The sequence below is a fragment of the Amblyomma maculatum genome, chromosome 2 (genome assembly GCF_055883805.1).
Source record: "Amblyomma maculatum isolate TAMU_Amacu chromosome 2, ASM5588380v1, whole genome shotgun sequence".
Classification (NCBI taxonomy): Eukaryota; Metazoa; Arthropoda; class Arachnida; order Ixodida; family Ixodidae; genus Amblyomma; species Amblyomma maculatum.
In genome coordinates this window covers 65,011,046-65,155,224 of record NC_139345.1, presented here as the reverse complement: position 1 = coordinate 65,155,224, position 144,179 = coordinate 65,011,046, and the positions used below count along the sequence as shown (strand labels likewise).

Below are 144,179 nucleotides of genomic sequence, written 5' to 3'. Positions count from 1 at the left end.
GTGGGTGCGGGCTATCTTTTCAACCTCCTCAGTGCTCGCTTTGGCGAGGTGCTGCCTGGGAGTCAGGATGTTGGAGCAGCTGTGCCGAGCTGCGGCGTTGTTGTACGAGACTGTGGTGCATCAATGCGAGGCGAAGGGGCTGTATTGTCGGAATTGGCGTCGTCGAAGATATACGGTGGTTCCCTCTAAAAAGGGCTCGCTGGCCGGTAGCAGGTCCCGACGTTTTCGTCACGGCATTCTGCCATCCTCGGTAAGGCCGTCGTCTGACCTGATAAACATGGACTGCCGCAACACTTGCGACGTTTGGGGCCCATGCGCTCTAAAAAGGTAGTGAGCGTCAAAGTTCGTTGGGCTGTTTTCTATTCATGCGCAATAAAGTCCTTGCCTTTGCTTATTTGCAGCATTAAATAAAAAAAAAAAACGGGACTTGCTTAGTGTCATCTATACAAAGTATATACCTTCTTTGTCAATGTCAATGTGTTTTTTTTATTATCTCTAAACCGCGCGCTGCACGTCCACCACCAGAAATGATTAATTTCTTCCCTGTCGTTTCTTTCTGCACACCATCAATGAATGAATGTCCGGCTCACACGATCTTGCTGATATCGGCATAAGAGTACTACTTTATTGTAAACTCTTAAATACAGTATCATTTTACCTGCGCATCTTAGACTCTCTCTTTCGAAAATTGAAAATAATCACGTGCGTGACCAGCCATTTTTACAATTTATGTCTCTTGTATAAACCAAAAGGAACTGCACCGGAGGAGTGCTGGTATAGTCTAACTATTACATGTATCTAGGTAATGACAATTATCCTAAACCTACCTAATAGATTTGCGTGTATGCGAACTGGCACGCACGTGGGTAGGCTAAGAGTCATCACGGTGTGGCCTGTTTTTACTTTTCGTGTTAGGTATGAAATACGATACGTGCTGTGGTTCTGCTTTCATTGCGCTGAGGAGTCATTGCGATGTGCAGCTCGTTTCCCTAAGTAGACCTCTGCTGCTTCACCACACTGGTGACGGTGGTAATGAATGGTAACGGTGCTGATAACATTGAGGCATGACTGTAGTTTACAGAGTGGAATTTTCAACTACAGTAAATTACTTGCTTCCATAGTAACTCGAAAAACTGATTTCTTAACCTGTATGCTCGTGCCATGTAATGATCATGTTTGGCAGTATTTTTGAAACAAGCAGTGTAAACATGCATAAACATTTCTAAATGTAAATTTTTAAAGAGTTATCTTTCTAAAATGAATGAACAAGATCTGAAAAATTGGTTGCGTTGTTTATTCCTCAGTGAGTGAAAAGTGTCCTCTATTAAGCGTGTCTCGAGTTCAGCGCCTTCTATAAGAAGGATGACAGTCTTTCCTACCGGTTGACTCTGATTATTTCAAATGACCAAATTAAGATTTTGGAATGACTGTCGTTTAATAGGGTGGCAGATGTAAACTTGACAAATTGGTACTCTCCAATCCATATTCAGAGCGATGCTAGTAATGTGAAGCTATGCTGTTTACAGTGCACGCCCAAATACCATTTTGTTTAATATACGAAACACCGCTGTAATAATACCTTTATATGAATAAAAACAGCTTGTGACAAGAAAAAAACACTTCTATTCACCTTATTGTCAGCGTTATTATTGCTTGCACGTTTTCAACATCAGGAATGTGTTGCGAAAAGATTAATGGTACATTGCTGTTGAATAGCTCGTTTCCTTTTGCTTTAGAAAACTTGCCGGCTCAGTAGTTCATTTTTATTTCTCGGTAACGCACACTGGACACATCTAGCAGAATATTCAAGGCGGAACCCTCCGGAAATAACTCTTTTTAAAGCTGTAATGACAAACACAAAGCTGAAGCTATTCATGAAAGTTTTTTATGTGATGTTCAGAAACTAGCGACACCTGTATCTTTTCCTGTATCGATCGCTCTTTTTTCAAAGAGTACAAAACTGTTGCGATAAAGGACAACGGGTTCTGCACAGTCTATAACTTGTTTCCAGGAACAAGGCCAGCCGGCGGCGTATCCCAGAAGATGGATAACCGATGACGAGAACAGTAAAAAAAAAAAAAAAAGGAATGCGAAACACCAGAACAAAGTGCGACGCCATAAGGGAACACCAGAAAGGAGAACAAGACTGAAAGAGATGCGACGTTATAGGGAGGCGTCATCTCGCAAGCTGCCGCCGCTTGTCGGATCCATCCCTCCGGGCGCTTGCTCCGGTGACCAGGACTACGATGTCCGAGCTTCACATCCCCTCACCCCAAGATCCGGTCCGGCTCAGGCGCTTTTGCGCGACCGCACAAAAATCGCCATCATAATAGGCTTCGCCGAAGACGTAGACTCGCCGAACATATGGAGCGCACGCACATGTATACACGGCCGATAGACTCAGCGGAAAAGACTTCCTCGCTACTTCTTTCTTCCTCGTCTTAGCGAAAAAGAGCCACGTCGGCCAACCATCCATAGTGTGCTCCTCTTCGGGCATTCGCTTGCAGATGGCGTACGCCGCGATGCCAATCGTTCGTCCCCCAGCTCAATGCTGCGAAATCTGGGAGATGTGTGCGAATAAGGCAGTAGAAAGGAAGGTGTCACGCTGAAAGGTTGCTTCAAGTTTGTTTTGAAGTTATTTATTCTAGCTGTTGATAAAAAATTGCAGCTTTCGGGAAAAGAACGTACCTTCATTTCAGTTTCCTTTTTAGTCTACGACGGAGTTATTTCGTTAAGAAAAAAAGCAACAGTCCACCCGATCAGTTTTGAAATGTGTAGAGGGCTGGTGGCTGAATCTTATGGAGCAAGTTCATGCTGTCAGGATCGAGTCATGTTTTTTTTATTGTTTTTCTACTGATATTTAAAAAAGAGAGTGTTTTGTCTTGCACGTCATTTTAGAACATAAACCATTTAGTGTACATTTATGTCGCGGGAGCAGGCCAGATATAATAAATAATTGAACCAAAATGAAGATTTCGGAAAAGCATCATTTTTGTAGAAGCGACGTGACGCTCTATTTTGCTTTTAAGCGGTAAGTTTATCATTTGCATTTCGCTTAACTCACGGTGAAGCAAAGGGAAGTGCACATTCGAAATGCTTAAATGCAAAATAGGCGCTGCACAGAGAGAAATTTCGAGCGAGGCATGTGTTTTGTTGAGCACAAGTTTCGTCATGACTCCGCTCCTCGGTCTTACTTGCCTTCCTGAACTTCCACACGTTTCTCAATTGCTCAGCAGGGTGGCGCTCATATCCTCACGTCCGCACAGACAAGGCGTCGTCATAAAGCTCCTGAGTATACCCCATACCTGCTGCCTGGTCCCTTTTTCTCTTCTGATATTTATTTTCCTACCTCAAAAAGGCCTACAGTGCGAGGTGCCCCTTCTACTTATATATCCCAACGGCGAAGATAATGAAAACGGAGACGACGAGAGGAGGGGGGGGGGGGGGGGTGAAGGAGGCAGGATGGCAGGAGGGGGTGGTTGGGTGTTTGTCGCGGACTAGACATGCAAAGACGTTCGGCTAGTATTGATCACGAATATGGTGGTGGGCGGCTGCCGGGGTTCATGATGTCGCGACTTGTTTCTTTCGACACCGCCACCGAGGCTTTTATCGGATGTGTCCGAGCCTCGCGGCGTGAACGATGAGGAAGAGGCGCCGACGAGCTGACAATGAGACAGCGCGATGGATTGTCCTCGCGATTACCGGCCCCGACGTGCGGCGAATCCGGCCGGAGCAGGTTTTACGCCCCGGAATCGCGGTGGGGGACGACACGTCCTTGCATGATCTCGTTTGCAGCTTTCGCCTACTACTTTCGTAGCATTTTAGCGCACCACCTACGCTTTACCGAAGTTTGTTGGCTTTTTGATTTTTTTTTTCTCCACACATCCGCTTTTGCCTCGGGAGTTTGTAACGCAGAGGCTGCTTGTAACGGAGAGGCTGCAAAGTTGGCGCTTTGATCAATGTTCGAGAACAGGTGCAGGGAACCTGTGTTCACTAAGAAAAATAACAAAGACAAAAACAAATAACAAAAAGTACAGTGTTCTTTACTATCCTGGATCAGAAAGTCTTCTTGTAATGAACTGCGCCTTTCTGACGAGGAAACTACTAGCCTTTTTGTAAGCGGCTGCTAGCAGTAAATAATCGCGATGAAGAGTAAAAATTGGAAACAAACAAACAAACAAACAAACGAAGCAAAGACAGCGAGGAAGCAAGAAATCATGCGGTGTAGGCAGAAAAGAAGAGAGCATGAAGAAAAGAAAGGAATAAAAACAAGCTACAGCATGGCTCTCATTTGTCACCTGGCTCTCGGTTTTAAAGTGAGTATATAGGTGCGGTCTTACGGTAAGTAGACTACCACATCCTAACTGCAGAGACCGGGTGGAAGTCGGATCTGCTGACAACTTCATTGAAGCTTTGCAACTTTTGTATTTAGTGTACACTGACATAGCCTGCAAGTTCAAGCGTTTGGCTTGGTTGACTCAACCTATTATACAAACAGGCAGTGATCACGCTGATCAAGTATGTAATGGTTTCCTAGCATCTTTAAGTACTGTCTATAGGCTGCTTTCTTTTTGGAAGGAAGCCTCTGACCTGTGAACAATATAAACAGTATACTCTGACTCCAAGCATCCCTGCACGACATTCAAGGGTTAAACAGCACCGTAGGTGGTATTTCAGAACTGTTCTCTAAAATGCGACAAGTTATGGGAACGTGTTCAGCAGTACGACAACAGAGATTATTTTTGAGATGACGATAAGGATTTTTTACCGCGCAAAGGCAGCATTGCTTAAAGTGTGATAAAAAAGTGACGGGTGATCACGGGTCATCCTCAATTATTTTCATGTCTAGCAGGATTCCGTACCATCACTAGAAGCGATCATGCTCGTAAATTCGCATGATCTGCACGCCAAAACACTCGGCGTTTTCTTTCATATCTCAGGAACGGACGGTTGTGGTAGTTTGAATTGAATTGAAGTTTATTTGTCCACACACATTACAGTGGGAAGACAGGACACTGGGCAAAAAGCTAAATAATGCAGCTTGAGGTAGCACCGAGTGCCCCAAGAATACAATACAAGTTGACTTCGCTTCCACGTAGTATGATGTTGATCTAGCAAAATTAGGGCTACCGCGCCCTGGCCTTTTTTGCCTAGCTTATGGCTGCGTGAGGGAAACATTCGCTGTCGGCTATGAGCATTGCTACAAATAGAGCGCTATATTGCCTAACGATCGAACATTCATTGGAAGTTTGGCCTGCTTGTGAAACATGCGAAAGCGATGACGAGATATGAAACATGTTTTGCGGGGGCAGTTGCCTCTCCATAAAAGAATAAAGTTAGTGCTCTGCACTGAGCATTTTTTTGCAGCATGCATCATTTTAGTGCACAGGATTTATTTGCGATGACGCCAGCAGTTGTCAGCTGTGAAGGAATTTTCACGAAGCCTTCGGCTTTCATCTTATAATCATTAGTAAAGTCTCTTCAATTCTTTTCGCTTTGATAGATGTAACAATGATGTTCCTTTTTTTTCTTGTCATTAAGTTATCTCCTTTCCTTTCAAATCTCTAGTAGTTCCCCCTGTAGCTGGTCACAGTTTTGAGACGTTGTCTGGTTCGTTCAGAGCATCATACACAAATACACAAAGATATTTCATGTCTCTAATATTTGTCTGTTTACTGCATCACCTTTGTTCTGACGACGGGTCGTTGGCACTCCTCTTTCGATAGTTTGGCAAAAGGTAATATGGATGGACGAAAAAAAAATATACTACGAGTGCCACCAGGCCTCCGCATATCGGTGCGGCTGACGTTTTCTTCCCCAAACAAGTTATCAGCCTAAAGTGTGGCGCAACACTTGGGATCTGCCGGCCTTAAGTTGACGTAATTGTCTCTCGTCACTCACAATGCTTTAAGGCCTTAAAGAGAAGGGAAAGCGTACGCACAGATAAGCGTAACGACACTGTCGTCGGAAAAAGCCATTCAAAGACGCCGAGACGGAATAAAAATCCCATTTGTTATCGACAGAGCCATCAATCTTACCTCGTCTTCACGCTCTTCGCACCTCGAATGCTTCGCATTATTCACGGCGCACACATCCTCACCCGCTCCCCTCAACCTGAGCTCAGACAAACGCATGCATGATAGAAGCCGCAAATATGACAAAGACGCCGCGAACAAAAACCTTTCTCAAACATCGTGCGTTGAGACAACGGGCTATCTCGCACGCTCAGTCAGGCGTCACTGCACGCGCCGTACTCTCAACATGGCGCGAAGACAAAAACGCGGCACCGTAGAAATTCGCCCATCTCGCCGCTGCGGCCGCCATTATAGAGTCTCTAAGAAAACCTCGTGAGCAATGGACGGTGGCATCTTCGGCTCCCTTCGTTGGCTGCGCGTAACGCACACAGGCGAGGCAAGAAATCGGGAGGCAGGAGAGAACCCGCCGAAGACCGGGAGACGAAAAACAAGCAGCCGGCCTCTTTTCTGTAAACGCCATTCATTATTCCCCCTCGAGTTGAGCGCTGAGCGAGCTCGTGCGATAAGGGGTGATATAGTGTAGACACCACCCCCCTCACTCAAGCCAGCCTCCTCCTATATACTCTTCGAGCGAACGGGGAAGAATGGAGCAACCACCACCTCATCCGCACCCGCCCGTCTTCGCTACGGCCACGCTTGCTGCGGCGTTTCGCGCGCGCGCGTGAGTTCAGCCCGAGCCCACACGCACGCACACACCACGCCGCCGTGTCAATCTGGGGAGGGCAGTGTAAGAAAGGGGCTGACTCAATTATTGGCCGGTATTTTTTGTTTCTACGCAGCCGCCTGCAACACCCAGGCCTTTTTCGCCTTAGACATCGCCCCAATGGCTGAATGATTTGTTTCTTCGTCCTGCTGTATTATGCCCCTTTCGGAACCCAGACTCCTGAGCAGCCGACCATCAGCTCATGAAGCCGTGGGGGTAGAGAGGAGGAGATGTTGGGGTGCGGTAGTGGTTGCAGGGGAGGATGGGAGGTTGAGGGGCGCCTTGGGTCGCTATGAGGGCGGCTTCGACGCGAGCCGATAAATGAGTCTATGCGGAAAAGGCAGCGAGCCGGCCTCCATCGGCACCTAAATATCCCAGGAGCGAGGAAGCAAGCAAAAGTCCTACTAAAATCGAAATAAGGCGAAGATTCGGGGCCACTTTGGTCTCCGCCGCTCCACATAAAGGGGTACCGCTGGGTCGCGTGCGAGGTTCCCCTTCCCCGTTCTCCCGCTCATCTCATCTCCTCTCATTCTTTCACTACCCTTCCCGCCATCGCTTCAACAAGGTTTATTCAATCTACCCAGCTGTCTGCGCCAGGAGACGAGAGCTTCGCGAGGTGGAAAGGAGGAAAATGCGCGTTTACGAAAACGAGGAGGTAGCGAAAAAAATAAATGTTTGATTTCTATTCTTTTCTTATTTCCGCCGCAGCACGAGCAAGAGAGCGTCATCATCATTCTTTCGACTGGCCTCCCTTTTCAGCGGAGGAGCCTGACGTCGTTTATCGCTTCTCTCCCTGTCTTCCCATTTCTTTCTCTCCGCGGTGTTTTGTTTCACCCCGAGGAAGACGACGGAGGTGCGCCTTGGTGTGTTGCGTCCTCGTCATTGCATTTTAGCGATCTCAGTCACCGGCGTCTAAAAGAAGTGCGCGCGTAGATATTTTACACCTGGTCTGGTAAAGTTACTCGGGGATCTCGGGGTGGTGTAATGCTGCACGTCGTTGCCAGACGCGTAGATCTACTGGACAAGGTCACTGCAGATAGAACTCACTTTCGCGTCCACTCTTCCTCTTATCTAAGCTACCAAACCGAGTTTGTGCTCACAGATAACCGATGTCGTAGTAAGCAGCATAATGAATTTAGTGCTGCCTTAACTGAAGGTGGAATTAAATGTCTCGGTTTAACGTGGGATTTACACAGACGATTTAAAAGCTACTCGGAGCTCATGCTAACGGGGCTCATAAACGGGGTCCCTTGAGCTGAACGACTGGCTCCAATTTTACTGAGGTCAATATAATGCCTGCATGAACAGAAATCAGAAAACAATGCTTGAAAACACTAAACATGGAGTAAACAGGCTTTTTAGAAGGAAGAATGATTGCGTGCAATTCTACGGAGGTCACTACGATGCCTGCTTGCTAAAAATGAAGGAAACAGGCTTTTTAGACGGCAATAATGCTTTGAATTCGACTGAATAAATATAATGCCTACATGAACAGAAAGTGGGAAAAAAATTCGGTAGAAAGACTAAGGATGTAGGAAACATGCTTTTTAAACGTACTGAAACTTGCTATGTGAGTATATATTTTTAGCAGTAATATAAAGAACCAATTCTCATGACATTTAGAAAATGGTGCAAATGCCCTTAAAGGGCAGTCCACCCACAGAAAGGGAAGCTTAAAGCTGGTGAGTAGTGGGCATGAATTATGTGCTATGTAGTTCACTTGACCTGTTCGGTTTGCTTCACGCCGTATCACGCACCGTTATTTCCGCTTAGAGCGCACCGGACGGTGCACGTTGCCGTGGAACCCCTCTCTCTCTTCAGGGATAGTAAAATTGTTATTCTTGACGGAAACAAAGAGCGCTGGAAAGGGATGAACATCGGGGCGGAGTAAACTAGTGGCCAGTGCAGGATCGTACTCTGACACGCAGAGTGGAGTTCAGCCTGCCTGTGGTTCTTCATTCACAAAATTCTACTAGCAGCAAAAATGAAAAGAAAAAAAAAAGACAATACATTGAGCGTTGTTCGCCATGCAAATGCTGGAAGCAAGCCGGAATGGTATACATTCATTGATAGCGGCGAGTAAATTACTCATTAGCCTCTACCCAAACGCTTCCGTACGGTTACAAACTAGAAACGACTCTTCCCGGTGAAGCGGGTGTCCCGGGTTCGAACCGATAATTACACCGCGTTTTTTCTCTTAAACTACGAGCATCAATTGAACGGCTCCTCAGTTTTGCTTTGTAGCCTTATGTGTTCCTTTTAATGGATGCCAACGAGTAATTTCTCTCTTGCTACAAATCCTAACACACTTTTATGGATTCCCCTAAATTTCGGCCCAACGTTCACATAAGCGAGTAAATTTCTTATATAATTATGTGGATCGCACGTCCTAATGTAACTCGTACGGACGTGAACGGCACACTATTAAAGGGCTCCGAATGACTGATACCGTCTATGGCAAACGAAACCAGACTGACTTGACCGAACAAAATGCTGGCTGCATAGTGACGCGACGCTGCGCTCGCCAGCTCTCAGCACTGCGCAGCAGGTTGCAGGACGTGAGCCTGCGACATCAATCTTGTTTTGAAGGACAGCAACTTACCTGATAATAGAGAAGAGGTAATAGCGATGTGCACGGTTATTTTCGGTAAAATCTTAAAACACGGTGACTGAGAGGTGTCCTGTTTATTTGTATGCGCTTACTTCGGCTTGATATGGAACTCGCAACCTGCTGTTCAAGAGCAGAACGCCGTTGCAGTCTACCGACAGCGGGGTGTATGAGGAAATTTTCAATCACTCTTCATAGCGGACTGCTCAGTACACGCTCATATCATTATTTTTTAGATTGAACTACGTTTGTTCGGCTTGTGATTTCGACTTGAAGCTGGAAGTGAAGCGCACTCGCAAAACAGTTCTCCCCTAGTCTTCATATAGAAGCAACGTAAATTCGCGGACATGGGATCTGAATCGCTGAAGGTAACCAAGAAATAGGACCCAGAGTGAAGGGTGCTGCAAAATAGTGATATGGTGGTTACCACGCTGTAAGGCAAGATTCGGCGACAACCGAATATTATCCGTGACGTCTTTGTATTCGCACCATCTGGAGAGTTATGTTGCAATTACAGGATGCAGTGACGTCACGCGTAATGTCAATGCATGCTGGACCATCATAGTGACGCATTCCTACGATGATAACGACACCGCGGAGCTGTGTCGTTACAACAACTTTCGCTGTCCTGATACAACAACTTCTCGACAACTTTCGCTGTCCTGATAATCCCTGTTGGCTCTTATTTGGGCCATTGTATATTGAGCTACTGCATGCCGGGGAAGATTAATACGACGCTGAGATAACCTGTGGCACATGCTAGCTTCAATAAGCCTGAGTTTGCCTTCAGGTGGCTGGTTATAGGGTCCTAAAACGGGGTTGAACAATGTAAAAAATAATCAATTACTATGACGTTATCTTTCTTGCCTCTTTTACTATAATAAGAGACATATGCACGCACTAGAATGAACTACCGCCGTGACGTTACCTGTTGCTTAATGATATCTATACGCTTTTAATTTTCAACATCAACTTTTCTGTTTCCTTCGATATCCTCCTACCTGCGCTCCTGAAGACACAACCAGATACAGTCAAGACTGCTCCTTCCGCTATCACGCTAAAAGTAGAAGGGTGCGAAGACCTTGCGCTCCAGCTAATAATAATTACGCGTGGTGGGTTTGGGTAGGTTATTCGCGTTCGGGATTTTTCACGCTCTGTAGAAGAAAGCTCAAGATCCCTAAACTTGATATTTTGCTGCGCCGTTGTGAAGGCACTTGAATTGCTGAACACTGCATGAACTCTCAAATACAGGCATCTCAGACTTGCTCGTCCCAACACGCCGTAAGTAGCTATCATTTCTATGGTGATTATTTTATGTGTTCAATTTTATCCAAAGCAACTGGAGGGTAAACGATCGATGTGTCCATCGATTACTGGGAGCTCATCACTGAAAGAATTTAATATCGCACTACAAAGTAATAATAGCATTTGCTAACCTTTCCCGAATGCTCTTTTTCACTGTCTTTATAACATTACTTGTGTTCTGCTGTTCATGCTTAAATATTTTGTTCTATCTTCGCTCTGTTTGATAAGCAAAGTCCCAATGCTGTGTTCAAGATCTTAAATTGCAGTTTAACGATACCTCTCGCATACGGCATGGGCTTATAATATGTGCAGCGGAGTTGTTTTCCTCTTGTTCTTTTAATTTGTGTGTAATGCCACCCACAGTAGCCTTATTCAATGGGCTGCCCTTAATATATGGCAAAACTTTATTTTATTGCATTATGTTGTCTTCTCTCATCTTTCTAAACATGGTGATCAGTTGAAAATTCTTGCTAATTTTAGGTCGTTATCTTGTTAAGCCCTTCTGCAACGACTCGAAATGAGTTTAGCCGTACTGTTCTTATAAATAAATAAATAAATAAATAAATAAATAAATAAATAAATAAATAAATAAATAAATAAATAAATAAATAAATAAATAAATAAATAAATAAATAAATAAATAAATAAATAAATAAATAAATAAATAAATAAATAAATAAATAAATAAATAAATAAATAAATAAATAAAACATATTCTTCTACCCAGTTTGTTGGCAGTCCGGCCATTCACACTCTGTCACCAAGGAATATCCCGCGCTAGAGCAGCTTTTTATCCCTGTCCTCAGGCTGTCAGTCGATATAGCCACGTTTACTTGGTTTTCAGATGGAATGCAATTTATTAATTGAAATAGAGTGTTGAAAAATAATTTGATTACCGAGATCGTTACTCTTTTCAAAACGCATAATCAGTACATTAGGATATCACAAAAACATTTCATTTATAATAGAAGCAATCAGGTACTTGTAACGCCATACGTACAACTCATAGTAAGCTTGAAATTAACGCCGGTCAATGCAAAACTTCTTTTTTCGTACTGGTTCTGACACAAAGTAACTCATGTTGTTATAGTAATGGTGGCTACGTGCCACACTTTAGCTATGTGTCGGCGCGGGCCGAGTCCAAGAAACGTAGCCCGCAACTGAACTGTGCGCCGAACTTAGCACGCGCGTACGAATGAGGACTGGTCGAAGAATCAGTCGACTTCGCCTGTCGACCGATGTAAAATTGCCAACTACTCACTAAAGGAGAAAGATCGCTTTCTGGGCCTTCTACTGAATGAACAGATGAATACTAAAACACATTTTATGACTTCCGCTGCACCGCAGAGAGCGCGATGCTTGCGAAACCGGATAGTGCCGCCTCACAGCATTAGTTCGCATGCACTGGATACCCAATAATATAACTTGTTTCATCTCATGCGTTTTCTTCCTCTATGGTCAAAAGCGGGATCACCCAAGCGTCACGGCCCTCTAAAACAAGCGCGGCAGGCACGCGAGAGGCGAAAGTGAAAGCGAGGGCCTTTCAGCGGAAGTTGAGGTGAATGTGTGTATAGCCTATCGTGCAAGGAACGAAAACACAAGAAAGAAGCCGAGAAGCGTATAAAAATAAATACAACAAAAAACAAGAATATTAACAAAAAATCAACAAAGTTGACGTTGCGACATTGGTTAAAGCAAAGCGACGGCACCGTATGTGCGTGTGTGTGCACCATCATCCACTCAGAATTCAACGAGGACTCATCGCATCCGACTTGAAATGCGGGCATCGCCAGGGCAGCCCAACTCCCCAAACAGGCTGTGTGTATAGGGGAAACAGGGATAGACATCCGCCTGCCCGCGCATCGCATCCGGGTGGAGTTTGTTTTCTACCGGGTGGGACAGTGGCAGTCCTACTAGGAATGAGGAAAGGGGATTTAGAGAATAAGGAATGGTGCTAGATGCGCGAATAGAGTTGCTTCCGGATTCGCAATTTAAAATGCGCTTCTTTTCGCCCATCGGTGAGGCGCTGGAGTTGTTTCTTTCTCCAGCCAGAAAGAAGATGGGGAGCACGTACGTACGTCGCTTCGGTGGCATCGGAGTCAGCAGCGCTGATGCGGAACCCGGCAGGAGCCGTCGCTCGCCGAGCTCTCACTTCGTAGCTTCCTGTTCAGCAGCTCTACGCCATGCGTCTTCGATTGCGGCTTCCGCTGGTCCGAAAGGCTTGTCGGCATCGCTGCTTTCTGTGGTGAATAGGTCCAGCGAAAGTGGAGGCCGTGATTTCAGCACACTATTTCGCATTTCTGAGATGAGGGGAACATTAGCTGGTTGCTTCTAAGAGGCGTGGAGAGAGGAATTTGTAGCAGTGATGTACAAAAATTTATTCTATTAGCATGCAGTTGGGCGTAGACGCGATACGCATTTTATTATGGTCAAGAGTAGTACAATTCAAATGCAGAAGCAAACCGATAAATACAAACATGACACATGCTGATGGCATAATTTAATAATGACCGAAGGTCCAATGCAAATGCCTCGCCCATGCCACCGGTCAGCCTCTTTACCTTCGTAGTCGTTTGTAGTTACTGCGACGTAGAAACCAAATCAGTTTACACAGCACTCGTTGCAACTTTACACTTGTCTGGATTGCGCTTTCGAGCTGAACAGGAAGTTCTCCAACAAAAACGATAAGTTCTGAATGCAAAATTTGCAGTCCCAGTGCGTAATATTAAGTGTGCCCATTTTATCATTTTTCTTTATATGATAAACTACAAAGATGTCCTGCTTGAAGGTACACGTCTGCGCTTAAAGGAGACGGTGGGTACTCAACATTTAGTTGTAGAACGCTTTATAAGCGATGTATTTAGTACTGCCTGTCAAACGATTGAAGGGCAAGGAAACATTATTTTCGCAATAAAATTACATTTATTTTCAATTGCCACTGGCATGACGGTAATTTACCACACACATGGAAACATGCCAAAGTCAGTTTCATACCCAAACTAGGCAAGAAGCTGGAGTTGGGCAATCTCCAGCCCATATCACTCACATCCTGCTTGGGCTATAGTTATGGGACACGTCATCCTTAATCGCCTCCACGCACACACTGATAAACACAACCTCTTTCCTCCCACTATGATCGGCTTCTGTGCTGGCCTTTCCATCCAAAATATAATGTGACAACTCCAACATGACATACTCGACCCAGGTCTCATCCGGTCTACACGCACCATCTTAGGTCTCGCCGTCAGCAAAGCGTTCGACAACGTGTCGCATGCATCCATTTTTACCAACCTCTCACACATGAATGTCGGCACCCGCACCTATAATTACATTGCCAGTTTTCCCCACAATCGCACTGCTCAACTTCACATTGGAGACTTCCGTAGGGATATAATCACGCTAGGCACTCGTGACGCATCGCAAGGAGCAGTATTATCCCCGTTCTTCTTCAATACAATAACGCGAGGCCTCCCGCCGCGCCTCGACGTCATACCACATGTAAAACACTCGCTGTATGCAGACGACATTACGATCTGGATAAACTCCGGCTCGAACGGGGAAATCTAGACCTCCTTTCAAATGGCAATTGATACTGTTCAGGCCTTTGTACAAACCAACGGTCTTTCTTGCTCATCCACGAAATCAGAATTACTGATCATCAGAGACAGGAGGGTATGCTGGCCCATCCAAACTTACCTGAACTGATCGCCCTCCACCTGGATAAGATTCCCACACATTCCGTCCCGGCCATCCGTGTCCTCGGTATGATGGTGCAGAATAACACCCAAAACACGGCGGCTATTAAACGTCTCCGGGCTACAGCCCATCAGATTAATGGCCTCATTCGGCGCATTGTCCCTCGCCGCCGAGGCATGAAAGAGAAGGACCTTTGAAGGATAAACCAGACCTTTCTAATTAGCCGCATTGTCTATGCCTACTCTTACTACCACCCACGCCAGAAGGATGTGAAGCACTGGACAGCCTAATCCGCTCCGCGTATAAGGCGGCGCTAGGATGGCCCCACTATGCTAGCACAAAGCGACTGCTCCACCTGGGCATCTACAACCTTCTTGTAGAACTCACCGAAGCACATAAAATTGCCCAAATTCACCTCCTCTCACGCACCAGTTTTGGTCGCCTTATACTTGACCGCCTACACGTAACTCCTATCGGGGATACATATCACGCAGCTTCCCTTTCTAGAGGGGTCTAGAGCCGCCTCACGGTTAAACCCATCCCAAGAATGTGCTGGCTAAGCGAAACGACGCACGGCGTCGAATCAAGGCCGAGACACTTGACGCCACTTACCTTACAAACGACCACGCATGCTACGTGGATGTAGTGAGATAAAATGACAATGTCTATCCCGCATGCGTAGCCATGCCCCACTACACACTTGTTACTGCTGCCACAGTTAGCGCTCGCTCTCCCACCGCGGCGGAGGAAACTGCGATCGCGTTGGTCATCGCCGACCCGCGTACACACATAGTCCTTAGTGACTTTAAACGCGCGATTCAAAATTATTCGAAAGGCCTTATCTGCCCAACCGCCGCGTGCATACTCCGCGGCCGTACTCCCGATCACAAAATCAACACAGTCTGGGTACCCGCCCACGCGGGGAACTCTGGGAAGGAGGGGGTCGACCGACTAGCCCGCGGTCTAACAAACCGGGCGGGCGGCTCCGCGGATCCAGAGGACTTCGCCGAGGCCCCCTTGACCTTTGATGAAATCACTAACCAACACATGCGTGCGTAAACTTCAAACACATTCTATTCTCAGCTATTCGAGATTGGCACTGATTACGGACGAGAACTACGACCTATTTGCCCCAATTGCGACTATGCGTAGCGGCCACATTGGCACACAACATTTGGGGATGTAGGGGAAGACTACCCCCTCGTGCCTTACTGCCAGCTCCCTCCGAGGAGAGCTGGGACCAGCTTCTTACCTGCTCTGACAAGAAGACACAGTTGGTGTTTGTCTCGTGGGCCCAGAGCGTCGCCCCCGCCTGGGGGCCACGCCAGGCCGGCATGCCGTAATGATTACACTCTTTTGGCAATAAAAGTTGTTTCTCTCTCTTTCCCTCTCTCTCTCGCTAGCTGAGTCAACGTTTTTGAAGAAGTGACCGGTTTTAAAGATAGGACGGTCAGTTAAAGAAGATCCAGAAATACTGAATGATTTGTTTTGTTCAGCACTTACAGGTAGGCAAACGCAGCTAAGTTAAGAAGTGATTGTTTTGTTTAGAGCATGCTTTATTAATAGCTTTCAGCTGAAAGCGATATGGATTATTTCTTGAACATTGTGTTGTTTCAGATTAGATGACATCAAAAAATGCGCAGAATGTGTAGTTAAAATGAGTTCAGGAAGGTTAGAAATGTCCTTAGGGACAGTGCTGCGGAGGTGAGAAGGTGGGACGAAGCTTCACGGCGAAGCTCCACGTGAACTGTACTGGATGCCATAGTCGATAACTCTGGATTGAATCGGACTCCATAGATTCGTAATCTGCAACGACCTAACCCATTTTCATTTCGTTTGCTTCGGACGTCTGTCAAGTGCAAGCAGCAGCATGTGGGAAAGTCAACCACCTGCCAGTGCGATAACACGCTACGTGTTTATCTACATGCTGGCGCAAAGATGTTAACGAGGAATTTTATTAAGCAGCACAATGCCGAGTAAGTGCTCTGCATAATTCCTGAATTTATTGGATTCATAAAGACAGCTTTCCCAGCGTGATGATCTGAACTTTGATTCGTATCGTGCTGGTCGGATGTCGAATATGGATTAATATATCATCTCTCACAATGTGCCAGAGAGCGCTAAATTTTACAGTTGTTTAAACAACTGCATACCAATGCTATGAAGCTGCAAAATGCGCCGTATTAACGATCTCAATTTGCGGCCTTGTCCTCGCTAAGAAAGAAAAGAGTAATAGAGAGAAGAAAGGGGAAGAAGGAGTGATCCACAACTACTTAATTTCACTCCGGGAAAGTTTATTCAGCGAGAAGCGAAATTAACGACTTTGAAGCCTAGGTGACGGCCCACCAATGGGGCGGAAGAAGTCTTCCATGCTCGAACGTTCGCTGCCACGCAGCCGCTGCCAATTAAGCTAATGATGGCTTTCACGGCTTCATGTTCTCGCTCAGGGAGTGGAAGAAAGCTTCCGGCGTCGCGTCATCTGCCACGTCGCGGCGCTTGCCCGTCTTTAAACACCTTTTTTTCTTTCAGTTGTTTTCTTGTACTGCGCTGTTGTCTGGAAGACAGTTCCGCAGAAGCAGTCGGCAGCGCGACACCTCCGAGTGAAGGAGCGCATAGGTCTTGGTGAATTATACATGCGGTAGCCCTAATTCCCCATACTTCTCTGGTGAGGAAATCTCACCCTTGAAAGTGCGGTCATGTAGTGACATTGCAGCGCGAAATATAAGTATAAACACTGGCAACGGAATCAATTCAGTTTGCTCCATAGAACTACAAATGACCCCTACAGCGGCCTGGTGTAGTACCTGTTCTTCATCTCTTGTATGAACACATCAATTGTTCTTGCCATCAGTCTCAAGTGGCTACAGAAAAACTGATCATAGCAGTGATAAGACCTCTGACGCACTGAGATTCCGGAGATAGAGATATGGAAACTTTAGATACGTAAAAGCCGCATCTGTAAACTGCACCTGATAACATTAAACAAATCTAGTGATGCTAGCCTATTAGTGCTATTTGAAGAACTATTCTCTAACCTCTCTATCCTCAACTCTCTGCAAAAGTGAGGTGCATATAGAGCACTTTGTAAATGGCGCGCACCTGCTATGCTTTCGAATTATCGGACCACCTAGAGTTAGCGCTGGGACTCCCGGTCGGTAAAGATATATCTGGCACCTTCAATTACGTATAAAGATTAAAGAAACCTAAGCCGTAGGGAAGAGGATGTCAGTTACAGACTGATCAGGAACCTGTGTCCTTTTAGAAGATATTTCCTATACTAATCAGTAATAAAATCGAAAAAATCTCCTACTTTAATGACGCCAATGACAAGGCTGGTTTTCGTAAAGGCTACCCAAATAGAGATTCTGTTTACTTCATCACCCAAGACCTACAGAAATTCACAGTTGATAACTTGCCACAATCTCGTCATATAGACTACATATATTACGAGAAAAAAAAAAAAGTTGATGTCGGTACCTCGGAGCTCATAGAAGCATTGCGAAACGCGTATACAAAAAGTTCGCGTAAATGATCCGCAAGCTCTCTACAGCAGCGGGATAGTTGTCAAGGTGGTCCATAAGGGGAGAGATTAAGTTGCAATTATAAATGGTGTCAACCAAGTACGGTCGCTCTAGTACTATTGACGATGTGCTTACAAGGTCTATTCTGAGAACTAGATCAGGAAGCTTTTATAAAATACCCTAGACATGTGATTTTTGCTTGTGATAGGGCTTTGCTCAGTAACTGAGTCGCCGAAGTAAAAAGTACCATCTACGACCTTGACAAGCAGAACAGGATGGTGGGCGTAAAAGAAAGGTGAAGATATCGTAAGTAAGATATCGCAATATCTTGTAAATGAATACAAAAGTTTACGCAACGATGAATCGGAAGTGGGAATGCATTGTATTTACATAGGACAGACAGGGGTCGATCCGAACCGCTACGGTGAAAAACAGAACTGGACGTGGGCATGGCGTGTAACTCTAAGGGCATATAACTGAAGTTTCCTAAGGATAACGGTATGGATTCTAAATAAAAATAAGCGCATACATAACAAGGAAGGTTGTAATGAAAGGAAGCAGTCACTGACTATAGTCGAAAAAATAAAAGGAAATACGCTTCGAAACCCGTTCTAGTTTCTTGTTCGCAGTGAGCAGGACAAGAACGATGGCGAATTTATGTCTCAAGAATGTGATGTAAAGATCGGGCGTAGACGCTTGGCATAATGCCGGCGTTCGTGTTTAATGTTGCATGCCTTGTTTGAATGAATAGCGATTCTAGAAGAAATCGCGACGTCAGGCTTTGTTCTTTTGATGAGATGGAAGCACTGTCCCAGTCAATCTGATCGCCAGTGTCGTGTGCATGACCCGAGAGTGTATTTGTGGCATTCTTGTTATTTTTCACATCGCATTGATGATAATTTTTGTTGCGCCCTGAGAACGTTCCTGTCTCACCGATGTAGGCATGATTACAGTTCAGGCATGGTATTGTAATGTAACGTTACACAGATGGCACTCTGGCACCGAGGAACACCAACAATCAGTCAGGACAGCACGTCGGATGTTGTCGCTACCTGACGCCAGCGAAATCTCGTCGAATCGGCTCACGATGACGGAGGATCCTCACATTTTCCGTCATCAGCGACCCTGCCTCAGAAGACCGCTGGTATTAGTTTTCCCGGTGAGGGCTGGGAGAGCGGCGTCTGGAATAGTTGGGACATGGCGAACGGTAGCTCGTCGTGGACGTAGATCGACGCTCTTGGTAACAGGACGTGATGGGATACTGTCGCGCAGCAAGGTGGATTGCGATCTCAGTAGGCCGTTCGCCATTCCGAGGGCAGGGGTCGTCCGGTGCAAAACCACGCATGCCGACGCGGCGGTACGGGCACGCCTGGTAGAGGTGACCAGCTTCACCGCAATAATAGCAGAGGTGCCGACGGTGCGGACACGCCATACTGGATTTCTGCGGGGTCACTGGTAGGTTGGCGGAGGGGAGAAGCGAGGCTCCATGCGAGGTCCTTCATGCGAGGACCCTGCGGCTCCATTGCCGGAGCTGCGACGTTTATACCATGGTCCGGCGTGGGAGCATAGAGCAACACCAACAACCAGTCAGGTAAGCACAAGACGGGGTACAATCTCACTGCGTCGTCTTTTCCGCATCGCCCGTGCAATTATCTGGCGTTTTCTATAAATGGCATGAGTCAGTTTCTTGTAGATTAACTCATGGAAACTGCTCATTTGGCAATCGATCTTTCAAATTCATTAGCTTATTCCGCAGCTTGCTGACAGGCATGTGGGCTACGCGCAAGTGATATCTTGAAAACACGCGTGACAGTGCTTCGCTCATGCCAGACACGTACGGAATGGTAGCTCGTGTTCGATAAGTCCTACGATCAGCGGCCGACGGATTTGCAGCTCGTTCTTGTAGGTTTGATGTGAAGCGGATCGATAACCATTGGCTGACAGTTCTTCGCGCATTCTTTTTAACCACATATTTTGATCTTCTTGGTCCGTGCAGATGCATGTCGCACGTTTAGTCACTGAGGTGACGATAGAGGCTTTGTGCGCAACCGGATGATTTGAACTAAAATCTAGGTACCGGGCTGTATGCATGGGCTTTCGTTACAATGAGAACGAAAGGCTATTTATTTTTCGCTCGACCGGGACATCTACGAAGGAAAGGCGGTTTTCTCGTTCAAATTCAGCCTTGAAATTCAAGCTAGGTTCGACACTATTTAGTTCATGTAGAAACCGCGGCGCGTATTCTTTTCGTAGAATGCAAAAACAATTGTCGACATACCGGTAAAAGACCTTGGGCGCCAGAGTGAACGCATTCAGTAGTTTGTCCTCTAGCGCTTCCATGACGAGGTTTGCTGTGGTAACTGATATAAAGGCGCCCATCGCTGTGTCTTAATTGGGTCTGTGTAAAACTTCGAATCATACGAGTATGTATGTATGTATGTATGTATGTATGTATGTATGTATGTATGTATGTATGTATGTATGTATGTATGTATGTATGTATGTATGTATGTATGTATGTATGTATGTATGTATGTATGTATGTATGTATGTATGTATGTATGTATGTATGTATGTATGTATGTATGTATGTATGTATGTATGTATGTATGTATGTGTGTGTGTATGTATGTATGTATGTATGTATGTATGTATGTATGTATGTATGTATGTATGTATGTATGTATGTATGTATGTGTGTGTGTGTGTGTGTGTATGTATGTATGTATGTGTGTGTGTGTGTGTGTGTGTGTGTGTATGTATGTATGTATGTATGTATGTATGTATGTATGTATGTATGTATGTATGTATGTATGTATGTATGTATGTATGTATGTATGTATGTATGTACGTACGTACGTACGTATGTATGTATGTATGTATGTATGTATGTATGTATGTATGTATGTATGTATGTATGTATATATGTATGTATGTATGTATGTATGTATGTATGTATGTATGTATGTATGTATGTATGTACGTATGTATGTATGTATGTATGTATGTATGTGTATTACTTAGCCAGAACCGTAGCAGTGAGCTCAACTCGGAAACGCCGAAGGGCTACGGCTTGCCAGATTGCGGTCTTTTTCCAACGCTTCCTCGCATGTGGTAACGGCTAGGTCAACCTGTACACTGGTGAAGAGTGCCGTGACGTCGAAGAAGACCATTACGTCTCCTGCGTCCAATTCTAAATCACGCAGTTTCTCAACAAAAGTTGAGGAGTTCCCAATGTAGGTCATGGTCTTCCCGGACAAAATGCTCGTCATGTCGTGGAGGTACTCCAAAAGTTGATACAGTAGTGACCTTGTGAAGTGCACTATCGGGCGTAGGGACATTCCAGGCTTGTAGATATTCGGTAGGCAGTATATAGTTTAGAAGAAGAACTTCTTGTTGGGCGAGTTGGAGCATTGCTTTAAAGGAACCAAGATGCGCTATAAAAAGACAGCCACACGAAAAAGCCAAGGAGACAGACAGAGCGCAATCTTTTCTGGCAGCACGCAGCTTAATTTCTGCTAGCCAGGTCGGGTCCATCGCAAAGCAAATCGAGCGCAAAAGGTCTTGGAGCCTGCGTACTTGGCTCCAAATTTCTGATCTCAAGTATCTGCAAATGCGTTTCAGAATAGCCGTTCGCGGTTTTATGATACCGAACAAGGAACTTACTTCTTCGGGAATGAATCCCTCCGGAGGCAGAAGAAGTACCTGGCTGGACATGTCGCACTGGCGATGAAGTTGTCGCAGGCGTTGACTTGTAAAGGAGAAGGAGGAACATTGATGAAAGGGCCCACGGTGCTCATCAGGTAGTTTAGAAGAACTTTTTGTTGGGCGAGTTGGTGCCTTGCTTTAAAGGAACCAAGATGCGCTATAAAAAGACAGCCACATGAAAAAGCCAAGGAGACAGACAGAGCGCAGAGATCATCTTGCGCTCTGTCTGTCTCCTTGGCTTTTTCATGTGGCTGTCTTTTTATAGCGCATCTTGGTTACTTTAAAGCAGTATATAGCAGGAGCCGAACCGTTTGTGCACAGGAGGCGGAAGTAAAGCTTCTTTTTGTTCGGCGGCACGAGCTCAAACAGGCCCGCCAGTAGTTCTTGCAGTTTTGTCTGCAATCTGGCCGTGGGATCGCGTGGTATAGACGAGTAGGTGCCGTCGTTCAGCAAACCGATCATCTTGTCATTATATTCACTGCAGTTTAGCAGGATGATAGCATTTCCTTTGTCTGCCGGTAAGATGACCATATCCGGGTTTCTTCTGAAGTTGCGTATTACTCGTTTCTTAGCCACAGAGAACTGGGGCTAGTGCCGCTACTTCGAGAGAACGCTAATGACTCGAGTGCGGACTTATATCGTACATTCGTAGGTAGGAGGCTTACCACACGCTCAACAGCACAGATTGCCTTTTTCTTGTCTGGTGGGCGATCTGTATTTAAGTTCAAGCCGCGGCAGAGGACAGATGTTTCAGCTGCACTTGGCTTGTAGGAGGAGAGGTTCACCGAAGCCTGTCTTTCTTCCTCTTTCCTTGGAAGCCCAACAGCATCAATCTTCTTCTCTTGTGATGCCTCGCAGTGCCGTTCTCTTACACCTGCCGCGTAGTTGGCGTGAAGTTGTACGTCTGGCAAGCGCTCTTAGACAATGTATTCGAGCTGTCTGCGTAAAAAAGGAGTCGGTCTCGAGGCACTTAATATTCTGCCGGCATTCCTAGATACGTGCAAGTACCAGCTTATTTTCTGCCATTTGAATGATCTGGTGGCCCCAGGTGGAGTACACGGGAGTTTTTAGACGGAGAGATTTAGGTGCTAGATTTTCCCACCTGCATGTCAGGTTGAAGTCTAGATTTGTCTTGAAGGCGGCTACTCTTGACGTTAGTGGAACAAAGTAACGAATCTTGGTGACCACGTCTTGCCCGCAAATACTCCGATAGTTTGCGTAGTCAAGTGTTCGACGGAAATTTGTCTGGTAAGGCATGACGATGCAATGAAATGAAGCAGTAATTGGCCATCGTAAAAAAAAAAAAAAAAACATTTCGAAACTTGTACGCGTTTCTTGTTCACAGTGAGCAGGACAAGAAAGGTGGCGAATTTATTACCCAAGAATGGGACGTAAAGATCGGGCGTAGATGCTTAGCATGGGCCAAACGTTCTTATATAACAATGGAGGGCAGAGTCTGGTGGGCGGATGACGCCAGAACAAAATAAGGTCCCAAATTAGGAGAATTTGTTTATTTTTATAAAATTTTGAACACATTTTTATTTATTTATTACATACTGTTAGCCTCCTTTCGGAGGCTGTCGCCGGTTAGGGTCATAAAATGGGAACAGAAAATGACAAGAATATTTAAAATCCACTATTAGGGGTAGGAGTAGGTTTCCTTCTCAATAAGTACATAGCAGGTAATATAGATGAATTCTATAGTATTAATGAGAGGGTGGCAGGCATCGTAATTAGGCTTAATAAAAGGCATAAACTGAAGGTTGTACAGGCCTATGCACCCACATGTAGTTATGATTATCAGGCAGTTGAAAGCTTCTACGAAGATGTAGAATCGGCAATGCGTAAAGTAAAGACGCAGTATACTGCACTAATGGGCGACTTCAATGCCAAGGTAGAGAAAAAGCAGGCAGGAGACCAGGCAGTAGGTGACTATGGCATTGGCTCTAGGAATAGCAGGGGTGAGTTACTAGTTAAGTTTGCAGAGCGCAATAACTTAAGAATCATGAATACCTTCTTCAGCAAACGGAAGAACCGGAAATGGACATGGAAAAGTCCTAACGGGGGGACTAAAAATGAAATTGACTTCATACTGTGTTCAACCGCCGCCATTATTCAAGATGTAGAGGTAATCGGGAAAGTGGGATGTAGTGACCACAGGATGGTGAGGTCCCGAATTAGCCTAAATCTGAAGAAGGAATGCAACAGATTAGTAAGAAAGAAAGCCATCAACAAATTAGCGGTGAGAGGAAGGGCAGAAGACTTCAGGATCTCGCTACAGAATAGATATTCAGCTCTAACCGAGGATGGCGACATTACTCTAGAAGCAATGAACAATAATTTCAGAGATATCATTACTGAGTGCGCTATAGAAGTAGGCGGTAGGATAGTTAGAGAGGATAGCGGTAAGCTGCCTAAGGAGACGAAAGATTTAATTAAGAAACGCCAGAGTATGAAAGCTTCCAATCCAACAGACCAGATAGAATTGGCTGAGATATCAAAGCTAATAAATAAGCGCAAGGTGGCCGATATAAGGAAGTATAACATGGAGAAAAGTGAGCATGCTGTAAAGAACGGGGGAAGCCTTAAAGCGGCAAAAAAGAAATTGGGCATAGGCAAAAACCAGATGTATGCGATAAGGAACAAGGCGGGCAACGTCATCACGAATATGGACAAGATAGTCAAAGTAGTCGAGGAGTTCTATACAGTTCTCTACAGTAGCCAAAGTAGTCAGGAGCGTAATGAGATTGGCGGTAGGGAAAAACAGTCAGGCATTCCACCAGTAACGAAAGACGAGGTGAAGAAAGCATTAGAAACTATTAAAATCGGGAAATCAGCTGGAGAGGATCAGATAACTGCAGATTTGCTAAAGGACGGGGGTGATATCGTGCTAGAAAAACTGGCCACCCTGTATACGCAGTGCCTGGTGTCATCGACGGTACCGGAAGCATGGAAGAATGCAAACATTATCCTCATTCACAAGAAAGGGGACTCTAAGGACCTTAAAAATTACAGACCAATCAGCTTACTGCCTGTTACGTATAAGGTATTTACTAAGGTAATCGCTAATAGAATCAGGACAACCTTAGACTGCAATCAAGCAAAGGATCAAACAGGGTTTCGGAAACGGTACTCTACTATCGATCATATCCATACCATCAGTCAGGTGATAGAAAAATGCTCGGAATATAACCAGCCCTTATACATAGCATTCATTGATTACGAAAAAGCATTTGACTCAGTTGAAACCTCGGCGGTGATGCAGGTATTGTGAAATCAGGGGGTATATGAACCGTACGTGAAAGTGCTGAAAGATGTATATAGTGGCTACACAGCAACCATAGTTCTGCATAAAGAAAGTAACAAAATCCCCATAAAGAAAGGTGTTAGGCAAGGAGACACGATCTCCCCACTACTATTCATAGCTTGCTTAGAGGAAGTATTCAGAGATTTGGAATGGGAGCAGTTAGGGATAAGGGTAGATGGAGAATACCTCAGTAATTTGCGATTTGCTGATGACATTGCCTTGCTAAGTAACTCAGGGGATAAACTGCAAAGAATGATTGGTGACCTAGACAGGAAAAGTAGAAAGGGAGGCTTGAAAATCAATATGCAGAATACTAAGGTAATGTTCAACAGCCTCGGGAAGAAACAGCAGTTTACGATTGGTAGCGAAGCACTGGAAGTAGTAGGTGAATATGTCTACTTAGGACAGGTAGTAACCGCAGATCCGGACAACAAAAAGGAAAAGAGGAAATAACAAGAAGAAAAAGATTGGGATGGAGCGCATTTGGCAAGCACTCGCAGATTATGACTAGCAGTTTACCGGTATGGTTCAAGAGGAAAGTATACAACAGTTGCATCTTACCTGTACTCACCTATGGGGCTGAAATGTGGAGGCTAACCAAGAAGGTTCTACTTAAGTTGAGGACAACACAAAGGGCTATGGAATGAAAAATTGTAGGGGTAACATTAAGAGATAGGAAGTGTGCAGAGTGGGTCAGAGAAATAACTCAAGTCACTGACATTCTAGTGGAAATTAAGAAATGGGCATGGGCAGGACATGTAGTGCGAAGAGAGGATAACCGATGGTAATTTAGGGTAACAAACTGGATACCAAGGGAAAGAAAGCGTAGCAGAGGGCGGCAGAAAGTTAGGTGGGCGGATAAGGTAAAGAAGTTCGCAGGGGTCAAGTGGATGCAGCTAGCACAGAACCGGGTAAATTGGAGAAGTATGGGAGAGGCCTTCGCCCTGCAGTGGGTATAGTCAGGCTGCTGCTGATGATGATTGTCTAATTTTTATATAATTCTATAAGGCACTGTGGAGCAAGAAATGGAAAAGAAGAGAAGGATATGATACAATACAGCACCCTGAAGGTACATGTTTTACAATATGTGTACAGAGGTCAGACTACACATATATAGGGTACTCAGTGAACAGTTGCCAGCCGTGAAGAGGAACTATCTAGTGATGAAGAAATAATAAGGGAGATGTGTGGGAGGCCTTTATCTTGCAGTGGACGCAGTCATGCTTTTTTTTATGACGACATAAATGACTAATCGCTTTGAAAAGGACTCTTTAACCAAGCATGGGCACACATGGGTACACACATGGGCAAGCATGGGGGCAAGCATGACACACATGGGCAAGCATGGGTACACGCACACACGGACCTCTTTTACTCATGTCATCATCATCATCATCATCATCAGCCTGATTATACCCACTGCAGGGCGAAGGCCTCTCCCATATTTCTCCACTTAACCCGGTTCTGTGCTAGCTGCATCCACTTGACCCCTGCGAACTTCTTAATCTCATCCGCCCACCTAACTTTCTGCCGCCCCCTGCTACGCTTTCCTTCCCTTGGAATCCAGTTTGTTACCCTCAGCGACCATCGGTTATCCTCTCTTCGCCCTACATGTCCTGCCCATGTCCATTTCTTCTTCTTAATTTCCACTAGAATGTCGGTAACTTGAGTTATTTCTCTGACCCACTCTGCACGCTTTCTATCTCTTAATGTTACCCCTACCATTTTTCGTTCCATAGCCCTCTGGGTTGTCCTCAACTTAAGTAGAACTCTCTTGGTTAGCCTCCAAGTTTCAGCCCCATAGGTGAGTACAGGCAAGTACTCATGTACTTTATTCTAAGTGAGCGTATTGCGACGAAATGGCTTCCAATTTAGTTTTTTTTTTCACTAAAAAGTGTATTTTATAAAGACACTTAGCATAGATCCAGGTCTTGAAGCATCTTTTTGTTGTGCATAGCCTTGAAATCACTGGGCTCCTAAGATGATTTGTATTACACCCTGGGGCCAAGCTTGGGGCCAACGTGAGTGCAGATCTTAATATTTGTTTCCCAGTAATCCGATCTATATCAACAGTGAAGAGTAACCATGACGTCAAAACAACAAAACCTAGCGAAGAGCACCGTTCTGGAATCGCAGAGGGCCAAGCGTGCTCGCGCAGCCCGAAGATTCGCACCACTGCTGCGAACAGTTGCGGTGTCCGTCTTTCGTTCGCTCGGAGCAACCCGGGAGAAAAGCTAGGCGAATCGGAAATAACGTCATGCGACGGGCACCATCTTATTTCCGCCCCGCGTGTCACTCCGAGATACACCCCGCTCTGATCTCGACCACGCTCGGCTGTTCCGAGGCAGAGTGTGCGTGGTCAGCGTGAAAACAAAGGTCGGTTCCGGTACGGGGCTTCCGGACGTCCGGGTTGGCACATTAACTGCCGCCATGCCCTGCCACCGTAATCACGGCTCGCTCCGCAGACTGCGTTGACGCCTCAGCCACCGAAACCCGGTGGAAGCTTTCTTAGTGGATGCGTAAGAGGCTGAGAATCCGCTTGAGCCGCTTGTGACGCCTGCCGCAACGCAATCTCTGCGTATTTTTGCAGGGCTTGTCCGTTGGATATAACCAAGCAACTTGATCGGATATCCCGGCGCGCGTAAGGCGCGGCCTGTGATGCGAAACCACATATGTTAAGGTTAATAAAATCGGTGAGACGCCGTAACATGCTCAATAAAGTATGTCTTTGGGTTAAACCTCAGTGCCACTATTGCCTTCAGTACGGCGAGTAAGTTGGGCTTAGTAGTTTTAGATCTACCGTCATCAGTACTCATTACCAAGAGTTAAACCGAGCCAAGATGAAATGTGAGAAAACGAGAACCAGTAGGCATCTAACAAACCAGACTCACTTTGCCAAATAGGCCGGTCACGCAACAAATGTTGGTAATCTATACGTAGACTGTCCGAAATTATGCCCGCATGACATAAGTTTTGGCTACGTATGCACTCGGCAACGATAGCCCGCGTAGTATTTCGTCGCAATATATGAGCGCTCTTTAATGCTCCTTTGTGCCGAAGAGAACCTTATTAGGCTAGGTGTCAATACATTGGCATGATTTTAAAATATTCCTAGCGAAAATAACCTCATACAGATTTCTCATACTAAACTGATACAAATGTCATACAATCTCATAAATTATTCATACGTTGAATGATATCTGTATGAGAAGGAATGAAATTTGTGCGAGTTTAGTATGTGAACCCATGTATGAGGTTATTGATATCTCATAGCTCTTTCGCTCTGGATGCTGATGATGGGAAACGTTTTTCTCTTCAAGCTATCTGAGAAACGATTCCCAAATTTTCCCAAGTGTCAATCTAACATGAAATGCAGGTTAACTTGATCCCACGCGTTTCGTACTCCACTCTTTACACTGAGTTAAATGTTCCTTCTGCGCATGTGCGCACGCCCTTAAATATTGTATGTTGAGTTTTTTTAATATAAGTGATTTAATTTCCACGACACACTGATGAGGTATTCAAGATGAATTCTTAGTTCAGTTTTAATGCGTTGCTGATGGAGATTGGCTATCAGGTTTCTAATTAAGAGTTGATGTATACCTTTTTGTTGAGAGTCAAATTAAATTATGATGTTAAATTCGCGATGTATTTCGGGGGATTATAATAGATTTTATGTAGGGACTTAGGAAAAAATGTATCGAATGACGATTATGGCATTTTCTTTCTAACTTCAAACAGACGCGGCAGTCATACTTTCTTAAACGCAGAGCGAACATAAGACAGTGGACTTCAAAAACTAGAATTACAAACCGGTCAGCTAACCGTCTTTTACCTAGAAGGCATTCACCAAGTCGATCGCACATACTGTATAATCACACAGGTGTAGGCTTAATTAAGCAAGGAGAAGACAGCTTCACACTAAAACAACCAAATACTAGGCAGGGATTTGTAAAGGATATTAGACAGTACACAACATACCAACTATCTATGAGGCGATAGGAAATCACCTTAACTATAACCAACTGTTGTATGCAGCCTTCATATATTACGAGAACGCATTTCATTCAGTCGAACCATCAATATTATGTCGGCCCATAGATACGAAGGTTTAGAAGAACCGCACGTATAACGCTTTAAATACATATACAGCAGTTGCACAGATACTATAATCCTGCATAAATAAATTCATGAAATGCCAATTAAGCAGACTGTCAGGCAGAGAGATGTGACACTTTCAATGTTATTCATGGCGTGTATATAGGAAGTGTTTAGAGACTTGGATAGGGAGCATTTCGGGAGACAGTTACTGGAGAGCACCTTAGTAATCTGCAATCCGTTGACAACACTGCCGTGCGAAACAACCCACGCGATGAACAGCGCAACATGATCAATGACCTAGTCAGGCAAGGCAAAAATGGGGGTCACTGGCCTGAGAAGTTAATATGCCGGAAACTGATGTTCAACAGTCTTGGAAAGGAACAGCATTTTATTAACAGTAGCGAGTGGCAAGAAACCTTAGGGGGGCGCTTAAGCTTGGCATTAAGAGTATAGACGCGAACACCGCCGGCTCGTACCACGATTTTCTTTTCTAGTTACACAGGTGTTCATTAGCATTCAGTCGTTCGGCAAAGCATACACTATAGGCACATATAATGCTTGCGCACCATACCTCGGCACCGCTCAGTGCAATCGCAAGTAATCCTGTGGGCACCGCATGTTGATTGTGCTGCTTGCACGGTATCTGTACTGGGCACTTCAGTACGATCCCTGGAGGGATTTAAGGTGGGCGCCGTGCGCTGGCTTAAATTTTCTCGTTAAAACAACAGAGAACAGCAGCTTCGGCGATATCGGTTTTCCTGCCACACAGGGTACTTAAAGCTGTCGCCATAAAATTCATCTACTTGCGGCCGGCAGGCATGGAATTAAAACACGTTGGAGAACAAGACTTGAGTGGACCACATTCGACAGTTACTCCGGGGTCATGACTGGCTGCTTGACGATATCGCTCAGGAGAAAAGTGTACAACAGCTGTATCTCTCGGTACTCACCTATGGGGCAGAAACGTGGAGGCTAACAAAAAGGTCTCAACTGAAGTTGATCAGGTGACGTGAGGTGAGGTAATTTTTTATGAAGGGAAGAGGAAATGGGAAAGGAGAAAGTGACTAGCAGGTTGGTCGGTTCCCTTAGTCTAAGGTTTCGCTGGCTTTTGTTACTTCACGGACCAGGTGGACGATCGGACGATCCTTAGCTGGATGTCCAAGGACTCGCTGTACAGCTCCACCTTCCATTGCTCGTATGTGTGCTGTGTCTCAGGCAAGTTCTGGGGTTTTGCTCTACACCCGCGGGATATGTGGATTGGGGCAGGCGCCACACCAGGGGCAAATAGAGCTATTCGGTTGTGTGTATCTTCTTCCTGACATGCAAATTAGGATATGTGCTAGTCGTAATGCTTCGCCAGTCAGCGGCTTCGACTGTTGTGAATTTCTAGTGTGGAGGGAGAATTAACGTCTCTTTAGCCTCAGATGTTCAAGACTACCTCCATATAGCTGGGTAGAGGAATGTAGCATGAGGGGAGGGGTGGTGGTGGGGGGGGGGCGTCTGGTGGTACGTCCGGCCAACTAATTCTCAGGCGAGGCTATGCGCCGCCTCATTTCCCTCGACTACTAGAAATTCGTATGGCATGATAATTTTGTTTGTGTTTGGCGGAGTTGAGAACAGCCGATACTCTCGCCGGCACTCGGCCCTGTGTGAGATAGCGATAAGCCGCACGGAAGTCAGTTGATGGGTGGCATCCCTGCCTTCTCATTGTATCTGACAGCCAGGGTCACTGCAGGGGCTCTGCTCCTGCGAGTGATTTCTACATATTGAGACTTGTATTACCGGTCTTAGCTGTGAGTTCACAACTAGCACTTGCGAACCTGTTTGACAAAATTGTTGGCAATGCAAAGAGCTATGGAACGGAAAAAAGTAGGCATGTAACGTTTAGAGGAAGAATGAAGCATGAGTTAGGAAAAAAATCACGTGATAGTGACATCCCAGTCAAAATCAGAAATGAGAGATTGTCATGGGAAATGCATATATCGGGAAACAAAAATAACCGCTGGTTGTTTAAAGTTACGGTGTGGACTCCAACGAAAGGAAAACGAAGCAGGGGGCAGCAGAAATTAATGTGGTCAGAAATCGGTCACTGCGCGAGATAAGGTGGTCGTCGCCGGTACGAAACCGGGTTAATCGCAAAGATATAACCTAGAGTTTTGCCCTCTTATGGGCGTAGTGAGGCTGATGATGATGGGAGACGTTGAATCAGAGGTATCGTTTGCGTCGAGAGTCGAGCTCGAAATGCCCAGAATTTAAGAGAATGAGTCCTAGGTAAGGAAGTGTACGACCTCGAGGTCACAGCAGCCGGAAGCGCGAGACACGCACTAAGAGGGTTGTAAGAGGGCCTACTTTGCATGATTGTTTAGCGACTAAGAGGATTTAAATTTCAAGGAGGCGCTTCACTCATTGCCGTGTTCGTCAGGATGACCACGGATGGGGTGCAGAGTCTTCCGACCAGGTGACGCTGAGCGTCTCCCCATCTTTGGCGGCCGAATGACAAATTTATTTTAGAGTAGAGCTCTTATGCTCCCGTTCGGTGGAAGGTTGAGCCGTGTCGCTGTCGGTGACGTTGCCGGTGTAACCGACTGAAAGAGAGTCACGAGTCATGAGAAAGGCAGGAGCCAAAGTGAATTTCTCAGAAGAAAACAAAGAGCCACGAGTTTTGCGCCCCTCGCTTGTAGGGCACCCAAGACGGTTCGCCGTGCAATGTGCGGGCTTGACCGGGGTCTGCATCAACCGACGCCCCGGACGCGCTCTTTCTCTCTCTGGATCCCAGCTGCCGCCCCTCTTCCCTTGCTCTTTCGCTTTGTAAAAATAAAAACAAAGCAAGAGAGCTGCGCTAAAGTTTCGCATTAGGAAATGTAATTGTCATAAGAAGTTTTTGAAGCGAAAGCTTCACCGGGCTAACTGCGGCACGTTTCACGTATGCCGGAGATTGACCTTCAGCCGACCTTTAGCCGCGTGCCTAGCGGCGTGCGGCCTGCTCCCCGCCCGCTTCTTCCTCGCGCGTGTGGCGCACGAAGTGGGCGGTGCTCCATTCTTCTTCTGCTGCTTCGCTTCTTCTACATGGCACACCTCCTCCTTCTTCACACACCTGGCAAACTTCATTTGTACCACTGCATATTGCCGGTCGGTCTCTGCGGAGCGTCGAGCGTGACGTCATCACCTAGCTATGCCTCTTACTGCGCATGCGCCTTGATCCTCAACTGCTGCGCCGCAGCGGGCGTATAAGACATGGAATAACCGCTCGCTTAAGTTTCCATCTCCTGTATCCCATTTCCCCTTTTTCAACTTATGCCTTGTGGCAAACTTTTCGAAAAAAAAAAAAAAAAGCCGCTCACTTGCGAAGGAGTTATATGCGCTGAGAATTGCGGCGAGTCTGTAGTGCTATGCCATAGATGAGGCAACAATGCTTAGTGCGAGCGCTAGCCTACAAGCCGAATCTATTCATTCTGCCGACATCGCTCGCCGTGATGAAATGGTATGTAGAAAAAACGAAGATGGGAGCTAAACAAGCGATGGAAACTCCCAAATAGCAAGAAGAGAGACTTGAAAAATTGACGACGCAAGGCGGCGCAGAAGAAGGGGCGACAAGAACAACTGCAGAGATACTATTCGGTCTCATCCAAGACTACTACTGCTTTCATTTTGTACATCCTGGCTTAGCTGAGTTAAGCCAGTGGTAATTTTTCTCTCTAGAATCAACAGAAACACTTGAAACCCTCAGCCACGTTGCGTGAGGTCTAGACAGAATCCACGAATCATAATTGATTAGACAGTAATTATCTTTGTTCAGTATTACATCGCGTCTTCTCCGTTAAACCTAATACTGACGTAAAACATTGCAATGTTTTGCTAAAGTTACAAAACGAAAGGCCCCGTCGAGGAAACTCGGCGATTAGAAAGCTCGAAATAGGATCTTGGGGGCGCTATTTCATTCCCCACTGAATCGGATAAATTTCCTTAGAGGCAAAACGAAAGCTGCCCATGTACCGCCAGAGCACTACCTCAAGTAGTCAAAATTACTTGAAGCTCTGCACTGCGGCCTCCTCAATATCATGAGTCGCCTTGGGGAACTAAACGTGGTAAGCCAAATATGAAGAGTGGCAATCTAATAAGCCAACATTAGAGCAGGCCATGATTAGTGACACTCACGTCGTTATTTGAAACAAGCATAAAAGGAGATTGCGGCTATATCGCCAGCGTCGAGATGAAGGTTGCACCACTTATCAGCCGTTGCCTGCTCTGTCATGGTCGCTCTCTCTTCAGTCCCACTACTGTTCTCTTTTCACGGCTACACGATAACGCACCAACAAGACCCAATTTCGTACTCGACTCCGTGACTCGCGTTCCATGGCCGGTGGCTTCACTGCTCGGAAAGGCATCGTGCGCACCAAGGCGCTTCGATCATCAAGCTCGTCGTCTCCTCTTTGACGATGCGGGCGATTAGTGGCTCGGGTCTTTCTTGAAGCCGCTCCCAGTGGCAGCAGGCGACCATGGGGCAAGACACGCAGTGTCTAGCCTAGTCCGGCCAGCCCCTGCAATAACGACTTCAGATCACGGCCCCAAAGGGCGATTGGCCGCTCTTGCTTTTATTCCCTGGCTGGCGCTACTGGGATAAAAGTCGAGCCGAGAATTCACAATGAGTCGAAGGCTGCAGCCCCGGCGGCAGCGGTGGCCTGACGAATTCTTTCCTGAAAGGAACGTGCGTTGCAAGTGGCCGGACGGAACGCTTTTTTGCTCTATTGACCGCCACTGATTTTTCCTGACGTTCACAAAGAAGAGGGGGACAGACGTTTGACATAGTGTTATCTCTGCGTTAAGTTTAGGATCTGAAGAATGTTCACGTGTGTACTTCGGCCTTAAAAGGACAACTTTCTCCTTGTATGCTACTCTCCCCCCCTCCCCCCCTTTCCCCCCCCCTCCACTCAACGAGCCTAACCTTTTCTTCTCCATCCTCCTTTTCATTGGCTGCTCCAGTACACGTTTTCTCCTGAATCCTTGCAGGCCGCTGCCATTTAAGAAGCACCATATTTTGGGTGAGGTGTCGAAGGTTTGGACTGTGCGAGGATTTGTACATTTTTTATCGTTTGTAGCGCAAGCACAACAAATGGGAGATAAAGTTTCGGTATCCTTGCTCAGACTTATAACGTTAGACAAACAAAGAACTTTGTGAGTTAGCCAGTCTCTTTCTGCATAATACATGTTGGTTAATAAATCGCGTTAAAATTGTCAGCCAACGTAAAACGAGTTAGCTTAGATGCTTGATGATAGTCTATAAACACAGCCTTCTAACTCCTTATACTACTCAATTTGTAGTCGCATGCCCTTCTAGAACCCTCAAATGCTGTACATAAAATGTTATTTGAAATCAACATGAAGGAAGAAAGAAAGCAGAACAGGAAGCGAATTTAGTAGCCCGTTTTGAAAAAACTTTATCATGCTTTTTTTTCTCCAGGTTTTGATTCAAACAGTTTGCTGCTCTTTTAAGATATGCTATAGCTTCGCTTCGGAACTTTCGCTCTTGCTTAGTTTTCGGCATCAAAACAGACCGTGAGATTCGGTCGCTTGGGTAAAAGGGAGGTAAATGGCTTCACTCCGTTCAAAACGTCATCCGCAATGTTTCCAAAGACAAATGACCAAAGTGCGAGGTTTCCGCGTCTACCGTGTTTTCAGTGCACGCTCGCGGATCTGAAACCGATCGGCGTTCCCGCGTTGTTCATGCCCGACCGAGAACAGGTGCTGGGCGCAAGCACAGAGCCGGTCCAACGCACCGACCGTGCCTAGGATTCACAGGAGCATATTGCTCCTACGGCCTGGCTTGCTGAGATGAAATGACATAGCATGCTCAACCATCAGAGACAAACACACGCGTGGAAAGAAGGTTAAGCCATTCGAAGATTCTCTTGAAGTAGACCGCTGCTAGGACGTATTAAGATAATAAAAAATTCTGGGAGACATTGCCTGTAAAATCTTTGCCAGCACGATAACAGCGCACTTATGATGTAGTTAACAAAAGTGGAACAAAATATAAGCAATCAAATTTAACTGAACCTGTAAAAACTATATTTACATATTTCGCGTTAGAAATTGTCAGGCTTGCGTGCTTGCTTTATGTTCGGAAAAGAAACAAACAACGAATGTTCAGGGCTGTCAAGAAGCATCATGCGTAGCAACGAAAAGACGAAATGTAGAAGAAAAAATTATTTAAAATGTTCTGAAACGCATTTAGTCGTAATGCATTACGAACGCTTAGCTTAAAAAAAGCGCAGGAGTGCCTGGCGGCTGCAGACATTGGATTTCCTGAGAAAACATCTAATCAACTGCACAAAATATTTCATAATAATTTATCACGCGTATGTTACAAACCTACAGACCATTTTTGTTTTTAAGCGTATATTAAAAAGTATGACTTTCTATAAGTTTAGAAGTATACATAAATACTTGCGGACACTAGCATTATCCCTACATTGTGGCTGAATTCGCTGTATTTCTCATTCCACCTCTTCTGTCATTTCTGATGCGTTCCGGCAGTCCGCAGTGAGTGAGATTATTTGTCAAAGAACACTTTCTTTTCTTCATTATACCGATTATGAATTCCCTTTTAGTGATGATTTACCTGTGGTATTTTCACCGGAAATTGCCCTTTGGTGCTTCTGTCTATTCTAATCTCAAGGAAATGACTATCCCAAATGGGTCATATAAATAATGAAAGATATAAAAAATTGTTCGGATCATCACCACATTTCTCAGAGATGATTCTGAAGTGAAGGAAATTGATTAGGTTGAAAGTAGAACTGGGATAATTTGGATGAAGTGAGAATCGAATTTAATAATTGCGAGACAGGCACGCTGCTTATAGTGCACGAAGGCTTTCTGGTTCAAGCTGAACAAGGCTGATCCTATGGCGATGCCCGATGCGAACTGCAGAGACCCGATAACATAAGCGCGTTCAAATCGTAATTAATCATTTATAAATAGAGGTACCGTGCGAGAACAAAAATAATCCTTTTCTAAATTCAGAATATCATTTTGCAGTTATCAAAAAGACAGGTTTCTTAAACGTTGCTTTTTACCCCGTTAGAGTATGCCGGGTGTCCTTTTTTCATTGTCTGTTGCGCTCACGCATGTCCTTGTAGCTTCCTTCGCGCTTGTCCTTGTCCAAGCTCGTGCGTGCATGCAGTGGCTACGTTTGGTTTCTCGATGTGTGATTTGTGTGGGTTTATGTGTGTTTGGCTGGCTCGCCACATTCATAAAAGGTTTACAGGTATACTCACGCCCACGTTATAGGGTGCTAGTTGCTTGCATCCGCCAGGCCTGCCGCGCCTGAAACAAGTCACACATTTAGGCACTAAAAGAAATTACACAGAAATGCTTTAGCTGAAACGCAAATAAAATACGAAGATACTATGGGGTACACGCTACATCATCGCTACTCCCAAGTGGTTATTTGCAAGTAGAACAATGAGAGGACTGAACAAAGGTTCTTTTAGTGTAAGTCTTCGCTGTTGTGTTCCTTTCGAATGCAAGGGATCGTAAATAAGAACAATACGCATGAATTTTTGTGGTTAGTTATTCTAGCTGTGGCATGAATGAGGCTGACCAGCTTATGAACGAGAGGTTTACGCCTCAATTTCAGATTATGTGCCGGAAAAAAAATCATATTGAACTCATTGCGATTACTGTATTCCTGCCGGTTACTGCAAGCATCTGTTCTTTCTTGTGCGATTCAAAAGCAGAAAAGGCGACAAGGTTAGCTGTGATGGGTCCAATGGCCGAACAGCGAGCATGCTAGATACACGTACGGCTACATCTGGTCATGTCGTCCTGACAATGATCACCGATTACTAACCACAATCGAGTTGGGATCACGGCGAGTTTCGTCGCATCCGGACGACCGGGTCGAAGGGAGCCGTTCGAGCGGCGCAAGGTGAACAAATGACCCTATCAGCTGTGGCGCGCCCTTTCGAGTGAGTGTCGCGCCCGAGCGTCGGAAGTCATTTAATGTGCCACTGGGTTTCGGGGAGCGATTTGCAAGGTGAAGCATGCGAGGCACCGCGCGTCCTAATGGCGCTCCGATTAATGACCCGCAATTATTCCCCGAAGAGACTCGCACTGTCTCCACTAATGTACCAGCACTTCCTCCCCCAACCTCATTCTTTGCCACTCCCCGCTACACTGTCGGTTCTTGGACGCGCCCCCAAGTATGTGCGATGCGGGAACGTTTGCCTCATCCTGTTCGAGGTGTTCGATGTATGGATGCAAGTGTATATGGAACGCCATGGCTTTCCAGGCCTATGCACTCTCGCCCCGCAATCCCCCCTCGCTCCTCCCCCTTTTTTATGGTGGGTCACATGAGCGCGTTGGGTTTTCTTTGGTTCAAAAGGGGGGAATCAAGCTGATGCACGCTTTAATTTTTCTGAGAAATGATTGCCTGGCCTTTTCTTTGCAATTATAACACCTTGATTGTACGAATGTTACTATTGTGAGCGCAGCGCGTGAACTTTCACCTCTTTCATCTGTATAGATCATCATCATCATCGCTGACTGCTGCTCGGAGCGTCGCGCGCTGTGTGCCAGCTGGTTCTGGAAAAGATTAGACGTTTGTTCAACTGCTGTCCCACAAGTGGTGGAGGTGCAATTCGTATTCCCCACCTCTCGCTTTAGACCCACCCACCGTTCTCCCTGGAGCTCGGTTCAGGCCTTCGCTTGCGTCAACGGTCCTGTGCTATGGATGAGGGCAACGGTGCTCACTCACCCCCGGCGTCTCCTGCTCCTACTGCAGCTGCCCCTGCCTGGACAGTCACCAGCCGCCAGCGAGATCCCCAAATCTTTGCTGGCCTTCGCGGTGAAGATGTCTACGACTGGCTCGACAACTACAACAGGGTCAGTACATTTTACCGCTGGGATGACGCTCATAAACTGCTCAACCTCGTCTTCTACTTGGCTGAGGTCGCCAAAACCTGGTTCCTCAATCATGAGGATGACATCGCTCACTGGCCTGCATTCACGGACCAGCTAAAGAAAATTTTCGGCACTCCGGCTGGTCGCTCAGAGCAGGCAAAGAAAAAACTTGAAGCTCGTTTTCAGCAGCCCGGCGAGTCCTCTACGTCGTGTATCGAGGACGTTCTGGCCCTTTGTCGCCGTGTCGACGCTGCTATGCCTGAATCTGAGCGTGTTCGCAATTTAATTAAGGGTATCAACACTGCTGCTTTCAATGCCTTCGTGGTTAAAAATCCGTCGTCCGTCTCTGACATCACATCCACATGTCAACATCTGGACCAGCTACAGTCGTGCCGTCTCGTGCAAGACCCGAGTGATGGCGGCTCAAAATAACGGCTTGAGGGGCAAGTTGGTGCATCATCGTATTCAGATATGTGGCGCAAATAAACACAAACACAGGAGAAGGAACACAGCACACGCGCACACTACCAACTGTAAGAAGAACCGGAAAACACTTCCTCTTCTACACTCAGGCACGTCTCAACTTCCTCTTCTTCTCATTTTCCTCTTCTTTGCCCAGGGGGAAAAATGACACTCACTTCCTCGCAGACCTTAACCTTGTCCAAACATGGCGGTGACCAATCTCTTCTTCCTCTTCTTCTATTCTTCCTCTTCTTTCCCAAGGGAATATTGACACTTTCTTCCTCTCAGCCCGAAAACATCAACCAATCATGACAGTCACAAAATCTATACCGTCTTGTAAATCCACACCTCTACTTTGCCCAGCAGCTCCTACCACGCTGGACAGGCAAATATCACCACAAAGTCACAAGTCATTCACTAAAAACACCACCACACATATACAGTAGGATATGTCCATCTCCACCCCATAAACTTAAGTAGTCCCTATATAATGAGCAACTTTATCTTGCCAACATCTAAGAAGCCACGAGGCCCATGTACTTGAGGGGAAAAATTCAGTAAACTCCCATGGCCCCAAAACGTAAGATGAGTCCAAGAATACCAACTTTAGGCCAAGAATAACAGCTAGAGGCCCGATAATAATCTCATTCTTTGCATAACTCAGGAGGATTGCTCAATAAAATTAAATTCTTTTCTACGTAAACTCAACGAAGCTTCACTAATGCATCTCTCATCTTTCTTCTGTATCCAATACGCCTCTAAAATTTCGCGTGCCATCTTATCCCGACTCTTGCCTAATATGTTTAGCCTGCTGAACAACAGAAAATGGCAAAGGGTCAAATTTAGCCTTGCACTGCCAAAAGTGCAAGTGTGAGCCGTTGTTCAGCAGGCTAAACATATTAGGCAAGAGTCGGGATAAGATGGCACGCGAAATTTTAGAGGCGTATTGGATACAGAAGAAAGATGAGAGATGCATTAGTGAAGCTTCGTTGAGTTTACGTAGAAAAGAATTTAATTTTATTGAGCAATCCTCCTGAGTTATGCAAAGAATGAGATTATTATCGGGCCTCTAGCTGTTATTCTTGGCCTAAAGTTGGTATTCTTGGACTCATCTTACGTTTTGGGGCCATGGGAGTTTACTGAATTTTTCCCCTCAAGTACATGGGCCTCGTGGCTTCTTAGATGTTGGCAAGATAAAGTTGCTCATTATATAGGGACTACTTAAGTTTATGGGGTGGAGATGGACATATCCTACTGTATATGTGTGGTGGTGTTTTTAGTGAATGACTTGTGACTTTGTGGTGATATTTGCCTGTCCAGCGTGGTAGGAGCTGCTGGGAAAAGTAGAGGTGTGGATTTACAAGACGGTATAGATTTTGTGACTGTCATGATTGGTTGATGTTTTCGGGCTGAGAGGAAGAAAGTGTCAATATTCCCTTGGGAAAGAAGAGGAAGAATAGAAGAAGAGGAAGAAGAGATTGGTCACCGCCATGTTTGGACAGTGTTAAGGTCTGCGAGGAAGTGAGTGTCATTTTTCCTCCTGGGCAAAGAAGAGGAAAATGAGAAGAAGAGGAAGTTGAGACGTGCCTGAGTGTAGAAGAGGAAGTGTTTTCCGGTTCTTCTTACAGTTGGTAGTGTGCGCGTGTGCTGTGTTCCTTCTCCTGTGTTTGTGTTTATTTGCGCCACATATCTGAATATGATGGCGGCTCCCTCATAGATGAAAATTTGCGGTCCCTAATACGCACCATGATCCGAGAGGAGCTCTACGGCCTCACCAACCCCTCTGCTGTATCTCCAACTCTTCCGTCAGCAACGATGTTTTCTCTGCAAATTTCGCTCAGCACTTACAGCGTCTCCCTAAGTCCTCACGTCCCTTGCCCAGGCGGGGCTTCAGCTGAATACCAACAAATGCCACTTTGCCAGTAAGACCATCAAAGTACTCTGCCATGTAGTCAGTAAGGCAGGAATCCAGCCTGATCCCGAAAAAATTGCGGCTGTCGTTAATTTTCCTCGGCCCCAACGTGAAAAAGATCTTCGCAGCTTCCTTGGCTTAGCCTCCTACTTCCGCCGTTTTATTCGGAACTTTGCAACAATTGCGGCCCCGTTACATAAGCTCGTGTCTTCCCAAGTGTTTTACACCTGGTCCACTGAATGTGAAGACGCCTTCAAAGCTCTCAAGCAGGCACTCACTTCCACTCCTGTGCTTCGCTATTTTGACGCTGGCGCGCCCACCATACTTCACACAGACGCCAGTGGCCACGGTATTGGCGCGGTTTTCTTGCAACGCAACACAGTGTGTGAAGAGCAAGTCGTCGCATACGCCAGTCGTACACTTACTGCAGCTGAGCGTAACTATACTATTACCGAGCAAGAGTGCCTCGCGGTTGTTTGGTCGGTTCAAAAATTTCGACCTTATTTGTATGGCCGCCACTTCACCATTGTCACAGACCATCACGCACTCTGTTGGCTGTCATCGCTGAAGAACTTATCGGATCGACTGGGTCGCTGGGTACTACGTCTTCAAGAATACACCTTCACCATCACTTATAAATCTGGGCGAAAACACCTCGACGATGACGTCCTCTCTCGGTGCCCATTGATAACTAGGGACGCTGCTGGCCACCTGAATGTTGCACCCATCGCTATAGCTCCACTCGAGAACAATGCTGATTTCTCGTCCCTGTAACTGACTGACCCTTACTGCCGCACAATAATGGCTAGCCTCCGTGGAGAATCAGTTGTCCCAAACAGTCGCTTGCGCCGTCAGCTTCTTCGGTTCCGATTTCACCATGGAACACTTTCAGTTCAGTTCAGGCGTTCAGTCGTGTCCGACTCTTCGTGACCCTATGGACCATGTCACGCCACGCTTTCCGGTCTCTCACTATCTTCTTAACATCACATAGCTTCATCTGCAATGCCTCGAGAATGCCATCTAACCTTCGCGTTCGCTGCCTACCCCTTCTCCGGCGACCCTCAACCTTTCCCAACATCAAATCTTTCTCCAGCGACTCCTCTCTTCTCATCAGATGACCAAAGTAGCTGAGCTTTAACTTTAGAATTTGACCCTCCAATGAGCAGTCAGAGTTTATGATCGACAATATCGACTGATTTGATCTTCTGGCACTCCAAGGAACTCTTAAGAGTCTTCGCCAGCACCACAATTCAAACGCGTCAATTCTTCGGCGGTCAGCCTTTTTCACAGTCCAACTCTCGCATCCATACATCACAACTGAAAAGACCATAGCACGGGTCTTTCCACTTTATCGCGACGTTTATCACCACATGGGTCAACGCTGGGTACCCGTTGCCCCTCACTCCCTTCGTTTTAAAATTATGGAGGCTTACCACGACGACCCCACTGCTGGACATTTAGGCCCTTTAAAACTTACGACCGTATCAAGAGCCGCTACTTCTGGCCTGGCTTTCTGCCAGCGTCGCCAAATACATTTCATCATGTCCGTCTTGCCAGCATCGCAAGCGTTCAACAACACCTCCTGCTGGCCTACTGCAACCTCTACCTTGCCCATCTGTGCCTTTTGACACGGTCGCCATTGACTTGTTTGGTTCTCTCTCTTTAACATAAGACGGCAACCGTTTTGTTGTCACTGCCATCTACCATCTAACGGGGTACGCTGAAACCGCACCTCTTCTCTCCGGTGCCGCCTCTGAAGTCGCCGATTTTTTCCTGCGTGTGATAGTTTTTCGTCATGGTGCTCCTCGTATTCTCATTAGCGACCGTGGAGAGACATTTCTTTCTCAAGTCCTTGAGGAAGTACTGCGCGCAGCCAACACCGTCCATAAGACTTCTTCTTGCTACCACCCTCAGACCAACGGACTCATCGAGCGGTTTCATCGCACTTTGTCCGACATGATATCCATGTATATCTCTCCTGATCACCGGAACTGGGATAACGTTTTACCTCTCGTCACTTACGCCTACAATTCCGCTGTTCAGCGCTCTACTGGTTATAGCCCTTTCTTTTTACTTTATGGCCGTCAATCATCAACAGTATTCTACACTACTTCTCTGCTCCCTCTACGTCTGAATCTCTGGACGAAGAGTTTGCCACTCGTATGGCCCAGTGTCGCCAACTTGCCTGTTTGAACACTGAAGATGCTCAACAAGAACGCAAAGCCCTGTATGATCAACGCCATCAAATTCCCTCCTTTTACCCCGGTGATGAAGTTCTCCTGTGGAGACCGATCCGCATTCCTGGCCTGTGTGAGAAGTTCCTCCATCGTTACATTGGCCCTTATACAGCACTCCAACAAACGTCTTCGGTGAACTATCGCGTTATTCCCTCGCACACCGTCGCAGATCGACGTCGTCGCTCCGAACAGATCGTCAACGTCTCGCGCATGAAGCCTTATGCCCGTCGTCCCTCATCCCTGTAATCAGCGACCAGGGTGGCCGCTCTCTTGTCGGGGGGATTTGCGTGAGCGCAGAGCGTGAACTTTCACCTCTTTCATCTGTATAGATAATCGTCATCATCGCTGACTGCTGCTCGGAGCTTCGCGCGCTATGTGCCAGCTGGTTCTGGAAAAGAACAGACGTTTGTTCAAGTGCTGTCCCACGCTATACACTTTTATAAATGATACCTGGAGCAAAAGGAAACAAACAAAGCAGAAGGAACCTCCGTATAACTCAGCATCCAAATAAGCAGCGAGAAAAATAACTAACCACTGAATAATCACGTTCATTACGTTATCTTTTGCTGGCCTGCGTGCTAGAACCTTTTTTGTATGACATAACAATTGCCCTGGATGCCTCCAAATGAGACTCGTTAAATGGTTTCCACACGTGACAAAAAAATGCGGACTGGTGTATATTTGAACGCGCGCCAATCGGCATTACTGTAATTTTCAACGAGAGGCACAGAAAACCTTTATGACACTCCCTATAAAAGGCACTGCCCCCATAACGAATTTCTGTGAAATGGCTTCATTCAGCCAGAGCGCGCGTCGCTCGGTAACAGCTTAGTCGTACAGCCTGCACTTCGAAAACGTGAAACGTCACTTCTTGAATATAAACAAACTATGCAAATCCTGTAAATTCGGACTAAGGGTCCTCGCTTCATGTCCGCAACCTTGTACCGTGTGCTGGAGAATACTCAAAACTACCGCCGCAGGTCTGGATCTTTGGCTACCCTGCTTTACTTTCGATGGCTTTTGGACATGGTGCGCGAGAAAGAGGCGTTTTATAGGTCAGATATCGCGGAAAGGAGGAATAGCCGGAAGTAACAATTGTGAGCGCTCGATATCGATCGGAAATTGTTCACAGAATAACAAGTTCACAACATCCGCATCGAGTTAAGCTATCTTAGCTGCCGGTATCCGGCAGATGACTCTGGTTGCCATGCCGTGTGTTCAGAAAATCTGAACGCTGATACCTTTGATATCACATTATTTTAATATGCTTTTAGAAAAGGCGAACTTTACTGTTACAAAACAGTGCAGTGGTTAGCGAGGCAGTGGTATTAAAATGCCCTAGAGCTGCCCTGAATGTAAAAGATGCAGGTTTGCTTATTAGGAAAGTGAGCGTTGTCTCCGCGTGCTGCAGTTATGTTGCATTGTATTGTATTTTCGACCCGACACTTGCCATGGGTCGAAAATCGTAGTGGAAATTTTATTCTAGTAAACGAATTAAAAAAAATATACATAAAATGACCTTTCTATATAAATAAACTTGTATTTAAAACTACGAACGCTGATTACATGACCACAGATGACCCATTTTCGTTGGTCGCAAGTTGTAGATAGGCTTTTGTGCCATTGCTCGGTCGGAGATACATAAACCAAGAGTTGTAATGTAATTGATGTTCCTTCCTTGAAATATATTTACCGATGGCCGATGAAATCAACGTGGCATAATCTCGAGAGGGCTGTTTCTACAGCATGATATATGATCATGTCATCCCCTATGCGCAGAAATGACAAATACATAAATGCTCGTTTTTGAGTCCTTTATTGCGCGGTAGCCATTATTTAGGCTTAGGCGACCTCGATCACATGGGATGTCCTTTAGCCATCGAGATTTCTTTCATATGAAGCTTTCGAGCTCTATAGGGTCATCATCACTTTGGTGTCAGAGAAGTGCACACTCCCAAACCACCTGCTACAGGTGTGTCCCTGTACTTTAGATGCGGGTGGCTTCGAGCGGGAGCTGCCAAGTGCCGCTGTGAGCGGCTCTTATCTCACCCGTCAATATGAGAGGAACTTCTTCAGTTGGCAACCATGTCCTCTGGTCTCGTGACGTTACGCAACCCGTCGACCAATCACACGTCTAGAGACTTCCATGAGCGAAAGAGAAGCGAATGCCGGCGCGCCATTGCGCCTCCCATCTATAAGGGCCACACCATGCATTCTGTACACTACCACCTGCCAGAGGCATGCTGATAACTTTTCGTGGCTGTGAAGCTCCAAATGAGGAGGGGGAGAGGGGCAATGCTTTAAGTGCTTGTCATCTGCCATCTAAAATATGTGGTAGCTTTTAAGACTGCGAGGCTGCCTTTTCTTTCTTTTCTTTTTTTTTTTTTTTTGAGTCTGCGAGATTTCGAACGGTCGACGTTGGCGCCTCCTGCGGACAGTTTATTCAAGAATTGAGTACTGACGCTTTCGCGTTAGAACGAATTGTAAAAAAACTATACTACTGTAAGAAACAATTCTGTGAACTTCGAAGAACGAATTGCTACAATAAACAGTGCAATGTTAAAACTAATTGTAAACAAACTATACTATTGTAAGAAACAGTTCCGTGAGCTCCAAAGAACGACGTACTACAATGAACAGTGCAAAAGAAGCTTTAAAATTTTGGTTCCGTTCGAAAAAGCAATGAAAAGTCCGACATGTTGCTTTTTGATGGACGTCATATGCTTCGTTCGCTTTAGGACTTTTAATACTTGGCATGAACTTCATTTTCCTGTTACAGTATTGTTTTTTTTTCACGAGGACTTCTCGAAGCTATCATAGAAAAGAAACAGTATTCAACAATTTGGGCCCGTAGCTGGATCAAGTGGAGTTCCTTGCAGCATCCGAACTTTGTCTACGAATCTGTCATCGATTCTGGGTGGCAATTTTCATTTCCTCAGTAGCAGCGTGCATTGAAATTGACATTTCATGGGATGCAGTAAAACTGCCTGAAAATTAATCCGAAAGTGCACGTCTGGATACCGTGCCGGGTTGACACGATGAAAGTTTTTGGGGTGATATTTGTTCTTGGTTTTATACGTTTCCGACGCTTTATTTTGATAAGTTACAGGTTCATGACGCGCACATTAGTAGAAGCACTTATAAGTTACAATGTTCTCACTTCAGGTACAACAAAAGTTATCAGATATGTATTTGTACAGTTATGAAGTATTGCTGTGCGCCTTATGCGCCTTACTTCTTCACAAGTTAACTTCTAATTGATTTTTGATGTTTCAGTGATTGTTTGCTAGTTGGTTGGTAACAACTTTGTTTGTATTTATATTCCTACAGAGCTTTCGCCGACGGGGCCTTAGGTCTCCCACGTGGGGACGTCAAGGCGTTGCCTCGTAGTCGCCTCGCGGGCATGTTCCATAATTTTATTATATTGTAATAGTCCGAACTCACTTCCTGTAAATGTAGCTTTGCCTCACTAAGATCCATATTGCGGCAAAGCTAACAATTTCCACTCAACGGACCAGCATTGAAGATAAATTCCCTGCACGCGCCTGTTTTATGTAAAAACACTGCGTAAACTTTTGTTGTAACCTATTACTTTTCATTTCTCTTTCTTAGACACAAGCTCTGCAAACTGTTCACTGCATTTACGTTACATCATGATATTTCTATAGCATGGCTAGTCGAATGAAGCCAGATAAGTTGCATCAATTTGACGCTTACTCCGACCAAACATCAAGCCAGTCTTTCCTGGTCATAGATGACCTGTGGCACTAGATTTTCACGAAATGTGTATAAAATAACGATACGAAATTTAATCAACAAGACGTGGTTAGCAATATTCACTATCCGCCAGAAGTGCTTGTTGTTAGTTAAAGCTACTACTTCTGCTCCTACTACTAGAGCAACTACTAATGCTGCTACCACTAACGCTGGAATCACTAATAATCAATCCATGTGGGATTAAGGATTGTTGGGCACTTTTCATGAGTAGTCATTATAGTACGGCTTCGCACCAGAGCAATTCACACAACGCAAGCACACAAGTTTTGCGAGCGAACCCCAGTGCTACAAAATTACAGGTTCTTCTCTCTAATGTTCAATTCTCCTCAGCCTCCTTAAAAGAGCCTAATGCCTTGAAGCATGTTGCTCCCGTTTCCCGCCCTTCTCCTTCGCCTCACGTGCCGGGTCTCTCGCCCGATCTTCCCACGCCTGGCTCTGTGACCACGACCGGCGAAGCTCAAGAAAGGTAGTGCGGCGCAACGGAACCGGAGGAACCGACTGAGGGAGCGTCGGTGTCGGCCGCGCTGTAAATAGTGCTCGCCGGTGCGCGCAGCGGCCGCGCCGGTATTCTCAGCCAATCAGCGACCACGACGCGCGGCGGCCGCGATGGGCGGAGCGCCCCGGGGCGGCCGCGCACCGCGCGACGCGAAGGGAGCGCCGGGGCTCCCCCGAAACTTGGCTCGGGTGCGTCGAAGAAAAGGGGCCCCGACTGGGCGAGACTTAAAAATACGCGCCGCTGCCGGTGGCCCGTCTCTGGAGAGCGGCCTCGGGCCCGCGCGCGCGCCACGTGGTTTTGCGCGAGCCAGGCTTCGGCGTCCGCGAAACACATCAGCGGCTGCCCCGTGCCGTCTTTCATCCGGAGGACGCGAGCTTGCTGCGTGCGTCACTGTTACCGACGGTGCTGGTGCTGCAACTGAGGCCGCAAGCTGCATGGCTGAAGAGGAGAGGAGGTGAGCGTCGAATATGGCGAGATATTACTACTAATTAAGTGAAGCCTTTCAGCCCGACGCCGAAGCGAAAAGGTACAGCGTTACGCTGATAAATGTGCGCCATATGCGGAGATAAAGTGAAACTATTATTCTGATCAGCACATTTTCTATCCGCCTCTCGCGCAAGCGTTTTCTTCGGTCTGGTGGGGATTTAGAGACCATGCTCAAAATATCTCTTAGTTATGGTCTGATGAGCGACAGAAACGAGGCGTGCGGTTAGGCTTGAGCAAGCTGTAGTAATAATGAAAATACAGGAGGTATGTTTCGGAGAAAGTGAGGCTATATGTTCATCTGATCAATTACAGGTCATACTCAAAGAAATTGTTGGCTCCTCCGACCTCTAAGAGGCGCATCGCGGTCATAAAAGGCACGTGGATGTGTGGCGTTTGATGTCAAGCCCTGACAAAAAAATTTATTTTCTAAATATATGTTTTGCACCTCTAATAGCACTTTCCATGCGCAATTTTCGTTTGCTTATTCAGTTTGCATCGATGGAATGAGCTTAGGGGCACGCATGAACATTGCGAAAGAAAAAAATGGACGAAGGTAAAAAACATGCAGAGTGAATATTAACTGCTTACAACAGCGGTGTGAATATAAAAACACTGATGTCAGCGACATCATATATTAATCATTCGCACTCCTTCGGCGCTACTGAATACGAAGGAATGAACTTTTTGGCATCGGAAAAGTAGAGGGTTTCCCTTCTTTGATGAAAAACCCTACTTTCAGTAAAGCTAGTATCGTACGGAAGCATTAGCTTAAGACATTTATAATATGAATAAGGCAGCGTCTTGAACAAGTTGATGCATATTCTTTTCTTCGTCTAGTGCGTTTAGTTGTTCTTCCGACTGTTCAGTGTGAATACCTTAGCGCCCTATCTGTAAAGTTTTGAAGGATGATTCATCTATGCAAGCCGCACTGTTTCCATGGACAGAAAATGTATTAATTCTGAAATATGTGCCGTAGTCACCTGACTAATCATTTGAAAATTGAGTTCAATTTGCATCGGCATTATATAAAAACCTTAAGCAAGCAGAATATTGCTGAAACCAGGATTTCCCACTTTCATTTTAACTATTTCTTGATGAGTGGCATATTGCAATGTACAGAACAATTCTTGTCTGAAAAAAGTTCTAAAGTGTTACCGATATGCATCGTATGTAAAAATGTCGCATATTTTGCTACAGCTGCAACCATTCCGTCTATACAACATTTCCAGTAGTTAATGAGTGCGAAGACCGCGTAAAACATTCCCTGACTGCATTGTTCCAAGACAATCTTGAAAGATAATGTTTGAGTGTTGCAGAGTTAAGAGGTAATGATGGCACTATTCACCGCTACAAGCATTAGGGATAAATTATTAGTGCGGTCAGCTGCAGGACTTACTGTGAATAAAGTTTTGTTCACTTCTATTTTGAGCAAGTGTTTAGGACTGCTAGCAGGCAATAAATATTTTGGATTGTAACATGAAAACGAAATTCATGTGATTACATTCTTCAAAAAGATACTAAGGAATCTAGTGGAGGGGGGGGGGGGGTTAGAAGTAAACTTGAAATGGACATAACAGATGTCATATTGTGGCTAAATAACGTTATTTTCGCGATTTTTTTTTCGTTGCTATAAAACGCTTTTTTAGTGTCGAAGTCATGGGCGGCGACAACTGGTGGTATCACAGTCATCAATGAAAAGCCCTAATTGCAATATTGCGTTGCTTCTCCCAGGATCCATGTCCTCATGCACTTAATTCTGCTGGCACAGATAAAGTTACCAACCATTCCGAATTTTGCGGGACTGACACTCATTTTCATATGTAGTCCCGTGTACCTGCTTGGCCTTGTCGGGACGGCGCTATGTCCCGAATCGAAGTCTGTATAATTCCACAGCTCGCAATGTGATACGATGAAAATTACTCGCGCTTTCGGCCCGCTCTCAGCTCTAACAGTAAACGCGCCGGGGCTGCTGCAGGGGCGTGCCGCAGAAGTATAGGACAAGCCGTGGTGCATGGCGCAAGTACGATAGGCGGACTAGTAATGTCACGCCATCACAAACACGCGTACCAATTATACAAGGATACTATAGCGCTATCATTTCTCCACCTTTAATTTGCACGGTAACGACCAATCGTTGTGACGCGCGCCGGTTTTCTTGTGGACCCCTACAAATTCTGCAGGCATAGCTACAGGTGCGACTGAACTTCCGCTTGAAGCGCGAGAGCTTTTATGAATACATCTTGAGGCAAGATCGCCTTCTGGAATCTCCCAGAAGTCAGTTGAGGTACAGTTTTAAGAGGTCGCCACAGTAAAGACGACTGGCAGTGAATATGAAAATAAAAAATTAACAATAACCTTAGACACAGAGCGTTGGAACAAGTTTGAGGAGCTGCTTTGTGCGTTCCTTGTGTTTCTGGCAGGTCATGTTGTATCGAACGTTGTATTTGTTTAATTTCACAGGTCTGGAGTGAAGAGCTCTCTGATCGTGTAAATTGATTTGTTTGCAAGCTGAAACTTACCGAGGTATCTTGTTAGACGCATAGTATAGCTCTATTCTTTGCCGTGTTAATAATTAACTCAGGCTGCTACAAGTATCTTTAAGGAAGGAGAGCAACGAAATATTCAAGGAGCTGTTTACAGTTTTCAGCAATTTTCTTTCGTTAAAATGCTGCGAGTATATTGTCGTGGAAAACACCAAATTAGCCAAGGCTTTTCCCTTTCACTTAACAGCGTGACTTACTATTCACACTGGCGTAAACCGAATACAAACTCACCATTTGGCTGAAGGCAGGAGCCATCGCGAAAAACCTTTCATTGATGGAAATAGCGGATTGTGTCATTCACTAGGTAGGCGGACAAGATGTGTTATTTCGTCAGTGCTATTTACGCGATTTGGTCCTCGTTCATGACTTATAAGAGAACTTGTGTGGTCTGTTTTTGTGCTGTCTTTCTTCGTTGTTAAATTGTGAGTTTACCAGCCGTAAATTTTTATGCAACGAATATTACGCCAAATAAGTATGATTGCTACCAATTATATTTTGTCCCCCAAAATACTGCTATTACTTGAAGACCGGCGTCAACGCAAGTGTGCAGCCTGCTTTGCAAGCAATGTTTAAATTAACAGATCTATTTTACTTCTGTCTTTTCCGGTTTTCGAAATAAATCAACTGATCACGTAACATGGCAACCAACTTCACGTCATCTTTGGCCAGGCAGAAGGAAAAGAAAATGCCTTCTACTGTTTGTCTACCCTACTATAGCACTTATCACGGAACAGGCTGAGCTTCTGAGGCAGTCATAGCTAGGCCGGCAGTTTCAATTATACTTTTTAATTCGCAGCGAAAGGCGTTTTGGACTGGTGCAACCGTGTGCCGTTGCACTAAACCGTGAAAAACAGTGTCGGCCGGCCTTAACTAAATTACTTAGCGAATCAATTTATTTTGATTAATATAATTGCTACTTGCCACTGCGGACAGATGCAAAGTGGACAGCGGGAAATCCTCTTTTCCAAAGTGACGGGAGATGACAGTCAGAAATAATGGAGAATAGAGGGAGAGGAATACAACGTGTAGCGTAATGAGATCAGAGTTTATGACGAAAGCGGGTCGACTGCGCAATCGGAAAGATGGATGCTTTGGAGAGCACACAGAGGGTGTCTACCGTATGAAGTAAGAGGAGGTTATGACAAGGAATGACGAAGGCACAACCTGAGGGTAATGTTCACGGAAAACTGCATAGATAAAACAAAGCTGTAACAGCTTTCGCTGATTCATGTGCTTGGCCGGTAAACCTAGCTCTACTAATTCGCTCTTAACGTGACAGCGTTAAAAGTCCTGATCTCCAGAAAATATAGCGTCGTTATTATGAGAAAAAATCACACGCATTCATTTGGCCGGAATGTTATATGTCCGGGCGCTGATTGGTCACCGGGTTGTGTGACGTCATTACACAGCAAGACATGGCCGAGTGAACAGGAGCTGCCAGCTGGGATAATTCCTTTCGGGAAGGGGGTGTGAATTGAGAGTAAAACTCTCTGGAGCCCTTGTATGCCGAGTCAGACACGCTACCTGTAGGCCACACAGGAAAGTACATATGGCTTTATTATTGCGGGGCTTTATATCTATGTCTGGTGGTCTTTCACAGGACGTGGTAGCTTTGACCATAGGCTAATGAGTTTGTGTGACATAGAAGAGGTACAGAATACGCGATTAATGGTTCACTGACACGCAAAGAGCAAGTACGAGAAAGGGAGGCGTAGACGACCCATTAATGCTTTCGCGTTATATTCTTATAGAGGAGATTAAGTTCCCCAAATTATTTATAGTGCAAAGCCGCCTCATTGGGGCCATTAAATGCGTGGTGCGATCGCATTTACATGTACGTAGTGCAGGTTTGTAATTATATGACACGTGCACAGATCACAGTAGTCGGCACGAACACGAGAACGACACAGGATTTGTCAGTGCGTGCATATGCTTACCCATTCTCGATAGTCGCTCACTTAGGCCGCTGCACAGCCGTCCGTAGAGCATGCCTTTGACTTTGTTAAAAATTTATTTCAAGGTGCTCTAGCAAGTTGCGCACGTTGGTTTAAACGTATATGTTCTAGCTGTAAAGCAAAGAACGCACGGTTTCTTACGAAAGTCACGGATTGAATGAGAACATTAGAAGCATGGTACCGCAAGCAACATTTGCGCATTCTTCTTTGAATAAATTTTTTCGAGCTCAGGATGATTATTTAGGGTGAGCATCAGGGAATCATAAAAGTATTTCTACTAATTTGTTCCATATAACAGTGATGGATAACTTGCAATCATCTTAAGCTATGCGTACAGATATGTGTGGTAACTTGTGATTCGCTGATCAGATTGCCTTTCTAAACTACGCAGCAGAGCAATTAAAAGCATGATAAGTATCTAGACAGAAAAAGTAAACGTTGGGCCTAAAAATGTTTTCGCAAAAAAATAAAGTGATGCTGATCAGGCTCTGAAGGCAATTGCAGTTTACGATACAAAGAAAGAAGAGTAGAAAATAGCCAAGGAATGCACTCCGAACCAGGATACTAAAATAACTAGAAGACTAACAATTAGCTTGAGTTGAATTGGCAGCTACTTCCAGATCATAATTGCAGTTTACAGTTAGCTCTCAAGGGTAAAGTATATAGCATCTATATTGTACAGGTGCTCATCTATGTAGACAGAAACGTGGGTAGTGACTGGTGGACGTTAGTGGTGACAGACGGGATTTAAAAAAAAAGGCCAGCTTAGCAGCAGGTGGAGGAACGTCAGACGTGCAAATGAAATTAGGAAGCTTTCGGGGATAAGGAGGCCTCAGCTATCGCAAGCCAGGAGAGGCTTTCTTCCTTTGAAAGGCGAAGTTAATATAAGGATGCCGATGATATTGTTAACGTCATGTCTGATAGCCACTATTTCTGCAGCATCCGGCATGTCTTTGTTGCAGGCCGTTCTTACACGCCCAAGGCGCCTTAGTAGTTTGGAGACTAGTACCAGGGAAAAGCTATATCTTCCATTCCAGTGCGAAGAAGTTCGGACTCACTGAAGAGCAATATTTTATGGAAGCCTGAAGACTGTAGTTAACCTTTAGTGCTAGGGCTTTCAGAAACCCCTTTAAGACACCATGAACATGTGCCTGTACTGTAACTTGTCTCATTGTAAGACTTGTACTTAGTCGCATGTGTTATTTGCTCCGCGGTTCTTCCTGTGGGGCGGTTTGACATGGCTAGTTAATAGCCAGGTAGCGCGATATTTACTAAAAATAGCTTGCTTTTGTATTTTTCGGTTCATTGCTCACAGCCTGAAAACAAGGTCTCTGGTTTTCATGGATAGAAACCGCATTAATGGGACCGGAGCAAGGCTAAATGACAGCGAATAATACGTTTGCATATAGCGTTCGCTAAACGAGGGAATCGGTATAGCTGTCGGTACTGTTCAGATAGCTAAATTAGTAGCTGAAGGGTGATGACTATGACGACAGACGTATTGCGCGAGGGAAAGCAACGGTTGGAATTGTCTATTGGAATAGCGCGATAACCTCCAGAAACCACTAATTTTCTCCTAAAACCATCTGACTTCGTTCCGTGCAAGACGGAAAGAACAACCAAAAAGAAATAAGTAACGTACCTTTCACTTTTATTGAAACGTAGTGCGAAATTAAGAATCCCTTTTAGCGAACTCATTAGCGTGGAAGCTACACTGTACGCGATAATCTCTTCAAGAATTGCTGGGCGGTTCACTTGAAATTTTAGTAAAAGTGTATATTTCCTAGCAATGTGCCTATGCACTGTTTTCAAAAGTAGTTCCTTTCGTTGCCGCCTTTCGCGCGAATATTTACGCCTCGAATACCGTTGTCTTATATCTCACATGCGGTTTCTCCTCCAAAACATGAGTACGGGGCAACCGCAATCCTTCGGGGGTCATGGGCTTATTCATTGTTCGCAAGTAGCGTAAAACCTCGATGGAATATGCACGACTGTTTCGACGCGTAATACATTCCGTCCGAGTATTCCGTGATGATTCATAGGCCTCGGACGGGCAGCGTGCATACGTGGCCAGCGGCATCGAAGGCTCGTAGGCTGGGTCCGCCTGGGGGGCGCTGAAAGTGGCGAATATTTCCGCCGGCTCAGTGTATTTCGGTGCTCCGACGGCCGCGCGAAGGAGGCGAGCTCGACGGCCGTTCAAAAATAACGCGCTTCCCGCGGGCAAAACAGAAGAGAAGAGAAAGGGAAGAAGGGGGGAAGGTGGAACCATACCCGGAGCTCCTGGTTGATGGCGCAGCGATATCGTAAATCGTAAACAAACGCCACACTTTGCGTACACTCAAGAGCACATTTGCTGCGGCTCGCGTGAGGCTCTGGGCGAGCGGAAATGGGCCTCGGTTGAGACAGCTGGCGCAGTTGTGCGCGTTGTGTTGGCGTAGTGGGGCTGTGTGTGTGTTGGTGGTGGTGTGCTGGGGCCGGCCGACGACGACGGACCGACCAAACTGGCTCGATGCTTTTCGGGTTCGTTGATGCCCATGCTCGGCGACTTGCCAGGCGCGGTGGAGAAGTATAGTCGCTGCTGTTCTTTCCAGGATTCGGGAGGCGTGATTCCGCAGGCGATGATGTTATCGCGGCTCGCGACATATAAAAAGGGTTGCCACCTCATCCTGTCGTTCTCTTTTGCCTTTGCGGCCGTGTATCGTCAGGCACAGCTGTACGCCAACCTGAACAGGCTGATAGCGCCGTTGAGTGCTGCATGGAAGCTTACGGCTAGCTTATATTGATAAAAGATAGTGGCTTCTGATATTCACTGGACAAGATGCTCGATCGCGCTTCCTGAATCTTGAATTTACTACTGAAAGACTGGTTGTGCTGCTTTGAGCGGTTGACGACTAGGGTTATCGCTGATCTTCCGATTGTTTCAAGTTAATCATCAGCAAATAAACGCATAATAAAAATGGGTGGTGAAGTGCAGGATTTGTGGTTAAATACTTTTAAGTGATCTTCCACTGAGCATGAAGTAATAAAGCCACAAAAATTCGGAAGGTTTAATGGCGTTGACACAACAAAAATGAAAAATTTATAACAGTCATTACAAGTAATATGTATTGGTGCTTGTTGTGCGAACAGAAGAAATAAAGCGGATGATGGCAATCGCTACAAGCATGGCTGATAATTGTGCATATTGATGCATGGGTAAAGTCAGTACCCATGAGGCGTAAATAGTGACTGTAAAATAACTGTCAAGTGGTGGTTACAATACTCCAGTCTGAAATAATGATACTGCTGCTGCGCGAGAAGAGAACCTGTACTGAAAAGGAAACAAATAGAGAGGAAAGAGCATGAAATTATTCACAAAACGTCTTAAAACAATTTCACGCTTTAATATCACCCTGAGAAACGTTTTAAGCATTGAAAAGTAACAAAAAAGACATGAACCACAGAGGAAATAAAATGAGCGAACACGGGAGATGTAACCTCAGATTGTGTGTTGTAAGAAATTTCTATATTGCAAAGTTTAGGTTAATCTCCTCTCTGGCATCATCCACCATGGCGTTCTTCACCGCGGACAGCCGCGGTCAATAGAAGGGGATAAAAATAACGGCAAACGGCTCCGCCCTGTGGTGCAGTGGTTAGAGCGCTCGAATGCAGTGCCCAAGGATGCGGGATCGTACACTGGCCACGGCGACGGCTTTGCGGTTAAGGTGAAAACAAAGGCGTCCGTGTGCTTTGAGATCTCAGTGCACGTAAAGGAACCCCTGGCGGTCGAGATTTCCGGAACCCTCTACTATGGTTTGTCTCATAGCCTGATTCGGTTTGGGAGGTTAAACACCATAAACCAAACTAGGACAGAAAACGAAACAAAACATGGAAAATATGGCACTTTATGTGAAATACGCGGACCAAGTTCAAATGGTCGAGGAAGGTACCTTGTGGAAGCACGGGCGCTCTTGTTCGTCATGTGGATGTTTCTTTTGTAGCGATCTTTGCATGGGCACAATTTCTTCTAGAGTGAACAGCGCCGTCATCGTCGACATCATCATCATCATCATCATCGCAATATGTCGATACTGAAACTGCATCCGCGTCTCTCTAGCAGCCAATGGCAATTCCGTCCAAGTGCTCTGCGTCAGCGGGTGCTGTCGGCGAACCATAGAACTTCATACCGGCACTCTATAATCCGTCGCCGCGCCGAAAATCGGCATGTGTTCGCTTATTTCACCCCGGCAATGCCGACAAATCTGTGCGTCGTACTTTGCTTTCGCTTGCGGTTCGCCGAAAAAATGGACACAGCTGCAGAAGACACGACGCTTTTCTGAAGGTATTCACAAGCACGTTAGCAGCCTCGTCATTGAGGAAGTAAATTTAATGAATAGCAATGAATGCGTTCTCGAAATGAACCAGCTTGAATCGCGGCACATTTAAGATTCCTCAGCCAAATCATTTGAGTTGGAACAAGCAAACCCAAATTGTCTTGATATACTCTTCCCCGCACTTCCAGAGAGAATGGTGCGCTGATCAAGAAATATACATAGGTGGTGGTGCCTCCTTTTCTTTTAAATCATTTTGAAATAATATGTAGGTTCAAAGCTTACCTGATTCGAGACTTTGTCGGATGGCACTATTAAAGTACCGCATGTCAAAGTTGACCTGTATCGCCGCTACGGTAGGAAAACCACAACTGCTGCAGCGCTCATACGTAGCCGTTGGGACCAATAGCTTCATTAACCATTTTGTTTCAAAAAGTGCGTGATTTCCTAATGTGATTATCATTCCCTAATTTATACTGTGCTCGGCTATAGTAATGATAAAAAAAAAGAGAAACGAAAGCCACTGTTTTTTTTTTTTAATTCTATCCTTAAGGGGAAAGTGTCGTAGTTGTGGCAAATTTAGTTGTCGATTTCGTGAGGACTAGCACGGGCATGTGTATACTGCAACGTTAGCACAAAACATTAGGCTGTAGGGGTAATCATAGCAGACGGAAAGGTGGACCAAGAACTTTCAAGGGGCAATAAAGTGACGTAAGTTGGCGCACGGGCCTCCACTGGAGCTCGCGATCTGCGCCGGTGCCTACTTCAGTAGGTACCGTGCAGGAGACGGTGCTTTGCGCGGTCACATGGTGTAGGCCGTTTTAGTCTGTGTGATTTTGTGCAACTGTATAGTTCAGGGGTGCCTTGCGTGGTGACGTGATCTAGCCCTTCTTGTCTTGTGTGATTTTGGAAGCAGTTGTGGGCAAAGCAGCTATCCTTGTCGCTGCTGTTTCGTGACAAAAGATAGAAAACAAAAGGGTACAACAGAAACAACGTGTGAGCATGCTGCAGCCTGCTCACAGGTTATTTTTGTGGAACCCTCTCAACATAGTTGCCCAAATCTTATTTTGAAGTTACTCTCGGAATAAACCAGAAACGAAACTCGCGTACTTGAAATACCCGCAATGTGTAGTAGAATCTGCATTAGGTGAGCCTTGTATAGGGACCCAAATTGCCTATCTCTTGATATTTTGGCCACATGGATATTGCTAGAGCCGGAGCATGAAATTAAGGAGAAGCTCTCAAGCATAGGAAATTCCAATTAAAACGAAGAAATTTGGAGTATGAAGAAGCAAATTAAAAGCAAGCAACCAGAAATTTAGCAGATAGCCATAAATCTCAGTGGTAAATGAGTGAACCGTCACCCACATAAACTGTTGATAAATCAGCAGTTACTGACTTACAAAAGCTGATTAAGTAGGTCCAGTAATGGAACTAGCAATTATAAAGCGTTTGCGAAAAGTAGAAAACCAAGACATTAATTTATGCGCATGTACGACCCCTAAGGCGGCTCCTGAAAACATGTTACGAATTTGGCCGTGTTTTGTTATGTCTGCTTTCATTTTTGTTAGATTTTGTAGCAGCCTCAATCTGCAAATAATCAACAAAATTGAGGAAGAAAACGACCAATCGCAGCACGAGACGTTCAGAGACGGAGCCACTGTTAGTTATTTTAGCGCCACAGCATAGGTAAAAATGAGTCACAAGGGCTATGCTCGGCTTATTCATCGCATATTAACCGCGTCGTTTGAATCTCAAAACAGATAGACTAGCCAGAAATCTGGAGCTTTTCAAACTGCCTTTTACACCATCACTAGAGGCGGCGGCGCCGATTCCGTTATTGTGGCATGAGGCTTGTAGCGTGTTCACACAAACGATTGGCAATACGACGTTGCAAAGCGTTACCTCCGGACAATGATTAAACTTTTCAGTTTTTCAGTAAGATAACATTCATTGCAAGAGTTGCTTCGGGATGCCTTAATTTCTGCGGCAGACAACACGTACGCAAGTGCAGAATTTGTCAAGTTGGCTGATTCTCTAGTAATCCAGCAAAGAAGAGTTGAATCTGCAAATTATCACATCAGAAAGACTAAAAACGCACAGTCGATTTGTCCGGCAACGTCACAGTGCTGCGAGCGCTGCCAGCTTTTTAGGCCTGATTCAATAGTTTCCAGCCGGCTTAGAGGGCCAACCAAAGAAGAAGAAGCTAATTAGGCCCATATAAATTACAGTGTGAGAAATTACCGTTCCGGCCTCCCAAGATAAAATATTTAGGACCTGTTTGCAGCGATCATTTTTGTAGAGGTAAATCCTGCCAAAACACATGCTGCTAATGGAACTAACCTTAAGTTCTTCTCGGAGAAGAAGCGCAGGAGACAAAATGACAATTTTTTTGCGGGCATTTTTGGGTGCCTGAGATATTGATAGCCAGACAGACCACAGTTCTCCATAGGTCCTCGTTTGTGTCCGCTTACCATCCAGCACAGGCAGGGGTAGGATGGTTTCGATACTGGTGGGGTATCGGAGAGACAGGACGAAAGAAGAGACACTGTTTCATGACAGTACGTCAGGAGAAAGGATAATGAGCTGCTGCTAAATTTTGTTTATTGCTAGAGCCCTACTGAGGTTTACATATTGAACTCTTCTGTGTACTCGAACCTCTCCGTTCATGGGTGGATGCGGCAGGTTACTATTACTTAGATGGGACCACATGCGCGTGTGTAGTGCGGCTTAATGCCTCCTTGTCATACTTAATTCGCCACCTATGGGTTCGAGCATGGGATCATTGGCGCCCGTTGGGGTATTTCGAGAGTGAGTCGATGTGTCTGGTTACTGCCAGTGACGCCCCCTTGATTATATATGAATCTATCGAAAAGTTACAGTGGGCGGTTGAATCGTGTGGCTAAATAATTTTACTTCGTACGATGATTAACAGAGGGGAGCTTTTAGGTACTCCTAAAAGTGGGTATATGCTACGTAGGCCAAAGAACGGGAAGGGAAATAATTAATTCGACATAATGTAAAATTTCGAGGCCTTCTAGCTGCAGAACACCAAGAGCTTCTGACAACTGGTCATTGCTAAAACTCAAGATATTGGATGATTATGGGTTGCAGAGGATTGCTGCCGCAGATCCGCTGGTAATTCTGTGAAAGGAATCAGCGTCTGGACCACCCTCCCTCAGTTGCTCTGCCCAGCTGTGTACGATGATTATATTGTCAAGGGCGTTCCAAGAGGCAACCGCCACACTCCACAGCCGGTAACACCTGCGTAGCGCACGAACAACACACCAGCTCTAACGGCAATGTTGTTGTCGTCCAGCACACCGCCCAAACATCCTTGCCGTCTTTCGACTTCTCGGCTACACACCGCAACACGACCCCCTCCCCAATGGGATAAGCCCGGTGTCCCGGTGCCTGCTAAAGCGGGGAGCTGTAATAGTAGTGCATAAGACAAGTGATATGCACAATTTGGGTGGGTTGAGCAGTGGAGTCCGGCCTGGGGGACAGGGGCGTGATCTCGTAAGTCATGTCACTTAGTTTATGCAAGACATGGTAAGGACCCATGGCAAAGAGGCATGAGTTTATCACACAGCTCCAAACGGCGGGCCGGGAGGCAGATGAGAACGAGGGAGCCAGTTAGGAAGAAAACTCGATGGTGATGGTCGTAACGGCATATAACTGTATGGTCATCAGTAGGTAGCAAACTGTCGAAAGGCCGGTAAGAGTCGAGGCCGAAAGTAGATAAAAGGGACGAGTTATAAGCAAATCTCAGGAAATATAAACTGGTATCCTAGTCGCGATGATGGTCAGAGATGTACATGTACATGTCCGCAAAGGTCAGGTTAAGGCGCTCAATAACGCCTTTGTTTTGGCAATGACAGGCTGTCGTGAAATTGCGGCGGGCAGATCGTGACCAGAGCAGGTCGTGAACTGCTTTAAAAAGGAAGCAGCGGCCTCGATCAGTAAGCACTTGAGGAGGAGTGCCGTGAAGCAGATTACGTCATGAAAAAGAAAATCAACAGCGTCGCAGGCACAGCTGGCCGGGATAGCTCTCGCAATAACCAGTGGCTGCAGCAATCCATTTGTTCCCGGAAGTTGATGTCAGAAAAGGTCCAAGCAGGTCAAGACCGACGCTGGACAATTGGTCTGTGGGAATTTCCATGAGTTGAAGTTGGCCACTAGTCTGAAGCTGCAGCTTCTTCCGACGCTGGCACAGGTCACAAGCTGCAACGTAACGGTGAACAGAGCAATAAAAGCCAAGCCAGAAAAACCACTGGGCAAACGTAAGTGTCACGCTATCATTCGTGTGGGGAACTTCAAGGTCACCTGCCGTAGAAATACTTTGAAGTTGGGCAGTTATGCCCTCCGATGACCCCTGTGTATTGTCGGAGACATGTTTCGCGGAAACGGGGCGATGCGCATGATGTAAGATTTCAAGGTGAACTCCAGGTTACATGGTTATAAAGGAGCAACAAGACTCACGCTCGATAAAGTTTCTTCAGAAATAATCACCCCAGAGTCATTGCTTGCATTCATGTGAATATTGCTCAAACGCAAATGTGGAGCGACTTCATAAGTTTGTTCATAAGCTAGATAAACGTGTTATGCGTGCGGTTGTTTGTGCATTCGTCAATGAAACAGATTATTTTTTTTTTTAAATAAGAGCCCTGCCACGTGAGTTCTTTGACTAAAGCGCTTCACATGGTCTTTTACTCTAATTGCATCTTGCGCACCTTACACCTATCCTTGGTTCCTTTCGTCAAAAGTTGTGCGATTATACGGACTCCCAATATTTGACCGAACATCTGGATTAGAGGCTTCTATGCCCCTCAAGCGCTTGCATTTCAACACGAGCTCGAAAGCATGAGCAGAGCTTCGCTGTCTTCACCTTGATTCATTTCTGCCTACTAGGGCTTTCAGTCCGACGATAAGGCGTCGTTTGTGCGTTTATCAGAAGGAAGCTAGACCCGAAGAAATAAAGTAAACATGGCCATGCTACACCAAGCCTGAGTTTTGAACAGCCAACTGCGCGAAGAGATCAAATTCGTTGGTCACTGTATATTTCCGCTGCTAAAGATTGCATCTCGCGGTTACCTTCCAATCCCTCATGCTATGTACTGCATACCGTTGCCATCATCAGCTTCCATCCATGCGAAACCACATTACCGGTGTTGTGTATCTCAGAATTTTATAGTGCGCTACCTCTCACACATCTCTCCACACATTTCTCCGATATTTGCTTGAAGCATAGCTTTGAAACCTAAGATCCGAACCCGAAAGCTACATAAAGCCCGACGTGCTGCCGCACATACATTGCTTTTAGCTAAATGAGATAACAGGGCTGCAATTGTTTGAAGCGTTTGTTAGTGGATGACGCTGAGTAGTGATAAATGATGGGAGATGACCGCGATAACTGTAAGCGGTTAACTCGATCGCATTATCCAGTGTGCATGTGGAAATGGCACGAAGAAACATTGTTTATACTAGTTACAAGCTGAACAATGACGCTTAAAGGAGATCTACGCATGCTCATGGGATGGCCGGAAATGACGGCAAGCTGTAGTGCAAGGCGGTATGCGCGCAATCGTGATACTGTAAACTCTTCTTACATAACACACATCGGCTTACAAACTCGGTGCACATCAGGCTACAACCATTTAGTGAAAAACAAAAACAAAACAAAACATCGCTATCAACGCTGTGAAAACAAGCAACGCTCTTCCAGTTTTCTCATGATTACAAACGCGTTACATAATAGTAAGCGACTATAGCGTAGCGCGGGGGAACGAACAAGCTTACTGAATGTACATATATATTTCGATGGAGACGAACAGCAAGGCGCCTGCGGGCTGTGCGATATCAGTGCAAGCTGAGGAACCCCGAGTGTTCGAAATTTCCGGAGCTCTTCACTACGGCATCTATCATAGCCTGAGTAGTGCGTGTGTGTGTGTGTGTGTGTGTGCGTGTGTGTGTGTGTGTGTGTGTGTGTGTGTGTGTGTGTGTGCGTGTGTGTGTGTGTGTGTGTGTGTGTGTGTGTGTGTGTGTGTGTGTGTGTGTGTGTGTGTGTGTGTGTGTGTGTGTGTGTGTGTGTGTGTGTGTGTGTGTGTGTGTGTGTGTGTGTGTGTGTGTGTGTGTGTGTGTGTGTGTGAGAGAGAGAGAGAGAGAGAAATCTGCATTGAATAGACACAATGTATATGGTGTTTTCAATATCTATTTTGACGCCTGATTTCGGAACACTTGTATGAGCACAATGTCCACAAAAGGAACTGGCACTGTACCGTTCAACTTAACGTACCTTACTACTCAGATTTCAAAATACAATGTTTTGGACTAATCTGTAATTAATTAGAAAACTCTGCAAAATAAATAAACGAATCTTCCCTCCCTCCCCCACCCCACCACGAAAGAAAAAAATTATCGGCTGTCGGGATCAACCTTTTTTTCTAAGGCTGCATGTCAAACTGCTTCACCGCAAAGCTTTTGACATGATTTTTAATTCACTGAAGCATATTCTAAATACATAAGCCATTTAAAATGTCGTCAGCAGGTGGTATCAAATTATTCCAGAGCCAAATATTTCGAGGCAACAAATCATTATAAGGGAGACAATACGCTGAGCATGCCACGGCCGTTTCCCGGAATAATTTTGCGAGTCTCTTGACGCCCTATATTTCAGGCGTTTTTCCAGAGAAATTTGGCTTTGCCTTACGTCGCCGTCCTTGTTTAGGTAAACGTATGTCGGAAATGTATTTTGCAGCACGATCTCTAGGAGCTAGTTTTTCAGCTGAAATTTTGTTTTTAGTGTCTCAAGAACGCGCATACAAAGCTTGACTTCTGTCCCTTTCCGTCGAACAATTTGCCGTTGCGTGTATCTTCGACGATGCACCATGAAGCTTAATTACAAGCTGAACACTGAGTGCTAGCCCGTTAAGATCTGGAATTTTCTTGTTGTCGTTCTGCTAATCCGCCTTTTTCACAAGGCCGCTCAGCTTATATGTTGCCTGTCTACTAGCTGGTTCAAAACAAACCGCTTTCCTAGCTGCGCATACACAAATAATGATCTTCACAGACGTATGCTGTAAACCACACACATCGCCACTTCGCCGGCGCAGCTCTCACCTCGTGGAACGAGATCGCTCCTGCGTTTCCGACGTGCGTTTGTTTTCAACCAGTTGTAGAGGAATTTACGTCACCACTTCAGAGGGCACCAGATCTTGCGAAAAAGGAGGATTGTTGTTTCAGGAAGTGCTGCAACGGGCTCTGAAGATGCGAACTTATCAGACTTCTCAGAACGGTCGGTATCTGAATGCCTGGCCGTATGAGCAAAAACGATTAGACATGCGCTCTTTGCAATCGGACTCTCCTGCTGAGGAAAACTTCGCATACTGGACCGAAGCTGTTGGTTCCTCAAAATTATTATTCAGCCAAATGAGTCTTTATCTTACTGTATGGTCACGTAGACTTCGATCACTGGGGCACTCGCTTAGCAACAAACTGAGGCGCGCAGCTTCACGCCTGACTGCCTTTTTTTTTACGTGGAGAACTTTAGTACCTTTTACAGCGCTGATGGCGAAGCACGTAACGGAGCAGAACTCCCTTAACTGCATCGGAAACAAATGTGTGTGATAACGGCGGCTTGATATTTATGCACTGCCCATATATTTATTAAGGCTTGCCCTGAATTGGTGTTTGACCGCGTATTCAAGTTTATTAGGTATGTTGAACGTTTTGAAGCTGCTTAGTTTTGCCTGTTTTCTGCATATTTTATATACACTTGTTTTTAGTAAAGTGCCACGCGTACTCCGAAGCAAAACGGTAAGTGGCTCTATTACAGAATACGCCTTAGTTTTGCCGTTCAAAAAAAAAAAAATTGCAGCTAGAGGATAAATTCCAAAAGCAACGGTATCTTCAATCGCGGGAGAAGAACAACGAGCGAGGTTGCAACCAGTCATTCTCAAAAGCAAGCAAAAATAAAATAAAATAAACTACGACAGTAGCAGTAGGCGCGAACGAGGAGGGCAAAAGGTTCGTGATTTCTATCTGCTAGAGGCTATCAAGTGTGATAAGACGACGGCCAAGTATTTCACACTTGTGCGCCACACATAAAAAGAACCAGGGGTGCCTTGAAAGGCCGGCGCCTGGAGCGGCCGCTTCCCGTCGGCTATCTCCCTTCGAAGGTTCCCCATTTCTTTCGCAGACCACTCGGCGTCCGAGTTGTTGCTCGGGTTCCCCATGGGGACTGGGGCGGGCTGATTGGTTCATTCGACCGTTCCTGAGTCACTTAACACTATCCCTTTTCTCCCGCAACCCTTTATCTTTCCTGCTCCTTTTTGTCTGCGCCGCCAGAATTGCTCACGCAAAAACGTACTCTGGAGGGTTCCTTGCAAGCGGAGTCCAGCGTTGCGCACCATAGAAGGTCCACTTTTTACCATTCTCTGGACGGCGTAGAAATTTAAACCCGAGTGCCTTGAAGGCGGACGGTTAACGATTTAGCCAAACAATGTTTTTGGTGATCAAACATTTTTATTGCTTTTTATTTGCAGCATTCCTTTAGACTTAATTGGTATTAGATAACAGGGCTAAAGGCAGGTACTCTGCTTGACGAGGGCCCTATCATCCACCGACAGGTCGGCAGGTGCAAGTTATGGATTGAAACGTTACACAAATACACATGCTAGACTAAATAAGCCGTATTGAAAACACCGACCACACAATTAAGCAACGTTTGCACATATATAAACTTTTGGCTTAGAATAAGAAAGAAAATACTCATGGCGTAGAATAGGACAGCATGTAAATTGTGAAGATATCTTTAAAGCTCCTAGGTGATCGAAATATCTGCATGATATCTAGGAAGAATGGCTGTGTTTTCAGAACGTTGGGGATTGAGTACATAAATAACTTTCACCTAATTCCGGTTTTTCGTTCCTGGAAATGCGGCAGTGGAGAAACAACTTTCATATTCTGGACTGAATGACCATTTGTAAGACGGCCATTTGTAAGACGAGGGCATACAAATAACCACTAACAGCGTATAAGTAAAGACGTGGATGAAACAATAGTTTGCACGCCCAGCTGCGTCCGTGTCACTTCCTCAATTACATCGATTTTTCGTGGATGAGCTATGCAGCCATTTTATAGCCCTATTTCTCGCTTCATTGGTTGGTTGACCCGATCGGCCAGACTGAACGCCCTGTATAGGCTCTTTGCAGACTAATGTAGCAGTCATGACTGTCATGATTGGTATCCATACAGCAATCTGCTTCTCTTAGTCCACGGATCCTTCTGATGAACAAGCCGGAAAATATGTATGATTTATCTCGCATACGAAAAGAGATCTAAACACGAAATGAATTGAAGGAAAAGCCTAGCACGCGCTCAAGAATGTCTCATTTCAGCTTCGGCACGTGCTTCTCTGACGGCGCGGTGCGTTCGAGGTGTCCGCGGAGAAGAGAGATAGTTTGCACCTTATCCGTTTTAGTTTACGAAATCAGCGCGCATCGAAAGAGGACACTATAAGGCGCATGTGTTTTTCTTTTTTTAGCTGCAGCTGGGGGGGGGGGGGGGGTACTCATATGTACGCAGCCGGGAGGCGAGCGACTAAAGTTCGCTTAGTATTTACGTTCTCCTTCGTTTCGACGCCGGGTTCTCCCCGGCGGCCCGCAAACAACGTGCGCTTAATGCACCTCAAGCTTAAACGTTTTCTATTCCGCATGACGGAGTCGAAGAAGAGACAGAAGGAGCACGCATGTGCTTCTCGTAGTGCGTGGCAGCAGCGCCACCTACTGCGTTTCAGATTTAAAACGCGCTGGCAGCACATCCGGATATTTTTATATTTCTTAGCTCTCTCTAAAAAACGATCGGCGCCTCCGGTACCTTTAGTGAACGGGCAGGGCTCAGCGCTTGGACCGCTACCGCCTCCCTGACCGGGATGGAGACCACTTTGTGGCCTCTGCCAGCCGCTGACGGGCTGACCGCGTGGCCACAAGGCACGCGAGAAATTCGTCCTCGAAATGACGCTGAACGGGGCGGCCAAGACGTGAAGCCTCGAACGTCACTGCTGTCGCCACGTCACATGGCCAGTTTGTACGTGTCACCGCGAACTTCTAGCCAAGTTCTTGCATCTTGTGTCTGCGTTTACTTTCCTTCTCTCACTTCCCGCTTTTCGTCTTGCAACGTCGCGCCTTTGGGCGGCAAAGAGCGTAATCTCTGTCCAAGAAGTCTGGCGCCCCACCAGTCAACTCCGCCTGACATGTGACGAGCTGCCCCCGTTCTTATTGCCTGCCTTCGGAAGCGGGTACATTTATTGGTTTCGCACTCTTCAGTTTTTGCATTTTACGTTTGCGATTTGGTGATTGTTCTGCAGGCAGGGAAATGTATTTCTCATTAGGTGGACAAAAGCAGGGCATTGCTTGTCCGGTTTGTATATAGTGGTCAGGAGATGCTGAAGCTGTGTAATATAGGGATGCGTCGTCAATAATACGAGGTGGCTGGAACATGAATTGTTTTGTTAGTTAGCAGCGCGTCCCTAAGTAGTCATATCATAAGAATATTTTCAGAAGCTAGTAAACTATAAGTCGTCATATGAACGTACTGCAGGTGTTTATTGATTGCTAAGTTATTCATAAAACCTATCGCCGAACACACCAGTGTCAGTTAACAGTAGATATTTGATCGGCCACCCGCATAGACAAATGAAGCTGGATAAATGTATTCTGCGACGCCAACCTAAGGTAATTAACGGTATGTCAATAGCTTTGGGAATGAAGCTTTTGTCTGAATTGAAGTGCACTGTTTCTAGGTGATTTGAATACAAACAGAATACAGCAGAACTAAATGGCAAAGGCGCCTAGAGAAGAGACAGTCGTATAAAAGGGACGATTTATATTGAAACATACGAAAATAGCCTGATTACCTCGATCACGAAGCGCGCATTCAAAATATAAAGAAGTATTCATACATACATTTGGTGCTGTCAAAGGTATAAAAATTTCACGCACGAATATAAGAGAAACAGAGTTTTATGCATACACGCACGGCATGGGCGTTTTCTTCGCATATAGTGAGCGATTCGTTCGGAACGTCCTGCAGGAAAAAGGGAACTCTGTAGTAGCTTGAGAAAGAGGAGGAGAAGAAGCACGTCGTCGTCGTCGGCGGCGGCGGCGGCGCTTCCAATAACCTCACTGCCACGCGTGTGGGCGAGGTAGCCGCGAGGCAGCCACCGGGGCTGACACCCGGGGTCGGAAGTCGCAGTGCCACATGCTCCTGACAGGTCGCTGTCAGCCCCCGTTTTCCGCCGTCGGAGCCCCCAACGCGCCAATAGTCGCCTCGTGCACCGAGCACACGCCAGGAGAGCACGTACTACTTTCGTGAAGCAAAGGGCGCTTCGTAGTGCTCATCTTCTGTACATTATTTTCTCTATCTTATCTCCTTTTTGTTGTTGTTATGCTGCCGTTCAATTTTCCGTTCGCTCTGCTCTATTTCGTCGATAGACGAGTACTCAGTTTTAAGGTGAAATGTGTGCTTATGCTTCAAACCTTTGAAATTGATGCGGTAAGTTTTATTTCCCAGTGCACCACGCAACCCAGAACGCAATAATTACCTCAGCTCGAAAAAAAACTATCGGAGCAGATTGAGAAAGGCAGCGGTTGAGTGACACACTATATGACGTGATCGCACACCGAAGTCACAATAAATGTTTACCTTTCAAATACGTACGAGGCTGGTTTGAAGAAGAAAAAGCTAGGCTGAAGATTCGGATGTGGTTGTGATTCGGCTTGATTATATTGATGTTCTTGAATAATTAACAGCACGAGCAAACGTGCTCGTTTGCGTGCAATCCTTTAACCTGATGTCACTTATCTATGGGGCACTTCGGGAACACCATGAAAGATTTTCAAAATATGTTCTTCAATGTTCTCCAAAAAGGAAACAGCGCATGAAAGGATAGTGAGACGAAACATCGGCAGGCGATCGGTGGAGGCGTAACAAAGTGCCGAACTTTAATCAGCGGCGGGTTGTTGTTAGACAAAACAAGCCGGGCAGACCAGCAGGTCTGGGACCAGCTGGTGTGCCTTTATATATACTTCCGCGACGGGAACCGCAAGACAAACAGCACGGTGAGTGTCCAGCAGTCCTCTGCGTAGCAGGTCAAAGTAGAGTCACACCGGCGGCCGCCCGCCCAGTTGTTGCCCTTTGGCGACTGCTCGGCGCGGTGTTATTGTACTTCAGAGCTTGGTGCCCACGAGAGATCGCTCCGGCAAATTGAGTCCAGGCGGGAATCGGAGGCCGGCTGCCTACCGTATCGAGCGGCCCTCGCTTCGGCCCCTCTCATCGCCTCGGGGCTCGAGCAGGGGGTTTCGCAGGTGAAGAAGGAAAGAGAGGAAATGCAGTTGTGGCGTCCGCGTATTTGGTTGCGTGTCTGCGGATGCTGCAAAGTTACACATCGGACTGGCTACGCGAGCTTGCTGTGATGAATAACGCTCGAAACGCTCGTGTTGTGCTTGCCATCGAATGTAAAAATTTCAAGCGTCCAGAAACCCATGTGACGAGAGGGCCAGAACAGCGGAAGCACTACTCAGGTCCATAGGTGCCTATTAGTTTTTCGATGGGAGGGCCGGGTTAATCAGTTAATCAGCAAAATATGGTGCCCTCCTCTCAGAAAAAGTTACGGTGATGATATGGATATATAGTAGCCTCTGGTTTACATGCCGCACCGTTCTGTGAGTATTCTCTTTTTAGGTGAATTTGTCTGTTCAAAATTCAGCACGAAAAAAAAAAAAAGTGAAAGAACAGCAGTCTTTTAACGGAAATTGTTTTTTGATGTGAAAAGAGTAATTTAATTTCATTTTGAGTGGAAAAAATGTTTTTTTCGGTAGCTGAAGCAGTGTCGTGTACTTTTTTTAATATCCACACGTAAAAATTCTTGTAACACATCCTTTGCGCAAAACTCATTTACTAAAGTCCAAGCGCTGTAAACATATAAGTGAGTCACATATTAGTCGATAGTTGCGCAGAAAGCCTTGCATGAAAAACCAACAAGTAATCCCAAAAGTTGCTGCAGCGTCAGTGCATCCCAGTTTTCCTCCACAGCAACAAGGAAGATGAAACAACCGCGAATCGGCCCCGCACAACGTGCGAGGAGGCACACGCCTGCGATATGGCCCAGAAGGACGTGCTGACGCGCCCGAGGCACCAGCACCACGCGTCAGCACATTTGCTTCCTCTTTAATAAGCCACGCTCATCGCGCGCGCAGCGCAACCTTCTACCTTCATTGTTACGCCTTCACCGCTCGACGCACGCGTTATACCCGCTCGAAAATCTACGCAACAACGGATGAAGGGCTGCAGTTTCTGAGACGCTAGATCGTGGAGCCGAGACAGGGAGCCCCGGAAAGGAGCGAACCAGCGTTAGAACAGCAGGTGCTCAAGCACGGCCAACACTTCGACGCAGAAGGAGGGGCAGCTTAATTAAAAACTCGTTCTGCGCCCTTCCGCTTGGCACTGCGACCTCTCTAGCCACATCGTCGCAGGTAGGGATGGCGCAGCGGGACATAGCGGTGGGCTGGCATAGCAGGTCTTGGGGACCACCTTCTCTCCGTTCCCTGGACGACACGCTCCGACGGACCCCGCCACCGTCACATTATATGTGCCGCTACGAAGGCCTGCAATAACGACTCACCGTAGCAATAATTGTGACTTGGGCGCGTGGAAACGCGGTGGCCCAACACGCTTCGCCGCCTCTCTTCTCTGCAAGACGTCGTCTGGTCCGCTGCGGAAGCTTTGTCTCTGCCGCAATGTTCGCGAAAGAGGCTCGAACAAGGTCTCGCTGCTTCACGACTTCTGGGGTCAGTGATCGGTGCGCTGCGTTTTTTCGTTAAACGTTGTTAATTATCTCATGACTGGCTCTGCAGTGCAACGAGAGGAATTCAAGAGCAACTATGAGTAGCCTTGTGTGTAATACACGAAACAAAAATATCATGTGTCGTCCAATGCGCTATAGTCATCGAAATAAAGACCAACTCGTCCAATGTGTTGTATTGGGCTACTATTCGGCGAGTTGCGGTCTATTGGTTTGCCAGTTTGTTGCCTGAAGCCCAAGTCAATGAGATAATGGGCAAGGATCCGTACGCTCGGAAATCACCTTGACGCTTTAATAGCTTTGTGAGCGGCACTGCAGAGACAACCAGCTGCTTACATCGTGAGCTTTAAGCGCTTTATCGATAGAACAAAATCTGACTTTGCGCACATTGTTAGGTCTAAATGCTGGCCACAAACGTCTAAGCCCATTGTAATTCAACGAAATGGGAGCATCATCAAATACAAATGGAGCATACACAAGCTCGGACGTTAGACGCAGACGGCACTGGACTTAAAACTGTGCTTTATGAAATATAAAATTGCCGCCCAACTTCCGTCTTCTGTAATTGCTGGTGCCCCCATTTTGTTACATTTAAAAATACGCCAACTGGCCCTAAACCTTGCTTTTCTGTCAGCCCGTTGTGGTGTCTGGAGGCCTCGTATTCTATATTCGGCATTTTCTGCTGAGGACGGAAAAAAAAAAAAAAAAAAAAGGAACGCTTTTTTAATTGAAAGTGCGCGCCAATGAGGCACTCGGCAAACTGTGCTATAGCATAGGTTTTCCCAACTACCTCTTAGTGTGAATATCGAGTAACGTTTTAAGCATTTCGGTTGGTGCGTTGATTTGCGTTAGCCCTGAAATTTACGCATAAATATGATATGACACACATGGGGCAATATTCCGGTTCTCGATCGGCTAATAATGCTCTATTCTTGATAAGTAGAGTAGATTCCTACTTGACCGTATATATTTCCACTACTATACGAGAATTGTTTTCTTGTCCAGGGACAGAGGTAGAAGTGCTGCTGTGCAGAAGTATCAGGCTGGCATTTAACTCGTAATACCTTGACTTCTTGTAAAGTACGGTACTCGTAAAATGATTACATGAACAGTTATTAATATATCTGTAATTTGTTCCTAATCACTTGGATGTAATGCTTTGTCCCTGTGATGCTTTTCATTAACAAAAAGCCTCAAAACAGACGATAACAGGGTACAAACACTTGCTTTTTCACAGCCACGCAGAGTTTCACACTTTTATTAGCTATAATTTATTGGGGGCTTTATCACGTGGCATTTAAGTGTTGAAACACGCTGAGAGATTCTGAAATCAGATGAGTTCTGCTTACTTTTTCTCATTAGACAAACGGAAGTCGTTACGAATATTGCATTGAAATTCTAGTTAAGGTAGCCGCTGATCTAGAGGAAATCAAGTAGGAAGTAAATTATATCTTGCCGCAGGTGGGAGCAGGAGCCAAGCCCACGAACTTCTGGCACGACGTCAAGAAACGCATTAAAACTCGCTGAAGGAGTTATACACGCTTATCTTAGGCGAAAAGAGCAGGTCTTATGTTTAGCGGCTAGAAGGCCCCCGGGACTTGGAGATCACTAACATATTTGCAGGCGATTAAGGTCAGACATTTACGATCGCCATTCCGCGCCCGACGAATACGCAAAAAAAAAAAAAAAAAAAAAAATATCGCCCGTAAGGCGCCGAATTTTCTCGGCTACTTACGCGGTGTTTTAATGATTTCGTTATACTTTCATAAGCTTTTCGTAATACCTTCCAGGCGGCCGTTTATGGCTATTCACAACGGCCTCCCACACCTGTCTGGAAAGATCGACCGATCGTAACTCATTCTCACAGACACGTGTAGCGTTCGCTTATGACGCAGTCCATCGCGTCATAACGCGCCTCTGCGCTGGCGAAGGCTCGAAGCGAGAAGAGAAACCAGGTCTAACTCTACGGACGCAGATCCACTCTGGACATCCAGAACACTCGCTCTACCCTGGCCGTGCACTGCGCGCGCCGGTTGGCCGGGCCGTTATCCTTTACGACCAGACCAAGAGAATAGCGCAAAGAAGGACCGGGCGTCCCCGTAACGGCAAAACGCAGCTTGCTCGAGCATTTCGAATATAGCGGAAGCCGCAGGGGTCTCTGGTGCTGCGCGTTCCCGGAGCGTCAGCGCATAGCCGCAGTGGTGACGTTTGTTATCGCGCGGAACGCTGGGAAAACAAACTATGCTGCAAACATCACATTCTTGCACACCCTCACCGCACATGTGGTAATCAGTGCGAGTGGTGGGCTTGACGCCAAACTACATTTTCCTGACGTTTTACGCAAAACCATTTTGCCGAGAAGAATTACGACGACGAGTTTTTTGGAGCACTCTATACTGGTTTCTGGCGTGCGTTTCCCGAATTCGCCGATGACGCTCTGCTTCGTAGACAAGGAAGCCGTAGTGACAGAATTCACTGCGGCGAGCGTTAAACTGCCCTTTGTCCTGTCAGTGAGTTTTTTTGTTCTCAAATGGCAATTAAGAAATTTCAATCTTATGCATTTCAGGGCCTTCTTTTTTTCTAGAACACTGTGAAGAGAGCAACTTTTTTTTTTTTTTTTGCATCAGAACCATGCTCTTTTGCTGCTTCCTAAAAATTTGGGCCGGCAGGCGATGAAACCTAGGAACTGTATGGTGAGCACAAGCCGTTAATTTGTGGGGAACTACAATTGAAAAAATATCCTTCGTATGCGGGCTGGCACACTGTATACATATTCGGGAATCAGCTCCTGGTTAGAACTTGAGACGTTCGGGATCAAGTTAGACATGTTGTCATGCCTGCGCTGCTGCATCAAAACAGCGTGGCGGTCTCAGCATGACACCGCTAATTGTAAACAAGTTATAAGCATGGCATTCTAAGGAAGTTAATAAATGAATAAATCTTCATAATGTTGACTACAGAAAATAGGCCAAACACTTGTTAGAGATGATACGAAGAAGTGTCAGCCGGCTTACACAACATTCACAGTGCGTGTTTCGGCGTACACTGACAGAATGATTTTGGCTGTAACACACCATGCCCCGCTTGTACTAGTTCATTGTAAGTGAGTCTTGAGATTTTCTGCGCACAAGTTCAAGGCATGTGTCTCGCTCGGAGCTGTGCACCATATCTCACCGTCCATAATGTACACGTACAAAATGACAGCTGTTAGCTGCTGGTAATGGCTAGAGGAAGTTTGCACCAACAGGACATTAGCACACTGTAGTAGATTATGACCAGGATTGCTAATGATAAACAAATATCACATACAAGACGCATGCCGACGAGTGTACTACATAATTCTATGCGTTGTGTGGCCTTGACGAAGTCACGTTAGAACCAGTTGCATTTTGCGGAAGCATATTATTTTCCCTTGAAATAGCGCGAGTGATGCACTCTAGCTCTGGTCTAGTGTAAGTGACACTATGGCCATTTGAACTCCCATATTGAATTTTAAAATATTACTTGGGCTACCTCATGCTCCTAAAGCAGGCGAGCTACCTGAGCAGATAATATTGAAGAAAGTTTCGGGTTTCCACTTAAGCATTTCTAAGAAAGACGAGTATCACATGCCTAGTGGATATATTTGCCGGTTACGAATAATAATGAGTTATCGGGTGTACTTATGTGTTCATTGGGGAGGGGGAACGTATGAAATTAGTGCCTCGTCGATGTTTCAACACGTGCTCACTGTGATTTCCCCAAGCCTGAAGCGGCACCCAGCCCTTGAATCATAACAGTATAGTTCACCCTTCTGTTAGCACATGAATACGAAGCATCAGAACAGGCCATGCAAAGTGTTGATAACGCTTGAGCAACCCAAGCGACTTCTGGCAGTTACATTTGTTCCTGGTGGCACCTAAGAATTTTATTATAACAAGTAGAGCAACGCATTGGATTGCTGTTAGTACGTAGAAGTTCACTTTAATAAAACCAGACATCGCCTGAGCGGCGTGGTGTGCAGTTATTAAAGAGCAGTTTTGCTCTATACGACTGCCCAAGGTTCGCCACCTCTCGATTATTACTTTCAATGGGTTTGCCGCCTCTTGAAAATTACCTCCACTTAAAAAGGAGCTGGAAAATAGCATGCCAGGATATCGTAAGTTGCTGGCTCTAAAATATCATTAAAAAAATTACCACATCTAATTCTGCACAGCGCTGCCAAGGCGTTCTCCTGTAAACAGTGCGTCATTTCAGAAAAGTTGCTTATCGTAGTGCATAAGTCGCCACTATGTGAAACGAAAGGGGTGTTCATTCGCGATAGCAAATAAGAGTTTAAAAATCTGTCGCTGTTCAATTTTTTTAAGCTCTTTAGAAATATATGGATCCTGGAAGAAGTAAAGGTATAATATGTAGCAAACACTGAATCATACACTAACTCAGATACAATATGACTGGGGAACATCAGACAGGCATCCACTGTTTCAAAGACACCATTTCCTATTAGGCTTCCAATATACAAACACTAGTACGTGTTTCGTTTGCTTTATGCCTAACGCGAGTTGGAGACAACTGCTGCGCACAATGTATGAATGTAGATCTCTTTCTCAAAACGCCGCAATAAATGGCTATATCTTGTTCGAGTGAGCACGATATGTCTGTTTTTTTTTGTGTAAATCTTGCAATCACATGTTTATTATGCAAAGTGAGAACAGGAGGAATAACGTGCATGAAAACATGGCGCGCTTCTCGTTTTTGATCTGCGAGCTCATTCTCGTGCCGAAAATTGAGTTTGCTGAAAGCCAACTGACGAGCAGAGGCTTCAACGATCGCACCAGACATCACAGAACGCACGCGACCAGCATGTCACGCAGGAGACCGTCCGTGCTCACCACGGGAATAGAATCTTAAAACGTCTGCGGTGAAAAATCAGTGCACCAAACAGCGAGCTTCGGTAAGGAAGAAAAGTTTGATTTGGGAAGGTTCGCTTTCAACAGTATCCTGCTTTTATGCCACGCTATAGGTTTGCAGTTTCGATCGCCCCAGATGATTCCATGCCTTCTTTTGTGCTATCCATAAAACAATCGATCTCAAGAACATTTTTTCTCACTCAATAGTAAATATCGCCCACATTTGTCAATCAAAATTTAAAATGGAGACACCCAAATTTTTTCCGCATTTCACCTGCCTTTCTTCGGAAATATAGATGTGCAGAGCCATTCTCGACGAAGCACAAACATTCGTACAAAGCTGAGTAGGAAGAATAACTTGATATTGTGGATGAGGACGCCTTCACATGTTAGACCAAAGTCGTAGCACTGAGTCTGAAATTGAGAGAACATGCTGATTTTCGAAAACACTTTCTATTTCGAAGCACACTTTAGAATTTCACCTGGCTGAAATACATACGAAACTTTTTACAAAGGTATACTTCGTTTGACAAAGTGTTCCTTCGACAGGTATTAGCTGTAATGGTACAACACTGTCAGAGATAGATAGCATCGGCTGCAGGGAGTGTAGCGAGCAAGAAAGCATTGAAAGATTGAAACAAGGCTTAGTTATTCAATGAGATGACCTAATGTACGAAATGATCGCAATATGTCAGTAAATAATAAGTATGCCTCGCTGATTCTGTTCTTTTTTTTAGAGTCCTCTGATAAATGCACCAATTAAATGGTTTTTAGAGAAGCAGCACTGATATCCACATTGCGAACAAAATCCGACCCCTCTCTTAGGTGTCTACGTTCGTGCCGCAGCGACTGTTGTGTCTGTCCATAAAAAAAGTTTCTCCTCTGTAAATAAAAAAAAAAAAGCATTGCAGAGGTTTAACTCAGCCAAACCTAGTATAACGTGCGAAAGCACTAGTTTGGAGTAGTTGAGTAGTTTACCTTGGTAGATAACAGGTTTAATTCACTTTGTCTCTGTGTTCTAGCCATCACGTTGCAGAGGTACGCTCTTCAAAAAGGACCGCGATGAATGTTTCCCAACTTGCCAGAAATGACATGGTTATAAAGCACCCGGCATTTAGCCGCGCCCTACGATGGTGCCTGCGTGGCTTAGAGGGACAGCTCGTCTAACAGGGGCTCGAAGGGTCTTGGAAGCCTGAATTTCGATTCCACCTTGTCATCCTAATGATAGAGCTCTAATTAGCAGCACCTGCCAATTTGGCGACGCATTAAATTGATGCGATGGTTAGACATCCTGAAATATTGAACTCCGTATTAACGCTTCTATGCGTCGCGAGTGACTTTTGATCCGAACCCCAGTCAAACGTATCAGCTTCGCTTACCACTGCGTTAGATCGCTCAGTTAGATCACTGCTTCCGAGTGCTGCGTTATACCACTGTTACATTTTGGTGCACGATTTATTCACGTGCTAAGTTAACAGTCTTTCGGGCTGTGCTTTGGATTCTTCTTAGTACGCATCTCCTCTGACAAAGCTGTACTCAAGACCGTGAATGTTGGTGTTGATTTGGAATCCGTGACTGTACTTCAACATCTGGTATCCAGGAGGCGCATGAAGAGACCAACGTTGGTTTGTGAACTGGTTCTGCCTTCTTTCTTGTGCTAGCACGGAGGCTAACCCGGGCTCATTAGAACTGTCTGACGCAGAGCGCCGCAGTTCTAGAAAAGAAAACAGCAGTGTGCAAGGCGATGGTAATATCCATAGTCAGGCAAGTGGTTATTGCACGATATTTCGCGCTAAGGTGTGCTAAACTGTGTATCAATGTTCATGATGGAAAATTGCGCGAAAAAGTACACGAACACGGAAGGAAGACACGGACAAGCGCTAACTCGCAACTCCATGTCTTCCTTCCGTCCTTCGTATACTTTTTCGCGCTATTTTCCATCATGAACGTTAACCAACTTGCCCAACTTTCGGCATTACTTAATGTGTATCAATGTTTAGAATGGATTCCTTAGACGCCAGCTCCGGGATTGAGTGATGTCGCCATTGGCGTCGGCTGGTGGGCAGTTATAGACTGTCTCAAGGGCCACACTTTCACTGGTGGCAAATCCCAAGCTGAGGTTTAAGATTCTCCTCGGTTCCCGCAACTCGCCATGGTCATCCCAAACTCAAAGGTTTCAATAGTCCGATGAATGGCAGCGTTCATATGCTGTGGGACCCCTTAATGTTATGTGTCCTACACTTAAGCTTAATTGCAACCGGGATACAGTGCCCCTCTGATTGCCACCCTATTGCAAGCGGCAAAGGCCAACCTGATGCACAAGAGTCTGCTCTGTCTCGGCCAGCCTTCCACGGCCATAGGGAGCATTGAAGTTTCGGATAATTTGGTGCACGGCAATGTCGGCGGATTGAAGCACCTCTTAATGGTATCGCGTCCTGCCTTCAAAAATGAAGCTAAAATGTAGCCCCCCCCCCTCCCCCCTCCCTCCCCTAATATCAAGAAAGCAAATATATCAAATATATAGAGAAAGAAATAACCCGAACAAGTTGATTCGGACTACTGCTTTTCGTGTTCAGAAATGCAGCGCTTTTGCACTCGCTTTCATCTTAATAAAAGTTCTTTGATTTGCCTCTAGCAGTTGTTTCTCGACCGGAAGGTGTAGAAATCGTGCTATAATTTACATTCATAAATTTATCCGTTTCACCGCTAGTTGACGCTAACCGACCATAAGCACTATGTACTTTTGGACTGTACCTTTGACAGAACGGATGCATGTTTCTTCAGTGCACTGCATAGGCTGCCGTGTTTTTATTCGAAATCTTTTGCAGCACAATACCAAGCTTAGTGCAGGAAAAGGAACCTGTGTTAGGCTTTTTCGCAGCCTTTGCGTCTCTTCCTCCTCTCACTCATGCGAAAAATCGATGAATAAAATATTTCCTTTTATGTAGGCCTTTCATCTAACGAGCCAGTCTTGTTCTGTGGCCACGTACAAGACACTGCAACTAGCAATTATTTACGTTGTTTCGAACACAATTTAAACGCACAGCTTTAAAGTAAATGCTCCCTCGCATGACGTGCATGCGTATCTTAACAAATGTTCTTTTCTCTTTTGGACGCATATAATTCTGCTACGTCGTTGAACTAAGATGGAAAGCTAAGCAAATCAGACACCTGGGCTATTTGAGACTCGTCCACCTGCGGTCCTTTCTTAGTTGTGTGTTGTGATGCTTGACCGACTTTCCATCTATGCAGCTTTATCGCACGTTGGCACGGGATGTACTTAGCAGAACAAAGCTCGTCCACTCGATGAGAGTGAAAAGAAAACAACCCAATCCAGCATCTCGCCCTCTCAAGATCGTAGCGTTGAAATTGAAGAAGACTGATGTGGTGCTGGTCTTGGAAGATCATCATTACGTCCCGAGCAATCCATCACCGGTAGCTCCCGCGGCAGCGGACGGGCGCGGAGTCGTATTTCAAAAATGACGGCGCCTTTACCGGAAGTCACCATTTCGGCGAAGGACCGCGCTGAAAGATGAGCCGCACCGTACGGCTCGCAGAGGTGCTCTCACAAGGTTCTTTCTTCGTTCTTGGAAGGAACGTACACAAAGAACTTTCTCCGGTTTGGGTAAACGTCCTTCTGTGTGGTAGAGCGAAGTCACAACGCCTTGCATATAGGAAGGTACGGAATTTTGCATGTAGGGCTATTAGAAGAGGTAAAAAGCATTAACGACCATTTGGATACCGTTATTCAACTCCATTTGCTTCAGGAGTTTCTTTGCATAGCCGAGGAAAAAAATGGAAAAACAGGTAAATATTGAAAATGGGGCTACTCTCGGCATTGATGTGTCATTGTAACTTTGGTCGAGTATTGAAGGAATTCAAAATGGTAGGAACTAATCCTAATACAGCGCTCTAAGTGCCAGAATAATGTGATGAAATAATCAATGAAGCTTTCTTTTCGCAGAAGTATGAAACAACTTTCTATTTTAAATGCAGTCATTATTCGCGGTAAAAAGGAAAAAATTACCGCGCCGTCTAGTGTAGGAACACTTCTAATTGCGGTAAAAATTTTACAGTGGCCACGCTGAAACCAACTGACCTTTGTCGCAACCCCCCCCCCCCCCCCGGGTGATTTTTTTTACTTGTGAACGTGACCTGTCCCCGTTTCTTGAAATAAATGGTTCATTTGGGACGCAATTCAACTTTTTAAAAGGATAAACCAACTTAAGACTGCACTTGGCATAAACAAATATGTAATGTTTATTTATTTATTTATTTATTTATTTATTTATTTATTTATTTATTTATTTATTTATTTATTTATTTATTTATTTATTTATTTATTTATTTATTTATTTATTTATTTATTACAGATTCCTGCAGCGCCCGAAGGCATTATTGCAGAGGGGGAGATGACAAATAACATTGCTAGAAGCTCCAGTAGTTGTGGGCTTTCATGCATGAGTGTGACCCGCGCATCTCTTCGGGCTTTTGGAGTTTGCGATGGAACGAAGACATGGCAGCAGCAAAAACCATGCGTAACGTGTTCGGAAATTTCCTCGCCGCCGGTGATGTCATAATGTGCTTGTACATGACCACGTTCGTAACTTTCAGGCTAGGCTCATGAGATTTTGCGCAGCGTCATATGACCGGTCCCGTAACGTTGTCGTTAATGTCAGAATGTGCCACGCCAACGACGACGACACCCACGTCACAAGTGATCCCCAACAAATTCGCTGCAAGAGACTGAAGGCCTTTATTGATCTACAACTCGAACTCTTCTGCAGCTCGGCTCGGAGTACCTCTCTCGAAACGACACAGATCCGCACTCCGCCGGACCCGTAGCTGGGTAGAGTGCCGGAGAATCGAAGTCGAAGCACCGAGTGGCGAGCCAGGTTGCCAGTTCTCCTCGCCGGTAGCTCTTCGTACTCTTGGGGCTGGTCACCAATGCACCGAGAGGCCCTTCTCCGCATAGTAGGACCCTCTTCTGACTTGGCACCCTTGAGCGTGCAGACCCCCTGCGAGTGTAAGCAGCTTCTCCGACTCACCCCTCGCATTTTAATTTTTGTTTGTAAGCTTGCATGACTATCTTGAGCGCCCTTGGCTCCCAGGGTAAACTCGAGTGTGCCCTCCGGAGACCGTAAAGTACATCGCGAACTCAAAAACATCTGATCTATGAAAAGTTAGGCGAGTGATGAAGAGCCTGATTTTATTGTGTTCGTTTCTCCAATTCGCCTCTTCTTTCTTCGCGTCGATCAATGAGGACTAGAAACAAGATATCTCTAATTATTGCCAGATCTTTGACATGCGGAAGGCACAAAGATGCGATATATAGATTTGCCACCTTCGTGTCTGGTTTCAAGAAATAATCTGTATAGGCGTTGTTAACCCTTGCACAGATCACAACGTTTGGTAGTAATTTGACTTTGGAAAGTGCAGCAAAATGAAGTGACGACACCGATGTCCTATATATATTATCTATAGGTATCGTTAAGACCATACTCAACAAGAAGGGTTTTGTCGTGCTCAGTCGTAAACGCCGAGTCCGATAGAGGCACCCACATCCTGTATCGCCACCGCTCCAGGCAGCTTGCCTTCTGTGATCCCCTAAAAAAATACGAAGTAGAGAAGTCTGCAGTGACGAAGGGGAAATAAAAACTGCCGCCGTAAATCTCGTTCAGGTGGTGACAGCTTGGCTCTTTGTTCCATCGAAGACGCTTCTTGGTATCGTGTTTTCGGACAAGGCTGCAAGAATATGGCCTGAGGTAAGGAAGGTATTTATGCTTTTACGGCGCAGGCTGATTCATTGGCTCTCAGAAGTGCTCTGTCCGTCGTGTCCGAATACGGGTCGGTCCATCCTTTTATGGCTCTTATCGCAAAACGAGATTTTGTTGGCCTGCACGAGGACAGCGCATTTTCGTCTGAGGCAGTGGCCGCACTTAAAGGTACTGCTTTACTATTTTGTATAAAGGCTTAGTAAATGCAGGCTTCTCACCGTAAGACATCATTAATGTTGCTAATGTCAACACCACGGGGTAAAGCCACCTTTGTTATAGGGCTCTTGATTTCATTACACTTTCACTAGCAAAGGCAAGCCACAGCAGTCATATTGCAGCATTTTGCCGGTTGCGTGTCATGTAGCCTTTGAGCGTCTAAACAGTAAATCCTGGGTATCCTATCTACAGACAGCGAATTCATTAAGATTAACGATGTGTCCTAGTACAATGAAACAAACCGAAGACAATACAGTGTGGCGTGTTCCCAAGTGCAGCATATTTGGTTCCTCAATGGTAATAGGAGCTAAACAGTTGCTTTATTATTGGATTTTAGAATAAGGTGTCAACTGAGAAGCTCTGGATCGCCTTGGAATACGGCTAGCTGAAGTTTTTGCTTCATAGTAGCGCTTACGTAAAGTTGTTTTCTGTTTATTGAGAATAACAACTATCTCGCACAGCGCAAACGCTTTCATTCGACAACGGTGCTGCTATAGCGTCTAAGGACCTGAGAGAACAAACACCGCTGTTCTTTTCAGCGCTGTTCCCTACGGGGTTCCGTGTGTGCGTATAGATAGGCGAGAGATATGCGCCTATGCACACTCTATAGGCTGTTTTTTAAACCTACAGCAGCTACACTAGTATAGCAAAGTCCCATTGGAGGTATTGGAGATTTTCTACACCGGTGTAGCTGGTGTAGGGTAAAAACAATGACCCCACTGTCACGCTGTCAGCTGTCACGTGATAGCTTTATTTTAAAGGCCGGTAAATAAATCTGCCGAATTGGTATCTTGGCTCAAACATTTATTCTAGTGTTTTTAACGACAGTTTAGAAATTATGAAGTGCCATTTTATGTGTGAAGAATAAAATACAATGTGTACTTGTTATTTGTAATTATAATTAGCTTTGAATATCGATAAAAACACTGCAGACCAGGACGCACGATAATCAGCTGCCCTTAGTTGGGTTGACTTGGATAGGACACTGTGTTTAAAAAGTTTGGTTACTTTTATCTGGGTCACTTGGGTTATGTCATTTGCACCGCTTGGCGTAAGTGATTATTGATCCGTTGCCAGAGCAGGTAAGTGGTTGCTGTAAAAGATGAGGATGTTCTAAATTGTGTCGATTTTTATGTGAAGAGCAGACCAGTTTCAGTCTCTGTGTCTTGTTTACTTGGAAATGAATTTCACACATTTTTGTAAAATATTAGCCGGCTCCACAGTGAGTAGAAACAACCGCTTCCCTGTAGGCGGGTTTACATCGAAGACACCGGTCAGGAATATTTGCTTCGTACTTAACCAATGTTTAGGGCTGATCAGTAGCTTTATTGAAAATGTAGCCGATGTGCACTGGCATCAAAACGTTGTATGAGAAAAGAACCTTGGTATGTTTACAAGTTCAGGCTGGCCGTACCCTTTGCCTTAGACAGTGTTCTTCTCTGCTTCGAAGGCCTCTGCACGGCACGGCGAATTATCTGCAGGCGCAGCATTTCACCTTCGAATGCGCGTCGCGAGCAGTGCGTAGCCAATGTAATTTGTGCTAGTTCATTAGTCACAGTAAGGAGACAGTGTTTTGGTTCATTTATCGCATTCATCAGATATCTTGAGCGATACTTAATGCACACCTATCCAAGAAATTTGAGGCCGGTTCTTTTACGCAATGATTAATTTTTATAACGTCACTGTATCGATCTGCGCAAGGTTGAGCGCGGACTAGAGAGCAATCCGTTATGTTGCCTCTTCCAGGCTGTTTCAAAAAATAAGCGAGAGGAAAGTTCAATTATCCTTCATCCTGTTTTCTCTAAAAACAGAGTTAATTGAACCCATCTATATTCTGCACAGTCTACACATTGACTGTCAGGAACATATTTCTTTTAAATGAGGCTTCGTTAATAACAGCGTAGAGCTTAACAACGTATTGAGTTTTAAGCTTATTCAGCATCAAGAAAGGAAAACGACGTGAAGCCATATCTTAGCTCATTGCTTCCTTTTTTTTTTTACAACAAAAATATTTTCTTTTGAGTTTTTGTTTTTTAATGGCTTCGATTTTCATCAAGAATTGAGCCAAAACAATGGTAAACAACAATGCAAGCGTGAAATGAGGCACTGAAGTAAGACATTGAAATAACACCGCCTCGGTATGTTTATGAAAACGTTCGCCAATGATAAAATGCGGTAATTTGCGTAAGGACTATGCATCTGATTTCTGAAAATAATTTTGAATGATCATAATTGGATGTAAAAATTATTGGAGGAACTTAAGTTGTGCCTTTAAAGGCGTGACGCGATAGCGCTTTTCGTTCGAGTACATGTACTCGGCTTCCAAGGTGGAAGGTTGATTCTTATTTCACTTTCCCACCGCTAATCATCCATTCCCGATTTGGCAGCTCCTTCCAATTTTCTGATATTATGTGATCACGTCAAGTCACACAAAGCATCGAAGAATCAGTGCTTGGTTATGTCAGTTACCACCTGTCAGCGTCATGCCCGTAATTTTTCACTCAATATACCGATACCGATTCCGGGTTTTCTGTGTAACGACGTCATTAACGCAGCACATCAATAAACTACCTATACTTTATATCAGTTTGACCTAAATGTAACTGTAACATGCTTCTGCCATTTAGGGATGCCAAACAAGCTCACACTATCTGTAACACCGAAGCCTCAAGGAACGCCACAGAACATCAACAAATCGGAATTATCAGACGCAGTCCGTCGCCGAAAAATCACCCCTTTATCACTATATCATTAGCTTTATCAAAACCGTTCTGCATAATGTTTTCTTTCAGTCATTCATCTTGAACGTGATGGCCATCCATACAAGCCCAGCGCATTACCTGCCATTTAATCTACTATGCATGTTTTTTTCATGCTGCACGAAATAACAGATTGAAATGATTGATCATCAGGTACTGCCACTCAATATGATCTAAGTTGTAGGAATTTAAAGGCCCATGTATCCTCGATTAATCACGTTTACTAACTGAATGAATTGATTGATCATCAAGTATTGCCACTCACTATGATCTAAGTTGTAAGAATTTAGAGGCCCATGTATCTTTTTGCACTTCATTTCTCTATATTTCTGACATCCTTCTGTGATGATTTATTATCTGTATTTCTATTTGCTTAACATAGCTCTTCAAATCGCTCAACTTGAATAGTGACGCCGAATGGCTCGTTCAGTGCGATTCGCCTTACCCTGGGCAAGAAGCATCATCTTCGATGTCGCAAGCAATCTGCATTTCAATTTCGGAGTGTTCTTCCTTGCCTGATATATGTGACAGTACCTCTGAACTTCACTCGAAACCTGCCAAAGCGGAATAATCGTGGCAAGTATGGCGTCCATTGCGAGGTCTTCGAGTGCAGAGGACGTGTTCAACAAGGGTGGTGTCCTCAATATTTCGCAGCATTGACATTGATCTACGAAGTTATAAGCCATAATTTTGAGCAGGAAAACATCAGGCTCCATTGCTTGCCTTATATAAGCAGCTGTGATGGGAACGGCATTGAAATCCAGAACGATGTAAAAGCGTACGCGGCCATGAATAGACGCTGGCCTGACGAGAATGTAATGGAGCCAACGCGTTTGAGTGCTTTCTGAGTGTGTATACAACCGTCTCCTATATTTAATGTCTATCTTCATTTCTTCTTAATGCCATGAAAATAGTTTTTCACTAGCCAGACCCTGCAATAAAAAATTGCAAGCTCATAGGCAAATATGTTTTCAACGTATATCATCCTAGAAATGTTAATTTACCACTGGAAAGTAAAAAGCCTCGACCCTACACTGACCTAGCACTGTTTCGCAAGCAATTCCATCCGGTGAACTCCTGCACCCCGGCCACCTGTTTTTTCGCGTATGGCCTCGCATATCATGCGGCGCATTAGAATGTTCTAGTGTGCCACAGAAGAACAGCCTTAAAAGCATCAACCTGCCTAGTGTCGTGCTTCTGAAAATGGCTTGACCCGCTGGGTAACGCCTGAGGTTCTTGCTCCTGCGTGGACCTTTTCTTTCCTTCCCGTCGAGAAATCCGGCACGCAGCCTCAGTTTAGCAGGGCGCTCTTTTCTCATTTATACTGTCTCGATTGATTTGGACAGCAACTAAAATTGCAGAATTGTTAAAATCTAAACTATACCATGTATAAGTTGCGGTACAACGTTTCCTAGGTTATGGTGCGGCTTATAGAAACAGCCCTCGTGTCAGTTATTCTCGTTGTCTTCTGATCGTCTGCGTCTGCATGCAGCCTTCTCCCTCCAGGGGTTCTCCTTATACAAAGGTTCTTTCATTGTCGCCGCTCCTGAAGACAGTACTGAGCATAAATCAAGTTCTTAGAAAGCCGTGGCTCTTGTGAAAACTTCCCTTGCTTCAAAACAAGTTCGCACAGTTGGTTATTGCTGCGGGAAGATGATGTGTCCCTTTCGAGCGCAGAGCGCTCTTCAAGAACCATCGTATTTGTTCTGCTGCTGACTTATCCGTGCGGCGCAAGCATGCTAACAGATCACTGGCGTGATCTGTTTTGCAGCATATAGTGGTCGCGACCCTTGGTCTACACAAACGCACGTGGCGCTCTTTCTGACGCCTTCGGGCCCCCCAGAGTGGCACTTGCCCAACTTGCCCCCCTTTCAAGTATTTTATATCATCTGTGGGGTCAGACCTCTGTGTATCTTATCGGTTGTGGTTATGAGCTATCTTAATATTCGAACAGTGAGTCCTTTTTCAGACCACAAATGTCGTCCTTTTGTTATGTTCGTGAGAGGCCTATCTTTGTTCACTACATAAAATGATACGTAAATGATGATATACAATGTTGTAAATTGTACTATATTTTGTAATAAGGAAACTGTGCTTTGTTACTCTTCCTATCAGCTTCTACTTGCTCTGACGACGTCCGGTTGAAGGGGCTAGCACATTAACCTACTCTGTCTCTCCCTTTATTGATGAAGCAGCCCGCACCAGTGGACATTAAAGTTTTATGCATATCTCTCTCTTTCCCCAGGTGAGTCGAGCTGAGCATGGCGTCCGGAGCGGCGGGCGCGGTTACGGGTCCTCTGGTGCCTTCGCTGATGGTGACACCAGCGGGGGGCACTGGTTCCCGGAGGTCTTCGATATGGGAAGGGCCGCGGCGCCCTTCGGCTTGGGACCAGCGCCGCCCGTCCATATTCGTCGACGCCGTCGTGGCTGAGGATCTCGTCGCCTGCCACGACGACGATGCAGCCGCAGCCGCCTTCATCCAGAAGCAGCAGGTACCCTCACAACTGAGAAAAAACTGGTGGATATTTTAAGATGCCGTTGTGCACCAGTTCACAGAAATGGCGTGAACTTCTAATTCCTAGGAAAAAAATTGGAACACTTAAGATCCTTAAGGACGGGAATGGGTAGAGGCCTGTGGACCTCTCTAGTTGCACGCATACTCACTACCACACAGTCCTAAAATATCACTTTTAAGGCGAAAGCCTTTAATGGCTCATGCTGCCGTGGACAAAATGTGTCCCGCTTTTGCGGCGTTCTGATTGGCCGAGGCCGGATGACGTCATAGAGGTATCGACCAATCACAGAGCACCACCTCATATGAGCGAATTCGTGCCTTATATGGTCATATGTCAATCAATGATCAATTACTAATTAATAAATTATTAATTACCAATTGATGACTAATCAAGTAATCCAATAATAAATAATTTCTGAGTAATAATTAGTTACCTGATTCGTTACTGCTTATAAATAATTAAAAATTAGTTACTAATTAGTGACAGTTACGTAGCTTTCTCTACTTTAGTCGCTAAAGTCCCTCGTAATTTTTAGTGAAAGGTCCCACGACATACGTATAACCCCGCTTGTTGCTAAGCGCTACAAGCTTGCTCTTTGTTGTATAGTCGGTAGCGCCTTCGCCTCGCGCTGTAAAAGAAGCGGGTTCAAGCTAATTTCCTAATCTCTTCATTCAACTCCTAAAGTTTTGTTTTGTGGGAGCGTGGCGGGGTGTTTAAAATTCCTGAGTGAAGTCATGTGATAAGCTCACGCCCCCGTCAGTAAGGTCACGCCCCCGTCAGTCAATTGCAACGTTCAACAATGGAAAGACTGACGCCAGATTTTCTTGCGATGCGGGACTTTTACGCTTATGTATTTATTTTTTGTTGTAAAATAATTTTTTTCTGCTCATCCCCCGAGTCGACATACACCTGCCATAAAACCCAGACGGCTGAAATTTTATAGCATATTCGTGACACAGCCGCGGAATTTTGCATTGTTCTTTTTGAAGTTGTTTGCAGAATGGTCTAAGATTCGAATGAGCAGCAATGCTTTTGGTCTGAAGGTAGCCCTGCATTTACAACGAGTAATTAGGACTGTCACAAAAAGTTAGTCGAGAGTAGTTTTGAAAATAAATCGGAAGAAACTACCGTAGCCGGCCGAGGAAGAATTTGCAGATGTATACAATATGTGAAGAAATTACGTTCTAGGAATCTTTTCTGCAATTTCTTCGAAATGTCTGAGTAAGGAGATAACTTTATACAAAATCATTATTGCTGCGCAGTTCTCAAATTATACTTTCCTCGGCTGCGTACACACTCATTACCAGATAATTTTACCATATCAGAGACCTGCTATCGCATTTTTATACCAGATTTAGCGAGTAATGACGCCTAGAATCTATGCTCGCTTCACTCCTCGTGGGAATTAGCAGGTGAGGCCGGCATTTATCCATAGATGCACCATCCCTGCCTCGAATATCCTCCTTCCATAAATAGACATTCGTGCGAGCAGCTGCATTTTAATAAAAAGTACTTAAACACTCGCAGGACCAGCAGAGAACGTGAACAATTAACTTCTAAGGTAAACATTAAGTGTTCAAGTTATTCTACGGAAAATACTGTCTGCTCAGCGATAAATCGAGGTAAAACATATTCACGGAAAAGCGCTAGCTAAAAATCCCTTGCTCATACGTAAACAGTCAAATGAATAATCGTGCGGTAGGTGCTCTGATAAAGCCGCTTGTTTGTCCGGATAACCGCAGTTTGAGAAAAAACGTTGCGGCTTTAGCTTATAAAAATAATTGGTCCACAGGAAGGGAAAAGCGCAGTATCTGTCACACTTGTTTATGTGGACACCTGACTGCCCCGTAAGGGAAGGGAGGAAGGTGGGAGTGAAAGTAGAAAGAGAGAAAGGGGCGCCGTAGTGGAAGGTTACGGGTATTTCGTAACCACCTGGGGATCTTTAACGTGCGCTGGCATCGTACAGCTCACGGAAGTCTCTCCATGTAGTTTGCTTCGAAACGCAGCCGCCGGCGGTCGGTATAGAACCAAAGGCACTTCGGCACAGTAGTCGGGCGTCTTACCACTGCACCATCGCGGCGGGACAATAGCTTACACGCGAATTTTGAAATTTTACGGGATGTGACTTTATCAAGGAACTTCTCTGGTTTTATAGAGCGCTGTTGACCGCGAAGTATTGCGTTACAGAAACTAGTGCCTACCTCTGTTACCTAACACTCACAATTGCATGTAAGTTGCAGAACACTAGTAGGCATAAGATTTGTGTTGTTTTCATTGCACCCATCGTGCAGGTGGGCATATACGGGTGGCGCAAACGGTGTCTGTACCTGCTGGTGACGCTCCTCTTTGCTATGGTCATCATGAACGTGGCGCTGACAGTGTGGGTGCTCAGGGTGCTGGACTTCTCACTGGTGAGTCATTTTGTCCACTGAATCGCAGTTGCATTCGAATGAATTCGAGATTTTTAATTAAGGCATGCCTCGTGGTTCGTGGGCTGCTTGAGGTCATCAAAGATTGCTCTTTTATGTCGGAAACCTTTATTATCGGAATGAGCGTTTCCTTGAAGCTGGAAAGTGTAATTTAAGCGCGAAAGCAGAAAAACAACAGTCAGAACAGAGACAGTTGAAAGAAAAATATTTATTTCCCCCCGTTGCTTGTTGTGCAGGGACACAGTTTTCTAACAACTAAGCGGAAAGGGCGACACTGGTATGCACTGTATAAAAATTCACTATAAATTTCAAAACCGAAATAAATATGGTAGATTAACGTTTGAAAATGCATGGCAGCGATAATGTCGGCTGCAGAAGCAATAAGGCTGTTGTATAAACCTAGCAGAAGCCTCAAAACATCAAGCGTTCTTTTTCTTTTTTGTGTGTTTAGGGAACTGGAAAGATATTTCGACTCATGCCGAGTGGTGATTGTTGGCCTAGCTTTACTGATGAGTGGGCCAGCGAAGGGCTTAGCTCCTAACGTATTAATCAGAAGCGCGTGTCTTTTGTAAAAAATTTAATCTGAATACAAAATTGTGGCAATAAAATAGAAAGAATAAGAATATTTTACTAATTATCTCAATCATGGAAGGACCATCTGGCGAAAAGGCAATGCCTGAGAACACTTCAGGCAGAGAACATCACAAATCACTTTCTTAAAACTGGCACAATTTGTTACCATTGTGATTGCTGAAGGAATCACAACGAAGTATGAAAACTCCAACGGCAGGAGCAAGCTGTTGAAATGAGACACGGAAATAACAATATCTAATAACTATTTTTCCCTTCAATAAATCCATCTATCTATCTAATAACTAAAATAAGTTTTGAGAATTGACAGAGGTTGTGTTCTCTGGCTGAAAACATCGATGGTGAGTCCTATTTTTCTGCCACTTTTAGGACGGTATGGGTCGGCTACGCATCGTGGAAAGCGGTGTGCGGCTCGAAGGAGAAGCTGAATTTCTGCATTCTCTCTACGCTGCCCAGATTCGATCAAGGAGGGTAAGGTCGCATCAGTCTTTCTTCTCATGGGCACAAGCTTTGCGATCGTGGTGCCATCAGTCTAAAACAAAGTGTTGCAATCTTTCTAAACAGCTTTCGTAGCTGTTATGTCATTCAGGTAGACGAAAACGTTTCCTTAGTCAACACGCCCGCTTAGTGAACGCGTTAGTACTCTCTGCTCTAGGCCTTGGCTGTGCGGAAGGTGTGCCTGCAGTGCTCTTCAAAATGACTGGCCACATATTATACCACACATGTTCGAATATATTCTGCAGTTATTTGCAACGGCCAGTGCGTTCATGATGGTCAAGGCACGTGTGGTCCTGCGCGATGGCTATCAACAGAAATGTTAATGAGCCTTGCGTTCGTCCGACCCATTTACTCGCCCCCTTTCCCTGTTCACGCTTTAATCGTGTCTACGCGAAGTCGGAATTAAACCAACCGAACCGCAAGCGGGCAGCGAACTGGCAGGCTCTTAATTACGTTGCCGTTTAAGAGGATTTCCAGCGAAGTATCCTCTTCACTACTATAGCCGAGGTTGTTACTGCGGAGAGTCGATTTCCGGAAAACACCCAACCCACACGAACGTTTGTTTCGATGAACCACCGCTCTCCTCTCCTTTCTGGTCTACACCCTTGTAACCGCTCTTGAGCTCGAAGCGCAGCCAACCAAACGCAATGTAAAAGCAACGAGGCGAGACCGTTGCGTAGCGTTCACATTTGCGCGAAGCACTCTCTACGAAACCTTCGCCTGCAGGCATGAACTTCGACCCGGCTGGCCGCTGCGATTGCGTGGTCCCCAAAACACTCGTACTTACTTCCCTGGGGAGAGGAAGCAGGTGTATATGCTGGAAGGGTCGAAGTAGGTCCAAGCCGCTTTCCAGCCTTCCTAACAAGAACCACATCTGAACCCGGACGCTCGCGAGCGCGCGACGGAGGCCAACCACTCGTGTCGACGACGCATGTACAGGGCAACGGAAACGAGTGGAGCATTGCGGCCTGCCCTCGAACTCCCTCCACACCTCTCGCGCCCACCGCATTCGGTTCGACTCGTAGGCGTTAATGGTATGCCGCGCGCGATCATCCTGGGTTACCTGTTGTAGCGTTGCGATGCGAGGTTCCGGCATTCGAGGGCAAGGGTGACGAGGAGGCCGCGAGGGGAGAGGGCGCCGTGCGGCGGCTGGTGGCTGCGTTAATAATGGTTGGCACGCAATCAGTGGGTCTCATTAAGCCTACGACACGGGGCACCTCTCGCAAGCTTCATTAAGCCCTTAACCTGGGCGTACGCTAGGGCTCTCTGTCGTAGTCGCTGTTTGGTAACGACGACCGTTAGGCGCTGCTTGAATATGTTTTGCTGGAGTGGCTCTGAAGAGAACTCTGTAGCTCACGTGTCCTGAGCTGAATTTCTGGGCAGTTATTTTTTATTCGTTCGAGCTTGGTGACCGGTGCGAGCATTTTTACTTATTTACTTGCGGGCGATTTCCCTTTAGGATGTTCTGCGCTGACCATGAAAAAAAAAAAAAGACAAAATCAACCAGTGAACGCAAAACTGTTGGGGGCATTTGGTGCGCGGCTACTGGCTCAACAGGCGCGAGCTTTGAGTTACCAAGTGCCAAAATTAAATTGCGTCTGGATCGCAAACTCGTAGGCTGCGTTTGGAAACGAGTACTGAGGGAGGATATTTTTGCGTTCGGGGACTGAAGCCTTGTTTAAAAATAATGATAACCACACAGGCTGGTTTACTGCAGTCGTGGACCGCTTTAGGCCAATGTTTGTCAGGAGCACTAGTTTCTTATATTTCTCTCCTTCTGCTATCTTGACTAGTCGAGCTATATTTTTGGATGAATATCTCGTGAGCTTCACCTTTATGACATTTTGTTCTATTTTATTTTTAGGAACAACCTCTGAACATAGAGTCTTCCAAGAACATAACGCTCAATGCCAGAAACAACAAAGGGCAAATTTCTAATAGGCTATTTATAGGTAAGTGGTTTTTAATAGGTCTTAAAGGTCGTCCTCAGCAAGTTTAGCCCGTGAATCTTTGAGCTTTAATCTCAGGTCCCATACAGTTAATGGACGGCGCAATGTACCGCGATAATAGGGTCCTTGGTTGTTTAAGTCCGCCATTACTCTGAAAAAACGGACGTACTGGGGAATTTGATTCCTTAACAGGCTAAGTCTGCAAGGAAAATTGAATGAAGTTGTTACCATATCTGCTGCTTTGAAATGATAATTACGTCTCTCATGCACTAGTTTACTCCGAATAAACAAAAAGTCGTCTCTTTTGCTATAATATGCTGGAGGCAATTGCTGTAAACTTTAATGTTCTGGGAACTAATATGTAGACTGTTTATATTTGCGAATGCATTCAAATAGGTACGCTGCTAAAATAGTTACGGCAAAACCTTATTACTCTTCTATACGTAAGGTTGTTATTATATTTATCAATGTGAATGCTGCTTGTGAACTAGGAGCTCTAATGCGTGGCACTGCCACTCTCGTTTCAGGAAATTCAATCGTCGAAGCATTCGCTGAGGAGTTTCGAGTTCGAGATTCCAAAGGGAAGCTCCTATTTCGAGCAGCCGACGATGAAGTCACGGTAGCAGCAGATTCTCTCAAAGTCACTGGTGAGCTACATGCTAACAAGTATTTGAGGCGCTCTTGTCTTCAAACGCGCCCGTACCTTACACTTTTAATCTGGTTCCACATAGATTCAAGTTGTAAGTGGAACGTTTGAAAGGTTCCGCTTATAAGTGGAACTCTTTTTAAAAGTCCACTTATAACCGGAACGTCTGGGGAACAAGATTAAGAGTTTCCAGAAAGTTTAGTTGACTCCCTGCACATTACACTGCACGATAAAGCGAAATCCATCGCTAAACACCCTAAATTGGCATTAGAAACAAGTTTCACTCCGATCAACACGAAACGACCAATTACAGTTGATGCAATTTCTAAAAAAAAAAAAAGACGCCTATTTTTGCAATGGCTCCTTGCAGGCTTTTGTATGTTAACTGCAGAGTCGACGAGGTCCACAGCAGTGACATAAAGTGGCCTTTAGTTGTAAGTGTTGTTTGCCTGCCCAGTCATTTAAGCACGCCCGTAGTCAATGTAGACATATGTCACGCTGACGTCTCATATTTTGTAGTGCTAGAGCCTAAACAGTTATCTTAAAAGAAAATTACGAGCCAATATTTCTAAGTCATTCATAAACTTACTGTACAGTACCGAGACACGAGTGTAATGTAGAAGCACGAATTCTCTTCGAGAACTATGAGGGGCAATTCGAAATAACGCTCCTTGAAAAAGAGCTTCATCAGACGAGGTAAATTTTGTTTTGTCGAGAGATCATTTTTATAATTCTTTATTGTTTTGATACCAAGCGTACTTGTTCGGCTTCCATCAATCTATAGTGCTTCTTGCTAACTTTATCCATTCTGTAATTTGTTTGTTCACTAGTGACATCATACTTAGGTCCACTAGGACAACCTTAACACTTTTGCCGCCGAAAGGCATGGTAGCGGTGGTGTCGCAAGGGGTATAAGAGATATTTACAGCAATGCTTTAGTAAGAGATTTGCAAACGCTCTTTAGCATTTCGCAGGTGACGCCATTGGGCTGACTCAGAGACTTTTTCAAGTCTAAAAGTTGAATTTTAAATACATAAATTTGTTTCTTGGAAATGTAGGAGACCAGGACTTATACGGATGCTTATTACAACCGTCGGAAAAGAATATGTGTATACATAATGAAAACTAAAGCGGAAAAAGACGAGCACACTGAAGAAAGAAACCACACAGCACAAGGAGCAAACTACAATAATCTTTGTGCATAGCGACCAGAGGGCAAGAGAGATCACGGAATCGTAATATATCGCTAAGGCTGAAGAATGTGTCAGCAAGCCATTTATTTCTTTTACTGAGAAAGAAGTTGCATTTTTAGATAGTAACGGCTAAGGATCTTTATTGTCTTAACCCGGCGTCCTTATTCTTTGTGTAGTTTTCGTTAACCCGGTATATTCTGAGCGTGGAATAAAACGGTTTAGTTGCTAGGAAGCGCGTGTCCTGTGTGGTCTCTTCCTTCAGTGTGCTCGCCTTTTTTTTGTGTGTTTTAGCTTCCATTATGAATATTAAGCAACATGCCGAACTTTTCGCTCCTCTTCAATATGTGTATATATGATCTTTAAATACAGTTTTGATTGGAAATCGCGAAGTAGTTTCCAAATTACTATAGGAAAATTTGAAACAGCGCTAACACACACAACCACACGTTCACGCTTTGTAAACGGAGAGCAGATGCATCCGCAAATTTTCTCCACGTGGGTAACGTTGGTGTTCTTCATAAGCAACAAGACGGTTGTCCAGTTATTAGTCTTTCTACGCAGACCAATTTTTTTTCCTTGGTATTACAGGTCCTGGAGGAGTAAGGTTCGACGGTTCAGTGCAGACACCTTTGGTTCGTTCCGAGACATTCAAGCAATTAAAGTGAGTACAAAAATCCCTCAAAATTCCGAACAGATATTACGCGACTACAAACTGATCTAAAACTTATCCTGAAATCTAATCTTTCCCCAAGCCTATGGGCAAAGAGTGGACAACTATAGTAGGATATTAATATTAAAACACACACAGCTGTTGGTAACAATAGGTCATGGTTCACATCCTTCCTGGTTACTCCGCTAACTATTCGAAGCAGCAAACGAACTCAGCTTCTTGATGTTTGACTATATCGAAGAATGCCAGTGGCACCAAAACTCTCAAGCTTTATTTTTGATGGACAGCTTTATTTTTAGGTAGAAAGAAACGCTAAAACAGTGGTCAATCTTTTGCCGCGGAGGACTTCTGTATGGCGGTCGTTGCACACTTAACAATTCTACCCGGCTGTAACCACAGTGCATGGCTATGGCAGTATGAACCCCCAGTGTAGGATTTAAACATTTGTGAAGTTCGCATTAACGGCAAAGCACTAAACCCAGTTCGGCAGCAATTTATTGAGACTAAACAATAGCTACAATGGAACTTTTTTATACATCTCATTGAAAAGCATTTTGAACTGACTCGTGATGAATGGTGCAGCAAGATACATTGCGAAATATATTTTATGAAAAAATAAACGGCGTCATAATTTGAACGCGGAAACTTGGCTTTTACAGACTTGAGTCGCCGACTCGAAGACTGAAGGTGGAAGCACCGCAGGGGGTTCTAGTAGAGTCTAAAGCCGGAGATATCAGTGTCGCTTGCCACCGGAACCTTACACTCCAGTCCAGGCAAGGAGAGGTGAGTATTTCCTTATTAAAACGGGTAGAGATTTTTTGAAAAGTGCACTCAAGATAAAGACTAGATAGACTTTTCGTTTATAGAAAAAGAAACGCTTTGCATTTATGGGCATACTGACGCTAGATCGAAGGTCAAAGAAGTTCTTTTGTTGAGAAAATGGCTTGAAATTTGAACGTTTTGACTTAGCCTCGATACTAGATTTAAAAGCACCTACAGGGCAAGATACTGCAAGACAATGTCCTTGTTCGTTAACTTTAAAAGTTCACCTTCTTCTTGTTTGTTATGCACGAGGTTGAGATAATTCGTATTTTTATTCCGTTTAGTTTTTTCTTTTTCACATTTTTCATTCCCTTCTTATTTCGCCCCTTTCCTACCCAAACCCTCACTTGCTCTGTACGATGGCATGTCGGCGTGGTTCTAACGACGGCTAAATTACACGTGCTTCATTATTTGGGCTATCTTCCTCGCACCGCTGCGTTGCCACAGTGATGGAGCTAGCGACATAGTGCCAAATAAGGTGTGTCCTGACGCCGCTTGTTGAGTATGCAAAAAATGTGGCCATTATGGTAATACGGTCCAAAATAAATAAATTCGGTATGCTAGGATTTTGTAACCATTCACCACATCATTTCAACGGCTGTGTCATTTCTTTGCAGATCTTCCTGGACTCGGAGCGCATCGTTTTTCAGAACCTCAAGACACCGTTGCCGGCGTTGTCGGGAAGTCCTTACAAGAATGTGTTTCAGCTCTGTGTTTGCCAGACCGGTGTGTTGTTCCTCTCCGATCCGGACGGTCAGTGTCGGGCGGACGACAGCGTGTGCAAGTGAAGCCAAGCCAAACAGGAACAGCGTGTGCGCCTAGACGAAGTTTCCAGTATCTGCGATCGAGCTTAGCGAGTGCGAGCGTGATGTGGACAAACTGACAAACGTTTTTGTTCCAAGTGCAAAGAGCCCAGTAGAAAAATGCCGTAAGTTTGTCCTGATAAATATTGGAGACTTGTAGAGAAGAAAACCTTGACACCAGTGCAAACGTTCTTCCCGGCCAGATGCTGTTAGGCGACGGCCTCAGAGCTTGCCGGACTCTTTATTATTAGTAATAATTATTGCTAACTTGCCAAAGATGAAGCTCTCGAATAATTAGAGGTATATACTTTAGATATATACGCAGCGTATGCGTCGGGACGTTTAAAGTGGCATCTTCATCAATGGGATAAGGATCCCTGAAATAACCAAGTGGAGCACTTTTATCCAAAGATTATGCTACATAGACCAGTATAAAGCACACAAATTATCATAATTAAGCTATCACGCTGCCAAGATGTTTACGTTTTAATGCTTCTTTTCCCACTAAATTAATTCATGGAGCTCATCAGCTTTCATTTTCAAAATTAATCATGCCCAGTAACATGAGACAACAGAAAGTCGCCGAGCTTCCCTATGAATATTTCATTGAAATAATCATGAAGTGAAAGAATGTCAGTGACCGCCTGCTTCGAAATTAAGAGAAAACAAGTTTTAGACGTGGTGACGGGAGCCTCATGAAAGTGTTTGAGAAATTTCTTGCTCTCACGTGACATAATCAAAGCCCTTCAGAACGACTGTATGGAAGTTACCTTGTATAGAGCGCTTATCCTTAGAGCGTTTACTGTTAACGATAGAACAATGGGTATATCTGTTGCCTCAACATTGTTGCCTTACACTTCATGTTAGGTGTTTGTAAATAAACGTACCTCTAACGTTTTTTATTTACTGAATTCAGTGCCTACTGTGTCGTGCTGCATGGCGGGCTGAGCGCGCTCCTGAATGCTCCGCCGCTGAAATACAGCAAAACTCCCTAGTCTTTTATGCTGAGAGCTACACATAAAAAGTACAATAATTGAAGATTTGATCCAGTAGCGGCGTCGTTTATGGTTGGATAGAAAATTATGGACTAACCGAAGGACATTTTCTATTTCTTAAGCAGGCTTGTTTGAAAAACACCCTCGCCATTCTAAATAATATAACAAGTGGAATTATACCGCGCGCAAACAATTATTAAGAGAGGCAGAAGAATTTGTCACAGCACTTAGAACACAAATGTTGCAAGAACATTTGAATATATTTGCATATGCGCAGAATAAAAATGGCGCACAGATTTGCTAATAATGACATCGAATGCTTCTGCACAAATTCACAGGTGCACATTAAATGGAGAAATTAAATTTTTAGCACTTTCACTTTCGCATTCTATATAATATTATGACAGTATCTTGTTTATGAAGGAAATTTCGATTGGATTGTTCGGTCGCTCGGCGTCGGTGAAAGCCCTGTGAGCAATTCTTGTTAACTTGCTGCAGCGAAATCTTTATTTCTTCATGCGTGGCGTTCACCAAAATTCCTGGAATTTATTCGAAGAATTCGTTAATCATTCTGAACAATGCCAAATTTGTGCGCCTATGTAATGAATGCCGATTGCAAATCTTCTAATGTTTTCGCTTTAGTATTGTGAAAACGTTTTTGCCTACACAACCGCAAGTTTTGTCTTTCAATTTACCATGAGTTATAACATTTCCTTTCGCTAAGTTTTTATCGTCATCTTTCCATTGCCCACAGAGGCATTGTTTAACCTGTTTATCTTGGGAGAAACATTTGGTGCTAAGATTTCAGTTTCGGAAAAAGAGCGCTTGTACACTGGCTCAACGTACTAGCACATAATATGAGATCTGCTGCTCGTTTCCTCCAACAGGCACTCTACGCGAGGCAGTTCTGTGCGATGTCCAGCACCACGGAAGAAAAAGTTAGACAAATAAGTCCCCGCCTTCCAAAAAGAAAAAAAAAGAAACAAAGAAAAAAGTACCATAGAAAAGAGAGAGCGACAATGCTGCTGGCACAGCGCACACGTGTCAAAAAGTTTCGTCTAGCGTTATTACGACCAGAAAGCGCCATCGCTGAGCGCTCGGTACATTGTGTCGCCTCGCAGCGCTTCCGTGCCCAAGCGTTGCATCGGCTGCGCCAGCCGAGGCAATAGGGCCGGCGGTACGTTGATCAAAAAATGATGCCGTTTACGACGAGTGGAATCCGATTACGGCGGAACATTTTTTCCCGCTCCCCGACCGGCGCTATTCAGCGCGGCTCCAGCGCCATCGCGCAAGCCTGGCCTCCTCCGTTCTTGGCACCTCCTCCCTCTTCCTGACGATGGTGTTACTGTTGCCGCTGCTGGTGGGAGTCAACGACACTCTGGAAGACGTTGGAATGCGCTTCGGTGGATCGGCGAGCGCGGATTTTTGACTCAGCATGGAACAGTACAGAGCTAGATCTGGATATGTGACATGCGAATGTTCTGTTTTTCTTTTTGCCCCCTTTTTAACCGACGCTGGTATGTACTCAAGGCTACTCATAATTGCGCTTTTGAACAGTTGCGGTACTTCGCGGGCGCAAGCTTGATAAACGACGTGGCGTTGGATATGCTTCATCTGCAATGCTGCTTGAAATGAAGTTCGTGTTAGCGTTCCACAAGTGCCGCGACTATACGCCGTCGCATCACAGGATGTAAAGCCTCCATACTATCAACTTGCTGAGAATGCGTTTGAATCACGATTCGCCGGGCAAGCGAGTGATTAGCAAACGGCGAGGGAATGGTCGTTCGGCTTCATAATGAAAAATGACATTTTATGTGCCCACTAAGTTGCCATACGGACCAGAAGGAGTTGATTTCTATGCTTTGAAATGACGCTGAACAGAACTAACTCAGCTATAAGCACTTTGCATCTGCTAGGCGCCATCACTGTCGGTTGTCATGAACCACTATCCTTCTATCTCTGCTGCGTTACCAGGTGTATAGCGTTATCGCCGGCGAAGCGTCGCACATTAGGCAGTGGGTGAGCAAAATGCGGTCCAGCTCACTATCGAGGTGCTTCCAACAGCTCTAAAACGTCGTTTTTCTCGTTGTTATTCTGGTTTTTAAGTGAAATATCGACAGAAATTGCATTGCGCGGGAGAAAAATAAAACGCTGCCAATAGGGTGTCAAGCCCGTATTGTAATGTTTGTACGACAGCTCTGCTTGAGAAGTGCGTTTTCTTTTTTCTTTTTTTATTTGTACCGGGAGGCTTTTTGAATGCCAGTAATACGTTTTTGAAACACTGTCGTTATAGGTCCGCGACTGCCAATGGCTCAGTGCTCCTATAGCTGCCACTGCGTTGATAAGACTGGTAAGCTAAGTTCCTGTGTGGTTGTTGCCCTTTGCGTTCAATGCTACATGTGTAACTGACGTACAAATATAATAAAAAGAAATTCGAATAAAACACCGCCATCCTGCACCGTTTGTTCGAAGCTCTCGCCTTCGAGTTGCAATAGGTACGACCGTGACTCGCGACAAGTAATTCGAGCAACGGTGTATGCAGTCGTCGCGCTGTTCGCAACGAGGTATCAGTCACGGGCATGGTATTTTTCTTCTTCACTCAAAGTAAATCCAAAACAGCTGGAAGCCCACCTGAGAAACAGTGAGAAGTTTCAGTCATTTACCCTGTCTCAAAAATGGCTGTGATTCAACAGAGCGGAAGATCGTTGAAGCACTGCCAGAGACGATTTGTTATAATTTAACTTCCACAAAGCGGCCGAGAACGTCAAGGAAATAGAGCCGAATCACTGCTTTTTGTGCGCGAATCCTACATGGCTGTCTGTGAACCACAAGGACACCACAACCAGGTCTAGACGGCACGAAGCTGTCGAGCGCATTTTGAAGGTGCAGGTCCCAGGAGGCGAGTCAGATGGGCAGCGGTGGCGATGGACGGAAAGGGTAAGCAGAGGACTCAAAGGCTATGTAGATTGAGTCAGGCAGTGTTGAATATTTGGGGTGATATTCACCGCTAAGAATAAAGTTTACCAGGTGTGTGAAGAAGGGGGAGCAGGTGTGCGATGTAGAAGAAGAAGCGAAGCCGTAGCAGAAGACGGAGCGAGTGCTGGCAGCTCTGCGCAGAGCATCTGAGGTCAAATCCGAGCTCCGAGGAACTTGGCTTGATGGATCCACCAAAGATTTCGCTTTAAAAACTGCCGATCCTCGGAAAGCGCTCACATGATCCTTTCTGCAAGCAAACCGTCGATCCTTCCGCAGCCAAGCGCCACTTTCACTGACGATTACCTTCTCAGATTACTGTCTTATGTCTATTTCTTTTACGGTCTTACTGTTCGTAATGTTGTATGTTTGTGAAGCTATATCTACTGGTACAAATAAAATTTAGCAGGTATGTGAAGGAAAAGAATAAGTAGGTGTGTGAAGTAGGGAAAGAAGCGAAGCAAGAAGAAGAAATGAGCGGTGGCTGCTCCTCAAACAGCACAACTACCTTTCTAATAGATTCATGTGTGGCCAATCCCCCTAGTGGGTATGTGCCATTATCTGAGGGCACAACAACAACAGCCTGGTCCTCACGGGATACTGTATTCTCATTTGATGACAACCTCCCATTAAATGCTAAGAATTTTTCTGCCAACGTATTAAAGGAGCTTATATAGGAGAATCTAGACAATTTGCCTAACCATATCGCCGTTTTTGCAGATGCATCCGAGTAAAATGAAAAAGCAGCTATTGGCATATACTCCCGGGCTCATGACTACAGCTATTCGTTTGGGTCTCTGACTATACACCTATTCTTGTCGCAGAATGTCTGGCCATTGAGTTGGCCTTAATAAAGATTCCTTGTAATACCTTTAGGGTATTTAGCTTTCTTACAGACTTTCCGTCCTGACAGCGATTGAAAATTCAAGAGATACTTTGCTTTGTCGTTCCCTTTATTTTTAATTCCCCCTCATACTACAGAAGTACGCTTTCACTAGCTCTCCGGCCACTGTGGCATTTCATCTATTGAAAGGCAAATTTTTTAAGCCCGCCCTTGGTGGACCTATTATCCCATGCGTCCCAAATACTGTCTACTTGATTATCACGCTTTCAACGTTTTCAACGTCTCTGTTAGATGAGTCATGAGCCTCTCCTTGCTCCAGCGGACCACCAAGACATGAAGGCCTTGGAGTGTGCACATGTGTAGTTCATGGCAATGTGAGGTGTTCATGACCCTCTTGCGGTGCAGAATGCCGCAACTAAATCTGTATTTATGTCGTTCGTGTCTATTCTCTACCAACCTTTGCAAGTCTCGTGGAGAAATTGAATCCATAGACCACTTTTTCCTCTTCTGCAGGCTGTTCGCATCTCTCCGTAAAATTTAATTAGTGACTCCCCTTGCTAGATTAGGGCTTCCTCTAACCATTCCGGTTCTCCTCTTCTGGGCAAGGGCCAAAACATATTCTTTGAAGTCAGGGTGCGATTCTGTTCCCGATTATATAAATTCATCTGGCAGATTTTTCCCTGGGGTGGAGACGACATTGTTTTTTTTTTCTTTTGATTTTTTGCTGAAATTCTAGTTCAACACTCATTATTATCATATGCTCCGCTCCTTGTCCACATATAGTTAGCGTCTGCAATGTACCCTGGCCTATTCCCCGCCGTTTGTATGAGCAATTTTGACAGGACATCATCATCATCGTCGTCGTCGTCGTCGTCGCACCTGGGGTCAAATGACGACGTCACATGACTTTCACGAATGGGAGCAGTTGAGCTAACGCTGTCCAAGATCGAAGTGCCATTAGTTCAGAAAGCAGGTGATAATTTATTGTCGATAACATTATCTGTTATTCTCCAGTACGCGCGAAATGCATTGATGTCGGTCATGTACTGATGTTCTATGCGGATATCAGCTGCCCTTTTATACTTACATGCTGGCACATACATTCGGTGCTAGATTCTAGATTGTTACCTGATTTAGAGGAGAGGAAGGGCTCAGCGGATATCTCGGCGGATATCTGACTAGCACCCATAAGACAAGGGAGGAAGATGAGAGTGAAAAAGAAAAAAAATTATAAGCGACACTGAAGCTCCGTCTTTAAGGGCATTACGCGATAGCCTAGACTACCATCCGACATATATAGCCCCACTTTAACCAAGCCATATTAAAGTGACTGCGTAGCATAGGGGTAACGTGAAATTAATGTGGTCTTCACAGGCTGTGTGATATCGCCCTCCCATATGAAAGGAGAGGCCCTGAGTTGGCAGCTCTTGCTAAACATAACGTGAGGCAGCTCTACGTCCAGTCAATGCGACCCCATGTCAGTTGTCAGCTAACTACCGCCAGCGCCATGTTCATAATTTTTTGCTCACAACGCCGAAGCCGACGCCGGAGTTTCAGTGGAAGGAGCCTTTAACGCTATCGAGTTCAAATATTCCGACAATCATGTGGGGGAGCAAGGATGTCACTGTATTTTGTTCAAGTATATATGCAAATACTCGCGTAGCGAGAAATGAATAGGTAAAAAAGGATTTAAATGTTTTGTGCCAGGAGAGTAGGTTGCACCGTACAACACACCAGGTTTCGCTATTTGTATCTAGGCCGAGAGCAAGCGAAGCTCACGAGAGAACTACTGAGCCACATATTGAAAGCCGGCGGAGCGGCAGACTCGACTGATGGAGGACTCTATGTGAAGCTCCCGCCGCGTGCTCACGCCGGCGCCAGAATAATGGCTGCAGGTGCCTTCAGTGGTGGAGATAGGTAATGCCAAACCACATTTTGTAAAGTCTTAGGGCTAATGAGTGAGAGGATGTCGATTGTATGCAGAGAAGCCACTACTAAGATTAACTCCCTCAGATGGCTATGGTGAAAACCTGAACACTGAGAGGTCCATTGTTCCGTCCGTGAAGACGGGGACCAAGCACACTCCATGCTTCATGGCTGCACCCTTGTGTTAGGAAGTTATTGTTTCTTTTTTTATTGCGAAAGCAACCCTACCACAGCCAAAGAGAGACTTCGGGTGGCCGCAGCTACATCGTGAAGAGGCATAACTACGAGAAGAAAAAGAGACGACAAAGAAGAAGAAGAAGAAGAAGAAGAAGACAAACAAGGCGAAGAAGACGAATAAGAAGACGAAGAAGTAGAAGACGAAGAGGAAGAATAAGCTCGCTCACCCGCAGCTAATGCTTTCGCTCCACATTCGATTCAGCAGCGTTGAAACCTTCTCATTTGTGTTACATTTGCCTCGTTCTGACATCTTTTGAGAAACTGCATTCAACCACAATAAGTTGACTGTTACTGCCTCGCATCACGTTTTCAAATAACACAGTCATACTATATTTACATTGACATCTTTCAGAGGCACGTCTCGGGATTGCCCAGCAACATTATCGATGTATCACTATGATTGGTTCTTGATTAGTATGAACAGGATGATTAGTAGCAACACTCACAGTGACGGCTGAAAGAGAGAGATAAAAGAGGCGCCACGAACTAGGCTGCTTGGTTCCAGCACTCGCCCCGCTGGGCGCAAATTCTTGCCTGAATCACAGCTAGGCTACGCTCCCTACTCCCACTCCCTCACACAAGCAAACGCTCTGAAGGAGATAGAACTTCGTACTCCGGCAATTGTAGATATTGGCAATACCACATGGTTCAACATCCGGTAATTTGATTTTTCAAGCATCGGTTTGTTTTTCTTTTTTTACTGCCTCTAAATGGGCGGACTTATTATCGGCTTCAGAAAAAGAATAAAGAAACAAAAGTGGTTATGCAACCATATTAATGTGAAATCGCTATAATCGGGGTGGCCCCCAATGATATTACTTAATGCTGAATGTGCGTTCTTCACTTACGTGAGCCCTTGCGCGCAATCTGCGAGAAAGAGAAATGCATTACTAAAGCGAAACCCTTACTTAGCTATGTTTACGAAATCTGTCCACAAAACGGGGGGGGGGGGCAAAGAGTGGAAGCAAAATATGGAAACAAGATATGACGTCACATGAAGATGCGACTGGTAGGCATGAATGTGTAAGTAATGACAGAATGAAATAAAAAAGCGCTAGGAACGGGACGAAACACGAAGGAAAGGAGACAAAGACACAGGCGCTGACTAACAACTGAAATTGTATTCCGAAGCAGGAGACATATATAACATATATAAAGTACAAAAAAAGGGGTGTGGCCAAATGCGATCCTGCACAATCACGGAAACAGAGTAGTCACGTTCAAAAGTAAAAACGATAAAAAGGTGAAAGGCCGAAAAGACTAAAAGCGATTTCAGTTGTTAGTCAGCGCCTGTGTCTTTGTCTCCTTTCCTTCGTGTTTCGTCCCGTTCCTTGCGCTGTTTTATTTCATTATGCAGTACCAACTAGCCCGGCATCTTGCACTTCTAATGACAGAAGAACGGAAATTTGAGCTTGAGGGAGTTACGTGAAGCTTATCCCATCCATAGAAAAGGGGATAGTTGCCTGAGCACGCCATCGCTGCTTCTGCATGACAGCGAAATTGTATATCTGGATTAACATGATTAGACTGCTGCTTGTTTGGGTGCGCATGCGTCCTGGTCCTTGAGAAAAAAAGTGTATATTGCCTGTGTATGTTTCGAATAAATTTCAGTTGTTAGACAGCACTTGTACATTATTCTCCTCTGTTTGTGCTAAGTAGCAGCGCTGTTTTTTTTTAAGTAATGACAAGTGGTATATAAATATCATGTATGTGAGTAATAGTTTAGTCAAGAGTCATAGTCACTTGTATTGAGTCAATCAAATCGGAGATTCAATTTGCCTTACCATGGATTGCATGACTTGTGTAAGTCAATCGGCCATGAACATGACTAGTGTCTAGTCATGACTCCCAAAAGTGCTGAATTATGACTCTCTAGGAGGTATTGAAGAGCAGTCAATGCATTTGCTTTCGCATATCTGCAATGCAGATTCCTGCAGTGCTCTCAAAGTTTTCAAGTTCCTTCTGTGCTGTCAGAAAATGGGTAAGAAAAAAAATTGGCAGTGCCTTAGCTCTGGTTAAGCCTGGAAAGTTGCGTTAGCAAGGGCCGCATGGCTAAGCTTGTGTGTTCGCTTGTCGCGTAGCTTGTGTGGTTCGATAATTTGGCTATAGAGTAACACATGACACACAATGGTTACGACTGTTCTTCTGGCGATTCTTCAGCACGCTGTCTTCGCTTGGTGGCATGCGACGTTCCTGAGCAGTCATGTGTCCATCAGTAGCCGACGAGGTGGAAGCACTCGGAGAGCTAGAACGCAGTCGCCGAGCTTCATCTTGGGCACGACGCTTAGCACGACGTTCTTCCACTGTCTCTAGTGCACGTTGTCGCTTCCTTGCCGCAGCTTGTCGCTGGCACCCCTCTTTAGCAGTCTACATAGCAAAGCAAACATGGCGAGGCCGAAGCAGCGGCGAACCATCTGCTGGGCGCGGCAGCGGCGCCGCTGCAGCGCGCTGCGCGACGACGGTGCCGCCATCTGGCGGAGCTCGGCTGAAGCGGTTACCGTTCAAGGTCAAACACGGCGGCCGATCGGGGATACGCGACGGCTCCAAACCTAGCGCAGTATTGCTATCGCAATAAAAAAAAAAAAAGCAAGCGGCCGCAAAGCATTGCCACAGTTGAAGCGACAGTCCTCATGTCGCAACTGGAACGGTACAACATAACGTTACCATCTGGAACTTATGCAGTTAGCAGCGAGTGTTTCTAGGTTGTTAAAGAAATGGTTTTTATAGCTTGTCACTGGTGCTAAAAGTAGGACGGAGTAAACACATGCGACCTTCTATATGAGAATACTTCTCCATTACAATAAAAAAAGAAACGTGAGGACGGGAATGCATCATAATGTATATGAGTCATTCTGTATCTATTTATGTTTTGCTTAATACTGAAAATCCCTAAGCAAAGGAAATATCTCCTCCAATTAGCATCCCAGTATTTAGTCATCCACTTATACCATTCATTTGCTGCGCTTTGGCAATGTGGATTACAGGGATATACGTCTCGTATGCGAGCCGACTCACTCCATTTTCGAAGTAGCAAAGTCGTCATCCTATCTGCAGGCACTGTCGAGGCACTGAAAACAACAGCACTTCCTATAGCGTGTTTATGATATCTTTCGTCATGCTCTTCTCCTTAGTATTTGAGCCACCGGATAGAAGTTGACAAAGACGACGAGAGGAATTATGGTCGATAGGTCTAATCTATGACTCGATAAATCAGATGTGGAAAGAAAGAGTTCCTCCGAGAGAAAACGACGATAAAACACGTAATATTCAGAGAAAGCGTGAGTTTGGCTTGAACGACGTGGGGCCTGCAGGGTTGCTCAGGCAGCACCGGAAAGAAGGCCTAGATATTAAACGATGAGACTTAGTAAATTGAAGTAATCTTTATACACAGTTAATGATGGTTACCAATTCTCCGTAACTTCAATTTATGAAATTTCAGCTCTGGGTGATTGAAAAATAGGTGTGAAGGGAATGAAAGGTATGCAACATATGACTTCTGTTTTTCGGCATGTTATGATTAAAATATCTTAGCGCGATCTCTTTAAGCCTCTAGAAAGTCGGAATAAGGCCAATCTAGGAGCATTGGTTTGGTTTACCATCGCTTCAAGGCGTCATTTCCTTAACTCGTTATTTCGCTGAACTTCGTCAGTGATTTCATAGCAACTTTTTGACTGTGGCTGAAGAATACAACTGTCTTCGCCGAGGGTGGACTCCGCTGAGGATGGGCTCACTTGCATCCCTTCATGTTCGAGTTAAGCTGAACCTCTGTCACAGCGCGCGCGCGCGCGCGCTGTGACAGAGGTTTGTGTGTGTGTGTGTGTGTGTGTGTGTGTGTGTGTGTGTGTGTGTGTGTGTGTGTGTGTGTGTGTGTGTGTGTGTGTGTGTGTGTGTGTGTGTGTGTGTGTGTGTGTGTGTGTGTGTGTGTGTGTGTGTGTGTGTGTGTGTGTGTGTGTGCGCGTGTGCGTGTGCGTGTGCGTGTGCGTGTGCGTGTGTGTGTGTGTGTGTGTGTGTGTGTGTGTGTGTGTGTGTTGTGTGTGTGTGTGTGTGTGTGTGTGTGTGTGTGTGTGTGTGTGCGCGCGCGCGCGCGTGCGTGCTTGCGTGCGTGTGCGTACGTGTGTGGATGGGTGTGTGGGTGGTTGGTGGGGGCGCAAGTATACAAGTCCCCCTCATTTTTTGCATGTTGGCAAACAATTGCAAGCTTTACAGTTTACAAACACAGACACTACAAATTTCTTGACTTCAGATACAAACACAAAAATGCCTACGAAACAGTAGCAGAAATCCGCAACCTAAATCAATTGACCTTTGCGCTACCGGAAGGCTGCCTGCAAGTGAGGAAATGAGGACATTCTAAAAAGAAAAATGTAAGTTGGGTAGAAAGGGTTTGCTCGAGAGGAGTTCGGGAGTTGAATTCGAAGTTTGGAGCCGCCTACGAGTGGAACCGTTTTATCTCGCATAGGCAGCCGTGGCTGTGTCGTCCCCCGGCGATTTAGCTAGTGAGGTCGCCGGCAAGGCGTCTCCCCCGAGGAATCTCGGGAAGAGAGAAATTTTTCACCCGCGATTTTAAACGGGAAGTCACCGTGACGGGAATAAGCCGAGCACTGCAACCGACCGAAGTCCGCTTAAATGCTTGCAAGAAGCAACTTTGGCGTGCGAGAGTCTCTTGAACAAGCTCCTCCCGAGAGGGCCGTTTTATGTGAAAAGCGCGAATATGGCCACTAAAAACACCATTGCTGCAAGGGTGCGTGGCCACATGGGTGGCAGCACGTGGAGGGGAAAAGTGACCGTGAACTGAATTGGTTTTACAATGTGGGCTTTAGTTTAGGAATGTAGGACATAAGGGAAAGGAGCCGTTTCCCCTCGAGGGCCAAGCGTACACGCTAGGGGAGCCGCTTGCATACTTGGGCTATACGTTTACATTCAATCTGAGGCGAGAAGCTCATCCACAGGAATAAAAAGGAATGAGTGCGAACAAGGCCCCCAACTTCTGTCTCAAAATATGAGATTACAGCGGTTGAAAGCCTGTATTGAAACACGGGATGCTTACAATTTTGTTTAAGCCTACGCGAAGCTTTTTAAGAGCATTAGTGTCATTACTGCTCAAACGCAGAATACACGGCCTAAAATGAAGAATATAATTTGCTGTTCTAGGTTGTCAGTTTAGTCGCTGTACGAGGAGGCCGAAAGCAACCTGAACTTGTTTCACGGCGGTCGGAAACGAGAATCTTTTCGAAACACTTTTTTCGAGTAATTATATCTGTCACAACCCCCCCCCCCCTCCCCTTTTCTCTGTGTGTTGTACAATACGACGTGTGCTCCTTTGTCTAACCATTGTCGTCCTTACGTATTCAGAAATTTCCACGAGGAAAGCTTACAAAAATTTGCTCGACATCCGACACTCATCATTAAGGTTAACTGATCCCCTACCCATCGCTTCTTTTGATCTTTCCTTCTCTTGCTCGCTTTAGCTTCGGTTTGCACGTTCAGGAGCAAAAAGGGCTGTTTTGTTCGAAGGACCGGCGCTGCCAGCCCCGTCTTCTCCCTTTTTCTATGCGGGTGTGCCCCCAAGTTCGCGCAGCTTTGGACGCCCGCAAAAGTTATGGTCCTGCGGAACCCGAATAACGCCCCGCACCAGCGCTTTACCGTGATAGAGGAAGAGGAAGAATCTCCTCAAAGCGCGCCGAAACGAGTGAAGGCCGTCGAGAAATGAATGAGCTCCTTCGAAGGCGAGAAACCTCCGAACGCCCGATCCGAGATCTTGTTCCTTTCTCTCTGTCCAGGCTTGTTTCTTTGTTTTGATTGTCTTCTCTCAAGGCTGAGCAAAGGCAGAGAAACGCGTACCCACCTCCATTGCGATTTTTCTTTTTTCTCGAACGCGGCGGTGTGAAGAGCAGCGTAAAAAAACGGATTGCCGCCAGGTTTACAGCACCGCGGCGCGCGTAATCCGAAAGAAGAAGAGGACCGGAACCGCAGACCGCGAAATATAAACGAACACCTTCCGCCCTTCTCCACTTTTACGATCGGAAAAAGAAGAAAGGGGAGAGGCGCGAGCTCGGCGCGCACCACCGCTTTCGCCGAAAGCTCCCATAGAAGGGCGCGCTGCTGCGCAAGCCTCATGAGTACGATGAAATAAGAAAGGCGTCGTACGCGGCTGTCCCTTTTCTTCGAGCTCCCGTGACGTAGAGTCCCGGGCTTCTTTCCGCGTGCGCGGCATGCGGAACCGACTTTGTCCCCAGAGCGCAGTTTGAGATTCACTGCTTTTTGAGTGATTAGGCACAATTATAGCGTATTACAAGGGACTCTTTATGATGTACGTATTTTGCTTGCCGATTGTGTATGCGCTACGTAGGCCCCTCTCTAAAATCGTTAGGTAAGCTTGGGACATTGCAACTTGCTCCAAAAACAGCATCACTGACCTTTTGTGAGAGTGGAACCAGTGCCGTACATGCATGATGTTACATGGTTGCATGTGTTGTTGTCGCAGCAAACACCTTCACTTACTCCAGCTGATAAAAAATATATATGTATCACGTCTCTGCCTTGTGATTATCATTCACTCTTCCGCCTTTCGACGGGCAAGCTATACAGTGAGAATAAAAGCAGTATAATGTTTAGTAAAGGGATCCAGCGACAGTCTGTGTTGACTATATTCGGTTCGCAGTCCTCGCACAGAGCTCTGCCCCCTGTGGCAGTGTTTTTCATGGCTAATAGTTCCCGGTTTGATTGTCTGCGGATAACAGTGCATATCACCTGCGGATCTGATATGACGATAGTACATTTGCGTCGATCTTACTGAAAGTGCTTGATTTAACTGTCGTTTTGGTGCTAGTTGTGCTCATGACAGTCGGTACGTACCGCGGTGGTCGTGTAAAGGGCAAGAGTATCCTGATAAATCTGGCAGCTTATTTTATGGTAGTAAAATGGCAGCAGCGTTTAATTATTACAATGGGGTGGCAATTCGTTATTATTGTGCAATGTATTCGTTTTGTTTTCTAAATTTTGTTGTTTGATATGGATTGGTGTCTAGGGTTTAATGTCCTGAAGCAACTCAGGCTCTAAAAGGCGCCGTAGTGAAGGGCTTCGGCTTAATTCATACCACCTCGGGATCATAAGCGTGCAGTAACATCGCGCAGCACACAACCGCCTTTTAACGATAGAGCGCTAAAAAGATAACAGCTGTTTTTTTTTTTTGTAGATTCTGTGATGCCGTGAGACCCTGTGGCGTGTCTGAGTTGGCAGGAGCGGCCAGATAAGCAGGTCCTTTGAGATGGAGGGAAGCATTGGACATGAACTTTCCGTGTTCCTTGGATTCCGGAGTGACGCACGCTACACCCATGCTACGCAAGCCATGCACTCGTGTCTATTTAAAGTGCGGCTTAGTATCACATTTAGGTGGCCCTTCATATCGTGTGGTGGCATATACATTGTGTTAATGAGCATTTGCGAGATAACAGGGGCACACATTTAGAGATTGGGGATTAAGCGAGTATTTAAGTGCACTTACGTGAACTGGGATCCGCAAGGGATCCTCGGTCGTCGTTAACACAGAGTGGAGTCACTAACGCTGTCGGGCCATAGCCCCAATTCTTTAATTGTTGTGAGCCTCGCCTCCAGCGAAACACGCCTGCCGTGGCAAAGATCGAACCGGAGTACTCGGTCTAAATAGCCTTACGAATGAGCCAACAGGGAGATTAAGAAGAAACCTAAAGGTATGTAAACGTGCAGAAAGCGAGATTCGATCTTCTAACATTCGTGTTGGGAACCTAACACGCATCCCAATAAGCCCCCGCAGACAGCATTGAAAGTGGCATCTTGGTCCTCCTCCTTTAAGTTGGCATTCAAAATTGACTTGTGGATGTTGAATATTTGACATAATTGCTGAAGAGGGATTCAAGCTTCCGGAAGTGACGACCATGCAAAGGTGCTTAACGTCCTGGCCCTGGCCGTGTCGTACATTTTGCGGCATTCTGCCACTATAACCAGCCAGCAGAACGTGCCAGTCCAGAGGCGGAACGCATGTTGTAAAGTGCAAGACTGTTGACTGCCCAAGAGGTGGTACCCCCCTCTCTTCGGTTTTTGGGTGCTGTGCCAAAATAATGGTACGGCATGCCTCGAGCCGACTCGGACTGGCACTAACATCTTACGTCCTCAAAACCAGCCTTCTGCTGATGCAGAGCAAGCCCTTCCGAGACTATATATAGACTATGATAAGGCCGTTGAACGTCGAGTATCAATACGATCGACGATACGCTGTCGCGGTCGTCGACACTGCCGGAAGGCTTGTCCAATCCACCAGCATAATGTCCCGACACGCTGCAGTGGCCGAATAATTAGCTATCGCACTTGCCATATCTGATCCCGATTGTGGGATCGTTGTCAGCGACTCGCGCACGGCAATAAAGAATTACTCCAATGGGAGAATATCCATGGAAGTCTGCAGAATAATCAAGGACTTGAAACTCTCACCGTACAATAAGGTCCAGCTAGTTTGGTTAGCGGCAAATCTGGGGAACGTCTCTCCGCATCTCACCAACCTCAACAAAGTCGCTCCCTCCGTAGCGCGAGGTCTCGCGTACCGTGCCGGAGAGAGTCATGGCGAAAACAAAAAGGGGGGGGGGGGGGGGGGGGGAGTTATGCCGAAGAAGGGGAAAGAGCGAGGCTGACGAGCTTTAATGACTTAACCTAGCCCGCCGGACCTTCCCTCCGCCTAGCAGCAAACTATGCAGAGCTTAGGCAGTCGCGTGGAGGCAACCAACAAATACGTACCCGAACTTGCTGCAGTACAACAAGATTTATCCCGAAATATATGACACGAACCCATACAAGGTCTGCAAGACAAACATAGCAACATTTCCGCACATACGCTGGGAGTGCAAGGCACAATTTAAAGGCATTAATTAGGAAACCTTCTCGTCGAGGTGGTCCACCGCTCTGCGCAGCTCCAGCCTCAACGACCAACTCTGGGCCGTTCAGCAGGCCCTCTTGGCGGCGAAGAGACAAGATCGCGACGTTCACACGTGGGAGACACGTTAAACCCCGCCGGAGACCAAATAAAGTTATTCCTTCTCCCCCTTCTACCTGCAAGGGGTCTGTGTTCGATTTGCATAACTAAACGAAAAAGAAAAAAAGAAATATGTTTTGGCTCAACAATCATTGCGATCTTGTAAAGTGTCAGAACAAAGTTGTTAAAATTGTTTTACCCCTGCGGACCGAGATACTTTCTCGGGTTCAATGCTCTTTTTCAACACTCTAAGCGTTTCTATGAGTGTGAGAAAAAATAAGGCGCTGTTAACAAACCTGCACATATTTCCTTCGCCGTGATAAATAAAAAATTCTGACGTAGAACGTGAAAAGAAATCTAACGAAATAGTTTACCTTTGTGAATTATTTTATAGCCGTAGTAAATGCCTACTACATGTGATTTTCTCACCCCTGGAATAACAGCAACTAAGAGCTTCCAAGCATCGTGATATTGGCATACCTCTCTTTATCTTCTAATGCACTATATTTTTTCAAACGTATCAAAATGGTCATTCTTTTTATTTCGTGAAATGGGAATTACATTTATCTAATGCACAACTAATGATTCATTTTTATTTCGACAGCTAAACTAAGGAACGGCGCAGGACAAGCTTAAACCGGACACATAGTACCATAAAGCTATGTTGAGGTGGAGTAGGTAGCTGAGGGGATGTTGTAACAGTTGGAGCAATCTGAAAAGGTATTTTCTGTTAGTATCGAGAGGCATCTATTACACATTTAACTATTGCCCAGTCGGAAAAAAAAAATACAGAAGACTTTCTGTTGTGACAACAGAACTTCTGTGCGAGTTTTGGCAGTGTACTTGCTGTTACAACAAATATTTCTGTAATAATGTCAGAATTTTCTATACTTACCTAACAGACCTGCTACTGAACAACAGACTATAGAAAAGTGCGACAGAAAAATATACATAACTGCAGGAAGTACTAGGGAACTACAGAAATTTTTACTTTTACGATATGACAGAACTGCAGAATATTTTGTCGTATTTTTGACACAGTTCAGCAGTTTTGTTTTCTCGACTTGATGCCTTTACATCTAAATATTAAACAAATTTTTGTATGCCTGAAAGGCCTGATTGGCGAAGGCTAAATAAATTACACACTCTTAAACATACGGCAAATACATTGCGGGCCTGGCAAAACAAAAATAATAAGAAATGTTCGAGGTTTAACAAATTGCCGCCTCTGAGAGGACCCATGCTAGTGTCTGACCTGCTGATTCAGCTAGAAGCCTGTAGGAATAGGTTTTTAAGAAAAAAAAAATCCTGGTTGATGAGGCCAGCAATCCAAAGTGACCGCAACGGTTACAACTATGTCCTTCCCTCCTAGAAGCTCGCATTAGAGAAAAAAAAAAAAGAAATAAATACACCGGTAAAGTGGGGCGAAACTTATCCTCTAACACTCATCAAAAGTGCTGCCCTCGGCGTTCACCGCATTTGCATCTCAGCAGCCCCACGCAAATCTCTTTTGAAATGGCGTCCGATTTAGAAAATGTTTCGTTTAACGGACGCAGTGAAAAGTTTTCTTAAGCCATTTATTTTTATTTCCTCTCGTTTGACGGAAGCTTAGCCCTTGGAAGTGGCGCTTACTGTGCTGGCCTTTCCGTTTCAGCTGATTAATGCTGCTGGCACTCGAGCGATTTCAACAAGAACAAGAGCGAAAACTGTGACGAGCTCCGGCGCAGGGGTACGCTACTCTTCTGACTCCTAGCGATGGCGTTGATTCTAAAAGCATTCAGAAAAGCATTCAACTTGAAGAAAAAAAAACTATTTCTGGGGAGGAAGAAGGAGTGGTGCATACGAAAGAGCCCACGGATTGCAGATTCGTTCTTGTACAAGCGGCACACATTTCCTTTTTTAACACTGTTGCCGAGTGCTCAAAAGAGCGTCAGAAGTGCGAAGGCCAATAGTTGATGACAAAAGTTTTACGTAACGAGTTAAAAGTAATTGATTACTCGTAATAAACTGTACTTCTGAGTGATTTAGTAGTAATCGATCACTTTGTTCGAACAGTAAAGTCCCACGTTATTTAATTACTTCTCCCTGTATTAAATTACCCATAATCAGTGAATTTGTTTTCCCAAACACAAGATGTATTGAACCAACGCTATAGCTTTGAGAACCTGAATTAGAGGGTGAACACTGGTGTCAACGGAGATGTTTCCTTCGCATCACGAGGGACAGCGCACAGAGTGCGGATAAACATGGCGAGCTATCTTGTTTGAGCTCCGAAAGAGTCACCATCGGCTTTTACAACATTTCCAGTCCTGGAAATAATGCGCGTTCGCTCTGCAGCAGACTATATCTCCCACTGTACTCTGCATACCGCGTATACGCAGTGTTTAAATTATTTAAAAGCTAAAGCTGACTGTTTTTTTTTTTTTTTCTGCAGCATATAGCCGGACTAGAGCGGTGTCGACCGGGCTACAGTTCGGCCATGTTTGTTTGGCCGTGTTTGGCTACCGGTTTGGCCACCTCGTCGAGGATCGTCCATTCCTACCGAGATCAGTTGCGATATCTCAATTTAAGGCTAAGTAGGCGACTAGTGAAGGTCAAATCAAGGGCAACGGAGCGCTTCTTTGTTGCTAGCGGACCTGATAGACAAAATCTAGGCGATCGTGTGCAGTGCGATGTCACTGTCCGTTGAAAAGCCAAATGTGGACAAAATTTCTGGAGTCTTCCACTATAACACCCCTATTGGCCTAAGTTGCTTTGGGACGCTGAACCGCATAAATTGGCGTATATTAATAGGTTTTGTTGGTTTGTATGTAAACCAACCAAGAAAGCCAACTTACACTAACCAAAAATGGGTGAAAGGTGTTCATTCGTTCGATATTCTTCTTCCGTCCAACGTATATATTGAGAGAGCGTTCTTTGTAGTTGTTCGCGCAATCTGGAAGTGTGAAAAAAAGTAGCGACAACATATTTTATGTGCAACTGCCCTAGCAAATTAACAAAGTTTCACAAAATATACAGCAACAAATTCTGGCTCATTGCATTCAGCAGGGTGTCGCCCTTAGCCAAACTGTCGATTTATGTCAGCAGTCGCATAGTTTCGTAATATGAAACCGCTGCACTTGCCCGGAATTGCCAGAGCATGCCAGGATGGAGAGCAAGAGAGGTCACTCTAACATGTTGTTCTCATAAGTTTAGTCGTGAAACCTTGCTCACGACAATTTTTTGTCGACGAAGACCCGGCTGTGGCCGGACCCTCACCGATGAGCGACGGAGCGGAACGTGTGCTTTTTGAAGACACACGTAAGCGTAGCCGATGAGCCTCACAACGTTCCTATTCCAAAGTTTCACCACGACACTACACACATTTTCGCTAGGGACCTTTTTAGGCTATCGCACTAAAATAACGCTTGCGCCACTAAGACCTGTTGTTCATATATTGATACTGAGCGAGTCCAAGCGCTCACGGTAGGAGGGAAGCCTGAGGAAGGTGAGACGGAGTGGTGTGTTACAAATGTGCACAATGTTCATTGATTTCGTCTACAGAGTGTTCACACAGTGAACTCTCTCACGCCTCCTGACGTTGCAGGGCATTAGTCGGGTGATGGGGGTGTTCGTTATTTGGGAAGAACATGTGCCTGTTTCGGGTTTAGTGACGGTGGTGGTAGAAAGGTGTAGGAACGTTCAGCTTTACCTGATGTTCTTGTAGTGTTAATCTATCTATTGGTTGTATGTTGTGACGTGTTCTCCTCATATTGGTCTTGACCAAGGAAACGGCGGTATCTACAGCCGCCACAAGGCGCAGTAGTCTAACTTCTCAGTGTGCTACTCAAACTCAACATGTAGTAAAAAGTATAGGAGCTTGGTTTACGGGGTCAAATGACCCAAATCCAATAAATAAGCCTTTGGGGGACACTGTTGGAGAAAGCGGTACAAAACGTTTCAACGATCTAGTATTTTTTAACATGCTCAGATATGGCAAAGAGCACGGGTGCCTTGCGTTCCGCCTAAAAAGAAACGCGGCTGCCACAGCTTGGTTCGAACCTGTGTCTCCACGGCTCAGTATTCGAGCGCCTTAACCAGTGAGCCACTACAACGGATTAACCATTATCCAGCACCCTAATCACTGAGACACTACAGCGGATCAAACCGCTAGAAAGACAATGTCAGATCAGCACGACATATAGTGCGACGAATCTAGGTATAAAACCACAAGAAAAGACGCAACGCAGAGCACATTAATAGTGAGTGCCTGCTCGGTTCGAACTCTGTTTGAGCGCACACTTCTCATAGCTGAATAATCATCCTAGTGAATGATCTCTGGCAGAAAAAAGTCCGCGACGATCAATGCGATTCAGCTGGCATATACCCCTGAGTGTTATTTTTCTACAGCATGCTACACGATTATGTTATCATTGCATATTAAAGAAGTAACAGGGACATTAATAATCATCATCATCCTCAGCCGGGCTATGCCTACTGCAGGGCGAAAGCCTCTCTCTTTTCCTCTAATTAACCCGGTCCTGCGCTAGCTGGTTCCACTTCACCTCTGCAAACTTCTTAACCTCACCCACCCACCTAACTTTCTGCCGCCCCTGCTGTGGTTTCCTTCCCTTGGAATCCAATTTGTTACTCGTAGTGACCATCAGTTAACCTCTATTCGCACTAAATGCCCTGGCTATGGTCATTTCTTCTTCTTGATTTCCACTAGTATTTCATTACCTCGAATTATTTAAGTCAGGTATTAGAGCTCATAAACTGGTTTTAATGCAGAGAGCGGTGCTCCTGCAGCATAGGCACCGGTGCCAAGTCATCGTGGTTGTGTCAAGCCTCCGGCAAATGGTCAGAGAGCTCAGACCGGAGCCGATAGTCAAAGCTATAGTGTTTTACTTGCTACGTATGTGTGGACAAACATGCTGTTGTCGTATGTGCTCAAAAGCTATCGCTGTACTCTGGTCTGAGAGGAAGCTTTCACGGTCAAGTCAAATTCCTGCCGGGGCAAATATTTCAGAGGCGCTGTCATCGAATGTGGCCGCCATCGGAACTACAGAGCTGACGCGTGTTCGCCAAGGTAGATGGAACTTCCACGTTCTACTGCATCATCATCAAACTGCTCGTTTACGTCAAGGTAGAGTCGAAACAGATGCCGGAAAACTGATCGACGCATTGTACGGAGTGTATACGTAGTGTTGGTTGATCGATTGGGGGTAGTTGGTACTGTGATTGATTAGCTGATTGATTAGTGAGTAGAAATTGGTAATTCGTGAATGAAATCAGAGTGGCGTACACAAATATTCTCGTGTGTATGTAGCTGAATATGAACGCGTGCGATGACATATGGCTGGTACTAGTACAATAATGTCGTCTGACATTGTACTAGGATCGTGTATTAGTGAGTGGGCTTCGATTGAGGTTGTGTCTTCTCGTGATGGTGGTGCTTGACCACCAGGGAGCATTCGTAAGACGGGTGGCTAGAATGTGGAGAAACACGCTCGGTATAAGGTGGCTAGACAATTGAAGCGAAGGCGGGATGGTGAGCTGCGAATGTTAGAAACGCAAGAGGAACGCAGTAAGGGCGCGGATGAAGCCGAGCTGCAACGTACGCAAGCTGCCGATGATCGTAAACATAGGGCTGAAGCTGAGATGCTCTTTAAAGCCAAAAAGGCTGAGCTGAAACGTCAAAGTTTCTAATAATAGACAAAGAAGCGGATATGTTCAAAATAGCGTCAGAGTAGAGACAATCGAGGCAATGAGAGCGCACGTTATCGCGTCTACTATTAATGCGAAGATTAGAAGTTTTCCTAGTTTTTTTTCTCGCTTTGTAGTTAATAATCAATTTCCTCCAAAGACTCGCATATCGAATGTTTTTTGCTTAGAGCCACTGTTCTTGAAAAGTATCCGCCTGTTTGGTTATTTACGAGGCATTGGTGTCACAAAAGAGTTGACATTCCCTGGTACCACGGTATGTATTATATATTACCACGTTCAGCGTACGATTTGTTGGGAAAGTTTCCGCTCTGACGGGGCTCTGACCTGTTTGTCCTAAATGCAGTGCACCTGCTCAACTTTCCATATGGGGGTGTATAACCATACCCAGTATCCTCTCAACCAAGTAGGCGCTGAGGAGGCGACGTTAGCATTATTTTGTATTGTATGCGGCTTGATGAGCACGACGTCTTGAATTGTGAAAGCGGCGTCTTTTCTTTTTCTGGAAAAGCTGCAACGTCACTCAGTGAACACCGGCTTGTATTCGCCTGACAAGTGAGGTCAATAAATTTTGTTTTAATAGCTTGAAGCAGAGAGATAAATTGACATAGACGAATGGGCACTGTGAAGTTATCACGAGTGCAAAGTTGATGACGTGCGCAGTAAATGCGGACAAGGGAGAGAACTAATGACGGTACGAATACGAATAGCAACAGGGGCTTCGCGAGGAAGACATCATCTACGACAGCTGAGCTCCATGGCATTAAAGAAGCTTTCTCCTTTATTCTGCGCCAAACTCCAGGACGATGGGTTATCTTCACTGATTCCAAAGCATATCTGCAAATCCTGAATAACCTGATGAAGAAATCCAATCATCATCCTATTTCCCCTGACATCGGGTATATCGGGTATCTACATCATTTGGCTATTGCCGCAGGCCACTGCATAACATTTCAGTGGATGCCAGCGCACTGTGGCATTAAAGCCAATGAAAAAAGCAGAAATGGCTCGTAAGGGCGAGCAACATCAAAGATGATGCATCCCAACTGGCTAAAAGATTTGCTTCCGAAAAAAACTATCGGCTTTGGAGCTTTGCCACGCATCACTGTCAATTTCTTTATTCAATTGATCCACATATAAAATCAAGACTTCCTCCGAAATATCCTCTCCAACTAGAAACTCTTCACCCCGGACTTCGTCTGAACTGTGCACATACAAATGACGCGTTACCGTTTCGGTGAAATGAAGAGTTCGTATTGTGACAACTGTGGCCCGATTGAAATAGTGGAACATATCCTACTTGAGTGCACTGCGTACGCTGACGAGCGTGCGTACTATGAACATAGCACGGAGAAGCTCTCCTCAGTGCCGTTAACAATGAACAGTGTTTTAGGTCCCTTAGCCTACTCTAGGCAACAGAGACTCACGATGAACGTTTTATTTACATATTTGAAAGACATTAGACTCCTTGACCAACTCTAAATTCACCTTGCATGTTTCCCTCAGGCATTTTGCAAGCTGTGAACTCTATAAGCGCATTTGTCGGATCATGAATTTCATTATTTGATTTCATATCATTGCTCCACGAAGCACCTCAACACGTATTTAATGGCCGTGTTTTGTCTCCCCCTTCAATTCTATTATTTCCCTCACCATTCTTTTTCAATCTTTCCGTCCCGAATTCCCCTTCCTACACAGAGTATCATGCCAGCGAAATCTAAATGCCGGCAAAATTCTCTGCTTTTTCCTTAAAGAGTCTCTCTCTTTCTCTCCCGACCAAATACGTATGTCCTACCACGGATATCCGATCACAGAAGCGTTTTTTCGCTTCATTTTGAAGTAGCCCACGAGCCTTTCTCGTTATTGAAACAAAATCTTGGAATGTTAACGAACAGGACCAATGCCTTAATTCAAAGTGATGAAAAAGAAAAGTGCAGAAGTATACAAGAAACAAGTTACATGACGTCTGCAGGCCACATGTGCCACAAATAAGTTAGAGTGCCGTTATATTGCGCAGCATTTTGAAAATACAACTCAAACATCCCAAGCGTGTTGCCATCATTTTGAAAAAGCTGCAAAAAGAAAACTTTAAAGCAAAAGGGCCAGCGTAAAAAATTGGAAACCTAAAGTTTGGGCAGGTTAGTATCGGCAATCTTTGAAAACAGTCACCAGAATTGTAAATGTATAGCATAACATGGTGGAAGTTTCAACCTGCGGTGATTTCAGCCAGCGATCGCGTGTTTCCACAAAAGGCTTTGCGACCAGCCGCCACAGGAACTGCAAGGCAGCTTCGCTACTGCTTCTGAACTTTGATCGATGGCTGGAACTGTCAGACGCAGAGGGAGGAATCTGTCTCATTTCTCAAAAATAAGTCGAGCGTGCACTGCGCTGCAGCCACATAGGACAGTTTTTAAGAACACAGCATTGAATTAAAAGTTAAAAACAGCCATTTCAGCGATGCTATTGTAACCGACAGTTCGTGAGTTGTCGGTTCCACGTACGGCTTTATACGCCCGGTCAATGAGGTAAGACAGACTGGAGCTCCTCAAAATACCTTGAATTATTGCGCCCAAAAGTGCTTGTAATAGAGATAGCGACTACGGAAGACTGAAATTTCAATTTTAGAGCAGTGACCAGGTCCCTTGGACATTCACCTTTCCTAGATGATTTTTTTTTTTTCGTATGTGTAGCCACTTCTGGTACACCTCACGGTAACCGTTTAAATGAGACGGCAACCAAGATCCCAGGTTAATGCTTGCCTACTAATTTTATAGCAGCTGGCACGATGAAATGTCGACGCGGATATTTGTGCATGGACCACAGAGATTTTAACTGCATTGATTTCAAACGGTAGCCACCAGCCTTTGACGGTGTAGATGCGACGTCACGAGTTTATTTATAGTGACAGAAAACAAATTGTTCAAATCCATCATTTTATCTCTTGTTGCAAACCCCGCCGCGGTGGCTCAGAGGTTACGGAACTCGACTGCTGCTCCCAAGGACGAAAGATTGAATCTCTACTGCGCCGTCTACTTGTCACTGAAGGTGAAAAGCAAGGCATCCGTGTACCGCGTTATGTCAATGCACGTTAAAGCACCCCTGGTGGTCGAAATTTCTGGAGCTCTCCACTAAGGCGTCGTTCATATCCTGTGTTGCTCAGAAATTTCACACATTACAAGACAAACAAACCAAACCAAGCCATTCTCATTCTTGGAAGACCAATGTGACTAAACCTAGCGAGGAAACTGAGTCATAACATGAGGAGTGTTCTCTGTGTTATTTCAACCCAGGGATATCTTCAAATAACGTGAAGGCCTTTCTAAAAAGTCAGTTATTGCAGGTATTGAAGGACAATCCCTCAATTTGAAGTTTTCAAGCGGCACGGTTGCTGCTGCTCCGTGTGTAGGAGCTAGTAGATCCAAAAGGATACGCGAGCGCTTTTGATATGCTAAAGGTCAAAGACAATGGATGATATTCGACGAATTGAGCTCGAAAGCAAGTACGCACAAGTCAGAGGTCATTCTATGTTTATGTTGGCTCCCTTTTTCAGTGCCGCGTTTGCTTGCATCCCGAGTCAGCTATTGGTTTATTTATTCACGTGGTGGTGTGTACTACGGGCAGCCCATGGCTTGAACCCTTAAAATACATTTTGGCTTTCAATAAGACCCACACAATTATTCAGACTTGTCTTTATTCCTCGGAAGGAAATTAGACTACGTGAATACAAAGAGATTGTATGACTGACGACCTCTATCGCTGCATGGTTATACATAAACACAACACACACAAAAGAGAATTAAACCAAGACGTTCACAGCGCATCATCTGTGTGAACGTCTGGGTTTAATTCTCTTGTGTGTGTATTGTTTTTTGTGTATAACCATGCAGCACCAGAGGCCGTCAGAGTCGTATAGCCAACTAGCCTGCTCGAAAGTACTACTGAGATTGTCTGCCACTGACACTCAGCCAACTTTGCTCAGGCCAGCAGTCGTCGGAATTACTTTCATTTAAGATTAGCGTTGACACAAGCGCTTATTTTTCCCTGCGCTTAATTCCGTGCCACTTCTCTGGATTTCCAGCAGATTATATACAAGATAAAATATAAGGGAGGAGACTGGACATCTTTTGCAGGCTGACAGCCTATGGGCTGATATAACGCGAGCTTGGATAAGTGTCTCACCTGTGCTTTCTTCTACTTCGTCGCTTGTACTGACAAGTAGTGGATGCGTGCCTCTACCGCTTCTTCGGAACAGGAATGCACAACGCCAAGCTTCTTGCTCGGGGTCTAAATAAACTCTGTGAAACTCCCGGTATTCGCACTCAGGAGTGAAGCGGTGAAATAGTAGAGTGAAAACGTTGATGCGAACAATCACCGAAGGAAAGCGGTGATAGAATCCACTGGCATGTCGACCGCGGCGAGTATTTTCTACCAGATCAGACGCGAAGAAAAGCCAACCTTTTTCCGCGAAGGATTTCGGCCATAGACACTATTTTTTCTCTTTACTCGCTTTTATTTACTTTTGTCGTGCTTACTTCTATGCTGCGGCTTCTGCCATTTCCATGAATGTACCTTGCTGCCTTGGACGCGACGCTATCAAAATGTTCATCTCGCATTCATCTTTTTCGGGAGCCATTCACTTGGAACACGCATTTTGGAATGAAAGTGTGCAAAGCCGAGGCGTAGGGAAAATTTTCCTTCTGAAGATAAAGGAGGGGAGAGACAAAACATCAAATGGCCTAAATCGGAAATATAAACTGCAAATACATCACCGGGAAGATTGGTACACGGAACTAATGTCACAGTCGCTTTGAGTTTTCAATTTCGATTACCACAACTGATGACGTAGAGAGGAAGAAGCAGACTCCAGAAAGTGAAAATACCACGTCACCGGGATGCAAAAAAAGAGAGGAAAGAAATGGAACACGGAGGAATGAAAAAGGGAATGGAAAGCATCATTATTTTCTTTATTCTTTTTCCGCTGCTGGCGATGGCAAGCTTGCCAAATCCAGTCCGTATCTCCGCCGAATAACGTCAGGAAACCAGCGTGCCTACGATGCTATAACAGGAATTCTGTTTCTTTTGGCATCAAGGCGAAATAAAGAAAAATATGAGTGAGTGAAGGGGAAATGAACAACGTGGGAATGGGAAACAGGTAGAGAGTGGTACGACAGGATCCAGACCGTCGCTTTTCAGCCGTGTGGCGCGGCTGCGCCGCTGGGACGTTTTATCATTCTCAAGGCAGGCCCGGTTCGTTTCACCGTATTTATATTGTTTTACAATAAAAAAGAAATAAAAGGATTTCAATTTTTGTAACAATAGTACTTTGAACAGAGTGGGGCGGATAACGGTGATGAAAGGGTCGCTGGTTTCCACCGAAATGAAATATCTTTTGCCAGCATTTCTAGAATATTTTTTGATGCAGGTTTCAGCGCAGTGAAAACAAGTACACGTGAGCTTTGTGAGTTTGTAAAGATCAAAAATGGCATTCCACAATGTGAGAGGACAGAACTGTTCGCGTTCTCCACTCAGTATATATTGAGGGCACTTGACTCATAAGTACTGAACACTGAAAATAGTTTTCAACAACTTTTAACTAAAAGGAGTGCTTGAACCGATTGAAAGGGGCACAAGTTGGAAATATCCTTCAATGATATTTTCGAGCATTGAACGAGTACCTTTTTACACCGGATAATCTCTCATGATGTATACTTTTGTTTCATTGTAGAGGACGGGCATGCGCCTCCAATTGCTGGAAATAATATAAATGCTGAGGAGATAAAATTATTTTTCTGGGGCATTTTGGCGATAAGGTAATACGGAGGAAGCTAATGGTCTAGACGATGTCAGTTCCTTGGCTGCCTCCATTGGCGGAAATATAAAAAAATCTGTTTACTCAATTTTGCGCTGTGGATCATATACTCACATTAAGGATCAGAACCAACGGAGTAGCCGGAGTGACCCATCGTGGAAACCGTGTGGAAAGGCAATCGAGCAAGATCAGCAACTAAGCCGCTCGCACTTTAATATGCTCACATACTGGGGCTCTATATAATAGTTACGCAAGCTAAACGTCTAGAGACGGTAGCTAAAGAAGCCGCAGCGACCTTTTAAGAGGAACCAGAGCTCGTGGAAGCTAAAAATCGCCTTCGATAGACTCGAAATACGAAAATCTCCTGGTGATGCGCAATGCCAGCGGGCGTTATAGAAGCACAGGTGGTAGAAAGTAGACCTAGCTCTCCACTTCGATGTCCTGCAAGCGCATATGGGCAGTTCCAGGAACCTAAGTAGCGCTAACTAAACTATACTGGCCAAGCTATGTCAAAAGCTTGAGTGCTAGATGTTTCGACGTGCCACCTCAAAAGATTCCAGTCATTTGCAATCACTAGTTCGAGACAGTGGGTTGTGGTTGAGGGGAAGATGAAAGATCAGCGACCTAGTTCGAGACAGTGGGTTGTGGTTGAGGGGAAGATGAAAGATCAGCGACTAAGTCACTATGACTACTTGGCTGGTCTGCGGACGCCTGAACTATATAGCAGCAACAAAAATGACGTCTATTACGCATGCGCTGTGTATACGAACAATGTACCAACATATTTAAGCTACTGCAACGCATTTCGTTTGCGTACGCGACGCGAACTGTCATGGCGCTTCTGAGGCGTAGAAGCAAAGGCTTTTTACAGCCCGAAAAATCACTGGCCAAACCAAATTGCTAACGCAAAAACAATAAACTTGATAAATTGTCTTCCGCAGAGGTTGATATTTAGTAAGCCTATGGACTATTACAGCCAAGAACTACCGCAGTCGTTCAGTGGTTTTAATATCTAGGCCTTGAGAGTGAGGTAGCGAGGTGCAATCCCGGCTCAGTGCGCGCGCTTCGATGGAGGTGTACTGAGAAACTAATGTGCTGTGCAATGTTAGTTCAAGCTAATGAACTGAGCGTGGACGCGTTTGACCCGGAGCCATCTGTTGTGGTGTCCTTTACAGCCTCCGGAACATGAACCCGTCGCACCACCGCAACATAATAGGAATCCCCGCCCCGCGATCAGCAGAGGAGCAGAATTGGACTGCTGATAGTAACTAGGTAACCAAGTCTGAATATACAGTAGACATAAAAGCCCAGCGCAAAGCGCCGCAAGCACACGCAGGCCATCGTACAATGGCGTGCTCAAAAATAGACACCAGAATTGAGCGCGTGTCTTCGTCTTCTGGAACACTCAGGCATTGAAAATATAGAGTCAGCCGTGCCTTCACGCACCACCTTCCGGTTCTTTCAAGAGGGCTCCGCTGTGCAGCAAGTAGGGCGATAAGGAGGTATTTTCTGGCCGTGGAGCCCAGTAGGGGTGGAATTTAAAGGAAATAAAATCGACTTAAAAAGTTTGGTATCTCAGTGCTAAGACTATTAGCGCCCTCCGCAGCACACATGGCGTGCTTATCGAAGGCTGCCGGCGGCAGACAAAAGGGAAACAAGGCGGGTCATATCGACAACGTTTTCGCCGTCTTCATTGTACTCGTGGGAGCAGCGTCCCCCTTTTCCCCTTTTTCGCGGCCAGCGCGCGATAAAAACGGAGCGCTTGAATACGAAATCAATGGTGTTGAAGGGAAACTGGAGAAGAGAGAGGGAAGGGTGTAGCGGGTTAGCTGGGCGGGGAAAGAGGGGAGGAAGGGAGTGGCCTTGCGTGTTTGCCTTCTCATCGACGTGTAACTGGGCGGAAAAGAAGGGTCGACCTCACTGCTATACCGCTCCCGGTCTTTGTTCTCCTCGATCGCTCGTTGCGGTCGCGTTTTCTTGGAAATATTACACCCACGGCTTCCGCACGACGAGGCGCTTGAAAAGGCCAGACACGCTTTTATTGGGCTGAAGTTGCGGGTCATTGGAGCCATTAAGAGAGTTGGTGGTAAAGATCGCCATATTTGGACACTCGGGTGGCAAATATGTTGCGCGGTGGAGCAAGGTGGGCGCTTCTGAAAAGAAAACAGTGCGGCCTGTTTATTTTGCAGCGATTCAATAAAGCTCGCAGTGATTCCCGCATTCCACTCTATTCCTGCAGAATCTCCGGAGTTTCATGCGAGCACGGTCTTCATTAGTTTGCGAGCAACTATAATTCACAGCTTCGAGGCAGGCATTCATTGCTGTCACTCATATTATTCCGGTTTTCTCATCACGGTTATCACAGGGATTGGCGTAAAGATATTTAACAATTTTGGGGCACATAATGAGCTCATAACAAACAGCATATCGCTGCTGCCTAGTGGCACAGACGCTGACATTGCTCAAATGCGTATGTTTGAGACGCTCAGATCCCTGTAAACTGGTAACCAAAAGCCATAGCGACTGACAACCCGTTTATAAAGGCTCTCCTAATTTTTCCCTTCGCTTGCATTAAAGAATAACAAAAGCTTCAGATCACCAGAGCGAAAGTCCCATTTCGTCAATGAAACATGTCGGCTACTTTGCATATTTCTTTCAACTGGACATCATCAGACTAAGAAATAATAATAGTAATCAATTGTAAAAATACCAAATATGCCTCTCTCAGGCTTAACGCTAGAACCATTGAATGAGAAATAAAACTGGAGGTTAACGAAGCTAGAAAAAATAAAAATTCAGAGTGGTTTAGTCTTAGCGAACCACAAGTTTTACGCTCGTGAGCTAGAAGCAGTTTCCAACCAAATAGCTTAGTTAGGCCTACTAGGCCCATATAAGCCTAATCAAGCTTTATTTGGCTTACGAAATGGTAATTATGGATAAGATTGTACAGATAGCTACGGTCCACGGTAATGCGGCATTAGAGATATTTAGCCTACACTAAGCCTAACACACTCAGTTATGTTTAGGTATGTGTGTTTACGCTTATGAAAGATTAGGTAGATTTAGGCTTCGTTTCCTGACCTGTGCTTCACATTGATGAAATAAATGTTAATTAGGCCTCATCAGCACTTTCGACAATGACGCTGGTCATGGTGATAATCATTGTACTCATGCTAATCATGGTAAATCACGGCAGGTCGTTGTATAGCCTTCAATATCAAAGCTCGGCTTGGCTGTTGCTATAGCAACGTTGGGGTGGGGACAAAAAACCGGAATCAGGCAACAGGCGAAATTCATAGATTTAGGCTTGAAGGGATTTCCCACCAAAAGTAAAATGAGGACTAAAGATTAAATTCGACCACTTGTAGTTCTTCAGGGCGCACAAAATAGCGCACAGTAGACAAGCGTCCGTTGCCCTTCCCGTCCAACAAAATGCGTCCGTCGCAGCAGGGATTTGATCCTGCAACCTTGTTCTCAGCGGCCGAATGATGTGACAAATAAGGCATTGAGGCGTCTGCAAGCAAGAGCAACTAGCAGCGCAAGAACTCGTTTTGCTTGCCTGATCTTAAAACCATCACCCGGATGCACGGATGCTCGGTAAATGGGGGAGAAAAGAAGCGCTAATCAGGAACCGGAAGGCATCGATCTCCCTTTGAACGAACGCGGAAGAGTGGCGAAGAGGAGAAGGAGATCGTCCTCTCGCTTTCAACACGGGGTGCAGCCTTTGTCTTCTCCGAGTGTCGCAAGTACAAAACGTGTTCCGTAATTAGCGTCTAAGAGATAAATAGGGTTCCTTGCGGCGGAGGTCCTCGGTCGATCAAGACTGCGCAGCGGAAGAAGCAGCTACAAGAAAGGTAGATAGTGAAAGCAACGAATAGAAGGGTAAAAAGTTTAAAATTCGATTCCTATACGCCCGCCGGCTTCCATTAAAAGCCGACTGTAGCGGTGTGCAGAGCAGAACGGAGCCCTCAAAGGATGCGTCACGTGCTACCTCGAGTCGGCGTGAGCACACGGGAACGACAGGCCTCTACGTAAGTAACTTAGTATTCTAAAGAGTTAGAAATGGGACCTAACTCAATGAAAACTTTAACTTGGAAGCGGTATAGAACGGCCTGCAAGATTGAGCGTGCAAGTCTAGATTGCCTGGTCAACTAAACAAAGATGCGGACGATAGCTCTAAGTGAAATAGCTAGTTTGATGCAGGCAGACGATGCGTAGAAAGAAATAATCGCTGCCTCGATTATCTGGATAGGCAGATGATATTACAAAGGCAAACTGCTCTTCCATTCTCCCACTTTTGCAGCGAAATCACATCCGGTCTTTGAGGAGTTCATGATACGGTAAAATGGCGTTAGAACTTTGTGTACGCATGTATATGACACCTACAGACTCAATGAAGCTCATTTCACTTTCGGCACAGCGCACATGAAAACATGGTCGGACAGTCCTAAAACTCTGATTATTTCGTAGTCGCGCTTTCGAAAAAGGAAATCCCGCGACATGGACATAATTCCTGATAGAGCAATAATTTTGAATGTATTGAAAATTTTGAATTGTATTAATTGAATGGTGCTCAATAGTAATTTATAATTGATGTACTATTAAATCCTCTAAGTAAGTATTCTTCCATAAAGGCATATTCAAAAAATAATTGAAAGCACTGCACAGCCTCCACTCGAGAAATGCAGCCTGAGCTTTGCTACTTTGCTGCAAAACTGAATGCGTCGACATAATTATTGTTTTATTTTTCGGTTCTGTCACGTCGCTCGTTTGATTCGACCGACGCCGACCTAGGCCGCGCTCGCTCAAATGGCGTATGTGTATTGCGTATTTACTTATGTTAAATAAAGGAGCGGTGCATATCAAAGTTCATGAAAACAACGACATTCACAGCACAGAGGAAGAGTGTGTTTCAGTTGCAATTAGATGAAGACGACTATTTTTACTTCTTTTCTTTTTGGTGACGTTGATTGCCTCGGGGCATAAAAAGAATGTTATAAAGAATGAAGGGTATGATCAAATAAATAAAAAAGGTTGACTGATGTAATTAAGTTGACGAGTGAACGATCATGTGGTCCCTGCGCCCAAGCGTCATATGACGACGGATTATGGGGGGAGAGGCCAGCTGCCACCAGGTGCCGGATCCGCGTCGGCTTCAGCGCTGGACATATTCCCACATCAGGGGGCGAATATCGGCATCTGTATATCTGGACTTACAGGCGGGTCACCCACGGTGAGGATACAAATCTCAAAATTGAGGCCACTTTCGAGTCACTGAAGGTGTTAGGGCCACCCAAACTCGAATCCTTCGAAGAGCCCTCTTCTCTGCACAGGTTAGACCGCGGGGGAGGCTTACCGTACACGGAGGCATGAGAGCACGTGTAGGGCGCCAGAGGTGCTACTTTATTGTTAAAATTAGCTAACATTATCCAATTTTATCCGTTTTGGTGATGACGAGGTTGAGGTGAAAACGCGGGTTGCAGTATCCGCATAGCTTTGAGCACTTAAATGGTCACGCGGAGTCCATCCAATACGAATTAGCTTCGCTATGCGTGCTGCTGGACTGTGTATGTTTTGGAATATTTCTGTGGTGCTATTGACGCGTCTAAGCAGCTTTATCACCTGGAGGGCATCAGTGCATATGACAAAACTGGCCATAGTGAAGCATTGGAATGGCGGTCACGGAGCGAAGCGCCTCTTGCTCAGCAAGCAGTTCAGCGCAATAAGAAGGTAGAGGTTCCGGTAATTGAAACGTTGATGTTTTGTTCAGTGAAGACTTGTTAGGGCAGCAAACTCCAGTTGTCACTTCAGGGGCTTGGATGCTTGCGTCGACGTAAATTACGATGGAACCTTGCGGCAAGCGAGCGTCTTGTTCCATAATTATGTCGCGAAGTAACGCCGCCGATTCCTGTGTTCTCGGTCGTAGTAATGCTACTTCACAAGGCGAGAGTGTGTTGGAGTTCTAAACGAGGCCAAATCGGCTGTGGCGCTGACGATAGTGTTCAATAAAGAAAAAAAATTGACTTTGGTTTAGCTCATGGTTAAATCGGGCTGAATTGCGTTAGCAATACTTGGGTCTCTCGTTTCGCATGGGTCGGTTATGTCAGAATCAGCCTGTCAAGATCCTGACAATGACATTTCCCCTATTGGCCACTAAGGTACGTTCATACGGCTTGGTTAAAGCGGGGCTTTATATGTGGGCTGGCAGGAGCTGCCAACTTGGGTAACTTGGGTTTCACATGGGACGGTTATGTCAGAATCAGCCTGCCAGGACCTTGCTTGGTTAAAGCCGTATTCGTATCTGCTGCGGCTCAAGGTCAAGCGTGGTTCTTCCAGGGACGATGCGACGGGCTGAAACCTGGCGCAGTATTGCTAACGCGATATAAAAAAAGAAGAAGAGGGAGAAAGACGCTCGTCGCAACAACCGTCGTCCGCCACAGAAGCGGTGGCGGGTGTAATGACGGCTTACAACAGGTACAACCTCCGGTGGTAGGCTAGCACCCGCCTCAAGCAGCGGGTGCTGCTTGCCGCTTGCGGCGGGGGCTAGCCTGCCACCGAATTTTATCTGTTGTAAGCCCTCATTGCACCCGCCACTGCTTCGGTAGTGGACGACGGCTGTTGTTGCGCCTCGCGTCTTTATCTTCCCCTTCTTTCTCTTTCTTCTCTATTTTCTCTTCTGTCCGCACGAGGCAGCGGATGTGGCTCAGCTACAGAGTCAGTAGCAGGCCCGTGCATTTTCGTTTCCTCCTTCCTACAGCCACAACAACAACAATGTCACAGCACCGGAGACACGGGAGGTGGCTAAGGGCGGCTGATCCGTGGTCTGGTGGAGCTGGCTAGGTCACCGCCGCTTGGTGCGGGGGCTAGCCTGCCACCGAATTTTATCTGTTGTAGGCCATCATTGCACCCGCCACTCTTCGGTGGTGGACGACGGCTGTTATTGCGGCGCGCGTCTTTCGCTCCCGCTTCTTTTTCTTTCTTCTCTATTTTTCTTCTGTCCGCACGAGGCAGCGGAGGTGGCTCAGCTACAGAGCCAATAGCAGGCCCGTGTATTTTCTTTTCCTTCTTCCTACAGCCACACAAAACTCACAGCACCGACAGTCACAGAGTCGGCTGTCTGCTATGAGCACCCTTAATCTCTAACTAATAATTTACGGCTTTAGTCACAGCTTTGACTGTTTACGCTCAGATTAATGAAACACAAAACTAACAAACAGCAGTAACCACAAAAGGTCGGTTGGTTGATCAGCTTATACGAGCTGACTCCCAACAGATTGCCAGCTAGAACCGGTGGATTCCACTTGATCACCGACTGGTACCTTCTGGCTTCCAGCTGGTAGGCATCTGAAATAAGGTAATATGCCAGCTGCGTACCAGCTAGCACCAGCTGAAACCAACTGAAAGAAGTTAGTGGCCCCTAAAACCACGTGGGTTTTTTTTTTAATCTGTTTAGGCGAGTATAATGTTTTGTACTTTTACTAGTGGAATGTGGGCTGGCACTGGGATTAAGCGTATGGTGCTACAAACAGCGCTTGAAGCACTTGCAATATATAAGTTCTAATTTTAATCAAATCAAGAAGAGGATGATTTGACTATTTTTAGGAACAAACCTCTGGATCCGGTATTTTCCAGCTCTCGGGGGGGGGGGGCTGAGAAAGGAGGGCCCGGTTCACTTGGACCCTTTGAATCCTTGAGGATCCGGCCCGGCACGCCTGTGCAAAAACGTGGTCGCGGTGGCCTAGTGTAGTGCAACGTTAAGACACGTGGGGATTACTGCGCGGCTTGCTGCACAATGTCGCCAACGACGCAGCTGCTGTCGTAATTTCCGCAGTGTGAAATGTTTACAAGGGGCGCGCGATATACAGCCTGCAGCAGCAACGCTCAGGCTTACGCATTGCTCCACTGCAGATTCTGCAGTGCACTCGGAAATTTTTTTCCTCGAGTGTCAGTTCATGCGAACGTTGTGGTTTCTACGTGGGCATCGGCCACCAACCACTGCGGGTTCGAGCGTCGCGCGAGCCGAAGCCCCGATTAGCTGTCACCACGCGCACACTGAAACACCGCAGCGCGCACTCAAACCTACACAGGGAGGAGAGCACTTCGCTGCAAGGACACAAGCCTCCAAGTTCACAAAGGAGACGTTTATTGAAATGCCATCCTGCAGCGGTACACACACACACACACACACACACACACACACACACACACACACACACACACACACACACACACACACACACACACACACACACACACACACACACACACACACACACACAGACACACACACAGACACACACACACACACACACACACACACACACACACACACACACACACAGACACACACACAGACACACACACACACACACACACACACACACACACACACACACACACACACACACACACACACACACACACACACACACACACACACACACACACACACACACACACACACACACACACACACACACACACACACACACACACACACACACACACACACACACACACACACACACACACACACACACACACACACACACACACACACACACACACACACACACACACACACACACACACACACACACACACACACACACACACACACACACACACACACACACACACACACACACACACACACACACACACACACACACACACACACACACACACACACACACACACACACACACACACACACACACACACACGCACGCACACGCACACGCACACTCAGTCACACTCAGTCACCGTGTCCCGGGAGCGCGCGAGGAGCAAGGCTCCCCTGCGCGCACGAAGTGACACGGAGTGCGTGCCGCAAGCACGCAAGGGCGTGCTGTGATCTCTCTCTCGCGGGGACCAAAGGGTTCCTTTAAGAGAGAGTGGGCAACCACCGCAAGGTACGCCTGTCGCGGATCGTTGGATCGCGATCGACAGGCTCGAGCTGCACTCTCAGGTACGAGCCGGAGCGGACGAACTCCAGTACACACTGGTCTGCGCGGACAAAGGCCGGCAGACAAGAACAGTAGCGTACGCCCGTTGCGATGTCTCGGAGGGGTCTCTCCCTGGGCCCCGCTCTGAGGTTCGCGCGAGCGCGGCCGTGGAAGCGGTGCCGTGTTGCCGCCAAAAGGCGCTAATGAGAACAGCCACTGGGACGCCAGGACGGAGCTGTGGCCGAGCGACAGTGACAAGTCGTCCGGACATCTCTCCGTCGCCTCAGGCGGGAGGAAGGGAAAGAGGAGATCAACAGGTAGTCGGGCGGCGGCCGCGCAAAGGGCAGCCGCAGCAAGCCCGAATCCCACAACGTGCTCTTCTGATCCTCTACGATGACAATCTTCCTCCACGCACTCTGGTCACGCTACTAATGAAACAAAAAAGGCTCCTACTAGTTTTGCACTTCTACTTGTCTGATGCTTCTTCCAGTGTAGAGATGAGAGCATGTTTTGGCATCTTAACACTAGGACATTAAGGAACTATAGGCAAGAACCACACCGTGGGCAAATATGGACGCGTGGGGAGGTAGCGCTTCTACCTACTAAAAAATAAAATGTGGTTTTCCGCTGTGGTACTACTGTCGAATACACAACCCGCCGTCATTGACCGGGGTCTCTGTCGCTATGCCATCAAGGCGGTTGATATGGTAACTGCATAAGAGGGAATTGCGTTGAATTGTCGACTCGAAAACATTGACGTCAACAGGCCAGGCTGTTACCTGCCTGAAACCTATCTGAAGCTGCAGACCATGTGACATATGAAGTGCGAGAAACAGAGATTACATGACCGTGTCGACTGGCAATGATGGAAACATGCCAAAAATACGATAGGAGCTTGGCCACCGTGTGACCATTTGTAACAGGATGGGTTCGTATTTTTATAGTGTCATTTACCTCAGAAAAATATATTTGTTCCAGTGTTTCAAATATTTATTCGGTGTCCAGCAGTCATTGTGAAAATGTATATTCTATTGTTCTTGCCTTTTTGGAATTGTAGATATTGTGAGCCTTCCGTGGATGTTATTTCATTTGTATATGCCATGATCTTCCTCTTTCATTTGTACATACCATCATCATCGTCCCGCGGCGCCGGCTCCGGCACGCGCCTGGGTTTTGTCACCGGATTAAAAACGCTAGACAAGGCATCGCTGGCCTTGCCGTCACGACCTTGCCGTCTCAACCTAGCCTTCTTTTACAAGTGGTGGAGGTCGAATTCGATCCCCTTGCTGCCTCTCGCTGGAGCTACGTTCCGGTCGCCGTTTGGCAACTACAACCATAACCATGTCCACCGAGAGCAATCCCGACCCGGCCGGACCCTCTACCTCAGCTGCACCGATGCCTCCGACTCTGCCCACACGTCAACGTGACCCACCGCTGTTCGCTGGTCGTCGTGAAGAAGACGTGGATGACTGGCTGGACACATATGAACGCTCAGTGCCTATAACCGGTGGGACGATGCTTTAAAATTCCTCAACGTTTCGTTCTATCTAATTGAGGTCGCCAGAAACTGGTTCATTAATCGCGAACCCCACACTACTAACTGGACCACTTTCAAACAGCAATTCCGCCAATACTTCGCCGACCCGGCAGTTCGGTCTGAGATCGCGAGAAACAAGCTCGCTTCCCGCCTTCAAGGTCCCGATGAATCATATGCGTCTTACATAGAGGCTGTTCTTGCACTTTGTCGGCGCATTAGCCCCACCATGACGGAACCTGAACGTGTGCACCACGTCTTAAAAGGGATCAATGCTATGGCATATCACACCTTAGTTGCCCAGAATCCTTCAAGTGTTGATTCAATTATTACGACCTGTCAACGCCTCGACCAGCTGCAGTCCTCTCGATTACAGCCCGGCTTCGCAACTGGTCCGACCTCTGCTGACCTTGATCTGCGGGCAATGATACGAGCAATCATCCGCGAGGAGCTTCAAGCCCTCAATCCTTTCTGTCGACATGGCTGCGATCATTCTTCCGCACCTCCTAATGACGCCGTTCTCCGTAACATGATTAAAGAAGAGTTAGCTACCATCAGCCGCCCTATGACAACCGAACCTTCTGCAAACCGCCCAGCGCCGACCTACGCGCACGTCGCTGCATCCTCCCCTTCTTTGGTTCCCCCGCCCCAACCAGCACCAACATACAATCACGTCAATGCAATGGCGATGGCTCAACCTACACAACCCAATTACGCACCTTGGCGTCCCCCCCGACCAGTCTGCTATTACTGTGGTATTAGAGGACATATATCCCGCTTCTGTCGTCGCCGCCTCCAGAACGAGCGCCGTGGTTACGACACCTTCGAATGCGACATGCCTTCAACCTCATATTATCAACGGCGGTCTATTCCAAGCCCACCTCGACGATCCTCCCCACCTCCAGTATCTTCCTCTGAGCCTCGTGGGAACCATGTATCCCGACGCCGATCCACATCCCCATACCGCCGCTCAGTTTCCCCTCTCCGCCCCGAAACCGTTCTCCCTGTCCGCCATCCGGAAAACTAAGTGTTGCAGTTTCCGGAGGTCAAACTGCACTCTGCGAACTAACTAAAAGTCCTCCTGATCGCCCGTATAACGTGATTGCTGTTATCGCTGAAGGTTTACCGGTTGAAGCTTCGATTGATACAGGGGCTGCAATTTCTGTCATTCACGCTGATTTGTGCTACCGTTTGCGAAAAGTGACAACCCCATATGATGGGCCTGAACTCCGTGTAGCCAATGACGTCCCTTTGCGCCCTTCAGCGAAGTGCACCGTACGAGTTGTTATCGACGGAATCCGCCATCATGTGCAGTTTGCTGTGCTCTCACCTTGTGCGCATCTCATGATTTTCGGATGGGATTTTTTGTCAACCGCTTCAGCGTTAATTTCTTGTGGTGACCGTGTTATCCATATGACAGACAGCGATTTTTCATCTGACTTTTCTGAACGACATCATCCCCTCGTTGCCGCCGCTGATACTGTTTTGCCTCCTCAGTGCGAAAAACTGCTTACTGTTGTTTCTGACCACATCACTGACGGGGACGTACTCATTGCACCATCATATAGTCATCTTCCACGCGGCATCGCCTTCCCGTCAAGTCTTGTCCGGTTCCACAACGGCTCAGCGACAGTAGTGGCCACTAACACTTCACATGAATCCCTCGTGCTCCCAAAAGGAACTTCTCTGAATTGTATGGTGGATGCTCAACCTTTTTCCCTGATGGTGCTCACCGCCCCTCCGCCTCAGCAACGTGTTTCGACAGACGTCTCTCTTTCTGTTCTCGCAAAGACTATTAATCCTAAACTCCCGCCGAACCAACGCCAAGAACTGCTGACATTGCTTCGACACCACCAAGCCATTTTTGATGCCACTTCCACACCTCTGGGACGGACAAGTGTTGCACACCATCGCATCATTACTGAAGGTAACTCTATCATTCGCCGACGGCCTTATCGGGTTTCCCTCTCTGAACGGAAAGTAATTGAAGAAAATGTAAATGACATGCTCCATCGCAATATAATTCGTCCTTCAACAAGCCCGTGGTCCTCCCCAGTAGTGCTAGTTAAAAAAAAGGACGGTTCGGTACGCTTTTGTGTTGACTACCGCGCACTCAAGAAAATTACCCGCAAAGATGTATATCCGATGCTGCGAATCGATGACGCCCTTGACTCCCTCCAAGGCTCCGAATATTTCTCGACCTTGGACCTTCGCTCAGGTTATTGGCAAATACCTATGCACGAGGACGACAAAGAAAAAACCGCTTTCGCAACACCCGATGGCCTTTACGAATTTAACGTTATGCCTTTCGGACTTTGTAACGCACCAGCGACATTTGAAAGAATGTACTTCGTGGCCTAAAATGGAGAACCTGTTTGTGTTACTTGGACGACATTGTTATCTTTTCGGCAACCTTTAATGACCATCTCACGCGCCTGAATGAAGTCCTCACCTGTCTCGCTTCGGTAGGCCTTCAGCTCAACACCAAGAAGTGCCACTTTGCACAGAAGGAAATTAGAATATTGGGACATCTGGTCAGCCATGACGGCATTCGCCCTGATCCTGAAAAAATAATCGCGGTCTTGAACTTTGCTCGTCCACAACGGACTACAGATTTGCGCAGTTTCCTCGGCCTCGCGTCCTATTTCCGGCGTTTTATAAGGCATTTTGCAACTATTGCTGCACCACTTCATGAGCTACTAAAAGCACGCAGCCCTTTCGTGTGGACTGAGCAGTGCGAAACTGCTTTTAATGACCTCAAGCACGCCCTCACATCAGATCCTGTTCTTGGCCACTTCCGTGACAGCGCTCCAACTATCCTGCACACCGATGCCAGTGGTCACGGTCTTGGCGCTGTACTTCTGCAGCGTGATGCAACATCGCGTGAGAAAGTGATTGCCTTTGCCAGTCGGACTCTCACTCCAGCTGAGAAAAACTACACCATTACCGAGCAGGAGTGTCTTGCTGTCGTCTGGGCTGTCCAAAAATTTCGCCCTTACCTATACGGTCGGCACTTCACAGTTGTGACCGACCACCATGCTCTTTGCTGGTTGTCTTCACTCAAAAATTTGACAGGCCGACTTGGCCGCTGGATTCTACGCCTGCAAGAATATCATTTCGACGTCACTTATAAATCTGGTCGCCAACACCAAGACGCCGACGCTCTCTCTCGCTGTCCCCTTTCGGAATCCACTTGCTGCTTTTCTTCCCAATTCATTTCCACCTCTGACCAGAGCCGAGCATCTCTTTGCCCGACTTATATCACAACCGTTTGTTTTGACGACTCTGGGAACAAGCACGCTCTCCGCTCACAGCAATTAGCCGATGCCTACTGCCGTCCTATCATCGACCGCCTTATCGGCGCTTCGGACCCTCCCAATGCTAGGCTCCGCCGACAGCTTCGCAATTTCAAGCTCGAAGATGGCATCTTACTCCGCTACGTGTATTGCCCTGATGGAACTCGCTGGATCCCAGTCGCGCCGCGTGTGCTTCGCCCACGTATACTGGCGGCTCTCCACGATGACGCTACTGCAGGTCGCCTTGGTTTTGACAAAACCTACGACCGCGTGAGAAAACGATTCTTTTGGCCTGGCTTATCTTCTACTGTTGCCAAATACGTCGCATCCTGCCCTCTGTGCCAACGTCGCAAACGGCTGACTTCTTCGCCCGCTGGCCTTCTACAACCTCTTCCTTGTCCCTCCACGCCATTCGACGTAGTCGGCATCGACTTATATGGTCCCCTACCTCTCTCCTATGGGGGTAACCATTGGATTATAACAGCTGTCGACCACCTCACACGCTACGCTGAGACAGCACCTGTACCGACTGGTTCCGCTGAAGAAGTAGCAAATTTCTTTTTGCGATCAATTGTATTGCGTCATGGCGCTCCTCGGGTGCTCCTAAGTGACCGCGGTACAGCCTTCTTATCGAAAGTCGTTGCCGAAGTTCTTCACGCCTCATCCACCCTTCATAAGACAACCTCAAGCTACCATCCCCAGACTAACGGTCTGACTGAGCGATTTCATCGCACCTTGTCGGACATGATATCAATGTACATCACACCAGATCATCGAAATTGGGACACTATTCTACCATTCGTCACATTCGCCTATAATACAGCAGTACAGCGAACTACCGGTTACTCACCATTTTTCCTTGTTTACGGCCGTCCTCCCACTACAATTCTCGACGCTTCCTTCTTCTCTACGCCCGACTACTCCACATCAGTACCTACCCATTTTTTATCTCGTGTGGCCAGATGCCGTCATCTTGCCCGCGTCAACACGGCAGCGTGCCAGGAAGTCCGCAAAACTCGCTATGATTCTACACATCGAGTGGTCTCTTTTCGTCCTGGGGACGAAGTACTGCTTTACACACCATTGCGCAGCGCTGGCCTTAGTGACAAATTCCACCACCGCTACGTAGGTCCCTATGAGGTCATAAGCCAAACTTCTCCAGTGAACTACAAAGTGACGCCTGTTGATCCCCCAGCTGATCGAAACCACCGTGGAACTGAAATTGTTCATGTGTCTCGCCTGAAACCGTTTGTGCGCCGCGATGCATCGGTTAGGTAGGAGCGGCCAGGCTGGCCGCTTCCGACCCCCCGGGAAGATTGTGTGAGCCTTCCGTGGATGTTATTTCATTTGTATATGCCATGATCTTCCTCTTTCATTTGTACATACCATCATCATCGTCCCGCGGCGCCGGCTCCGGCACGCGCCTGGGTTTTGTCACCGGATTAAAAACGCTAGACAAGGCATCGCTGGCCTTGCCGTCACGACCTTGCCGTCACAACCTAGCCTTCTTTTACAATATTTGTTCTTTTTTGCAAAAATATTTCTGGTCCTCACTTTATTTCTAAAAAGTAATAATTTTGTTTAAAAATGGAAGACCGAAGATATCGTAGAGACATTAGGCATGTGATGTATCGCTTGTTTTTATCGGGCATTCCAGGGCTCTAACACTGAACATATAGAAACAAAACTAAAATCGCGGTCATTTACTGGGGAAAAAAAAGGAAAAAAAAAAGGCTCTTCAAGGACGCTACAAATTCAAGCGTATGCGGGCGAATATATCGCATTTCTCCTTCAGAGGAAGAGCCCTTTGGAAATGCGAGACGTCTCCTTCTTCACGGGAGACGACTCTTTTATTGATCGAACAAGGATACAGGCTTATTCAACCAAGCACGCGTTCTGCCTTTTAATCTTTATTTGCCCTCCTCTCCAGGAAGGGCTCTTTGCTCTCTTGTTTACCGCAATGTAGCTTTTCCCCGCCTGTCCCCCCCATCCCACTACGTCTCCAGGTTCTGTGGTCGTCGTCATTGTTGGGACCTTTATCGGATAACGTGAACGCGGAGTTCTGCTTGAGCGATGACCCAAGCCCGCCGCCTGTGTCACGGACACAGTGGTTGGGAAGAACGTCGCCCTGCGCATTAAATATCTTCGCCGATGCGAGCCACGCACGAATAACCTTGGTATCGTTGCCCGAGGCGCGGCGACTACCGGAGAGACTTCCTATTTCGCTCATTTGGTTGTCTTAACGAAACTGTTCGTTGTTTTAGAGCTCTCAGTAAGTCCGTCTGTCAAAAAATTAACAATGCGGCTAGATGGGATGGGGGCCTTTCCATCCGTGTCTGTAGGTCGGTAGATTGGCAAGTCAAACTTACTACGGTCTGTCTTGGACAAGGCGTACGTATATTTTCAGAATGATCCTATTCATTCTATGCGAAAAAAATATTGAAAAGTTCATTAACTTTGTTGATTTTTCACCACATTAAAAACAGTTTATACATCAGGGAGCATTTATTCCAGAAACTATATGCCTTACGTGAATGGGCTAGTTTATCTTTGTAAATATTTCGCCTCGCAGTGTTACATCTCGAGAGTCATCCAGCGGATATCTGATTGTCTACATTTTCTTTATTTTCGCTCATACTGTAGAGTGGATGTGATCACTCGGTTTGATTCAGGTGATCGTCCCACAATCAACTTAATGTTCCTCGTATTGGGTGTGTTTATTTCTGTGTGATTACATTCAGTCTCACTTCCCAACTGATTCCTTTTGTTTATGTTTTTTTAACCACCCTCTCTCATCGCGTCTTTAGCCCTCAGTGCACTCTCTTCCAGTGGAGGTAACGACTGTATCAGCGAAGGAATGCGTACAGCTTTTACGCCTTTCCAGGCACGGCGCACGCATCGGTTCTCTTTTCGGAGTTTCGTTATTCAAACTAGTATCGAGCTCCTGTCTTCCGCGAGGTGAACGTCACTTGCTCCCGATTTCAATCAGAAGTCGTAAAGCTCCTCCAGGCGCCGAGTCAAACTGCCGGTAAGCGCCGAAGCAGCCTCACCGGCTCCTTCCCCATCCCCAAGAGCCGTCGCGGTACCACGGTTAAGCAACGGTGCGGCCGGTGCCGCCTCAGCGCCGTACAAACTTTACCCCATCGACTCGCGAGATGCGGAGGAGGTGCAGCCACTGCTCGTCAGGCACGGGGATTTGAGGGCGACGCGGCTCAGGAAGCAGCCTGATTGCTTCTGGGATGAGCGGGCTGTTCTATAAAGGCAGACTGCTGGCGTCTGGGCGGCGATTGAGAGAGGATATGGACTTTATTTTACTAAAGCCTGGCTGGAAGGAAGTTATATAGCGCGGAAGAATGGGGAGTTTTGGGGGGAATCGAGGTGCGGTAGCGATTGGTGAACATAAAAAAAAAAAAAAAAAAGCTGTTTGAAGGTATATTTACCTGGTAAAGTAATGGTTCAGTTTGCCTTGATCATTCGGCTTGAAAACTCAGGGAGTAAATTCATGTTTAGAGGATGACAAGGCAGACGATAGAGACGCTATTTGTCAAGCAGCTTGTTTTTTTCGAAATAATTATCTGTGTAAATGTGAGCGGTTAATGTATAGTTCAGGACTGTATTACGCTATTCCATTCCGACGAGAGCCTGAACCTAGCGCGGGGACTTATAATAATTTGGCTCTTTCTCCTCAAAGAATGAGATCTTATTTTCTTGTATTTCTAAAGGCAGCAGCAAGCAGGCTCGAGTAACTTTGACACAGTGACAATATCGACATCACACTCGGGAATGTAGGCCATGTTTTGGTTGGCAGCTAAAGTTCACGTGCTTTGTTATGAGGATCTATTTTTGAATATTTCGGCACTTTTTGGATCCGCGACATATTTGAACAGAGTGGATGGCCGTCAAGGTGACTAGGTGTGTATTAAACGTTTTTATTTGTCAGTCAAATAAAAAAAAATGTTTTTAGTTTCAGGCAGTGCTTGAGGTGCCAGTTCAGCCTGAAGCACATGAGAAAGGTGCTTTTTAATGATTTGCTAAAAAAAAAACATCCTTATTTTGCGAGCAGTGGTCCTTATATCAGCGTTTTCATCAAGCACCAGATTGGCCAGGAAAGCGGCATTTTTTCACTCTGTTAATGGCCCCAACAACACCACTGAAAGAAATCAAGCACCACCTTCCCAACTGTAGAGAATTTCACGCGACACGAAGGAACAGTTATTGCTTTCTTAATGTTAATCAAAGGTGTACACGGCCTCAGTACTCTTGCACGCCTTTTACCTTCCGCAGAGCACCGAAATTGCGAGTCGATTTTCACTTGTTCCACAAGGAGCGCAAGGCTTACATAGATTTTACTTTAGTCTGCCTTTTTTTGTTGTTGTTTTTTTCTTTTCTATTCGCTATAACATTGTCTTTTTTATTGTTTGCAGTTGTCACAAGCCGCTTTCTCACTATGATTAGAGAGCTAGGATAAAATGTACCCTTTTTTTCGTCAAATGTTTTTTTATTATTTTCTATTCCCATGTCCTTCTCGCAGGTTTCACGTGCAGCTGTCTCATTTTCGGTATATACGTGCAATAGTAATTTGGATCTTTTAGTTGTTTTGTTTTCATTGCTGTCTATCCTTCGATTTTCATATACGCTCTTGGCACTTACCGCAAGCAGCTGCTTCTCACATTTTCTGTAATTATTATTGGCTCTTGCACTGGACATTTCGGACAGGATCCTCCAATCTTCCTTGTTTGCCCTCGCGCCCTGCACGAAGATATTTGCTGCTTCCTAACTCTCGGCTCAAGAGGACAGCGCCTCAGGGAGCGATGCTGGTCTCCAGAGCAGAGGCCGCGGCTCTATTTACTCAGCGGCCTTGGGCATTATTAAGAATCTCAGCTCCTGTATCAACATGCTCAGCGGGACAAGCGCATGTCTTGGCAGAACTGGCGAAAAAAAGCTCAGTGTGAGAATCGATTGCCCACGCGGAAAGTGACGCGAGGTTTATTGTGAGTATCCTGGTACCCTTCGTATCGTTTACCTCAATCGCAATTAAGGCACCATATTTACCTGTCGGGCTAACTGCGGTTTGCTCCAGAGAAGGTGAAATTAAACTTTGTTACCTAGAGTGATACTTATAAATCTGGTGCTACTGACATCTGTGAGTTTCAAGAACGGAGAACATCAACAGAATTTTTATTTGAGATGAATGCTTATTTTTGAGTTTAGCGATAAATGTTTGGCGCAAGAGGAAGAAGGCATCCATTTGCATCTGAGGTGATTTGTGCCCAATAGACCAACCCACGAACGCTAGTCAGTCTGCTATCGTAATATTGTATGAGGAACTGAAGCAAGCGAAGGACACCGTAGGGTCCTAAATTTTGTAGCTACAATCACATTAGGCGCACACCGCTGATTTTACCACGCTCTGTTAATATAAGAGGTAAAATGTTCCTTCGGCTATCTGTATTTTCAACCTCTATCTTAATCAATTTTTTCTACACTTTATTACTGAAATCCCATAAGCATTTAAGAAAAATATGTATAAGGAATAAGGCGCATGCTTGCCGTTCAGTCAAAGATAAGGAGGGCTGGGTAAATGACATCACTGATATTCAAATTGGTTCGCCTCGTTTCTTAAGCGATTATCGAAGATCGTACGCATTGCAAATATGTGCCAGATTTCAGGTCATCGCACCATGGCACCCTGTTACAAAACAACCGAACACAAAAAAGCGAAGTATAATAAAAGTTATCGCATTATAAACAATATAAAGTCATCAATAGCATATGGTTATATGGTTTATTTACACGGCGGGTATTAGATGCGCTGGTCGTTAGCACACCCACAGTGAACCAAACCAGCTTCCTCTTCCTCTTCAGCTTCTCCTGCAACCCCTCATCTTCCTCCAATACAGGACCATCGCGGGACGTGCGGGACACTGGAGGCGTCCGTGTGCTGTGCGATGTCAGCGCACGTTAAAGATCCCCAAGTGGTCGAAATTACTCCGTAGTCCTCCACTACGGCTCCTCTTTCTGTGTTTCCACTTTCACTCCCACCTTGCTCCCTTCCCTTACGGCGCGGTTGAGGTGTCCACAGCAAACAAGAAAGAAAGAGTTACTGCGCCTTTCCCTTCCTATAAATCAATCAATTAGTGCGTGACACTGCCCCCTTCGAATGTATGTTATAAGTGAATTATTCATATGACAGTTCAAAGTGAGGTCATCAGTAAGTGTTACCCATGCAATTTACTGACCCTGTGGCAGCACCGGTGATGGCCCCAGTTTATATGCATAATATAGCAGAATGTTCTTGCTAGTTACGCTAGGAAAAACATATTTTCTTTATATTGGGAGTCGTGCGCTTCTCTTTCACTGTTCAACAACGTTAGCAAGTAAACTATGCAGGACGCTGTCATCATCAGCATTATTTCAATTCAGAAATAGCAAACCGAATTTGTACATCATCATCATCAGCCTGATTATACCCACTGCAGGGCGAAGGCCTCTCCCATATTTCTCCACTTAACCCGGTTCTGTGCTAACTGCATCCACTTGACCTCTGCGAACTTCTTAATCTCATCCGCCCACCTAACTTTCTGCCGCCCCCTGCTACGCTTTCCTTCCCTTGGAATCCAGTTTGTTACCCTCAGCGACCATCGGTTATCCTCTCTTCGCACTACATGTCCTGCCCATGTCCATTTCTTCTTCTTAATTTCTACTAGAATGTCGGTAACTTGAGTTATTTCTCTGACCCACTCTGCACGCTTTCTATCTCTTAATGTTACCCCTACCATTTTTTCTTCCATAGCCCTCTGGGTTGTCCTCAACTTATGTAGAACTCTCTTGGTTAGCCTCCACGTTTCAGCCCCATACGTGAGTACAGGCAAGATGCAACTGTTGTATACTTTCCTCTTGAGCGATACCGGTAAGCTGCTAGTCATAATCTGCGAGTGCTTGCCAAATGCGCTCCATTCCAATCGTATTCTTCTTGTTATTTCCTTTTCGTGGTCCGGGTCTGCGGTTACTACCTGTCCTAAGTAGACATATTCGCCTACTACTTCCAGTATTTCGCTACCTAATGTAAACTGCTGTTCCTTCCCGAGGCTGTTGAACATTACCTTAGTCTTCTGCATATTGATTTTCAAGCCTACCTTTCTACTTTTCCTGTCTAGGTCATCAATCATTATTTTCAGTTCATCCCCCGAGTTGCTTAGCAAGGCAATGTCATCAGCAAATCGCAGAT

The 144,179-nt window shown here is 45.7% G+C and overlaps 1 protein-coding gene across 1 annotated transcript; it reads left to right on the top strand.

Annotated features, from left to right (window-relative positions):
• The first annotated feature begins 46,972 nt into the window (after positions 1-46,972).
• On the top strand, positions 46,973-96,663 carry LOC146198847 (zeta-sarcoglycan-like). The gene is made up of 9 exons (XM_084592667.1): positions 46,973-47,226; positions 85,814-86,060; positions 88,376-88,495; positions 89,474-89,575; positions 91,467-91,554; positions 92,079-92,198; positions 93,979-94,051; positions 94,720-94,843; positions 95,500-96,663. The coding sequence occupies exons 2-9, from the start codon at positions 85,830-85,832 to the stop codon at positions 95,668-95,670; spliced, it is 1,029 nt and encodes a 342-aa protein (XP_084448793.1). The 5' UTR covers positions 46,973-47,226; positions 85,814-85,829; the 3' UTR covers positions 95,671-96,663.
• Positions 96,664-144,179: the final 47,516 nt, after the last annotated feature.

Bases quoted from the DNA above. Each gene is read 5' to 3' on its own strand.
- LOC146198847 (XM_084592667.1), top strand. From the start codon at position 85,830: ATGGCGTCCGGAGCGGCGGGCGCGGTTACGGGTCCTCTGGTGCCTTCG. The intron at 86,061-88,375 runs GTACCCTCACAA...CCCATCGTGCAG, and splicing joins CCTTCATCCAGAAGCAGCAG to GTGGGCATATACGGGTGGCG. The intron at 88,496-89,473 runs GTGAGTCATTTT...TGCCACTTTTAG, and splicing joins GGGTGCTGGACTTCTCACTG to GACGGTATGGGTCGGCTACG.